The sequence below is a fragment of the Amblyomma americanum genome, chromosome 2 (assembly GCF_052857255.1).
Source record: "Amblyomma americanum isolate KBUSLIRL-KWMA chromosome 2, ASM5285725v1, whole genome shotgun sequence".
In the NCBI taxonomy this organism is placed as follows: Eukaryota; Metazoa; Arthropoda; class Arachnida; order Ixodida; family Ixodidae; genus Amblyomma; species Amblyomma americanum.
This window is the reverse complement of record NC_135498.1, coordinates 10990188-11134073: the sequence shown is the minus strand read 5'-3', so window position 1 is coordinate 11134073 and position 143886 is coordinate 10990188. Positions and strand designations below refer to the sequence as shown.

The window sequence follows — 143886 nt, the reverse complement described above, 5'->3', positions numbered from 1 at the left end:
CGAAGCACTGCGTCACTGTTCACAGATCGCGCCCAAACGCGCTGCTCTTCTTCCGTCATGGTGACCAGGGCCAGAGGCGGCTGCGTGTTCTCCACGGCCAGCTGCTGGAATTCCCGAAGCGAATCCGGCATGGGCACGTTTTGATCAAACATTGCCAGCATCTCTTCCCTGCCGTATCGGTAGTTTGCAAGCTTGTACTTTGTTACTCCGGTCGTTGGGGCCGGAGCCGCCACGCCGTTCGTTTGCGTCAGTGCGCGGATCCATTCGGGACCAAACTTCAGCGCCGTTTCTTCCATCTCAAAGTGCTCAGAGCTCGGGTTTCGCGCTGGGGAAGTAAATTTAAACCCTGACACGACAGCAAGGATCAAAATGGCCGACAACTTTAATACGGGACCAGAGAAACACAAGGTCTCGAAAAACACTTACCAATGTGCAGGTGGCGCTAGTAACAAGCAGCATTTTTCCATTTGGCTGCGGCGTTTAAATGCTGGCGTTTGAAACGCAGCTGACTCGTTTAGTCACAAAAAGAAGAATTACAAAATAAATACCGCTAACTTACTTTATATAGTGAGCTCTAAGAATGTGCCTTGTGCCCGACGTTCTTATCACCCGTAAGGTAGACATACGCGCGTTTTTTTTTTTTTTCTTAAGAGGTTTCGCTTTCTTCCTTCTCTGACTCCCTCCTCCAGCCCTTCCATCACAGCACTCACAGCGCAGTTGAGGATTTCTTACCATCATTGAGGTGCTTATATACTGCGTGTTTCCTTTTCTCAAACCAATTTTCTTTTTTTCTTTCTTTTTTTTTGCCCTCTAGATTGTGAAGTTGTTCGGAGGTAGTTGGGTAGAGTCGGAGGCAGCGGAAGCCTGCGTACCTCAGAAAATAAACCTTGTGCTGCGGTACTACGCCCGTAGTGTAGTGTGGTTTATTGGTTGCTTACGCATCGACAAGCAGTGATTCGACGCGTGCTTCCTTAAATGTGAGTGCTGTTTCCCACCTAAAAGAGCAAGTGCGGCGTGCTGCACGTGCTGCTGCCCTCTTTCCATGAAAATGGAGACGCGGTGGACTTTCGTCAACGGCACTCGCGATACTCACTGCAGCTGCAGAAGAAATTTACCAGCTGCACTTCCAGATTGAGTAAAGTTTCCACTTTTAGCTCCAGCTGGAACTGCTCTAGCTGCTGGAGGCACGAAACCGGGATGGAACCACAAAGTTATAGCAACGTCACTTTTTGTTTTTGTTTTGGTCCAACGTTAAATGAGTAGAGACACCAATTTTTTTTGCGTGCATATTTTTGTTTTGTAGTTATGCACTGGACAATAGTATGCATGAGTCACTACGTGCAATTTCCCTACGACAGCTGTACAATAATTGAATTTTTTGTTCTGGCTCCTCCCATCATCATCATCCCCCATCGTGACCCTCTTTTTTTCTGCTCTCCCCGTTCCCCAGTGCAGAGTAGCAGGCCAGGTATTTATTTTCCCGGCCAACAACTCTGCCTTTCCCGTCAATAAACCCTCTCTCTCTTGAATTTTTTGCTGTATAGTGTTGGTTTCAAACGCCGAACGACGGCTGTGGCGTCCAAGGCGCGTTCAGGTCACGTGAGGCATGCGAAAACTGCGATATAGTCGCTGCTTGTCAATCTTTTGTCATTCCAACTCTTGAGCAGGCGTGCGTAGGAAATGACATGAATTAAAACGAAGAAAGCAGCGACCATATACGGCAGTTTTTGTGTGTCTCACGTGGACGCGTCTTGCACGTCACACGGAGCCCTCCACAATACCTCCACTACGGCATCTCCTAACTTATGTGACAGCGCGAATAACATTAATAAAGAGACGATGACGGAGACAGAATGGAAAAGAGCGCTTTCTTCCAACTGTTTATTCTGCTGAAGATGGCACACGTATTGTCACCAAGAGCCGGTCTTGTATGTCGTCAGCGTTAACGGTGCCGGATGTCCACTCTTCCCCTTCTTTGAAAGCGACCACGTCGGCTGATGGAATGCGTATTCACACCGGAAGCGTCTCACGTATGCTTTCACACTGCTTCGTGGCTTAATTATTTCACGTCTTTTTTATTTCCACCACTGTCGCCGCGGATAGCAGGGAGCGAAAGAGAATTGCAAGCGTTTTTCACTACTCCGGCGTAGTACAGAAAGGCGTGGTCTTAAGGTGCATGCATATTAGAACGGGATTTATTGTGCGGCTAATCACTCCGTATTAAAGAAGCAATGATTAATTCGATGCTGCTCGTTATACAATACGGCTTGGTGCTGCTCACAATGGTGCACTAAAGAACACTAACGGGGACATTTCATTGACGCAACTTGCAACGCCGTCAAGAAGAACCGCTTTGAAAGTGCGAAATACTGGGGAGAAGATTAGTTAGTATACCAGATGTTTCAGGGAACCCCGCCACTAATTTTTAAAAATAGGATTTTAGAGATAAAAAGATATGGCTTTTAGCCGTTCGAATACCAGTGTTGGCGGACGCCAGAAAAGAGAATTATCATGCTAACCTGTAAGCCGATGAAGCAAATTCTAATAGTTAATTAACTTTTTAACACAGATATAGGCACCAGCACGAACAGGAATTTGTAGCTGACCATTAGTGTTAGCCATATCTGTTTTTAGAATACCGAAGCGTGGTTGGTCTCGACGATGTGGCTCAAAAAAAGTTTGGTCATTTCTCCAGCAATTAGAAAATCGCGCGCCGGCTGTGTGCGTACAGTGACATCCATGAAATCGTGCAGCGCGGGGGCATCCGGAAGAAACGTGGCCTTCGAGTACCATGCAAGCCTTTCACCACCTATTTCCAAAGACCGGCCACCGAAAGAAAGAGCATTGTACACAAAAATTGAGGGGACACTTAAGCCACGCCTTAAAGGGTCACAGAAAGGAGCGTTTGAACTTGGCTTTAAAATGATTGCAGAATGTAGAGTACAGGCTACCGAGCGTCCATGCCGCGTACGAGACCTCAAAAGCGAGAGGGAAATTTACAATACATTTTTAAAAATACCCGCTCGCGGCGACGCGCGGTGCCGGGCTTTCGCGCGAAACCTGGCATGCGACGTCGCGTGGTGCAAGTGACGTCAGCAGCCGGGGGTTATCATTGGTTCACAGCGCCAAATTCTTTCAGACGTCACGCAGTGGGCGAGGCCGGCGGAGTAGTAAGTGGTTGTATTAAAATAATAGTAAAAAGAAAGGAAAAGATTTTTGCTAGCCCCGGCATCTGCCATCGATACTGAAGCACCTGAGCTGGGGCAGCGGAGATAAAGGAAAGCAGGCGCAGAATCGGTGCCGGCGGAGGAGCGCCGCCGTATTGGCGTGCGAGAGGAGAGGGAAAGGCGCGAAGACGCGGAAGTTCGAATTTTGTCTGCATATAACTCAGCTTCCACAGAACGCAGTAAAAAAGATTCTTGCTGGAGGATATTTGTGAAGCGGCGTCCTTTAGCATCCCAGACATATCGCAACTTTATTGAGAGCCCCTTTTTGGGGCCCTTTAAGGGTATGACGCGATAGGTTTAATGCCCGTATATGCGAAATAGGTCATTCTCGACTTTATATTCGTAAGCACCTGGGAGCCCTCCTACAACTCCTGGCGCAGTGTGGCAGAGGTTAAGCGATGCACCACTGTCCTGCGCTGGCAGGTGGTGCAACCGCGGTGCGGCTGGTGCGACCCAGTTTGCTCCTCCCGAGCAACCTCTCGCGACCAATCATTAATTTAACTGGCACCTGCCACGGTTGCCTGGTGTTAATTGTAACTCTTTAGATATCATAGAATCACATGATACCGAAAGTGCACGCGTCCTTTTTTATGCAGCATTTTGCACGACCTAACACAGCTGATTACTGTTCCTGCACGTATCACGGAAACAACTGCGGTGATACTTGATCTTATATTTCTTAGAACCTTTTATGAAGATTGCAATGTGTCTACTACAGACGGCTTTGCTGATCACAAGTAAATCCATATAACTTTAAACAGACACGGTATCAAAAAGCCGCCATCTGTGAAAGCTTTGCATGTTATTTCGGCTGCAGATTATGAATGGATGCTGGACGTGTTGCATTTTATTTTTCCTAAGTTCAAACATGGAGGAGGCGGTTTGTACCTTTGGCACATGTTCAACACGAGAATGGTCACAGAATGCTTGAACAGATTTGTCCCCGTCCGGCGTTTAGGCATCACAAATCCTTGAATCAATCGTGATAGCATCCACTTAAAATGACGTTTAGCACGGAAGCGAAAGTTAAACGGAGTTAAGAAAAATTTCCGGGTGTTGTGTACATAATTCCCTGCGCCAAGTGAGACTATGTTTACATCGGCGAGAGCGGGAATATTGAGAGGCGTCTGAAAGAACATATTGATATGCTTGGGGAGCGGGACCGAGGTCTTCGCCGCAAGAGGATGAAGTGGGCAAACTACGGAGGGAATCCTTCAGGAGAATTAGCAAGCTTGGAGGTTTATTTCACATATTTAAAACATAAACAGGGAGACCAAAAGTCGAAATGAAGTGCTCTGAAACACGCCAGATTGCGGCTTAAATAGTTTGTATTCCCCAGTCACCTAGCCAGGGAATCCAATAGCTGGTCGAGCGTCCAATGGGCCTTTAGCCTCACCACGTGACCGCGCACACCACGCAGAAACACACACAGGCAAGAAGGAACCCTGTCGCCTTGCGGTCGTGGACTGCGGTTTCCCGCGGGCCGACCAGGTCCAAAAGGTCGTTGGCTCCGGCGATCCCTTCCGTGGGAAACACGAGTTCTGGCGGTTTACGCCGGTGAACTCTTCAGGAGGGAAGGACAAATTAGCCGTGTCCACCCCCGGTTTGTCGGGCCGCTCAGGTGCAAGCGGGCGGTGGGCTGGCGCTTCTGCCGACGCCGCTCGGGGTCTCCTCCGCCGGTACACGGGAGAGCACAGTGCGGGAGAAGCGCCGCATTCCACGTCACAGGCGAAAGGGATTAAATGTCTTTGTTCACGGCGTCGCCGTCGCTAGAAGCCCCCCACGCCAACGTTTCTTGTGTCTTCTGCGAACCACAGCGCCTTTGGTCAAGGTAGCTCGATGGCGCCTGCCTGGCTCGTCTGTTGCCGCTGTTTGGGCCTCCGATCACAACAGCCCATCCGCCGCCAACAAGACTCCACGAAGTGGTTGCAGCTGGTCGGTGCACCACGAATTGGCGTCAGAGTCACAGTCGGCCTCGTAGTAAAGTCAGCCCACTTTACCTCCACAGCTGGCAATGGTCCTCAACGGAGCATTAGCAATGAGCTCAGCCCCCACCTCCGGCAAGGCAGTACGCGGCCAGCCCCAGAACACTGCCAGGTCTTTAATACTGAGCAACACGGCTGAAAATTTTGGGTGACTTAACTCTCATAGCACACGCCCGGAAGCCTACTGAACCAAAACTAGTTTCTCTTTTTCTTTTTCCTTTAGCAAAAGACATGCGTCTGAAGTTTGGTAAGAACTCCTTCTTTAAAGCAATGAGGTACGTACGCAGAAAAAAAAGAAAGGAAGGGGAGCTTTTCTTGAGCATAAGGGCATTTTACGCCAGATTATAAAGGAAAGCTATGACTGAGACCGTCGGCATTCCCGGTTTCCCGCCCCTTCCGGTGGCGGATCTCAAAGTTGTGTTCTTGAAGTGCTAGGCTACAGCGCAAAAGTCTCCCATTCTTTGGTGACATATTTTTAAGCCACGTTAACGGGCAGTGATCAGTTTCTATAGTGAACCTTGAACCTGCCAAGTAGCGCCTAGTCTCTGGGTGGCCAGACCAAACAGGCACATTCTTTCTCGGACGCGCCGTAAACCTGCTCTTTTGTGGTCAACTTTCGGCTCACAAAAAAAAAAAAACGGATGCTCGGCTCCGAGCTCGTCGTGCTGGCTTAACACTGCTCCCATGCCTCTGTCGCTAGCATCGCACTGAAGGATGAAGGGACGGTCATACGCGGGGGCTCTCAGCACAGGTTGCTGAGAGCCTTTAAGGCCCTGAAAGAGCTCTCCTTAGCATCGTCCCAAACCACCCGAACTGGCTCTGCCTTTCTTAGACTGTCCGTCAGCGGACTAGGGATTTCCGAGTAGTCGGGGGTATAGTTCTGATAATAACCGGTGAGACCTAGGAATGCTCGTATATCGGTCTTAGTCACAGGTCGGCGGTACTCCTGGATTGCTTGCACCTTTGCTTCCAGCGGCCTTCGGACTCCCCCTCCGATAGCATGCCCTAAGTATTCTACCTCAGCGTTCTCAATCTGGCACTTCTCCGCCCTGACCGTGAGGCCGGATTTCTTCACCCTGGTCAATAGTTCCCGCAAATGACTCAAATAATCATCTCAGCTGTGCGAGAAAACCGTTATGTCGTCGAGGTAAGGAAGCGCAAAGTCTTCCCCTGAGGACATGATCCATTAACCGGGAAAAGCAAAAGGGGGCGTTTTTTAGCCCAAAGCTCGTTGCAAGTGGTCGGAAGGTACCCATGGGCGAAGTAAACGCCGCGTAACGGCTCGCTCTCTCTATCAGGGGCACTTGCCAGTATCCCCGAGTTAAGTAAAGGGTTGACACATAGGCGGCCCGGCCAACAGTCTCTGCTCTTTCCTCCAATTAAATTAGGAATTGGGTACAGCTGGTAGCGTGTTATAGCGCTTAGCCGGCGGTAATCAATGCAAGGTCTCGGATCCTTGCCAGGTACCTGCACTAGCAGCATTTCAGAAGCTAAAATTTCCTGCTGCTGCGGAGAGACTCGATATGGCCTAGAGCGAATGGCTTGGTCTGATGTTAGTTCAATGTCGTGTTCCATTAAATGAATTCTCCCTGGCTGGTCCAAAAAAAAAAAACTGCCTGGAACTCGCACAGTAGTCTCTCCAGGTCTTCTCGTTTTTCTGCGCTCACGCACTCCTCTGCACGAGTCGTATCGAGCAGGTTTTTGAAGGGGCGTGATGCGGTCTCGCCCCCGGAGACACAAATTCTGTCTTCACTTCTGGTACATTTAGTGCAACGTGGACAATGGCTTCGCGTTCCCTGTAAGGTTTCATGAGATTCGAGTGATAAACCCTCGTTTCCTTTCTCCGGCCTGTCATCTTAACCACATAGTTAACGTCGGATAACTTTTCAACTACTTCGGCAGGCCCTTCCCACTGAACAGCGAGCTTGTTTGTCCGTGAAGCAGCTAAAATCAACACTTTGTCACCTACAGCAACCGTGCGTTGGCTCGCATTGCGGTCATAGCACCGCTTTGCTATTTGCTGCGCTGACTTTTCATTCGCTACCATCTCCTGGCACGAGTGAATCCGATCAAGCAAGCTCAGCACATACTCCACTATGGTAGGAGCGTCGCGGGTTCCCCCCCCAGGCATCTCGTTACATCCGAAGGGGAGATCTCAGCGATCGCCCGTACACCAGCTCCGCCGGACTGAAGCCCGTGACCTCCTGCGGCGCCGAGCGGAGAGTGAGCATGGTTGCTGGTAGGCAAGCTTCCTGCAGTCCTTATGATGCTCATAGCACATAGCTCTTACCACGCGCTTCAAAACCGAATGCCATGCTTCGACGCTGTTGCTTTGAGGGTGTGTGACCGAGCTATGAATTATGCGTATCCCGCATTTTTCCAGGAAGGTAGTAGTCACTGCGCTCGTGAAGACGCTTCCCTGATCGCTTTGTAACTCAACCGGAAAGCCAAAGCGGGAAAATCGACAATAATTATAACCCGTCTACAATACCCACAGAGTTCACTTCCTTGAGCGGCACTGCCTCGGGGAACTTGGTCGCCAGACAGATCATAGTTAGTATGTAGCGGTAGCCCGACTGAGTCACCGGTAGCGGACCGATTATGTCCACCACCAAACGACGGAAGGGTTCGCTAATCACGGGCACTATAGCTTCATCGGAGCCTTCCTTAAATCCCCTGGCTTTCCGACACGCTGACAGGTGTCGCAGGACTTTACAAACCGCTCGACATCCCTGAAGCAGCCAGGCCAATGAAACTCCTGTAGAAGCCTAGCTTTCGTTTCCTTCACTCCAAGGTGGCAAAAACCAACCCCCATCGTGGCACAAGTGCCTGTGCGGTATTTCTCCGGCACTGCGAGCTGATCAAACTGGACCCCCTTTGAGTCCTTGTGCTGTCGGTACAACACACCGGAACGGTTACGGATAGTGATTTTTTTCTTTGCTCCACTTTCTTCACCTGTCTGGCTGGATAAATCTCGAAGTGTAACGTCCGCCGCCTGCACGGCTGCAATCATGTCTCTATCGACTTTTGCTAGATCTAAAAAAGGTTCCAAGCGTGGTTGCACGACATCTGACTTGACCCCCCCCCCCCCCCCCCCCCCCAAGGCCCCACTGCGCCTCAAACGTTCATGTCCCGGAGACTCATGACGCTGGCAGCCCGGCCTGTGGCGATGGCTTGCTTGGCCGGGTCCTCGGGGCGCAGTAGGGTCTCCCAAGCCTCCCAAGTGGTAAGGTGCTCCAGGCCCCGCGGGGGAGGATCCGCAGGGCAGAGGAAAATGATATGATCGAGAGTGGCTTTGGGGTGGTGGCAGAGGGTACAAGATCGACGGGTATGTGTGGACATGGTGATAGCGCGAGCGTATACAAAGGGAGGGTAAGGTGCGTGTTTGGAGCCGGATGGGGCGGGGGTTGAGCCGACGCTCGGCTTTGCACGCCTGCGCCAGTTCACTAAATGAATACATGCGCTCCCGTGAGAACCCTAGATCGGAGGCCGCCGGTGTCCGGTTGAGAGAACCTCCCGGAGAACCTCCCAGTGCCCGGTTGAGGCAGCCTCGTTTCCGGGATTGCCGGAGTGGGCAGGCACCCATATGAGCTCCATGTGGCGGGGCGGGTGTGCGGCGAGGGAGTTTAGTATGCGAAATGCAGGGACGTGAACTCGCCCGCGAGCAAAATTTAGCATGGAAGTTTTAGAGTCCGATAGTATATACCGGGCCTCCGTGCGCGTGATGGCTAGGGCAATGGCGGCCTCTTCAGCCTCCGCACCCTTTGCTACGCGCCTGGCATGCAACTCTCCGGCAAGCTCTGCTGCACGTTACAGGGTTTTATTTCCCGGCCTGTCCTGCACCCACACGCGCATTTCTTCCCCAAAGAGCCATAAAATTGTTCCAGGCAGATCATCTCTGTTGCTTTGCCATGAGTTCCGAAAGCCTGTTGGTTAGGCTGTTTTCCGGTTTCCCTGAAGCGGCGCCGAAAGGCCTCTGCGGACAGGCGATACTTTTTTAGGAGTGCTGCCTTTATTTTGGCATAGTCTGCCGCCTCTTCTTTTGTCAGGCGAGCGAGTACTTGGGTCGCCTCACATGGAAGAATGGTCAGAAGTTTTTGCGGCCAAGACTTGGTCGGTAACTCGCAACTTTCCCATGCCCGCTCAAAGTTCACGAGAAAAAGCCCTATGTCCTCTCCAAGTGTGTACGGTTGCGAGAGGTCCTTTATTGTTACTCTTGATGCTGCCTGGCTTGTCACTGTGTTTGGAATCTCTAGCCTAGTGTGTTCTGTCTGTGCAGCTTGAGCTATCTGTAGATCGATTAGTTTTTCTCGATCTCCCTAGAAAGAAGTCCCACAAAGAAATGAAGTTAAATTGCCACTCCGTGGTGTATTGTATGAAAACCGTATATATAGACGCTTCAGGAGCCACATCTGTATCACAGGGCCTGCGAGTTGGTTCACGATGAAGGTGATTTATTCACGCCTCCTGTTCGTCTTGGCACTCTGTGCTGGGACCCTCCTGGTGAGAGGACAAGGCAGCTCTCAGGCACCTTGGAGACCAGATGTTGATTTTGGTTTCCAATATCCCTTCTAGCCTCCATATCCCAATTGGCCTGAACACCCTTCTTACCAGGGTGTAGAAGAGCCTTGTGTATAGCAACTGCACAGCTACCATAGTCCTCCATAAAGTCAGCAATAAAATCCCAACGAGGAAGGGCGTCAGGCAAGGAGACACGATCTCGCCAATGCTATTCACCGCCTGTTTACAAGAGGTGTTCCGAGGTCTGAATTGGGAACAGTTGGGAATAAAAGTAAATGGCGAATGCCTAAATAATCTGCGATTCGCTGATGACATTGCCTTGCTGAGTCACTAAGGAGGTGAACTGCAAATCATGATCAATGAGTTCGACAGGCAGAGCAGAACGCTGGGTCTCAAAATTAGCATGCAGAAAACGAAAGTAATGTTCAACAGCCTAGCAAGGGAACAGCAGTTCACAATTGGCAGCGAGGGACTGGAAGTGTTAAAGGAATACGTTTTAGGGCAGGTAGTGACAGCTGATCCGGATCGTGAGAGGAAAGTAACTAGAAGGATAAGAATGGGGTGGAGCGCATATAGCAGGTTCTCTCAGACCATGAATGGCAGTTTACCAATATCCCCCAAGAGAAAAGTGTACAACAGCTGTATCTTACCGGTACTCACCTACGGGGCAGAAACGGGGATGCTAACAAAAAGGGTTCAGCTTAAGTTAAGGACAACGCAGCGAGCCATGGAAAGGGAAATGATAGGTGTAACGTTAAGAGACCGGAAGCGGGCAGAGTGGGTGAGGGAACAAACGCGGGTTAATGACATCCTAGTCGAAGTCAAGAGGAAGAAATGGGCTTGGGCAGGGCATGTAATGCGAAGGCAAGATAACCGCTGGTCCTTAAGTGTAACGGAATGGATTCCAAGACAAAGTAATCGTAGCAGGGGGCGGCAGAAGGTTAGGTGGGCGGATGAGATTAAGACGTTTGCAGGCAAATGGTGGATGCAGCTGGCAAAGGAAAGGGTTAATTGGAGAGACATGGGAGAGGCCTTTGCCCAGCAGTGGGTGTAGTCAGGCTATTGATGATGATGATGATGATGACCCTTCTTACCCTCCTAGACCACGTAAGTTGGCTATTTTTATCTGCGCTGATTTTTAGTTTGTCTGTAAATATTGGGACTAGTACCCACCGTTCGATATCGTTCAATGGCGAACGCTTTTCGAATTGTAGCAACCCGCACAAAAGAACAGAAAGCTGCTAAGGTTAACAAATGCTGCGGCAACAGTCTTCATAAGGGGATTGTCGGAGGACCTAAAACTATTTCTCTGAGTTGCCTGCGAAAGCAGCTCTAAACTCTGAATTCTCTCAAAATCTTGGTGTGGGCTAGTCGGTGGTTCTTCTTCTTCTTCTTCTTCTCCTCGGTGGTTCATTTTCTTCTTGTTTGTGTCTTCTTCTTCTGTCCGTGTTTTCTGCGCTGCACTACTCTTAACCTGAATTCTCGTACAGGCATTGTATGAAGGAGTACTGACCGTTACTCATCTGTCGACTTTAAACGCGACAGCGTTAAAGACCTCGTTGCCCATAAAATCCGGTGTCGGCGCTGTGGGCGTCGACGTTGTGAGCGAAAAATCACTGGCATGACTCTGGCAGGTGGTGCCCAGAGAGTAAGGTGGGCCATCTAGGCGACGCGACCTTGCGGCGTCATCACAACCTCCACATCGAATAGTGAAAAACTGCCCACCATGGCAGGTGGCAGTTAAATTAATGATTGGTCGCCCGAAACGATCAACCTAGGCCGCACAAGGCCCACCGCTTGGAGCACCTGCCATGGCTGGGCAGTGCCGCATCGGTCAACCGCTGCATCAATGCGCCAGGAGGGGTACGAGGACTCCCAGAGAGCTACGATTGTAAAGTAGAGAATGACCTTCTGCTTGTGTGGAAATTAATCCATTACGCTATCGCGTCATACCCTTAAGGCGAGGCTTAAGTGTTCCCTCCAATTTTTGCTTGCCAGTTGGCGTTTTGAATGTGAGCCTGCAAACGAGAGAAGAATATCTGATGAGCAGACGAGACGAAATATTTTCAAGAAGGACTTAACACAAGCTTCTATCACTGACTTGACTGACCACAACAAGTTCCCACGGACCATCAGCTGACCAGTCCGAAATAATTCGCTTCGCCTTAGCTATGTGGTGCCCTGTCTTTGGTTTATGGAAGAAACTACTGCACTGTAAAACATTAATAGCAATTTATCGCAGATTTGATGGTCAAATGAGTGTTTTTAGGAAGGTACGTCTATTGTTTTTTGGAAGACGATTAGTTTATGATTTATGGAGGTACAACGTCCCAAAACGGCTCAGGATGCGAGAGACGCGGCAACGATGAACTCCGGAAATTTCGACCACCTTTAACGTGCACTGACATCGCACAGTACACGGGCCTCTAGAATTGCGCCTCCATCTAAATTCGACCGGCGCGGCCGGGATCGCACCCACGTCTTTCTGGGCAAGCAGCAGAGCTCCATAACCACTGAGCCACCGTGGCAGCAGAAAACGATTAGTGCAAGGGAAAAAGTAAGGAATAGTTCTTCGTTCCTTACAGGAAATATCTGTGGCGCACAAATTCTGGCGCGAGGGCTTCATCTTACTGCAAAACATCAGAGTCCAGCATGACTGCTGATTTTTCCGTGGTGGAACCATATCGGCCCGTGCAGCATTTCTGGTTGGAAATTTAATTTATTAAATGTTATTGGTTCGCCAACGCAAACCACAAAATATCAGCAGCTGGACTGCTTCATCCTGCCTTTCTTTAAAGATAATAAGTGAGCAGAAGACCGGACAAAAAAAACAAGCACAAAATCCTTTGCGCAGTGTTTAAGTTTAAGGATTGTCCGGCGGACCAGCTCCCCACAACACTCTTCTGGATTTCTTTTTGTCGCTCGGTTCTTTTGTTACAATGTTTTAGAAAACTTTTCTAGTTATTAAATTTTAAGATCAGTTCAAATTTCTAGCCTGATTATATGCTTATACCATTTAAATATGCAACATTTCTTGAAGCCAGATTCACCTAACTGCCAGAAAAAGGTTTATCCTGAGATTTCCATTAGTCTTGTCTTGTCCTTGCCGATAGGGTATTGTTCCAGTATATTTAGTAATCATATCAGTCGGCATGAGGATCTGCGGCTCGCGCCTTTCGTTATACCGAGTCTATTACCCTTAAGAAAGCACTAGTGTTGTGTTCTGTGAACTGAACTTCCAGCCGAGGAGCTTAAATTTCCAATGCGTATGCCACTCTGTTAAAGGCCCCTACATAAACTTCTGCACCAAACTTATATAGGATAGGCGAAATTGTACGTCGTGTGAACATACTCAAATATATAAAGCAAATTGCGTGGAGTGTAGTTAAATATTCAGAGTGAATAATATGAAAATTCTCTCGACGACCCCAAATTCTTAGTTCCTCAGCAATGCGTGTGTGAAGTAAAACTCTTCTAAGCTTGCGACTTTTCAGTGTAGAAGCGTTGACCTTTTCTCACACGTAGAACACTTCAATGAAATAATAAATGTTTTATCTCTCTCTCTCTCTCTCTCACATGTTCCAAAAGAGATTACGTTCACTCATGTTTTTTGTGGGTTTCTATGAGCACTTTCGAAGTAGCTGAGTATGCCTCAGAATAATTCAGGTCTGCTGAAAGTCTTTAATCTACCTTAAAACCTTAAACCTTAGACCTTAAAATTTATTACTCAGATGAGAGCGCTTGTGCAAAGATATACTTTGTCGGCAGGAGAATTAACGTTAAAGGACTGTGAAACTCCAACCAAAGTCGCATGAGAACACCGAAGTTTCGGTATCGACTCCGCACCTTATTCAGGGTTGACTGGGTGGGAGCAAGAGACGCACGGTTAACATTCTTTTGGTTCACTTCCACTCTTCCGGCAAAGGGGGTCGCCGTCGTGTGAATCACATTAGTTGGTGTGCGAACAATGTGTCCGCGGGGCGCTGGAGGCGTACGTTGCGGCGTTGCGACGGCCATGTACAGGGTCGGTCAAAAGTTCCCAGGTCACAGCGTCTGCTTTCGAAGGCTATTGTCGGGCAGTTACGCCACTCCCGAAGCCCAAAATCTCTATAGAGGATAGCATAAGTATCATTCTCACCTCTGAGAACCTTAATAGCTCTGTGGCTATCATAAGTGGCATGACAGTCCACTGAAAAGCAGACACTGTGGCCTGGGAACTTTTGAACAGCCGTGACTGCACTGATGGAAGACAGCCTCATGCGACTCACACTGCGCCGACACCCTTACCCGGAACAGTGGAAGTGGCTCAAAACAAAGTCAAAAGCGCGTCTCTTGTGACGAGTCAGCCCCGAAACATCAGTTCTCTCATGATCGTCGCATTGTCTCAAACCTACATGTTCTGACATTGTAGTGTTCGAGCATGAAATGAATATCCATAATATCGCTAGCTTGGTTGTGAAATCACAATTAGTTGAGGTATACAGTTGATATCAAAACCGCTGAATAAATGAGAATGACGCAGTGTTAAGGTGTAAACGCAACGGGCATTCACCAATATGCGGAATGACAATTTATTTGAACAACTTCTGGGGTGTTACAAACCTCTCCATAATGATGACGTCGATGAAAAGAGAGAAATGACATTATATTAGTTTTCATGAACCATTTGTCACAACAGGCGTCAACACGTTCAAGGTCGTCCTGAAGTATGCAAGAGTCACAACTATAATGGATGGGACGGCAGATGACTCAGTCCTCTGCAAATAGGCGGTTGTGAGAAACGATATTATTAGACAGATAATTAATGTAGATTATAAAGAGCAAGGGTCCAAGTACAGTGCCTTGGGGAACGCAGGAGAGGACTGGAGAGCAAGTCGATGAGAGTTTGTTAGCGTGCACAAATTGCTTCCGGTTAGTCAGGAAATGTGTAATCAGGTTAGTCACGGTTAATGTTTAATCTTGAAAGTTTAAGCAGAAGTCGTTGATGGGGAACTTATGTTCCAATAAAGAAGGCGAAATTAGTGCTTTCAGCGAAGCCTATTCCGCGTAGACGTTTAGAACTTGTTGATCTTAATTAGCCGTCGTGGATGATATCAAAGTTTTGAGAAGAGGCTCAAGCTCTTTAATTGGACGGAATGTTAGGTACACAGGTGTGTAATCTAACTAGCCTCTCATTAGTTAGCCAGCCAACAGTAGACACAGTAATTATACGTGGGTCACACTCACTGCTTAAAAGGGCGTACGAGCAGCCCCGTCATTTAGCTGACACATGCCCAAGGACACAGCGCAGTCATTACGTGTCCCTACACTAATTTTTCTTCTTTACATCCTAGAGCAAAGGTTGAGCAGTGCACTAAAGCGACCAGGGACAAGCGGACTGGCAGGAAACAAAACCACTAGGCAAATGATTCTCAGCGACATTGAGCCACAAAGGCTTACTAAGAAGTGTTTAGTTCTGAATGGCGTCGTCGCTGTGTGGCTGCTCGAGAGTTGTTCATAGCACCACACGCACGTCAGTAATTGACATGATTTATCCTTGCGTCATCACTGAAAGCTGACATCAATCAATGATTTGTATGTTGGCCAACCTGAACTATAAGCAGAGGTATCAAGTAAAACATTTTAGTCAAGGCCACTACTTGGATTTGCTACGAATCGACCTTGTCATCTCCGCGAGTTTCCGTGTCGGCTGGTGTTTAATTTCTTGGGAAAAGTACCTAATCTCCGAGTACCCCGCTTTTTTTTTTTACTTGTGACCAAAATGTGTTCAACGGGAGGAAATATTACGGTATATGTGCGCACCGTTGTACCGGAGACATGCTGCATAATGGGAGCGGAAGGATCTAGCCTGCGTTTGCGTCACAGATATCTGTTTTCTGCACATTGTTCGCTGCTGACAGAAAGAGTATGATATTCTGTGACCAAATTGCAAAACAGTGAATGACTCTGTAGAGTGAATACAGACAAAACATTACGTGTCACAATGGGAACATTGTTCTGCAACAGGCCATGAAGTGTCGTTCTTAATTTTTTTTACATGCCGAATTTATTTCACAATTTAAAAACACGTGAACGGCACGGACTGAGCCGGGCTAGTTCGTGCCGCATAATGGGATGAATTACACGCAAAAACCAGGCGAGTGACGCAAGAAAGCACGTAAGACATTCACAGGCTTACGTGCTCTCTTGCCGTTTTTACGCTGAGTTCACCCAATACTGAGTAGTAGCCTTGGTCGAATTCTTAGCACATGAAACCGACTTATACCTGTCTTCTATGACCCTATGCTTGCAAAGCAATATTTTACAATACACTCATCGGTTGCAACACACGGCGATTCTTTGTTGTCCGGTTCACAATCGATGCTAGATTACTGCTTTTTGAGTAGAGTTTATCGCTTTGGAGCTTTGGCCACGACTGCAATTCCGCAAGAAAAGATACCAGCGCTATGGGCCAATGTTTTGCCTCGTAGACCCGGGTCATTCAATCGTGTGGGGATTTATACACATATATACGTCATATGTATCTGATACCATCCCGCGGTGAAACTCAATTGCTGCACTTGATTTACATTTACATTGGCTACATTGAAATTGTAATCCATGTTCAGAAAATCCCGAGTGCAAAAGAAGAAAAGGGCATGCGCAGGGTATGTAATGCAAAGAGAAAAACGGTGGATCCCCCGGCTATGGCTCAGTGGATTAGGAGTTCGGCTTGTGATACCACGGCTTCGATCCCGGCGCCGGCGACCTCGTTTCTTTAGAGACGAAACAGAAAAAACTTGAACGACGCTAAACTTACCCTTACGACTATGATCCGATATCATTAGAGACCATTCTCGTCCAAGTACTCCTTCTACCTGTATTATATACATTCAAAGATCGCAAGGAGTCCTCACACCACTGCTGGCGCAGTGGCGCAGCGGTTAAGCAACGCGCCACTGCCCCGGCGGGTGGCTGTATCTAACACAGCCACCGGTGGATCTTGGTTGAAGCGAAAAGCTTCACTAGGCTCGTCAACACTGGGCTTTGCGTGAGCCACACTACAGATTTGTCACAGCTGCGCATGCGCGAAACCGAGTGACGTCACGCGAAGCGCAGGTGATCGCTGCTGCCGCAGCCGTCGTCGCCGCCGCGCGCTGACTCCGTCGTCTGACCGTGAAACCGAGTGACGTCACGCGGAGCGCAGGCGACCGCTGCTGCCGCAGCCGTCGTCACCACCGCGCGCTGCCTCCGTCGTCTGACCTTTCGCCATGGAAGGAGGAGAAGACCCAGAAGTGGTAGCGTGGGAGTTGGCTCAAAAGCAGCGAAGATATGAAAAGTGCAAGGCTAGACAAGCGGCTGAAACGCCAGAATCACGAGAGGCACGCCTTGCTAAACGGCGGCAAAAGGATCAAAAACCAAACAAAACAAGTGAGCCGACGGCGTTCGTAGAGTTCATTGGCGTTGACAACTTTGCAAACTCCGTTTATTTTCACGAAATGAAAGGCGAAAAACTGGCTCCGTGGGTCAGTGGAGACATCAATCTCACTTTTCGCTTTGTATATCCTGAAGTAGCTGGGCTAATCCACATTATTTTTTTTTTTTTGCACAGATAGCTCTTCGGGAGGCTGTCTATCCCTCAAGCATAAGTTAATCGCCTATGCACAATGTCACGGTGCCTAGAGGACAATAGTACTCAATTTATTTAAATTAATTTTATTGTCCCCTGTCTTGTGGGCAGGTTGACTACAACCCGGTTTGCTGGTTGGCACGTGCCCACCACGGCAAGTGGGCATGGCATGTGGTGGCTTCTCCTGCTACTGCATTAAAAGTGTGATTTAAACTGTCTTTAAACTGATTTAAACAGTCTGTGTGATATAAGTCTGTATTAAACAGCCTAAGGTGGTCTAAATTATCAAAAGCCCTCCACTGCAACGGCTCTTATAGATCATGCGTCACTTCCGGACGGTAAACCTCACTTATCACATTCCATAAAACTGCTTGTGCGAGATCAAAGGAAGGGATTCCAAGTTCAAACCCTTTTCATTAGCCGGCCTTAAAGGTATGACGTGATAGCGATAAATGTTCCTTTCAGCGGCTGCTCTTGCCCATGCAGACACGGACACTTTTTCCATATTATGTTAAAGGCCACACAAATTACATGTAAGGCCCCGCTTCAATCAAGCCGTACGAGCATGCCTTCGTGGCCTATGGGCATCGCGTCTGACTCGCAGCCCAATGGTAAGGCGTTTGGCTACCGACTCACTACCACGATTTTCTTTTTAGCGCATTTCATTTACTTTATATTCTGACATGTCTTAATGCTGTTTGAGCTATTTTTCGACGTTCACCCCTTCTCAGATGTTTTAGTCACTTTTAATTCCGCAGCTCAACGTGTGACGTCACAACACTCTCGACCAACCCACCTTTTTCGCGCACTCCGCTGTCGGCGTCAACTACGCCCATTCTCCGCTGAACGAAACCCTTAACGCTGCCGCGAGTAAAGCCGCGCTTCCTATTCATACAGCTCGAGTCAATTAACCCTTTGCGGGTAGAATTTTCTTTTTTCACTTTCCTGGATGAATTTTGAACTCAAAAATTGTGTCAAGTTGGGAATAAATAGTGAATAAAAATGAGGAAGAGTATTTTGGTGTCAGCATCACTCAGAACTGCAAATGTTCAATATTATTTCAGAGTGTGGTATTCCTTGAGACACGGGTCTACACACAGTGCCCAGTCTGCGCACATAAAATGCGGAAGAGTCATCGCTGTCGGTGTCAAGAGAATGCGTTCAACCATATCGCCGCTGTGCCGGGCATCCGAAGAACTCGAAGGAAACTCACTAAACAAGGAGAGCGAGAATATCTCGTGAGCGTTGGTGATAAACAAGCTAAGAGCAGAGCCAATAAAGATGGAAATCAATTTCTGCAGCCCCTGCAAGGGAGCGCCGATAAAGATAAAAACCAGGGTTCGCGCGCATCGGTTGCGATCACGCGGTGAAACCGAAACCACGAAAGGGCGTTTCCGCAGACCGCGGCGGCTGCGTTTTTATGGAGGAAAAACGCTAAGGCGCCCGTGTGCTGTGCGATGTCAGTGCACGTTAAAGATCCCCAGGTGGTCGAAATTATTCCGGAGCCCTCCACTACGGCACCTCTCTCTTCCTTTCTTCTTTCATTCCCTCCTTTATCCCTTCCCTTACGACGCGGTTCAGGTGTCCAACGATATATGAGACAGATACTGCGCCATTTCCTTTCCCCCCAAAAAAACAATTATTATTATTATTATTATTATTATTATTATTATTATTATTATTATTATTATTATTATTATTATTATTATTATTAATATTATTATTATTGCCATAGACCGCGCGACAAACTGAAGCCAGAATTGGTTCTGTTTATCTCCACAAGAAGGTAGCGCTATCAAATTTCAAACACTTCTTGTAAGTCCTAGGAGGTGGCAGCACCTTCCAGTGAGCATTCATTGTTATTATGGTGGAAAACTTGAGAGAGTTGAAACTGCTACCATATGGTAAAGACCTTGCGGGACTGAAAACCGCCAACACATATATACGACAAAAAACCTTCAAACGGTTAACACACGTAGTGATTGCTAACAGCTTGATCTCATGTGCAGTTATTCCAACTGTTAAAATAAGAGCGCCGTTTTAATATTCCTCGAACCATTTAAATGAATAATTCCCCAGTTGGGATTCGGGCAGGAAAGCACTCTCGCAAAACCAATCTGTATTTCGTGGGAACATGCGGTAACGAAAGTGAACGGCATCGACGAAGTTCTCGTACTGGTAAATTTTAAGTTTGATGCTCATACTTCAGTAACACTCATGTTTAGTAGGTGATCATGTTTATAGGCAACTCATCTGTTAAAAAAATGCAGAGAAATATTGTGCGAGCGCGAAGAGTGTCTCTCTTTAGGGTTCGGTCGCTAAATTGTAGGTAGTACCACCATCCGCGTGAAGAGCGTAGAAAGCCGGTTGAAGTAAACCTACATGTTCCCTGTTCTGGTTAAAATGCACTTATAACAATTCCACGAAAGCATCACAACTTATAAAAGAACATATAAAATAGACGTGTGGCTCACTCTACTATCGGCTAAAATAAATTTGCAGCAATTATAAGAAAGCAGTAGATTAAAAAAAAAAACTTCAGTGTGGGAGAGAATTCTAGTCCGCAACTGTGCACGGGGGGAAAAAAAACTACTTATGCGAGTTTGTTTTGGCAAAAACACCACCACCACCACCATGATATCTGATACGTGATTTAATATCTGCTGCGGGTCCTTGGACCCAAGATATTGCAACGGATAGAAGAAGAGATGAATGAAGACTCTCGGAGGCGCGCTTGCTCTGGGATTCGGTGCTCTGTGCCTGGTGCTCTGTGCGGGCCGCCCTGTGCTCTTGACCTGTGTGCTGTGCCCGGGCGTTCTCGCGTCGATCCCGCCTGGACCACGTAACAATATTAAACTTATTTTTGGAATATGGTGGAGTGCTCGGCTTGAAGCACTCTGGCACGGGTCGGCCCGGTATTGCACTGCCTCCGGGATCGGCACGGGGCACATTAGCGCGCGCCTTTTCTTTCTACCTTTGCTCTCCTATCCTTTAACTCTCCTACTTTCAGCACGCGGCAGCGAGCGTGGCTCAGCTTGAGCCAGTAGGCAGGCCCGTGCACTTTCCTTTTCTTTCTTCCTATCAGCAACAGCAGCAGTCGCAGCTGGCAAAAATAGGGGCTAATATAGAATAAGTACATAAACCTGCTCTAATTTGTCAAGCACAACTGCGTATTCATTATTTGTCATAACTAATTGCGCTACTGTAGACCATGAACAAGTTGCACAGGTGACAAAATATTAGTTTCAGCAAGAAAGGAGTCGGGAAACAAGCGTGCTATATGCTCAAGTTCGTTGTAACAGGACGAAGGGATATCAGTTTTATTCCTTAAGTAATTAGAAATAGTTGGCTTGTCCCCACTTTTCATGATTCCGCTACCCAAACCATAAAAAACCCGGCCGCCACTACGGAAGTCGATCGGCACCCTCTACAGTTGTGGGAGAAGCGAAATAAACTCATAAGACGTTGGAAACAGCAGAGACTCAATAAAGAACTCCGCCTGCGCATTGCCTCCATCACGGAGGAAGCTCAGCATTATTCCATCCAACTTGCCCAACAAAATTCGGTACAGTTCTGTGCCACCTTGAAAGGAACCCTCAGTACTGCTCACACCTAGTCCATCCCCCTCAGTCTCAGCGAAACCGACAAAGCCAAATCTACCGCAAAACGTGCACTCGAAACAATAGCTCCACAATTCCATGAGACCGACAAGGAACTCACGGACGCGATACATTGGCGACACTCCAATACCACATTGTCCAACCACCTACAACGACCTTCCAAACCCCACACCTGATGCCCCAATAACAACAGCCGAGGTGCAAGCCGCAGCCCGTGCATCGCTGACTGTGCATGACTGTGCTGCGAAACGTTTAAAAACTGTTTCAGAATGTCAGTGTCCTCCTAGTGCTAGGTAGGGTTGTTCCATTACCAGTAATTCTTGACGAGAGCTTCTAGTTCCCCCGGCAGGCAGCGCGTGATGCATGGATTTCAACATTCAAGAATTGCGCGTTCACATCATCCGCGACGTAAGAAAGAAATCGAATGTGGTTGAAGAACAGAACGTGATAGGCCGCTAGGCTTAACGGCGCTGGCAGGGCGCTGTCTCAAATTGCTGGTAATCAAAGCTGTTAATGTCTCATTACCACTATCCTTGCAAGCTGCACACAATAACATAATGACACATGTTGGGCTTCTATCGCACCGGCGGATTTAGGGTTGCTTGGCGGCGGAACTTATCTCTGATCCGTCAGAGCAACGGTTTGGTCCAGGACCCTTTTCCCAAGCATCTCACCCAAGAGCCGAGCACCAGGCCGGGGGAAACGTTGTACCCATTAGAAAACCGGTGGGTACCCGGCGTTACTAGGGGTCGAACCCAGCACCTACCGAATGCGAGGCGCATGCTCTACCACAAGGCCACGCTTCGCCGTGCTTTCCGTGTTGCTTACCGTGGTAAAGCACCTGGTCGGCAGCACAGGAAACACGTACTGTGAGACACAGAGTGGCCGGAGCGACGGCGACATTGCTGTCAGCCGGACAGATGTGAAGGAAAATTTTGGGGCGCCAGCAGGTCAAGCCTTTTATTCTACAATGTGCTGATAATGGTCTCAAAAACACTGCCCTCTACCACTCAGGTTTTGTGGCGCGCTTGAGGATGTCGTGCTGGTGCAATCACTGCGACAAATTCCAGTGCAGCGATTACCTAACGAGCGAGTTACAAGGTTGCGAGGCCTTGGCATATGCTTCAGCTCGTATCATTACCCTCGGAATGCGTTCGCCATTGCGACATTCTTTTCGATTCCACTTGGAAGCAATCATCTCGGCGACCGGTGCAAACAAAACCGCCGCTACTGTTTCATAACGCTTAGACCCTCACACTCTCGCCAGCGCACTGTTATATCGTTCCGGACGGAATCGCTTCATGAGAACTGCGCACTTTGCCGTCACTTGGCTATGCTATGAAGTCTGTACTTTTTTTTTTTACTTTGGATTCGAGAGGTTCCGGACAACCAGCGCGAAGGTCTGACGTAATAGAGCTGAGGAGGTGCACTTGTAACGCGCGCTACAACAAAGGGGGACCGAGACGTGCTGGGGCACAATCCGTGGCCCGGCTGACCTGAACAAGCCGGGTGAGATGACAACCACTTAGACCGAAAGGTAGCTAGGAATGATAGAAGAACATGAGGGCGGGCGGCTGTGCCACGGAGTCTCTTCTGCGTAACGCCATGAGAGAGCGTTGCAAGCAGCTTAGAACGACCGCACCGCGGCGCCACATCTACTGCAGGGCATGCGCAGCGTTCTGTTATAGTTTCGCATCATTCGCACATTCGTGACACTAAACGCAGCGGCGCGACTCAGCGAACATACTTTTTGCTGCCGCACGAGCAGACGACCAGGAAAAGCGCATAGAAATTTTGCCCCAATTCGCGTTCTTTTATGTGCAGTATGAAAGTAAACGTTCCCTGCTACTTAACGGTATTCCACAATTCGTCTAATTTCATACAATCAGGTATTTTTTTACAGACGCGCCTCTCTTCATATGCCTAAGTTTTGCAAGAGATGGCAGCAGCTGGCAGGACTACGGCTCGCTGCATTGCAGTGCCCGGTTCTGAAACTTTCGTAATCAGTAGAGGAGGTGCCGAAGGGCCCTGGCCTAGGTAGCGACATTGCGAACTGCGCTGCAGAAATTGGGGGCTTAGGCGCCTGCTGACAACCACGCATGTGTGAACAAAAGACATCGAATCAAACATCGCCGAAGCGTGTCCGCATATGGCACGTGTGCGTCGTACTTCTTCCTTCTTTCTGATGTGCACGAGAGGTTTCTGACGCGCTCAAGGGCGAACGTGAACGGGTTGCTTATTTTTAACGAGGTCCAACAGGTGTCTCTGTATAGACACAAGGGCAAATAAGACAGACCAGAAACTCTGTCTGTCTTAGCTGCCGTTCTGCAGACACCGATGTCACTTTGCGAGATTCGACTGCTAACTGGCTAGTCTTTTCTTTGCTAATGCGCAGTCTCGCAGTCCGGTTATGAGAACGTCGAAAGTCGGCGTGAGGAGACGAGCCTGTGTCTCATCCGAGGATAACCGGACGCAGGCAGAAGACATACGGCATAGAGGGGCGGCGGGAATATGGATTTGTGGCGCGAATGCTGAACGTTGCAGACGCAGGGAGGCGCAGTGACGAGTGGCGTGCTGCATCAAGTGAGCGATAGAAAATAAGCACTTTTGTTAAATAATTAACTAAAAACTGGTGCGATGAAAATGTATCTTCCTAAAAATGGGTCAAAGTCAACGTGACGGACCTGTTCACCGGAGAGAGAGAGAGCCATTCTGCACTGTTGCTGGGGATATTCGATATTACGCGCCTGATGTGATGCTTCAAATGGCAGTGATGAGGAGCACATACACGCACACACGAGGGAATAAGAAATGGGGAAAGAGTCGGGAATGCAGCGATCGAGGGCCAGAGGGAATAAGGACAGAGGGAAGAAACGAAAGGAATAACCAGCCTCGTCACCCTCTTGCCTGCCCCTTGGCCGACGAGGAATCCACTTGTCGAATCAAATTTAAGCAAGGGACGAACACAGCTCCCAAGAGGAGAAGGGGACCGAAGTCGGCGCGGGTGGGGAAGGTGTTAAGTGTGAAAAAAGGAATGGAAAAAGCAGCACATATCTTGAGAGAGGAGGAGGAGGAGGAAGGGTTGGATAGAAGATGTGTGTTTGTGTGCTTCTGGTGGGGAGGGGTGGGTGGAGAGAGATGGAGTGCGAGAGAGAGGATAGCGCGATCGATCGCGGCTGGCAGCTGCTGCTGCTGCCGCGACGCGTGATGAAGCGGGGAGGGAAGGGAGAGGGGGCCGCCAAGTCACGCAGCCGTCCACGTGCCGCCGAGGTTCCCCGGGAGGAGAGGCACGTTGTCGGGCTCCCGAGCGCACGGGGACCGGCCGTCGAGCATGACTAGCCGCCGCCACCTGTTGCACCGGCATCGTCGAGGAGCTCGCGCGGGAGGTTCCGCCACGGGCCAAGATGACACGATTCTGTTCTATCTCATTTGAGTCCGTGTCCGCATCGCCTTCATTTCGTCTTTAGTCCTTTCTGCGCAGTGCAGCACCATGCAGGTCTGCTCGCCGTAGTCGACATACTCATTCGAGACAATGAAATCTAGGGTTTCCTGGCCGGGTCATGAATTTATTTTCAAAAGAAAAAGAAACAGGAACGTTCACCCGAGGCTGGAATCAAAGTGCAGAATGTGTTTCAGCATCCATATAGAAGTTTGTTCACTCAGAACAAGCACGAACAAGGATTCTGTGCAGAAGCGAGAGCGTATACACCTTTCACGGTTTAACCTCAACATCTGGTCTGCTTTCCTGCTTGTCCTCCTTTTGAGAGGAACATCCCGGACACGCCAAGAACTCACCCCGGTCCGGCGTTGCCTGCGGCTGTTTCGCGTCTCCTCTGTTATTATTTCTTTCCGTGTTTCATGATGAATTCTCTACCTCATTGGTGAACGTTGAGGCAACTTGCGAGCCTCAGTTAAGAAAAAGTGTAATAGCATCAATCCCCTCCAACTGGCCTGCTTATACTGAAGCACGCTAGAACCCCTGAAGCACGCTAGATGATGATGATGATCATCATCATCATCATCGACCTGGCTGCGCCCATTGCAAGGCAAATGCCTCTCCCATACCCCTACAGTTAACTCTGTTATGTGCCAGCTGCGGTCACCTTATCTCCGCAAACTTCTTAATCTCATCTGGCCATCTGACTCCCCGCAGCACCTGCTGCACTTGCCTTTTCTTGGAATCTGTTCCGCTACTTGCTACATTAACCAGTTACTCGATGTCCTAAGGAATCCCATGGTAACGCCCTTTAAACCGCCTTTACCCGTCTAAAACTTCACAGCCAAAAAAAAAAGGGGGGGGGGGAAACGGGTGTGGGCACAATGTTGCGAACAAGAGGCAGCTGCTCTGATTTTGTCTTTTTTCAATTCCACCGCGTAACACCGGCGACGCCGGTGTCAAGTTAAGCGTAGAATAATGGCTGCCCGGACGCCAACCTAAGACCAGCCGACTTCGATATCGCATGCAAAAAGTGATTTCATATGCCATGTCCCGCCTATCTTATGCCAAGGCACCTCCACTTAAATGTCTTCTTCATTATTTTTTTTTGTCCATCAATACCTGTCTGAGGACGGTCTTTAGGGTGAAAGGCTCTAGAGTTGCCGTCTTACTATGTTGTAACAAAAAGTTCTCGCATTTGGCCGCTGACTGATCAGGATGCCATCAAGAACTGCAGTCGCACTGCGTGCATTGCGAGCTTTGATGCTAATGGCATAAAGGCTTGTCTCTTACGCGAGCAGGTTCGTCGGCCGCAAACACATTGATAATTCCTCTTGAGTAAACAACGCCCTATATAGAATGTGCGGATGTTCACCTCCAAAAGTTTAAGCATCAATTGGAAGGCAAGAAATTTCAAGCCGCTAGGTTAACCGAACTCAAAGCCAGCTCGACACAACTCAACCTAACAGTTCCTAACCGGAATTGCGACCACCGCTTCTATATAACTTCCCATAGATAGGGCTTCGTGGGGTATTTTAATGCGATACTATTAGAAGCCCAACGGGGAAGAAAGCCTATCGTCGGTAGCGAAATTCGCTGATTGGCTGGAGGGAGTGACTTTACTTCAGGTCAAGACATCTAGAGCTGCTAATGATATTGTATTGCCAAGACACAACAGAATTAGGTCTCCTTGAAATTTTTTTTTTCTTGAAGCAAGTCAATACCGAGGTGTTGCTATGCTGTGCCAGCTCGTGCTGGTCTAGATAACATTTTAAAGTGGAAAGATGAAAGGGTTCGAAAATGGTGAATAACATCAGCTATTTACGGACGTACGCTATATGTGGTAGTATAAGCTGCGGGGAGGCCTGGGTAAAAACCCGAAGTGGACTGAGCAGGGTAAGAGGCTTGTAGTGCGTACGCGAAGACAAGTGAAGAATTCCGTTAAGCCATGTAGTCTGGTGTGCATTAGGGCCGGTCTGGCAAAGCGAATGCCTGGACAACTGTTCAGGTGTCTGTGCATTTATTTTCGCGTCTCGTGTTAACGAACTTGAGCCACTCAGCCGGATTTAGCTGAACACTTCTTGAGAGGAATATTTACTTGTATGAAAATATCAGCAAGAAAAAATGTGGTAGGGTTCTAACGTAGTTAAACCGAGTAAACGTGCGAAACCATGTGTTTAGCCTGGTTGGCTCATGCTTTTGCTCTGCTGGGTCGTCGGCCCATCTGGCGAGGATATTAGACCTAGGTTAAGCTGATCTGATCTGTTCGCGCCGCAGATGTAAGTTGATGAAGACGACTATGTGCAATGCAGAGCGTGAGAGTGTGTTGCAGTTTAACATGAGGCGTGATCGGCTGCGGTGATAGCATAGTTAAAATAAAAACGGGGCGATAGCATTGCGCCATCTTGCAGTGGCCAGCGAAGCTGATTTGTTCGCGCCGCCGCGGGTTCGATACCCAGTGGTGGCAATATTTGTTTTATTTCTGGGCCCTAAATTCAGGGACGCCACAGGATTCTTGGTTGGGAATGACCCCGTGAAGCAGTGTTTTCGCGCTAAAGAAAAAGTTCATCTTACCAACTGTTTCAGCTAGGCCTTTCTTTTCTAAACGACATCTAAGCAGACATCTTTTACCCGCGAAATAGCCTCTCATATCGCTATTGCCGTTATTTAATAAAGTAGAAAAGGTGGGCCCGGATACTCTAAGCACTTTTTGCGAGAAAAAAAGAAAGAAAATATCCTGGCGCACGTGATTAGAAAATGCCAGTGGGAGTCAAACACGTGAGATGTGTTGTTCTCGTCGGAGCACACCGCCGACGAAAGATCGCAAGAGTAAAAAATAATACCTTAATGAAGTCACTTTCAATAACAGTTTCGTAACACGCTGAGCTGGCTGCGGACGACGTAGCTTTTTTGTTCTTTTTTAGCTTTTGGGCGCGAAAACCCGTTAACTGAATTCCGGATCGCCAAGGCGTACGAAGCGCGCGCATCGCAACCTGATTACCCCCTCTAAATGAAATACTAACTAAGCAAAAACTACACTGATGGACAGCCATCTCGCTTGCACAAGCTTCTTGCAAGCGGAAAAAGCTGAACGAGGTATATGTAGCGCAATTCACGAGTTTTCTTTTCTTGAAACGCTGTTCCTTTCACCTTAGAAAATTCCGGCGTAAAATTTGTGTCCTTTCATGCGAGCACTTACAGTTTTCTCGGCATTTTCTTTTACTGCAGTCATCGCCGGCATTTGCGACATTTCCGCGCCACTCGAACTCGTTGAGCCAACCGTGCGTAGGCGCGGGCCGCGCACATTTCCTCACTCGTGCTCAATATTTTTTTTTCTTCTCTTCACTCGTTTTCAAGCTGACTCATTGTAGCGCGCAGTTGCTGGAGTTGAGTAGGGAAAGAAAGAGCCAACACGACACCACACGAAGCTCGTGCAGACATGTGGGCGGAATCTCCTGGATGGCACTCATTGTGAAGAGTGTGAATAAGCAAAATAAATACAGAACAAGAAATAAGAAAGCTATAGTGCAGCGTAGCCGGACAAAACGAGCCCATCTTTCGCTGTTCTTTTGCCGTTACAAACCTTCGTGCCGTTACGAAACGCGACTCCCTCATATGCTCTCTCTCTCGCCAACTCACTCTCCGGTCATGTCTGTCTCGCTTCCGTTCTCTCCAATGAGGAAGGAAGGCAGTGCGAAGGAGAGAAAGGGAAGGGGTTTCGCAACGCCCTCGTTGGCGATAAGGTTCACGGCCCATACGGATCGGTCGGCACGCAGCATCGGATCGTCACGTTACATATGCTTCCGCGTGGCGGCCGATGTTATGCACGCAGCCATGCCTGCGCAGCAATCAACACTTCTCCGCTGCACTCTCCCCTTTTGTCCGTCCCGCTTCACTTCGCTTCTCACCTCGTGTCTACTTCATCGCGCAACGTGCCGATACGTAACATGGAAACTGGAAGGAACAACAAGTCGGACCTTTATTTTTTTATCAGCAGTCGCCGCAGGGGTAACGAGCACGTAAAGCTGATTGAATTTCGGTTGAAGAGAGAGATTAAAAAAAGATCCGGGTGGGGGGTAGTGCCGGCATCGGTTTCATCGACGTTCGTCCAATGGCTCTTCTTCTGCGTTCCTTTTCAAACGTGCTTTCGTTCGGGGCTGAGTGCACGGCGCAAGGCTTCCTTTGGACCACCAGCCCCCAACGTGACGGTTAAGATGGTTCGTTTTCCTCGACCACACGTGACCTTTCGGAACGTGAGCGTATAGTAAACAAAGGAGGCTGACAGAGGGATGGAATAAGGCGTCGACTCATCGAAGCATTCCGTTCACCACGGAATGTATATGCCCCTTTCCCCTGACGTAACGAAGATTGCCCAGCGAATACGCGTTTCGGATTTGTCATTCACATTTTCTTAAAGGTTGCTGCACAAGCAAGAAATCTGTATTGTAACAAAAACAACGTTCTTTAGCACATGTCGTGGAGGTGAGCTTCATTTTTCCTTCAAGACTCACGCCCGTAGCTCACACCTCGAGTTCTTTATGCGTGCGTAAAGGCATGGATGCCTGGACACAGCTGTGTTCTCTTTTGCTGTTCTTTATGCCAACTGTAGTGCTTCCCAGTGTTCGTATGCCACTTTCGCATCTATCTTCTCATCTACAATGTTCGCATTCTCCTACTCATGACTAATTATGAGTAGGATAGGCTCTCTCGTGGCGAGAGCTTGTACTCCCTTCAAGACGCCCGTCGTGAGACGCACAGTTTTGCAGTCGCGCAGCTCCTCTTGCCTTCCCTACAGTTGCGTAGGCTCTAGCCACGTGTTTTTGGGCCTGACGCTCTCCTTGTATCTCATCATAATGCGCTCCTCATGCAGTGAATTTTGTCAGCGCAGATTTGTAGGAGTGATTGCACTTCTTTATTTATTATCTTTCTTCTAGCATTACTCGTCGTTGCATCTCAGCCCAAATTCAATGGCCTAATTTTTTAGTACACTTGCACTTATAGTGGCCACTCCCCGCATTTAGACGTCGTGTGCTTGTTTGTTTGTCTGAAGCCTGCTTTGTGGCAGGCTGCCCACCTGCACACCAGGTTGTGGGCAACCTGCCCGGAGCTGTGAATACATATAGTATATCCTCATGAGACCCCGCGTACATTATAATGCACATTTGTCTTATACGGGATATCCTTAAAAAACGCATCCCTTTTGCCACCTGTGTGCAAATGGCAGTCAGAAAGGACTCGCTCGCTCCCCCATGTTCACCTTTTCGACTAGTGTGAAATGATAGGCGAGCTCTCAGCAGCCTCCCAAGTTTTTTTTATTTTATTTGTCTAACCGAAATTTGTGCTCCCGACGACAAAACAGTTACCAAGGAGGTGCTGGTGCTTTTACATGAGATTTGTTATTTTGATTTAAATACCCATTCTCTCGTGCATGTATTTAACTGAATATACGCCACAATACGTTGGTGCATGATTATGCCGGCCCAGAGGAGCGTCGAAGAGAGCATGGAGAAAACACCTGAGGGAGAACGGTTGCAGCTGCGGCTGCCCGATTTTGAGTGCACATTCACGGAATCGCCGAGACTTGAGATGCGTATTTGGATTAATGCTGACATGCTGAACTCTTTCCGAACTCGGGAGACCTGACCAGAATATACACACATGCCTTGAAGATTGTGATGACTTCGCAATTTCACTTGACCTGGGTGGCAGGTGGACGATAAACAATGCAAAACAATGACCACACAGCGCTAGCGCACCTAATTCTGATTTGGCCTAACTAGGCAAATCGACCATCACTTTTTTTTTCAGTTCTTTTACATAACCGTTTACTGCAACTATCTCCTTCTGTCATTCTCTCCCCAATCTTTTGCCCCATGCAGATTAGTGTGTAAGCGAGTTATAAACTCCGGTCAAATTCTCGGGTTTTTCTTGAATGGTTTCTCCCCATCTCTTCCGGGCCTTTTGTGCCGTTACTACACGTATCGCTAAACTGTGCGAGCGGAATGCTCCGTTCTGTCAACGACCGACGGGGTCACGAGACTGGCCCAAGATGATTGCGCAGACTACAAGCACAAGTCCTACGTAATTCCTTTCTTTGATGCAGTCCTGTAGTTGAGCCCCTCCTGTTACCTTCGTGTTTGTTCTGAACGTTTTCCTTTGAAACCGACAAATTTACAGTCGAATGAATCAATTTGTATTACGCTCTACAGCGGTCGATCTCGTGACTGCAAGCATGGACCGCGCTACGACTGAGCCAGCCGTCTGTGCTGAAGTCCGTGTTCTGCGGAATGCAAGTGCACGTTAAGGAACCTGCCACTGTGGTCTTGAACTACGGACTCTTTTTTTTTCCTCTTATTGTCAGTGATGTTCGACGACCAGTCGCAAAGACGTGCTGCGCAATCCCCACGCGAAAGAGAAAGCTAAGCTTGTTGAGCACTCGCTGCATTTCGTCGTATCAAGTCGAAAAAAACAGACCCTGCGGTACCGAGAAAATCTTCTGTCGCAATTTTTCGTCTGTCTACGTATTTAGAGGGGAAGACTAGTCATTGAGAGGAGAATGGGGCCTGCCTAATCGATATCATTCAGAGTACGTCCACTGAAGGGAGATTGCGCATTGCGACGGAGGATTTTTCTTCACGGCTATGGGGTGAGGCGGCATGCGGAGTGCTCTGTCGGTAAGAGGATGTGAGAAATCAGCTCTATCGTGGATTGCGTGCGCTCGAATTTTTTTTCTGTTTTGGACTTATTTTAGTTTTTAAGTTGCGTTGCGAAGCACGCTCCAATGGGATGGTGTCGAAGCGACTGCGTCATTTCTTCCGACCATTCAAAACGCTAAGACAGATGCTGAGCTGCGGAGTTCCTGTTGACAGGCAGAACTGCCCGCTTCCGTTGCGGGCCACTACAGTACCGCTGGAAGACATTGAAAAGCTGTTCAATACGCTATATGATGCTCTTGAGGAGGCTCTGAAACTCCTCTTGTACGCAGCATCTTCTTTGTGTATGTGCCTTTCCTTTTTTTCTAGATAGCATTATTCAACGCATCTGAAGCGACGAAAGCAGGTGCTCATCAGTCCGTACGACACACGCAATGGCCAGTTAATTATGCGCCTATGTGGGGGAGTTCTTTTTCAGCGAAGCTGCTGCCGGCTCACTTGTGGCGTGAGTGGCGTCGTTGGTGTAACGCATCACGTGACGTCACCGGCAGTGAGGTGCCGTCAGAGCGTGCTCCGCACATGCCTTGGGGGAGTCTCTTGATTTCACCGGAAAAAGACAGAGCGCAAATCGCAAAAGCCCAAATAGCTTCGTTGGTCAAATGCGCTAAATGAGATAACAGCAGAGGCATTTTTTTTTGCTCATTCTCGAAGATATGTCCCTGAAAACCAACGGGACCTGCTTTCCCGCCCGAGGTGAAGAGGGAAGATCAGGACGCAATAACAAGTGAGCAATGAAGGAAGAAAGCACTGTTTAATAATGAAGCACATACTTTAGCGAGCCTGTTTAACCCGTTGAAACGCTATGCAACATATTGTACGGGATTGGGGAAAGAAAGGCTACGGTAGAGAAAGTACACAGAAAGTTCTAAAGCGAAAGGGAAATATGTAAAAGTAAATTGCGATGATTGATTCGGGGCGTGCGAATTTCAAGCAATGATTAGAAAGACTAATCTTTCCTTAGAAGGTCAACGCCTTGCAGACAGGCGAAAAAAAATTGATGGCGACTTAGCATTGCTAATCCCGAAATATGGTGCGAAAGCAGGTTTTTACAGTTAGGTGTCCAGGGCGCAATCCATCTCGGAACAGACTGAGTCGCTCCGGGCTTGTCATGCTCGTTTTAAAATCTCAACCACGCTACTCGCCCCCTCTAAATCAACTGAGTGAGTCTTAAACTTTTTCATCGTCATTGTCAATTTGCCCAAAGAACACCGGTGGGATATTACTCAAATGCTGCGCTTCTGAAACAATGTTGTCAACCCCAACGCGTTTTTCTCCAGTGCCGCGTTTTTACCAAAGCATACAGCGCACATCTCTCTGTCAATACCACCACGTAGCTCAAAGCGCAAATGGGGTGTCCATTGACCCAGGGAGCCAGCTATGCGCGTTTCCTTTCCTTTCGTGTCTGCCTCATGAACTTCACATTCACCTGCGGATGTTGCGGGGTAGGAGGCTAACAGTGCACACGGATGGAAGTTGATGAAGACGACGACGTGCAACGCACAGCTCGAAAATGGGGTGGTGTAAAACTTTATTTCACAAGAAAATTCGAGGCCCACAGGCCCTCTGGGTCACCGCGCGACCCCATCGACTCACGGTCTAAACGTTCATGCTGAGTCGGTGGAGTTGGTCATAGCATAGCGCTCTGGTCATGCAGTGGCCAGCGAAGCTGTTTTGTTAGCGCCACCTCGGGTTTGAAACCCAGTCGCGGCAATGTTTACTTTATTTCTGAGGGTATCCGAGAGGCTTCAGACAAATATCTCCCCTTTTCAGGATTGCTAGTGAAGTAGTGCTTTTGCACTAAAAGTTGAGTGCATGGCGATGCTGCGGAGGGCAAGAGAGAAACCTATTAATACACATCTGTGAGTGGTATTTTGTTCTACCATCTGCGTAGGCTGGACATGAAAAGAAAATGCACTGCACAGTCTCAAATGAACCGCAGTTGTCATAGTGCAGATTGATAGATGTCCCAAGATAGATTTCCCAGATTGACATCGATGGAGTAGCCATCCAATGATAACATTGTATTACAGCAACGGCTACACAAAGTATAGGATTGCTTAAGTTCTCGCTATCGAAGTAATACTATATGTATTGCCGAATTGAATACTCAATGACGCCAACCCTTCTCGATCATGTGATTACTTTTCGACTAATGATAATGAAGAAATACTGCGCGCTCGTCTGCTGATCACAGAGAAAGCACCATCTGTGTTCGTGTGATGTAAGAATGTCTTCTGGGTCTGGCAGTTTGCCTTCTTTGGGAAGAAGGAGCTTAGGGTGAGGGGCAAGAGGCGGAGGTGTGCATCTATAGCACTCACTCCTCTGCCTGAGGCGAATTTAAAAAAAGCGTAAGCTTTTTTTTCTGTCCCCCTTCAATTACTCTTAGCCAGCTATTGTGCGGTAGCAAGCAGTGTCATATCGAAGGAGCTCGCTACAAAAAAGAAGATAAAAAAGGCCTAGTAGGGAATGATCCTTCAAAACAACTAACGAATAAAAGCCGTGTGCCTTTGTTCTTATGTACGAAACCAGTATGACCTGTTCTCCCAAGTTTGCAAAATTTCTCATGACTCTGGTTAAGCTTGAAAGGCATCGCGCGTCATCACGTGACGTCACTGCTGCCACCTCAGCCGTCATTCTGTAACCGCTGCTTAAGAAAGCGCATTGTTGGTCTGTAAACGTTGGCCCTTAGTTTAACCCTTGGCTTTTGACCTCGTTCCACAATGACTAGTTTAGTCTTAAGGGTGTTGTGGCCATGGTAACGGGCACTCGAAGACTGTCTCAGCCACATACGCCTCATCATGACACACCACGTGTTCTTTGTTTACAAGTGCATCAAAGGTGAGAAGCTACTAAAGTAACCGGTTCACGTGGGCGGATTTCGCTCCCAGGCCTTGGGCGTCGCTAATACAGCCGTGCCCTTTTGGGCAGTACAGAGCCTGACCCTATCTTGATGTTTTTCCACCTTGTTTGGCTGGCTTCAGTGAGATAAACGGAGCTGAAATGACTGAATTATTTACTTTACAGAAAAAAAAATGGTCCAGGCAACGTACCCTCGAAGCCAAAGATGTGCTTAATTTCATTTCTTTATCGTTTAGTGACTCCTTCGCAGCTGTCCATTGTTTTGGTACGCGAACTTCGCCGCCCACACGCTCCCACTTCCGCCCACAGCTCCCGGACGCCCGTCGCTATAGCTTGTTTGTACGTACGCGTCAGATTTGTGTCAACGCCATGATGATGACGTGGGCGGGGCGGCGAAAAAGCGCTCCGTCGTTAATCCCCCTAATGACCCGCGCAAAAGGTACGATGCCTATGCGAAAAATCGCTTAATCTCCCAATCCCCTCCATCCTTTTTCACTTTATTGTCTTTATTATTATTACTACTACTGTTGCTCCCGCAGCTAATACCAGCATCAATGAACGCAGCCACGGAGTGTCCCTCACTACGTGACGTCAGCTGAGGGGACATTTCAGACGGGGCTTCTGAACTCACCAGGTGCGCTGCCGTCCAGTTTTTCAGAGTTCAGAGAATTCTCCGCGGGGTTACGTGCAGCGTTTAAAGTCGCGCAGATGTGCTAAGGCAGGGCATTTCACTTTTGACTGCAGTCGAAAGCTGGCAGGGCTGCATGACAATGTTTTTTACCTAATTTTAACGAGATGATTATGTTTTATACAGGTCGTCTTGGTTGTCGGATTATTAATGAGCATAGTTACGAACGTATGCATGGGTACGTTCTGTTAAGACGACGTTGCTAAGATAAACTGGGAAGCCTTATGTCTACTGCTTTGCCTGAACCCGAGGGCGCATCTAAGGATCATGAAGTGGACGCTCTGAATTTGTGGCTTATACTTGCATCTTGAATTACATCAGTACAAACAGCGAGGAAAGGAATTTCACGGGCTTCAAAACACATTCACAGGCCCTGAATTCAATTTTGATTTTTTTATAGCGTGCACAAAAACGAGAATTTCCTGTTCGTGCTGTAGAAATACAGGAAGAAAGTTTCACTGCACGTCGAAGTAGCAAGCACTGGGTGAGGTAGAGTGAACTATATTCAAAATCCTCTGTAGAATATTTACAGGTTAAAATAATAGTCTGTCCGCTGGATCGCGACTTCGGTGACGCGTATCGAAGCTTTTCCACGTGGCACAGCTGATGATACAAGGTGCGAAGGAAGAATGAATTTCGCATGCCGGGCAAGCTCATTAGCCAAAGTTTTCCTCATTCTATGTACGAAAACAAAGATAAGTCGTTTTTTTTTTATGCTGTCCCAAACGCAGTCTTATCAATAATCAACATCAACTTTTACATAACGGTTTGAACGCAACTATAAGCTCCAGTCATAAGAAAAATTGCTTATGGCCTTGCTCTGTTAGGCCAGGATATACGTAGCGAAAGCGCGGAGATTTCTGGGTCGGAAGAGTTAATATATGAAACCAGTGCATTCACTAGATGCGCCTTTATTCATGACTAAACCTTAAACCGCCATGGCGGACACCAGGGTTCCTTGACACCAGTGTTTTAAAACGTGTTAAGCGAATGTACATTTCTTCTGCTGCAAAAACATTCTTCTTTAAACTGCACACATCCACGCTGCCTGTGAAGGCATGGCTTCATGCTAAGGAGATGCTTGCGCCATGGACGGTGAATTGCCGCTTGTGCAGTACACCAGAGACAATTGACTATTGTTTTATTCTGTGCATTTATGCTATATTCTTCTGGGACATTTTACAACAAACAATTAAGAAGGGCATTGACATCACACCCTACAGTATCCGTTTTTTTTTTTCCTGTGGAGAAAAACTGCGTCGTGCCATATAATGTATTTATGTTGCTGGGACTATTTAGTCTCTAGAAGAGCCGCATGAAGGACCGCGACGCCGAATCACCACGGTCGTCGAAATCTTTGTTTCGTGAACAATGCGCTTTGGTGCGGGGAGTATATGCTGCCCTGCAAGAGCCGCCTAGCTGGCTCCCCTATATATCTGGAGGCATGTGTGTGCCTCCCAGACTTTCGATGTTTTGGAAGGAGGGTTCATGCAGGGGTAAGGTGGCCTGGTGTTTTGTGGCGTAAGCGTTCTTAGACTTTTCTTTTAAGCCCTATTTCTACGCAATAAAGAATAAAAAGAGCCGTCGTAGCGGAGTGGTAGCGTCCCCGCCTCAAACGCCAAAGGCCCTGGTTCGATTCCCAGCCTCGATACAGGTTTTTTTTTTATTCAGTGAGTGTGCGGGGATTTCAGTGGCTCCCATAGATGCCGCCACCGAATACGTTGGTTAGCGGTTAAGGGTAAGGGTGGCTCCGCGGCGGGGCGCGCGCTGTGACGTCATGCCAGATAGCGCGGCGGTTGCTAGGCAACGACTCAGGGTCTGTCTCTATGCCTCCTCGGAGCACCGCCGCAGCGAAGTCGCAAGTTCGTGGCCAGTGTATCTTTCGCTACAAAAAAAAAAAAACTACGTTAACTTCTTCGATCCTTTGTATCATGCTCCCGATATGCATGTATTTCTGTATTACTGAGATCGCGGGAAGCAAAAGATCTGATTGAGACATGCCAAAGCATGAAGCCCTGAATCACACAGATAGGATATAAATGGCCGAATTCGAGAAGCTAACCAATAAATGTAAGTGAAGTGACATAAGCAAGCATACTATGAAAAGGATAGAGCATGCTAGAACGAAATCAGATGTACACAGTGAGAGGCAAATAGAACAGTGTCGCTGTCGCTACCAATGCGGATAATATAGTTAAAGTAGCCGTGAAATTCTACACAGATCTATATAGCGGGTGTTTCAGCGAACACTTTCAAAAATTTTCAAAAATAGGCTTTTTAGGGTAAAAATATCGCTTCTGCGGCATTGTATTAACAGTGTTGGCGGACACCAGAAAACCGGTACATCGTCCTAAGTTGTAGCTGGTCAACTAATTTTTAAAAATTATCTTTCTTACTAGTAGAGTTAGGCACCTAGTTGCAATTAAAGGTTTGTAGCCGGTCGTTAGTAATAGCCATATCAGTTTTTGGAATTTCGAAAACGCGGTTACCCTTGGCGCTGTGGTTTGAAAAAATTTGGCTTTTTCGACTAGTTACGCGCACTGGAGGGGTCGCTTTGTCGGCATGCTTTCGAAAGCGCATGTATTTTCGCATGATGCAGACGTAGTTTGTCGAGCCACAGCGGCGAGGGTAATCGCGTTTTCGAAATTCTAAAAATTGATATGGCTATTACTAACGACTGGCTACAAATCTCTATTTGTAACTAGGCGCCTAACTCTACTAGTTAAAAAGTTAATTATCAAAATTTAGTTAACCAGCCAACTGTCAAAGACGATTTACCGGTTTTCTGGTGTCCGCCAACATTGGTAATACTATACCGCAAAAGCCATATTTTTACCCCAAAAAGCCTTTTTTTGAAAATTTTTGAAAGTGTTCGCTGAAACACCCGGTATACAGTAGGTGAAACAATCAGGACGCTAGGGACGGAGGCAGTGTAGGTGGAGGAAATGGACATCCCAGAGAGGTAATTAAGAATGCTTTACAAGACATACAAAAGGAAAAAGCGACAGGTGAAGGTCAGGCAAACGCAGATTCGTTGAAGGACGGTGGGGCATTGTGGCAGGAACACTCGCCACCCTGAATACACATGCCTCATAACCTGTAACGTGCCGGAAGCCTCGAGTAACGCTGACATCACCGTAATCCGTAACAAGGCGATGTCGAGGATTTGAAAAATTACAGCCCGATCATCTTACTGCCAATCGCGTACGAAGTATTTGCTAAGATAATCTCGAATAGAATCACATCAACCTTAGACCTAAATCAACCGAAGCATCGGACTGGATTTTGTAAAGGTTGATCAGCAACGGACCATAATCACACTACCAATCAGGTGATAGGGAAATGCGCAGAATATAATCAACGTCTACTCATAGCCCCCATATATTCCGAAAAAAAAAACTGAAGGGCACACTTAAGCTCCGCCTTAAGGATATGACGCTAAAGCATTAACCAATTAATGCCCATGTATGCGGAATTGGTCATTCTCAACTTTACATTCATGTGTCCCAGGGAGTCCTCGTACCACTCCCTGCGCAATGGTGCAGCGGTTAAGGGATGAGCCACTGCTCTGCGATGACAGGTGCTGCCACCGATGGGTCTTGTGTGACCCAAGTTGCTCTTCCTGAGCAACCTCTCGCGATCAACCATTAATGTAACTGCCACCTGCCAGTGTGGCTAGTTTTCTCACAATCCAGTGGGCATAGTTGTGGTGGCCCCAAAGGGTCACTTGACCTAGGTAGCTCACCTAGGTTGCTTCTCCGTAGGTGGCTGCCTGGGCCACCCTACGTCACCCTAGTTATCGCTCACAAACGCCGACAACGCTGACGCTGGGTTTTCTGCGCAACGGGCCTTTAACGCTATCGCATTAAAAATTTGGCTCAATAGCAACCTCAGCAGTCAGGCAGGCATTTGCGTAGCCAGGGCGTAGAAGAGGCATTCTTTAAAGGTGCTGGAAAATGTCTGTGCCGTTGCATATCAATTGTAGTCTCTTGCAGGCAAAGTCATGTCCAGCTTTCTCGGGCAAAAATTTGGAGAATTGGAAAATTGTAAGACACCGTTATGGAAATATCGAACGTAGTGGTTCATTAATCTGATACGTAGGAAAATATTTCTTTCACAGTGTTTCCATCAATCGCATCGAACAGTTAACACCGCCATGGAAAACCAATGGGGAACGCATTTTGACGATAGCAAAAACGGGAATAGCAAAAAATACAAGACTGCCGTCGGGTGATCTGAGGATATATTGATTGTTACAATGAAATATTATATTCTATGAAAAAAATTGAGTTCATAAACGGTTTCTCACTCAAAAATGCTATTGTCCAGAATTGCTGGGTATGACAAACCGCCAGACAGGAAGGGTGCCAAACAGTGAGACACCGTCTCTCACCTACTGTTCAACACGTGCTCACAGGAGGCATTCTAAAGCTGGAATGCGAAGAAATGTTATTATAAAATACCTTAGTAAAAAGAAAAGAAGTTATTATAAAATACCTTAGTAATTTTTTTGATTCACTGATGACATATCGCCTTACTAAGAAATTCAGGGGACCAATTAGAGGGCATGATTGAGGACCAACACAAGTAAAGCACAATGATGGGCCTAAAGCTAGCTATAAAAAATTAAGTATTGTTCGACAATCCGGCAAGGAAACGACAGTTTGCTTTAGGCAGCAAAGCTTTGGAAATATAAGGGAATACAACCACATAGTACAGGTTGTGTCCGCCCATCCGGGCCATGAGTGTGAAATAGCTTGGCAAAAAGGAATGAGGTGGGGTGAATTTGGAAGGTTCTCCCGGGTCATTACTACGAACTTGCCAATATCCCTCAAGAGGAAATCATACAATTGTTGTATGGTTTTGGTACTCGCCTTGGGGCAGGAATTTGGAGGCTTACTAAAAGGGTTGAAATTAAATTGAGTATAGGACTGCTAGCTATGGAAAGAAAAATGATATCTGTAACGTTAAGAGGGACGAAGAGAGCATAGTGGGTCAGGAAAGAAACGCTAGTTGAAGATATCGAAACTGAAATCAAGAACAATAAATGAGCATGGGCAGCGCATGTAACGCTAAATGAAGATAACTGATGGTCTATTAGAGTAATGGACTGGATTACAAGAAAAGGGTGGTGTAGCAAGGCGCGGCAGAGGGTCAGGCGATCAGATGAGATTAGGAAGTTTACCGGAGTAAGGTGGCCACGGCTGGCAGAGGACCCAGTTAATTTGAAGTCAGTGGGAGGGGCATTTGTCTTGCAAGTATTAGGTTGATGATGTTTGTAATGCGTGTCTTCATGAAGTGTTCCTTTATTAAGTTGTTCTTTAGAGATATGAGAACAAAGCCTATAGGTACTATACGGGAAGAAATTAGACACAAGCTATGATCCATGGGCTACTTATGTCTGAAAGGAGCGCTACATTTCACCTCCATGACCAACTATAGCTTATCACTGAGCGCAGATGACCACTACTTACTGACACCGACGAATCCGAAAGCCAGCTGTAGTTTTTTAGTTTCAAAGAACTACGTATTCCGGTCATTCTTTATTATTCCCGTCTTTCATCGGGGAAAGGGGCATGAGCTGTTGCGAAGGAAATACAAACATGGACGAATTAGAGGGAATCGACTTCACGACATCCGCAAGTGAAAGGAGGTGCTCTACGATTTTACTTGCGGCGGCAACGATAACCTCGCGTTGAGATCTGCAGGCATTCAGGCTTATAAGTACGCAAGTCCAGCTTTCTCGGGGAAAAATTTTGAAAATTGGGAAATTGTAAGACACTGTTATGGATATATTGAAGGTAATATTCTATTTTTCTGATATGTAGCAAAATTTTTCTTTTAAAGTGTTTTCAGCAATCGCATCGAACACTTATGACTCCATCGAACACTTATGACTGCTATAGAAAACCAACGGGGAACGCTTTTGACGATAGCAAAAACGTGAATAGAATAAAAAATACAAGACTGCCGTCGGGGGATCTCCGACGAACACCTAAATACTTTGTTTGTATTGTACCCCGCTAAGGTTCCGCGCTGCAGCTACATCTGAAGCCACGCTTGGGAAGAGAAAGATGCTTTAAGTTCAAAAACGTACCCGTCTGCCATACGCGCCTTGGGCCAACTGAGTACTCTTTCACAGGCTCGTCAAAGGAGCACGATGCGCCGTCCTTTACGTTCTTTAGTAAAAAAAAAAAAAGTCAGGTCCTTTCACGCGCCACGCTACAGCACCCTTCTTGGCTCTAAGTGCTTTTGGACACCAATATTTCAACTATACTGCGAAAATGCGGAATTTACAGAGTTAGCGGGATAAAATCCACTTAATTACTACGAGGCCCAATCGGGCGGTGTCATGCAAAGACCCTCAGAAGCCCCCCTCCCTCTCTCTCTCTTTTTCTCCACCCTAAAATAAATTAGACTACTTCGACGTATAGAGCAGATGTAACCATGAAATGCATTGCAGGAAAATCGTAGCGTTTTCTAGAGTGGCTCATAGGTCGTGGTGGCCCGTATCTATTGGCTGCTGTGCGTGCCCCTGCCTTCGCCCTTCAGTGTTCTTCGAGCTGAGTAGCTCGCATATGACCTCCCTGGCTGGTTTCGCGGCCTGCGCAACCTCCGCCATCAGCCACTTTCCTTAGTGGGACAGCGTGCTGGGGTTCCTTCTTCGTTTTCGGTGTGTAGCGTGCCGCCGCGTTCAGCAGCCTGTTCTTATTAAGGCGAAAACCTGTAATGGCTCATACTCGTGGTGTCAGTCCGTGACACTCTTCAGCTCGGTAAGAAAAAAAATCTTTGCGCACGATGGGACTCGAACCACCATCCTTCCGTTCCGTAGCTGAGCGTGCCAACGACTACTCTACTTTCTGCCAACGCATATGCAGTTCTTCTTGTCTAGGACGCTGGAGAGTGTTTGCAGAAAAGCGTCGAATCAGATGGATGCCCCAAAATGCCCTCCAGTGTCTCTCGCATTTAAGATTCACAAACAAATGTGTATTTAATGAACATCTTAACCACACATCAGCGACACAAGCAGCAACACCGCGCTAAAGGATTTCGCCTCACCGCACTTTAGGTCAACAAAGTGTTCCCTGAATTTTGGGGAGCTGCGCAGCACGCCCAGCGTCGCTCGCTGCTTTTGCTCTGGACGCACCAAAGATTCATTACGCACAACGAAGGTATGAACGATGAACCCGAAGGCCACGATTTCCAACACGCAGCTCGAGAGGCTACCAGTAAGGACACGCGGTGCGAGAGGCTGTGGCGGTGGCCAAGGGGTCTGAGGCATCGAGAAACGAAGCTGCTGTGTTTGCGCCGCCGCTACCTTCAATACGGCCCGGGACAATGCTACGATCAAGTTTTCTTTTTTTTTTCTGCTGGATAGCATTCTGAAGGGAAAGTTCTTAGTTTTCGGAGGAATACGGCTTTATGTTCATCGTAATGTTCGGCTTCAGGTTGGCCGCAGTTGTCGTAATTTATTCAGAAGTACTTGTATTTGGGCGTGTTGGTTCATATCTTTTCAGGTGGACACAGGGGCGCAACAAAAACACACGGACATAGAAGTAGACAGTTTGGTTAGAATTGGAGGTAAAAGAATTTCTTGCTACATATTTCCTGTTCCGACTCCCCATCTCCCATTACAAGGGCTTCATGTCAGTTTTAATGAAGTTACTCACTCACTCACATATTTAACAGGTTAGCTTCACTGCGTGGCTACTCTTTGTGAGGTGAAGCCATACAATACACCATACCGGGATCATATATGTGTCGGATTTCTGTGCATCTGTGTAAAGAAAAGTTCTCAAACGCGTAGACTAAGTGATCTATGTATTTATCTGTATGTGAACTCTCTGACCATGAACTTCTCTCTGTGTGCGTGTCGTTCTTGAACCTATCTGCACATCTGTGCATGCCTTACGTCTTGCGTGTGATATCTGTAATAAGTGTATTCTGCACGAAAACTCTAAGCGGAAGTACTCAATGGAGCTCGTTTTATTCTTTTCAGAGCTTTTATGATTCATTATTTTGCTTAATAATTATTTTTTCATGCATTCATGACGTTACATCTCCTCAAACCACATCTAATAGGCAGCTTAACTGTGCTCTAGTGTTCGTAGTGATCCACATCACCTACTCAAGAAAGCAATGACGCCAGATAAAAAGTACATGAAAGGGCGCCTGGAGACAGACTCGCAAGTGTTGCCGCTAACCGCACGCGAAAAGAAATTAAAAAAGAAAGTTCAGGTGCATAAAGATAAGGAGAACCACCGAGAACGCAGGCAGTGCAAGAATCGTCGTCGAAGGGATGGCCTCATAAGAGAGGTTTGAAATTGCATCGCATCCTTATGCAACAGCTGGATAGATACCATGTGACCGTGTTCCACATGGATGACGCACATTCAAGGCCTTGTTTTTCTGGCGATTTTAGGGCGTTCCTTCCGGTACTGCTGCACCTGTCATTTGAGGCGTTCCTCGAGGTCTCCGTGTGTTTATTTCGGACTCCCGTCATCTAGGCTGTTCAGTCTGCGGCGACAGGGAAGCATTTTACCTACCTTTCTGACCTAATTCGGCAAGAGAACTCAGAAGCAGAAATAGAAAGCCACACAGCATTAGCACTGATAGGAAACCGTTTATGTTAACTTTAGACACTGGTGAAAGAAACGCCAAGTTTGTAGTTTTCAGTAAATTGATAATAATGCATGTCCCCTTCTTGTATGCCCACACGGAATAAGTAGCCGTGAATGTACAGATGGTTACAAGCTAGCCGGATATGTGAGCGTCAGTTGACGTGTCACATCTAGTTCGCGGCGCATTTCTGCTGGATTTTTGTACTTCATAGAGCCTTAGGTACTGCGATGTTTCAGGAGATTTTACCCAGCACCCCTACTCATTCAGAGGTTATAACACAAGCGCTAACATCAGCGGTGCAATACTGCATTAGTCTCTGCGGATTGAGAGTTAGAGTGGCCCTTGTCAGCGGCGAGGATGAATATTTAAATTTAATGCGTACGTTAAAGGGGTACAGACACAAATTTTCTGGGTGCCCGTTTCTTTTTTTTTTTTTTTGCCCTGAAAGAGCTTTATGGGTTTATCATGAAAATGAGTTCAAAGCACCGGAAGTTTCGGTCTTGGTCGGCGCTAGCGCTGAAGTCTATCTTGAAGTGCACAATACCGATGACGTCGGCGTCTCCGGCATGCACTGGAACTGAAGCTTGCTGCAACGGATACTTGCTATCATCAAAAGCGTTCCCCACTGGTTTTCAATGGCAGTCTTAAGTGTTTGATGCGATCGATGGAAACAATTTAGAAGAAAGGTTTTGCTACATATCTGAAGAATGGGCCATTACCTTAAATATTTACACAACAGTGTCTTACAAATTTCCAATTTTCAAAATTTTTGACCGAGAATGTTGCACATGCACATTAGCAGAGAAGATTGGGGTTTGGAATTTTTGGGCTCATCTTAGAAACAGGCGAAAGAGCAAAGGCCAGAACTTCCACCGGAGTTTCCCAAATAACAAGTAGCCTTCCTTCACAGGTAATTGCCTCCGATTGCTTGACAGCACAAACGCCCGCTTAGCTTTTCGGCCTGGCCCTACCGCTCTTAACGATCGCATGAAAGTGTGAACTCGGGAAAAGACGGCCACGCAGTGCGCGCACGTTGTTCACGCGTGATTTAAACAGCATAACCATGGCGGCCAGCGCAAAAAGCCGCACCGTTTTCTCATCTTAAATTACACCTGCAGTGACGTGCGCGCAGCGTATTCTGCAGCGCCCTGATTTATTTTTCACTGTTCAAGGACGGCTCTTTTTTAGAATGGCCTGTTCCTTCCAGCAATACTGCACTTCCAGGTGGGCGCAGTAAATCCATTGATCTGAAAAAGAAGAAAGGGAGAGAGACAGCCTTCTTTCTTAAAGCCACAGCTCCTCGAAAGACCTCCTTAGATAGTTCCGCGCAAGTCGATTTTCAGCTGCGTGGGCGCTTAGCGACCCCGGCACATGTTTTGCCTCTTGCAGCCTCTCTTGGCAATAGCCTCGGCGCTTTTCTAGGATTCACCCTTTTAATTCCCCCTTCTCAGGTCGCAGGCTTTATTGCGCACCTTTTGATCAGGCGTTTTTCGTTTCTCTTGCCCTTTTTGGCAGACTCGACGACGGCATCAAACGGGCGCTGAAAACGAAATGCGGCAGGCTTTAGGGGAACGACTGCCCAGCGACACAAGACGATTGTCCCCTTCGCCCAGCTCCTCTCAGCGTCTTCTTTCGTTTCGGTCTTGTCAGTCTTGTATGTGCGAGCTTTCTTCCGGCTCCAGCGGTCGAATCTGTTATGGAACACCTTTGTCGGCTGCTCCAAGCTGCGGGGATCCGCTCCCCAGCCTCTTTCTCGACAACACCGGCAAATCCCTTGCTTTCCCGTTTCCCGCTTTGTTCGCCGGGTCAACGCGAACAATGACTCGTTTTGTGGCTTTTTTTTTGTCACTTCTGGCTCCGAACAAAGGTGGCTGCTGTGATCGGCGGAGCAAAGGGAAGAACACGTTTTTCCAGCGCACGTTCGACACAATATCCTTACGTAAAAAGCGATTGTGGGGACGGCGAGGAAAGAGGTGGCGAATAAGGAGAGTCGGGAAAGGAGTGCTGGAAGCACGAGACCGAAGACGGGCGGACAACAAAGATATTAAGACGCCGTCGCGTCCGCTGGGGATCAGAGATTTCTTGCTGTATGGTACGTACGTAACTGTAGGCGCAGTGCAAGCGGCCTTACTGATTGCCTTTGGCGATGCCTGTGCAATCGCTGTACCAAAGACGAGAAGTTGTATTGCAGTTTGAATACAAAGCCATCGCTATCATCTTCTTCGCAATTAAGCTAGAGCACGTCAAGAAAATTACAGAGCACCTTGACTCTTGACACTTAATTCTTTTTTTTTTCTAAATAACGATCATGTGTGCACATCACATCTCGAGAAGCGAACATTTCTTGTCACACAAGCAAGTTCACAAAACATGATACTAATACGATGAGAGCAACCAGACGCGACTAAGACACGACAGTGGTGCGTATTGCGCGATAAGGCTTCCAGCTCGCAATGATTCCATTCGTAACAACGCATGTATGCGGTATCCGTTAGTGCTCTAAAATACTTTTGCTGCAAAGAATTTACTTGCGAGAAAAAACGTGAGGCCTACTTATACCCTAGCAGTATCCTAGTAGGAACGAATATAGTTTTGTTTTTTACACATGATGAAAACGAGGCAGAAGCGTCCGACAAAGGCCGTGGAAAACGAAATAGAGTTTTTGTGCCCGCTTTTAAGATAGTAGAATCTATAGGTTGAGCGAAAGGTAGCTAATGTAGTGTATGTAGACTAATAGCTATATGTTGAATCTCATGTGAACACAGTAGGAATGTTTTCCTCTGGTGATGGCTACTAGTCTTTAAAGAAAGCAATTTCAATTAGAATCACTAAGACTTAAAAAGTTAACTGATCGCTACAAGCTCTATATTTCTCCGGAATGCCGACAGTGAGCCAAACAGCAGTGCGAGGCCTGCAAACAAAGCCAGGAAATACATAGTCTTTGAGCACAGGCGAGCTAAATGTTGGTCAGACAAACTAAACGTAACCACTTGACAAGAGCACTATAACGCAAAACATTGGTTACACTAATTCCGTATCATTCACCTTTCTTAACAACCTGGCTACACACCATCGTTTAGAGAAGTTCAGAAGCCAAAGCGTAGCATGAATCCGAAGAAAAAAAGAGGCGTGTGTATCAAAGACGGCACACTTTTTTGTAGTACTTTGTTCCCCGAGTAGCCCCCGCCGAAAGTAGTCCTCCTCGGCGGAAGGACTACTCCGTGTCATGGCGTAGTGGCTGAGACGTTCGGCTGCTAAGGAAGGGGCAGCGGATTCGAATCCCGACCATAGCGTCTACATTTTAGTAGAAACGAAATACAAAAGACGCCAGGTGTACGACGCGATGTTAGTGCCGGTTAAAGAGTGACAGGTAACGACGGTAAGTCGAAGCCTTCCACTACGGCGTTTTTTTCTTTCATAGCCCACTTGCACCTTCTGTCCGTTAAAACCTACACACCACACCACAACTAATTCGGCACACCGAAAACGTGCCGGTGGACGACTGGTGCTAGCAAGTCGTAGCGCACCTCTATGTGATGCCGGTTTTGGCATATTAAGTAATGTGCCACCCTTTCCTCCCCGCGAACAAGTTATTAGCGAGGCCCTTTTCACAACAAACACGTGGAACGTCGCTCAGAACACGAGCCAGTTGGCTTAGGGAACTTCTGCAAACGATGATGCCCGTCACGTTGGCGGAGTCACGCCAAAGGCGCCAAATGTGCGCAGACTGCCGCGTGTGCCAACTGGAGGTGTTGTGTAAACGATTGCAAAAAAGTAATATAATCGTGCAGCAAAGGAGCACGCCTCTGGAGCTTTCTTGTCGTCGGTTATAAAAGCACCCACTCATGATTTTCCTTTCTCGATGGTGTCCCATTCCACCGATGACACGGACAGGCATGATGCCGAACTACTCTGAGATATTAAACTTTATATGTAATAGCTGTATTTCATCAACAATTTTCTTGCAATAGTCGTTTACTTTTTATTGCAATCTGGGTGCGAAAACAGTGCCGCAGTCGCACGCTTTTTATTCCGAGCCTGTACATGCACAGGTTTAATGTTCTTTTAACCTTTTTCTTACCCTGATAAAAAAGTGTATTTTTGCTGTCTAGTTTTAATATTTTTACTAGAAAAATACGCGGCGGTTACATTAACTTGCAGCACATTGAAATGAAGCTAAATGAATGCACTATTTCAACAAGCCTATCAAAACGAAATATTAGAGAGTAATGTGAAACTTTATTTGTCTAGTACAAAGTCTGACAAAAATTGTGGTCAATACTTGTACGTTATGCTTGCTAAAGTAAAAAGAAAATATTTTTAAATTTTGAAAAGTGCTAAAAGTTGCCTGTTTTATTGCAAAAAGAAACTGGAAGTATCTTATATGTCAGACTCACCAATGATTCGAGTTGCAAGAAATATTTGCTGCCTCATGGAAAGGAGCTATTTTTTGTAGGTGTTACAAAAAGTATTTTTTTCTTCAAATATTTTCCTTGGGAGAAGCTAGAAAGTACAAACACCTTAACTGACGTAGATGTTCATCTCAGTGGTGCATTTAGAGTAACTGTGGAATCGTAACCCACAAGAGAAATTGTGAAGTACAAAAATTTGGTGAATATATTGCAGAAAAACTTCACAAGGTATGCGACTGTCATGAAATGAAAAATTGGCCAGTATGACTGAAGTGTACAAAACGTTTTTTGAACTAATATGACTTAAGGCTAAACGTAAAACTTGATTTTCACTACAACATTTTGAGCCATAAAATTAATTGACCCATTTGCATCCACCCGAGCGCAGCCATACGGCTACAAAGGAAAGCTACGCAGCTTTCTCAGAAACTTCGTAGTTAAAGAAAAATTAGTCGTGTCCGGGGTTCGAACCCGGGTCCACCGCTTCACCGGAGCAGTCGCTCTACCAAGTGAGCTAACCGGGACGGCAAGCTTATGGTAGGGAATTGATCAATAACTCGAAGTGGGAACAGAGTTGGTCAAATGTTTAGGGGAATCCCCCAAGGTGGAATAGATTTGACCAACTCTGTTCCCACTTCGAGTTATTGATCAATTCCCTACCATAAGCTTGCCGTCCTGGTTAGCTCAGGTGGTAGAGCGACTGCTCCGGCGAAGCGGTGGTCCCGGGTTCGAACCCCGGACCAGGACGAATTTTTCTACTAAGTTTCTGAGAAAGCTGTATAGCTTTCCTTTGTAGCCGTATGGCTGCGCTTGGGTGGATGCCAATGAGTAATTATTCCTCTATTACAAATCTACTCTACCTTGCGGGATTCCCTAGACATTTGACCAAAATGAATTGACGGGCGATCATACAGTGTGATGCTACAAATCTGCGCCAGCAGGCTGTCAACCGTCTCGCCTCCGCTTGCACTTCGCGTTTACTACGCGTTTCTTCCAATTTGGCTACTCGCACCTCTGCATCTTCGCGTCTTTTACGCTTCGGTTGTTCGTACCACCAGTTCGGCACGATGAGCACGCCTGGCTGCCCAACATGGCTTAACTTCAATACAAGATAAACAAAAACCGGTCAAATGTTTAGGGGAATCCCCCTAGGTGGAGTAAATTTGTATTAAGAGAGCAAATTACTCATCACCATCCACTGAAGCGCAAGCATACGGCTACCAAGGAAAACTATAAAGCTTCCACAGAAATTTCGCAATTAACGAAAAATTGTTCCTGGCCTGGGGTTCGTTTCCTTTGAAGACGTACGACTGCGCTGGGTGGATGACAATGAGTTTTTTTTCTCCCTTTTCACCAGATTAGGTTATGATTTCGTTATGAGTGGTTTAACCTTCCGATGTTGCACGTGGGTTATTAAAGGAGCTGTAACGGATGTCTCCGGATTAACTTCTATCACCTGGGGTTTTTTAGCATGCACTGACATCGCACAGCCCACGAGCGCCTTTTGCCTTTCGTCCTTCGTATAGACGTACGGTCGACGCAGTTCAGCCGAACGCCTTAGCCACTGAGCAACCGTAGCTGGTTTGATGAGCAGAGACGCAAAACAAGAGTGTTCACTTTGTGAGTGCAGTGCGCCAACATTACTACTGATTACACATTGCCTATTTGGCCGTTTAGCTGTTGACGCTGAAGGCCACTGTTCGATAGCCTTAACTGCGGGCATCGATGAATTGTTAATTTTTGGTAGCGTCCAGCAGAATCGACGCCTCTATGGACAACAGTGAGGGCAATGGCGTCTCGAAGAGGTCGCCAGTGGTTACATTGGAACGTTTGAGTTTGAGTCTGAGGTCGATTCAAGACCCTCACCTCTCTAGTGTGTTTTTCGGAGAGGCGCGACTTGAAAGCTTGTATCTATAAGGCCCGACAAGGAGCAGCTTCTTCGATCAGCACAAACTTTGTTGCTGCGTCTGCAGTGTTCGATTTGTTGTTCACTTGTGGAAGGTTGCTGGTGCTCTTTCTTTACCGCGGATTTTTCCTCTTTTGCTTCAAGCGATGACGTCCTCAAAAGTTATTGTCTGTACTTCGTTTTCAGAAACAACGAATTTTCCTTAGTGCATGCAAAACCATAAAAGCCCCACTAATTTTCTTAACATTCAACAGGGAGGATGGAAAGAAAGCGAGACGGGGTGTGTTTAATCCATCAGAAAGTCCAGCGTTAAATATTTAGGATAGCTCTGTGGCGCATGACTGCATAGTGTGTTCTCGTGTGTGCAAAGTGGTATTGATGGAGTAAGCCAGTTCGTCTTCGAGATATGGTGGGTTCGATCTGGGCTTTAGGAAAATAATACGGCGAGTGAGGATTCTGGTCTGGGCTAGTTGGTTCATTGCTTAGAAATGTTGAACCAGCGCTACGAGACGAAGGCACTAAGGTGTCTATGCTCTTATAGTGATTAAGAAAAAACGTTTTAAGTCTACTATCGAATTCAGTCGCTCAGTCTTAGAATGCATCAGTCTTAGAGGACAGTGGGGCAAAACTCAACATTCTGTTACTTAGCGTCATGCAACCTTAGAGCTTGCAATCAAATTAATTGGATATTTAGGTGAAATCACCAGCCACATGCGCACTGCAACTCAATCAAAAAATGCGACGGGCAGGAACTGCACGCATTTTTTTTCTAAATCTAAGCATCGCACTCTTGCCAACAAGCAAAAAACAGCTTTTTATGCAGCACATGTGGTAATGATGGAGCAGCCTCTGTTTAGTCTGACCCACAATCACGTAAAATTTCATAAACGAAGTTTGAAGAGGATCATCACGAAGTTTGAAGCGGGTCATGAGAACAACTTTACCGCTCCGCGCCTGGCTACAGTACTTGTCTTGCGAACGGGCTCTTAAAACTCTTGCCCAAGGAGCCAACTTAGTGAGCATTCATTGCAGGGCTGAGTGATTCGATTCTTCCGGCCGTCTCATTTTTCCCCGCCAATGGGAGCAAAATGTCAAATTTTGAAATTTTCAAATACCATAAAATCTTTTGGCGTCTGCTTGAGCTAGCGTTTTCACATTCACTGAGCGCAATGCCAGGGCGGTAGCAAATGAATCTTTAATATGTGTTTGTTGATATCGCTGAAAAATGAAAAATTCCAGGAGTGCACTTAAATCTGCTCAGGTGCCGTAATGCGAAAGCATTTCTCTTAGTGCGGCCGATTATGCTGCTGCGTATTCGTTTCTTTTGCCTTTCCCGTTTGTGAGTCACGTTTTCGCTCTAACCGGGGGAGGTCGAGGCTGTGCAAGCTACTAGCGGAATTAGCCTTGCGATTATTTTGCTGTAGAAGCTACCACGCAACAACTGCTCTTTAAACGTTCAAGCAAAAAAAAAAAACAATAAAATCAGAAACTGGCAGTAATTCACGTACTACGTCCCGAATGCCCTCAGTTTCTTTCCACAGCACGAGGAACGCCTTGCGCTGTCTGACTTGCACGCCGAATAGGTACCCATCTACCCATCGTTGTTTTCTTCCATATCGATAGGCCGGCTTGCTTACATAAACCAAAGAAGTGCTAAATACGAGTGTGTGGAAGAATACTTCCGGTCTTCGCCCCCCTCCTGCCACAACATATTGTCCCGCGATCATTGCAGCCGCACCAACTTTTCCGATGGCAATCACTGTCTTCCGCAGCAGCCCTTCTTAGTGCATGCGTCGTTCACCTCCGAACTCCCAAACACGCAGCGTGGGTCGTCGTTCCTACACGTCTCTCCTCTTTCATGCCCACCATCCCTACGACGAAGGGAAGAGGAGGAAAGAGGCGGACGCAGCAGCAACAACAGCTGCGCGGTCGGGACGAAGCGAACTCGTGACCGAGCGGTCGCTTCTAAATGTGAAACCCTGCGGCCGCGTGCCTCCAAGTGTGTGTTGCAGTCTCTACCTCCTCCTCCCCCTTCTCTTCGCCATCCCGCGTGGCTCAACTTCCCCGCAACGCCGAGCTTGGAGGAGCCGATGGGAGAGGAGGAAAAACGTCCGAAACGTGACCGGCATCGATCCAGCGCCGGAGCGCACGTTGATGACGCAGCAGCAGCAGCGGTGGCGGGACGGGGCAGGTAGCAGGGCCGACGGCGGCGGGGAGCGCGCGGGCGCAGAGAGGATCAAGAGCTTGGCCAGTGTGCGCGTGAAAAAGTTGTGGCCGCCTCCGACGGGCCCGTGATGTACCCCGACGACGTTGCTGGGATGAGCCTGGCCTTTCTCTCGGATTTTTCCGTGTCGCCGCCGACGCAGCAACTCCGAAGTGACCGTCTTCTGCCACCGACCCGAGGTGAGTTTTGAACATTTTGGTCTCACACCGCACCGCAACTTGTTAGCGGGAGAGACGGGCTTCATCCTATTGAGCGTAGAACACGAGTTGATGATTAAGCATAGTTCTTTCTAGTGCACACCTGAGAAGGTAGTGTGCAGCACGAAATGAAGGTATTCAGTTTTAATAAACGCTCGCAAGTTATCATCTTCTCCTTCCACTTCGTATAAGCGACTGCTAGAGTTGAGCGACATATCTGCTAATGCCATACAAAGCATGCAATTGCAAGCCTTCGAGTAAACATTAGGATACGAACTTCCGATAGCAGCAGCTGCGGTCAGGTCAACGATGTTCGTGAGATGAGCACCGTGACATTGCCAAACACCTATGAATTCAAGTCTAGATGACGTTCGAATTACTCTATAATTTTCTCAAAAGGATTCATTGGGTATAAAATTTAACTTCCCGCTACAAAGCTTGAGCTCTTGTGGAAGGCGCCAAAAATCTGACGCCAACCAGGGGATACCTTTGAATCCCCGCGGAGTTTGAAAACGCGGCCTTTCCTTAACCTCCCTTTACGTAAGCGTCGTAAGGATGCGCTGCGAACAATCCCTGTAGTTTCCGAAATAAAAACGCAACCAAGTCTGGGAAACGCATTCTATCATGATTAAATTAAACTTTGAACAGGCAGTTTAGAGGCCATTAGCCGTCATGTAAGCTGCCTCAAAAACTTCTCAGGCAATTGGTACGATGCAGATCGCGGTATGGCTTCCTCGTACAGCCACCGGCACTTCACAGATTGCAAGGACAGAGAAAGTAATTTATTCTCACTCTTCCATGACATCGAGTACATGGGGTGTACTGAGAGTCGTGCTGCAGAGCCTATAGATTCAAACCCACTGGCCAGGGTAGTTTATAGAAGGCTATACATCCGTACCCTTCGGCGAGCTTCTGCCCTTGTCATCAGTTCAAACCGAATATGCCTGTTGACTTATTTCGTCCGGTTGACCGTCTTGTTCAAGGCGCCCAGACAATGAATTAAGTTCCAGAAATTGATGCGTTTTCGATGTTCCCGCTCACAATTCCTTCCAGTTGCAGCTCTCATTGCTTATGCTGTTTTTGACCGCATTATACCAACATAAGGTTTGGTTCCTTTATTAACTTTTTACATCTCTTGTTGACTTATTACACCATGTAAATGTGCATTCTTTCTCTTTCTCCCTGCCGTGAATTTCTCAGTGTTTATTTGTTCTCTTCGAAATCTCCTCGAGGAAGTAAAATTACTGAACTGGCGCTCAAACGCTTACCGCACGCTGCGAATTTTTCTGCCAGAGAATATTTACCAGCTTTCCTGCCGGTCTCTTGTATTCAATGCTTGATACACCGGTAGAAAATTTTGCTTATCTGTAGGTTTTCAGTGCGCATAAGTTAATTGTAGCTCCTGTTTTTGTCTTCGTTTTAATCGCGGCATTTATAAGCAAGCTTTAGTTATCAGGCCTACCTTATGCTGTATTTTGCAATTCCTCGGTTCACTTATTTTCATATTTGGCTGTGCAATACTTTGGCAGGTTGCTTAAAAACAGCAAAAATAATCTTTCCTCTTTTCCGTTTTCTTGAATTCGGATAGCGCTAGGATAGAATAGGTGACAAACTGCCCAGGCTAGTCAGAAGTCGAGTTGCAAATGAAAAACAATAGTTAAATTGTCTGTTCAAACAATGGCGGTCAGCCTCGCAGGCACTACTAGCTTGTAATGCGATGGACGTCGCACTGCAAACTTTCATTGAACGTCTTATCGATTTAGGTTCTTTGCAGAAATAAGGTGTCGTTTCACATAGAGAGCAAGACCGTATTGAACTCTACCTGCAGGCTTTCTTGACATTTGTAAACCATAACACCTTAAACATAGCAACTGAAAAGCTATGAGTAGCTGCGGATTTCCACAACGACATTTGCATACCTTAAAATTTGAGCATATACAGGCGCCCCAATCCCTGCCTATAGGCGAATGAACTACTGTGCGTCTCTTGAACTGCTGTGATTTGAAAATTGTCTTGTGAATTAATGACGCATCACGCGACGGAACCATACTTTCAGTATGCAGCGCCGGCTAACATATCTTTTTATCTGCCGTTCGCTTATCGTATCGACGTATTTTAGCTACTTTCTTTTTTTCTGAAAGGCATAGTATAACAACGATGTAACCAGCTAAAAGCGTATACCGATGCTGGTTATACCGTGGCTTGAATAAACCAAATGAATGTATATTATGTTGACCTCCTTAGCTTTACTTTGATCTCTGCTTTGTATACTGGCAATGCTGCATGCTGTTGAATAACCAGCATGCTGTTGAATAACCATAAGATAACGGTGGCTGTGCCTGCGCTAACGAACTACACGCCAAAGTCTAAGCCAAACCTAAGCGCACCGTCCTCAAGCGCCATCTTTCCGCTCCATAGCCCACTAGCGGCCTCCGTGAATCGCGCTTATTGGGAATTTTGTAGCTCGTCCTGCTGTGGCTCCAGTGATGATGTACGTGCAGCTGTCCCCCTTGAGTACAGGTGGCGCTTGTCGTCTGATGGGCGGCGCAAGAAAGCGTCAGGACTCGAAAGAAAGGGCCGGAGAACATGAATCTAGACTAATTATTTCAACAGCGATTGATTTATACGGTTCATGGTTTATGGGGGTTTAACGTCCCAAGGCGACACAGGCTATGAGAGACGCCGTAGCGAAGGGCTCCGGAAATTTCGACCATCTGAGGTTCTTTAACGTGCACTGACATCGCACAGTACACGGGCCACAAGAATTTCGCCTCCATAGAAATTCGACCGCCGCGGCCGGGATCGAGCCCGCGTCTTTCGTGTGGGCAGCCGAGCGTAATAACCACTGAGCCACCGCCCAGCAGCAACTAAAACGATTCATTAGTCAGATCAAAAGGGATCAGAACTTAGTTGCCATATAGCTGCAAATGCGAATAAATTGGCTGTTAGCTATTCAGCCTAAATAAATATGACTCTGCACTTGATAGCTCGTGATAATATAAACTGCCGAAATATCCGTTTGTTTTGAGACCATGGGTCAGTGAGAGTAGTGTATGTACGTTGGTTAAATGTACAAATCTGTAACCCTCAGTTTTTAGGATGGGCTTATAAGATGGTTGAAGAGTGAGCAATAAGAGAGAGGCCCACTTTTTCTGTACAATAAGCGGGTCTTTCGTTCTTATGACTACCCATTCATCAATGGTGTTCGCAGCGATTCGTATTCCGAGAAGTGAGGCAGAGGGAAGTATCTGATATCAAAATCTGTGGGCAAGAGAGATCGAACGGTTGGCAGTGAGAGGGAGAGTTTTATGCGGAAGTTGGCGAGGAGTGGAGTTACAAACGCCAGTCACGCATATAGAACTTGAAGGGGGATTTTCGGGGGGATGCCAGGTTTCTTTTAAAGAGTATTAGGGCATGCATACAAATTTTTGCACGCACCTGATTATTTGCTATTTACGACCTTTTTTTAAATGTTTCTAGAAATTCCATCTCCGCCATCGACCGTTCATTTTACTTTCTGATGATTCACAGAAGGAATTCATCCCGCAAGTTTGCATGTGCCATCACGTTCTCGAAGAGGTCAATAGTATCGTGGTCGCATATTTTATTCATCGCTTGTTTGCATGCGATCCCTTAGGTACTGGCGACGAAGTTTGAACAGCTTCATAAATTTTTTAAAACTGCGCCGTCCATTTTCTGTCATTTTTCTTCTTAATTGGGATTGTAGAATGCGCTTCAACAATCCTCAACATATTTTTAAAGCTACGACGTCAAAGAATGCCTTCCTATTCCGAAGGCATAAAAAGCGAACTTGGTATAGGAATGCTTATATATTGAATCAAACAGGACATTATTTCATTTACAAGCACTAAATCTATCTTTGTTATCGAATATAGCTTGTAGAAAAGCAAGGAAAGACAGTACGAAGGGACTTGGATATGCACGTTTTACTACCTGTGCATACGTCTGTTTAGCGTGAATTAAGTATATATATATATATATATATATATATATATATATATATATATATATATATATATATATATATATATATATATATATATATATATATATATATATATATATATATATATATATATATAGCCTCCGGGTATACCCGTTATTAGTTAATTACCATAAATTTTTGGTAATTAACTAATAACGGGTATACCCGGAGGCTATATATATATATATATATATATATATATATATATATATATATATATATATATATATATATATATATATATATATATATATATCCTCCGGGTATACCCGTTATTAGTTAATTACCATAAATTTTCTTAGTCTTGCAGTTTAACGATTCTATAGAGTCAGTTAGGTTTTAATTTAAATTAGAGGCATCTAATAAAGTTCCTCATCATAAACTACTGTATATTGCAAAGGCTAGAAATTAGTGAGACTATAATATTGTGCATTCAGGCATACTTCAAAGACTGGTGTCAAAGTGTTAGCATTCGAAAAAGCGTGTTCAGAAAGTGTGAAGTACTGCCTCAAGGGCCGCAGGTCTCCGCTTTGGGCCTCTTATTGTTTCAATTATATATGAATCATATTCATACCATCGTTGATCTACCGTAATGACTAAACTTTTTGCCAATAGTTGCTACATTTATACCCCTGTAGCTTGTCTGGAAGGTCAGATCAAACTAAATAGACGCCTTCAGTCATTAAATTCGTTGTGCCTAAGCTGGAGTATGAAAATTAGGTACCAAAAATCTACACACGCGCATATAACTACAAAACACAATCGTATCATATTTGAATACAATATATCAGAACATGCCTTAGTTGAGGTACAGAGTTTCGGGTTTTTGGCAGTTACAGTAACGCATAGCCATATTCACATTGAAAATATATATTTAAATCTTATCAGAAGCATTGTTTTCTTTGCAGGAAAGCTACAAAACGAAACTAAAGGAATTAAGTTCATTGCATACAAGACGTTTATACGACCAATTCTGGAATATGGTAATGCTATGTAAAGCCCCCACAGGAAGGATTTAAAACGGAACTTAAAAGGAACACAGCGGATTTCAGCACGTTTTATGTGCTCCATGTATCGCCACACTGACTAGGTCACAGAGATTCTGGAAATCGGAAAAAAAAGCATCGGCTGAAATTTCATTTTTTTTAGATAATGCAAAGAACATTAAAAATAAATTAGAGACACTACGTCAAAACCCGCCCTAAAACGTGGTTCATGAAAGAGCACAGTGGAGTATTGCAACCTATTAATACTCATACTGTTGCGTACCGGTATTCATTTTTCCCGATGTTATTGAAATTTGGAATAAACGCCCAAGTGATGCGGATACTACTAAAGCATTAAAGTGTCAGTTAGTGCTGATACGTTCTTGCAGAAATGGTGCGCAAATTCTAATTATGTTTCATGATTGTACTTTCTTTTGCAGTGCGAGTGAAATGTAATTGTATTTGTTTTCATCCCAGTTGCGACCCTCAATATCGGTTAACAGTATGACCAGAGAAATAAATTAATTACTTGACACTTTCTTGGAGTGCCGTCACAGGCTCACGAAATCCCGAATCAGTAGTTTCCTCGATGAACTGTTCCGTCAGGGTGCTACGCATGGCTTGATTTTTGTTTCATTATATTTATATTGTTACATAGTATGCGGTTTTACCTGTGCACTATATTGGCCGACCAATGCCGCAAATTTGAGATGAGCGCGAATAGAATAACCGTGATCAGCCATCGACGCACGTGCAATGGTACGCCTCATGCAATCGCGCACTAGAACTCACAGTAATAATAATAATAATAATTGGTTTTTTGGGGAAAGGAAATGGCGCAGTATCTGTCTTATATATCGTTGGACACCTGAACCGCGCCGTAAGGGAAGGAATAAAGGAGGGAGTGAAAGGAAGAAAGAGGTGCCGTAGTGGAGGGCTCCGGAATATTTTAGACCAGCTGGGGATCTTGCACTGACATCGAACTGACATCGCACAGCACACGGGCGCCTTGGCGTTTTGCCTTCATAAAAACGCAGCCGCCGCGGTCGGGTTCGAACCCGGGAACTCCGGATCAGTAGCCGAGCGCTCTAACCACTGAGTCACCGCGGCGGGTCTAGAACTCACAGCGCTACCTTTACTCGCGCCTTCCAAAAGCGACAATGCTGCTGACAGTAGTAACCACCAACAGCAGCAATGCTTCTGACAGTAGTCACCATCACCAGTGGTAAAGCCTCTGGCGGCAGTCACTCCATGAGCGGCATTGCACTTCATGGTAGCCACTTCCAACAGTGGCCAAGGTTCAGATAGTGGACTTCCCACTAATGGCGATTCCTCGGACAGTAGTCAACCCCCACAAGCGGCATTGCTTTTGATATTAGTAACTTCCAACAGTGGTAATGACTCTGACAGCAGTCACCCCCACCAGAGGCAATACCTTTTAAAGACGTCACTACCACCAGCGGTGACACTTTTGACAGTAATACCCCCCCCCCCCCCCCCCCCCCAGCAATCCACTTCCGCTCGAAGAGTTCCGGGGCAGTGCGGCGATCGGTGAAACGCAGAAGCACTTGAGGATCACTGTGACAGTTTCCGCTATTCGCTTAATTTTAACCTGGCTGATGAGATGATGGTGATACTGATGGCGTCGAAGACGAGGGTGGTGATGATGGTGAGCTTGTTCTCAATGACTTCGTGACCATGGAAGAGACGAGGATGATGATGATGATGACGATGATGATGATAATGTGCTTGTTCTCAATGACTTCGTGATCACTGAAAGCACATTAGCGCCAAGCTGGTAGATCGTGAACGGTAACGTTTAGCGCACATAGTCATCGTCACGTGCCAGTTTACATTGTGTGTATGATTTGTCGCTTGGCGCTGTAAGCTCAGTTTAGCAACAATGACGAGGAGGCTGAAATAAATAGGCTTAACCGTACCGGGTATATCATACATTGGGATGAAAAGTACATCTGCAATTTCCTTTTGCTACTATTCAAACTATGACGAGGAGGAGGAGGAGGAGGAAAAGCTTAATTTATATTTGATATTAAAATGTGTCATTAGCGGTCGCGGGCTGTCTTCTTCATCTTCCGATGAGTTATTGCAGCCCGTCTTAACAGGGTTGGGGCCCCTGGTCCAGGGCTCCACTGAGGTATGCCGCCAGGTAGGCAAAACGGGCAATAACTTTCAACTGATTTTAATTCAATGCATTTCATTCAATGCGCAGGGTATAAAATAAACCTGTGCTTGCAATTAATAAAAATCAGTTGGAAGTTAGCGTCCGCGTTGTCCACTTAGTCTGTTCCTGTCTTAAAGCGCTACAAGTTTCGTCATGACGAACCAACTCGTCCGTACAGACACACCCTGATATCTACTGTGACCACATAAAACCTATAGTGACTATGGAACCTATAGCTTCCTATAGCGACTCAGGCTATGAGGGACGCCATAGTGGAGGGCTTCGAGTAATTTAGACCACCTGGGTTCTTTAACGTGGACTCACATCGCAGAGTGCACGGGCCTCTAACATTTCTCCTCCATCGAAATGCGACCTCCGCGGTCGGGATCAAACCCACTTGTTTCGGGTCAGCCGCCAAGTGCCATAACCACTTAGCCACCGCGGCGGCCCCTTTTTACGTTAGCGTGCACGCCTTATTTCAGCGCAATCACTGCGTCTAATATGTAGCGAAAGGTAAGGCGTCTATAGACACATCAGCGCTTCGTAAGCTGGAACGCAAATATTGGTTCATGCATATTTTAATTTTGTTCTGCATTGACAAATTGGCGCATGAAAGCTGGAGAGTGACCTATGCGGAACACTCACAGCGAGTGCCACGAGTAAACCGGAATCGGATCTTTGCAGGTGTACAGCACCACTGCGCATGCGCGCAGCCGCTGTATATTAGTCGACAACGCAGGCGCAATGGCGTCGAGAACTTGACGCCTTAGCTGGGACCATTATTCCTCTTCCTATATAAAAACTGTTATTATTATTAATTATTAATTGGTTTTGGGGGAAAGGAAATGGCGCAGTATCTGTCTCATGTATCGTTTGACACCTGAACGGCGCCATAAGGGAAGGGATAAATGAGGGAGTGAAAGAGGAAAGGAAGAGGAGGTGCCGCAGTGGAGGGCTCCGGATTAATTTCGACCACCTGGGTATCTTTAACGGCACTGACATCGCACAGCACACGGGTGCCTTTTGCGTTTCGCCTCCATCGAAACGCAGCCCCCGCGGTAGGGTTCGAACCCGGGTACTCCGTATCAGTAGCCAAGCGCCCTAACCACTGAGCCATCGCGGCGGGTACCTTCCAATATAAGTTTCTTTATTTTTTTATTTTTGACGACCACGCTCGCCTTTCGATAACGCAATACTAATGATCCGCACACATGGCCGCCTCTTCACGATCGCATGCTTCCAAGTGCGCGCACCGGCACGCATGCACCAGCAAGAGACAAACACGAAAATCACAAAGGAGGAGAGCCAAATTACGTCTCCCTCGCGACGCGTTTTTCTTTTTTTTTCTCCTTTTGCGTTAGTAATCTGGACCAGTAGATTTCCAGGCGTTCTCCGTGACGTCAGGACGCGCGTCACTGTCGCCCCGCCGATGCACACTTCTTCGGCGCGCCGAGCCTAAAGAGACATGATGGCGCTTTCGTAACGGCCTGTTCTTTCGTCGGGGACGGTGGCTGCCTGCGCAGAGGTGAAACCAGAGCAAGCAACCCGCCTCGCCAGATGTTACTCTTAGACTGCACGTGACAGCTGGGCGATCGGGCGTCACTGCCCACTTAGCGTCACGTGATTCGCGTCTGCGGTGACGTCACGTCGAAGTCAGAAATTTGTTGTGCTTGATTTTCTCGCTTTGGTATATGCTGACTGTTTCGTGCATGCCAGCAAAACCAGCTGGGTGCTATAATCGGCTACCCGCCACGGTGGCTTAGTGGTTAAAGCGCTCGTCTACTGAGCGCCTGGGTTAGGACAAAGGTTCGAACTTGACCGCGACGGCCGCGTTTCGATGGAGGCAAAACGCAACATGTGCTGTGCTGTGTTGGTCGAAATTATTCCGAGAAGGTTACGCCGAGAATTTTAGCTGTATTCACAGCCTCAATATGCATAGACTCGTCCGTTATATTATGGGTCTGGGATTTCTCTACCGTGAGTACGAAAAATTATTGTTTTGGTTTTATTGCAGTTTACCTGCAGACCGTTGTTTTTAGACCAAACAGAAAGCCTATCAAGAAGTTTGTTTGCAACCCTAATTAAATCTGTGAAACTGGAGAACGATAAAAAAAAATACTTGTGTCATCAGCATACCTTACAAATTTTGCTTCTTGGTAAATACACTAGATCATTTATTTATTTATTTATTTATTTATTTATTTATTTATTTATGAATACTGCGTTCTTGTACACAAAATCATAGCAGGTGGGAATATTGTGTTAATATACAAATCATTAATGTAAGGGTTAAAAGGTGAGGCCCGAGAATACTGCCCTGTGGTACACCTGAAATTATTTGGTTTTAATGACGGCTCTTATTAGGCTGTGTGTCTGTTCGAGCCTCATTTGGATTGACTGAGAACACCACGTGACTTTGAACAAGACTGGCGACTGACACGCGCTCTAAGCAGCACCAGCAAGCTTCGTTGCAAACTGAAGCACCTCGCGTAATTGCAGTTGCGTCCGACGCAAATGAACGTATTAGGGACAATTCCTTTGGAAAGCTTAGATGTCTTCAGAGCAGTCCACTGAATGACCTGAATTAGAATTCCAAAACCACCAGAAAGATGCCACTCCTTATTGGAACAAGCTGTGTTTAGTCATGACCTATCTGGATACCCGTTGCCTTTGCACTTTTTCTCCTAAAGTTCCAAAACCACTTCCTATCAACCTTTGCTCTGTGTCAACTCTTTCTCTGGGTGGGCCAACTCGACCAAACACGCCGATTTATTTCCTCAGTGGACATCTTGTACTGACGTCACGGCGGTCGCCATGCTGGTGGACCAGGACCGCAATGAAAGGTTGCGCGCTTGCCTAATCCGCTTATCGCCACCTGCTGCGATGTGCTCTATAGAAGCTATGCCTGGTCGAAAAATCATGATGTCGATGACGTCACACGTGAGCAGGGGCGGATTTATGGGCCAGGAAGACGAGGGGGGGGGGGGGAGTGTCTGTTCCCCTCTCCCCAAGCAAGAAATTTACTACGGGAAGCCGCATTGGTCTCCAATCTTTTATTCGAAGGAAGTTCAAGAATTGCATTGCGAAAAAGCCCGGCCATATCCTCTAAAAGTTGCCCACAGACCCGCCCCTGCATCTGGGGTGCGAGAAGTACCCGCCAGAGGATGGAGGTCGAGTGTACCGCAGAGTCGAGAGGACCACGCTTTGCAAAGCCCTGCGAGTGCGCTTGTGTGCGATGCAAATTCGTTTCGAGCCGTCAGGCCGTAGTGCGAACAGTACGGAAGAAGGCAGAGGCGAGCGCAGATGCTTGTTGTGCTGTGCAGTGTTGAGCCTTCGTCCGGCGTGAGCTTCGCTGCGAGCCCAAGCGATTCCCGCAACGTCCACGGAGGAGTCGCCCCGCGAGGTCCGGGCGCCCTGCCGCTGCGGCAGGGGCGGCTCGCCCTCCGCCGCCGCCGCCCCGGGCGCGCGGAACATGAAGTCGCTGCTGCCCGAGGTGTGCCCCGACCCGCTCCGGGAGCTCAGCCCCATCATCTGCTACGTGCAGAGCCTGCGCGGTCAGTGCTTCACGACGGCGCCGCTTCCTCTCTCCCTCGCTCTCTCTCTCTCTCCGTAACCCCTGTCTTTGTGGTATCACTACTCCTAATTCTATTCAAGTGTGGCTGGAAATCGGGGAAAAAGGGAAAATTAAAGAGGGCAATGCTGTTTTACAGTTTTCACAGAATGTGTTGCGAAAGTTCGATAGCTGAGAGGAAGGAGCGAAGATCTTTCGTAGGACGCAGGGGCGCGACGGTTTGTTACGACCGCCAAGAACAATCGTTCACAACAGAACTTAGTGTAATGGACGGACTAGGAGAGCTTTGCAGCGGCAATGCTCGTTTTCTGGGGCTAGTTGGCGGTGCTAGGAGGAATATTGCTGCTTATCCACTCCCCTCTTCTCGCTTTGCCAGTGAATCATTAAAAGTTTTGGTTAGGATTAAGTAGAAAGTAATTATAAGCGGTTGAAATCTGGAGATTGCACGTTACGTAAACAGACCAACAACGCGAAAAGGGAAGTATGCAAAAAAAAAGAGAACATCACTAAGGGTGAAGAGCAATCTAGTCCAGTGATACGAAGAAAATACGTGATACGTATCAACCTTTTTGAGCGAGGCAAAATGAAAGCAACCGCTTCAAGGCAACGGTGCATTTAAACCACTCCAAAAAAATCGGTCACGGTGTAAATATTGATGGAAAGTAAAAATACAACATAAGAAAAAGAAACGCTAGAAACATAACTCATCCGTACGTAAAGTTTACTCCGCGGAAAATTTTCACTTTACAGGACCTCTGTACCCGTGTAAACTTCGGCGAATGAAGACGCATTAAAAGAACAGTAGATTAACAAAGTTCAAATTAAATGATTAACTTGAGATGTAAAGTGTTTGAGAGTAGCGATCAAATTTCATAATACATAATCGCCAGTTTCCGGGGCTTGTAAAGAGTGCTTTGCCTCTGAGTAAGATTGTTGAGTAAGAAAGCTAGCATGCCAAGAAAGTGATAAAAATGCTTTGCATAAGATATGTTTTCGAATGAAGACAGAGTGCGGACAAAATTATTGACACACAAGCATTAATGACAAGTCTAATTGCAATAAAATATATAAAGTAGCTTTGCAGTGCAGCATTAAATAATTGTTATGAGTAAACATGCAGTTGACCTGCACTCGCGCTGAACGTGACTTATCCAGGCAGCCAGCGTTATAAGTATAGTTCTAACGAGCACATTTGGTTTGGTTTGGTTTATGAGGGTTTAACGTCCGAAAGCGACTCAGGCTATGAGGGACGCCGTAGTGAAGAGCTCCGGAAATTTCGACCACCTGGGGTTCTTTAACGTGCACGGACATCGCACAGTACACGGGCCTCTAGAATTTCGCCTCCATCGAAATTCGACCGCCGAAGCCGGGATCGAACCCCCTCTTTCGGGCCAGCAGCCGAGCGCCATAACCACTCAGCCACCCCGGCGGCCATAAAGCACATTTCATCACTTTCGGCCAAATCAAATCGCATATTTCTTCCTATTAAAACTCGAGTAGTCAAACTTGATTTGGCTTGAGTAATCAACTAAACTCGCTGACTTCGCGGCAGAGGTTAGTTCTACGATGGCGACACCCGGGCAGAGACTTTAACGACGGTGCCGGGGTGTCGCAACAGCCGGGTGGCGTTCGCGGTCGTTACGGTGCCGCTCGGACCGTGACGTCACAGCGACGCCGAAACCACACCCGGAGAGCGCTCGGTTCCTACGTCGTCGGCGTTTCGACAGCTGATAGCCAGGCAACAAGGTTGCGTGTGTGAGCGAAGCAAAAGGGAAAGCAAAAACGTGACGGGGCCCGAGGACTGTGCTCGTGTTCGCAGGTGACGTCACGTAGAGATTCTCGCGTCACGGGATAAATTTCGAGATAAATAATTAAGATTAGAAGAGAGAAAGGAGGTGTTGATGTCGATTTCTCGCGCAGCACACCTGGGCGCAAAGACGATTCGTTGCGCCATTCCACCGACGAAGGCGTGCGCACCGAATTTGAAGGCGAGCGCACATGACGTCACGGTTGCTAGGAGAAAGCGCGGTGCTCCTTGCGGACCTCGCTCACTCGGTAGCACGCGTACTACCATCTAAAAAGCTTTAGACGCGCAAGAGCACAGGGAGGATCGCAAGCCTGCTATAGCGGAGGTGTTCGCTATCTGTTCATAGGAATAGATTTTGTGCTCGTACCTACTTGAAAGACAAATCACCGAGTAGATCATTCTTTTTGGTGTTGCAACTCGCCAGTAGTATGCAGGCCAACTTTACGCACTGCCTGAGAGTTTTAAGTTTTCTCAATCGGGCAAAGCTGATGTGTAAACGCAGAACAAAGAGTAAGTTACTTTTATCGCTGTTGGATTATGCAGGGTGCTTCACCTAAGACTTTACGCTATTTTTTAAAAAAATAGGTTTTTTGAGTTAGAAGAGCGCTTTTTTCGTCATAGCATTGTCAGCGGTGTAGAGAATCAGAACCCAAATAACACGTGCTAACTCAGCAGGCTGGTTAACTAATATTGCATAGTTAACTTTTTAACTATTACAGTTAGGCTCTCAGTGACTGGGAGGCTGTAGCCCATCGTAAGTAATATTCATTTAAGTTTTTAGAATTTCGAAAGCGCGGTTACTTTTCGGCCCTGTGGCCCAACAAATTTCGGCTATTTCGACGAGTTACGCGCATTGGAGAGGTTGCTTTGCCTCGAATCTTCTCGAAAGCGCATGTATTTTGGCGCGATGTAACTACAATTTGTTGAGCTACAGCGCTGAGGTGACCACGTTTTCTGATTTCTGAAAACTGACACGAATATAACTTACGATGGGCTACAATAATTATGCAGCCTTAGAGTATTGGCCTAAAATTTAACTATTCAGTATTTGTTAACGAGCCTGCCAGTTAGTACGTCTTAGCTGCATTATGATGTACTACACCGCTGACAATAGTATGCCGAAAAAGGCGCTTTGCTAACTCAAAACGCCCATCTTCAAAAATTGCGTAAAATCTAAGGTGAAGCTGAACTGAACTACTCATTCAGTCATTCCCTATGAACGGCCTTACAGCGAGTTTAGACTTGAGACTAAGCTGTTTGGTGCGGAAATTCTGACTCATATTGCCCGGACTTCTTTGCATTTCCTGCGTTTTAAACAAGGTCATTGGGGAAGTCCCACAAACGAGCGTCCATGAATAAACTGCGCCATGGGACATCGTTCTGGGCAGGCATCAGCGTGTCACAACAGTGAAGGAAATGCACAGTGGGAAAGTGGCCGCACCACCTGGATCACAGTACCGGAGAATGCCTAACCTGTGCAATGGAAACGCCATGGAAGCACTTAAAATCATCAGATTGCTGGGCGAGGTTGCGCATGTCCGCAGAATAAAAAAGCGCTATAGTAGACTAAAAAAAGGAGTTTCTTGCTTGCGTTTTCTTTCGCGCTTTTTTGTTATTCCGTGGATGCGGAAGATTTCTCGTCCAGGTCGGTTTCTCCAACCACCTTAGTTACGAGCCGGATGTGCGATCCGCGGGTTATCGCCTGATAGAACCCCATCAATTACTAATATGCCAGCCTAGAATTTTTCCGTGTTCTAATTTATATGGACAATCGGCATGTTCTACGGGCCTTTTTGTCGCTATACGAGAGTCGTCCAGACCCGGCATAGATGATTTTCAGAATTAAGTCTGATCCCGCAGGAAACCTTTACCACATTGCCTTACTACCTTTGTGATAGGAGCAATCTCAGAGCTCCGCCTGGTTTTACTTGATAGCGCGATACTAGGACTGCGAGAAAAAGGAACAAGAACGTATCGGTAATTTTTGTTCCCAATGTAATCGTCGTTCATGTTGTGCGCGTGTGTCCATGCTAAATGTTCTCCCCTCTGCTCACTCAGATCAACCCGACGACACCTCCAACACCAGCAAAAAACCCCACATCAGGTCAAGCGCATTCAAGGACTTGAAAAATGAAAGCTGCGTTAAGAGTGGGGTAAGTCCAGGAGCTCTTGGCCTATCTTTTCTTCCGTCCGTTTTTCGTTCGTTTTATCCGATGCAGCTAAGCGCAATATAGAAAGAGAAAGGTATGAAAGTAACATATATTCCCTCAATGTTGAAACATTAGCCGAAAAAGCGCTCTGACAGGCTGCATTTCGCTGTCATGTGTAGGTGTCGACAATCGGGATCTCTCCTCTGGAGAATGACCGCGTACAAAGCATGCCTCTATGTTTTTTTTTTCCTCTGGTTTGCCTTGGTTCCTACAAGAAAGTTGCTTTAAACAAACAACTGCTTTATATACTCTTGTTTTAAGCTTGTTTTTTTCCTTACGCGAGATAATGCCAGCTTTTATCTAAGGTGGTGTATCTGTGCATGCCCCATTCACAGGAAGGATTCTGCTTGGCGGTGTCCCTCCAAGACGGAACAATCATCTACGTGTCTAGCACCATCACCCCCATCCTTGGCTACTCAAAGGTGCTCACGATATTCTTGTACTATTTTAGCCATGTGTATCTGGTACACTATTTTTACGTGTCAGAGCTAGGCTGGTCGGTGAGTGACTGAAACCGAGGCAGCTTTTTAATCGGGCAGAAAACCTAGTAAATGGCAAGTTGATCCCGTAACATGAGTATTCCAAATAAATAGCTCGGTGAGCTTTAACATCTACAGTTACCTAAAAACTACGCTACTCTGTCAGGATTCCGACACGTAATACACAACGCATTGCAAGCGTTGCCGCGGCCATTTTTCTATGCTCCCATAGCGGCATTCATGCGCGATGTTAATCACTGCCGGCAAAGCTTTGCCTTGTCTTGTCCTATGTCCCACGAGCGCATCCACTTTAAAACCACGCGTGCGCTTCAACTGTCAAAGAATAGTCGTGGTTACTAACTGCTTAATGCGAACCTTGCCCTCGGCCAATATCTCGAGATTCGAAATCTGGCATGCGCTTATGTTGTTGAACAGTCACTTAACAGCGGTGCCATCATCCATGTTTTAGCGTTCTCATTTTTCTTCCCTATTACTTCCTTGGCAGGACATGCTCCTTGGTCAGTGCATAATGAACTTCCTCTATCCTCGCGACCGCATCACCTTCGCCAACCACCTGAGCCAGGGCCTCAACTCAAGGTTCAATGAGGACGCCAAAGGTACCTATCTGGACGATCGATGTGATGGCGTTTTTGCCGATGCTGCCCTCCCACCCTCTGCCGAACTATTCTCTCTCCTGACAGTGTCAATGGCGATGCCTCTTCGATATACTCACTCTCCGTATCTCTTTCTCTCCTCCTTCTTCTTCTCTCCCTTGAGGTATCTGCCACAACCGCAGCCAGAGCACCTTCCTATGCAGACTCAGGTAACCGTGAGTCGCATATGAATGAATGACATTTTCATGCGAGCAATCTTTCGTTACCTTTGCGATAATGATGCTCAGGTGCACTTAAACGCAATAAAAACAAAGAAAAGTTATGTCCTCACAGTTCATTAGAGGCTGTTACTTTGAGTGCAGTTCGGAACGCAGCCTAATATGTTATGTACTTTGACACCAGGGGATAGCAGTTGTTTTGTCATTACAAAAAAAAAAATAACAGTAGCAAGCTGGAATTGGTCTTGAAACTGTGCATTTAAGAAAAGTATTTTTAAGACAGTTTGGCCAGGAAAAGCGAATATAAACAAACTTATTAGCGTTTTATCGAATTATTGGCATAAAACCAGTGCCATTGAAATTTCACGTGTTAACCGTTACAGACGAAATCTGCTATTCTCTGTGCTAAGTTATGCCTAAGTATGACTGATGTCCAAAAAAAGAAAAAGCTGATAGAGAGTGCTTCGTGTTGCTTCAGTGCCAAAGCATGAAATCATTTTCGTTTGGTGGCAAAGCAGTCAGCTAACCAAATCTTCGATTTGAGCTCCTCTTTCAGCTGTTTGTGTAACGCGTTCTACGCTCTTGTAATGGCGCATAATGTGGCATTCTGCGCCGAAAAAGGTCAGCTTATTTCTCATCTTTTCCACTGCTTCACGCACTCATTTGTGCATACTTGAAGTATCATAGCTTGCACTCTCATGGCTTCACCATATTGAGCACCTTGCACTTCACATAAAAGCGGTTCTTGTGATGAAACATCGATAGCATATCAGTTATATGCGTTTATTTTTTTGTATTCATTAAAGAAAACGCTTTTTAAAACGTCTGTACGCAAGCTTAAAATATGCCTGCTGAGGAGAAGCGTGTGTTTTGCTTTTCATTGTTTTCTGTTATCCTGTCAATGGCTTTCTACATGTCCGAGGCAGCGCGTTGTTCAGATTTACAAATCTATTAGCTCAGAATACAACGATAAGTTCATGATGGGTTTGGTTTATTTGTTACGCAATCATTACAAAAATACAAATTGCAGAAGCCAAAATTTCCAAACCTGACGCAGACTATTTGCTCCGAGACACAGTTTGGCACCCAATGCCTTTAACGAGAGGAGATTGGTCACAATGAAGTAGCGAGCAAAAATAAAGGAGTGAGCATACCTAATGCATTCAGATCTAAAGCAACAGCACTCAAGCCAGTGCCATGAATAGAAACGCGCTTCTCACTGTACGTACCTGTGTGTCTAGCTGTGCATCACCAGCACTCGGGGCCGCGCCTGAGCACGAGCTGGAGTGCAGATGTCGTCCGTGGCGCCTTACTAACTACATCGTTGCCAGAACGGTGTTTACTTCCTCTGTTTTTCTCTTCCCGTCGCTGCTTCTCGGCGCGCGCACGCACACTGACGTCGAGCAGGCAATACCAGAGCCTGAAATTCGGCTACGGCATCTCGGACAAGAAGGTGCAGTACAAGCCCTTCCAGATGTCCGTCTACATCAAAGACGTCATTGTGGACGACGTCAGCGTCGAGAACGCCTCAACCGCCATGTGCCTCATCGTCACCGCAGTCTCCATACAGACGGCCTACAGGGGTGAGCACACGCGACGGCTGTTCGTCCAGATTAGCCTGTTGTCAGACCGGTGTGCTAAAAGGAAACACCACGCGCAGTAGGGCAGGCAACAAAGGCATTCAAGTAGACGTAATGCTGCAAAACAATGCACAAAAAAAACGCGATTCCTTTTTCTGCGTCTATTCTTTTTTCGATTCACTTTTACCCTTTGTCAGTGACCAGAACTACATCGACAAGAGAACCAGAGAAACAGGCCGGTTGTTAGATATCGGCCAGGCCATTGCGCCTAAAGTTCATTGATCAAAAGACTATGTCGGGATAAGGTTCATTACGAAATACAGTCCCTCTATTCTTTACTGAAATTTTGTGCGATGCAAGAAAAAGAAAAGAAAACATTGGCGGTGGTTTAGCTATGGTTAAACCTGGAGTGACGCGATAGCTACAGCTGGCCGAGTGGAACTTGCTCAGTTGAATTGCGAAGTCAGTCTTTCGCCGCTCCGTTTCGCTATGCGTTCCTTCTTCATCTTCGTCCCACTTGACACGGCGCATGCGCACAGCTGTGGCAGCTCGGTTTCGCCAGCGCGCCGCGCCGCCGGCAGCAGCAGCTACTCCACGCCATGTGGCTGGTCACGTGACCAACCACGTGACGAACCGCATGATCAGCCACGCGCCGCCAGCAGCTGCTCCGCACCACGTGACCAACCACGTGACAGCGTGGTGGCACAGTCACGGGGTGGCAGCGCCGCCACGCTGAAGGCTCGAAATGCGACCGTAATGTAGCTATCGCTACAAAATGGAAGAGCTAAGCCTACAGCATTAGCTATTAATCAACTAAAGCCGTTATAGCTTTGCTTGAGCCATTTAGTCCTGCATTTGGCCGTGGAATCTACATCGTCAGCCTGTTCCTTCTCGCTTTCATACGTGGAAATGGGGATTTCTCTCTCTTCACTTTGCTATATTCGGACCATGGCAGATGGCCACCACTGAATTGAATTAATTCTTTGAGCAATTAAGGTCTCACGGCTGACGCTATGAACTCTACAGTAGAATGCAGGATTACATGGCTAAACCAAACCAAGATTAAACAACTTTCGCTGCAAAAAAAAAAGACATGGAAATTCACCCTGATGTCACTGTGAGCTTTTTCTGCCACTTCGGAGGTCCACTGCCTGCACAGGACAGCAGCTCTCGCACAGACGTAGCTCTATTGGCTGGCAGATAGATGGGCAAGGCTGAAGATATCAGTTATTGTTAATAGGAGCTATCTTGAATCACGGTTTTGGGGGTGAATTTCTTATTAGGTAGAATGCATCTAAAGCAGCAGTGGTCACGAGTGACATCCACATGAGCGCAGCTTTACGACTAGACATTCCGCTCAAATGCGTATCATTTCTCAATTATTTTTAATTCGAAAATTTGTCCTTTTTAGGGAATTCCCCTTTACTCGTCGAACTAGCATCCCTTTCGCATATGTTTTCTGCTAGTTATTCTAGTCTCTACTCGCCATCCTAACCACCCTGGCCATACTTCCCTATTGCGGTGGCGTTCCAAGGAATAAAAAAAAAATTGTCAGCTAGGCGTACCTTGAGGACCATGAATAACTTCTAATTCTAACCGCCATATCGCCGATCTTATGCCGACAGCAATAGTACTGATGTGCTCTGCTGATGCTATAAAACATAATCCTAATTATATGCGGAAGTTTTGTTTTTACTGCAAAAAAAAACTTAATATTTTTTTTCCACGCGCTCTTGCCATCTTGCAGTTCCTGACGAAATCCCCGCTATGACCTGCTTTTCAACTCGCCACACTGCCTCCTGCCATTATAGCCACGTTGACCTCAGGTAAGACTGCTGATGATTATTAGCGCAGATGTGCATTGTGAAATTCAATACGTTCAACTGTTTGCAACTCAGCACAGAAGTCTATACAACTCGGCCCAACCGCAAACGGGGAGCCTAAGCGATGTCGCGCTACCTTCTGAGGCTTGAGCTCGTTCGTTGTGTCGGTACGGATAAGAAGTTCGGTGGTACACGTATATTTGCCATAGACAAAAAAGAAAGAAGTGGATGGGAGGGGTGGCAGGAGCGATTGAGAACCGCGAAAGGAGGGTCACATGCCAAAAGTAAAAAATCAAAGAGAAATTCATTACTAGCCTCCTGCCGTATAGGTAGACATCTTGGGTGAAGCTTAGAAGGCTGTTAAAGAGGTCGTGTGCGATCTTCGGGGCGGGCCGCTATTCCAAAGCTATTGGTTGTAAGGGGGCAGCAAGGTGACCTAGCTGCCCGTCGACGGCCGGCAGCGAGCGGACGTCTTTTGCTTTTCGCCCGCGTGGAAACGCGGCCGCCCCGTTCGGGATTTGATCCCGTGGCATCGGGCCTCAGCAGCCCAGAGTCTCAGGCATTGAGCTACATCCCAATAGTGTTCTAGGATAATTGGACTAAATAATTATAATGAAATGGTAGGTGTAACGTTAAGCGACGGGAAGAGGGCACAGTGGAGGAGGGAACAAACACGTGTTAATGGCATGCTAGTCGAAATCAAGAAGAAATGGGCTTGGGCAGGGCATGTATTGCGAAGGCAAGATAACCGCTGGTCCTTAAGGGTAACGGAGTGGATTAGAATAGAAGGCAAGCGTAGCAGGGGGCGGCAGAGAGTCAGGTGGGCGGATGAGATTAAGAAGTTGGGGGGCATAGGGTGGGCGCAATCATACAAATGATCATGGTGATGGATTACGTTAAACGCATAAACGGCAAGTTTTATGCGCGAATCAGAGGAAGATAACGATCTTAACCATGCGAACTGATTCGTACTGCGCTGCCGGAGTTTGCCCGTAACAAAACGGGCGTTGTTTTGCAGCGCTGCTGTGTACCTTGGATACTTGCCTCAAGATATGCTCGGCCATTCGGTCTTCGACTTCTACTGCGCAGAGGACATGAACCAGCTGAAGGACATCTACGAACTCGGTCAGTACACTCACAATCACATGTTCCTACAGTACTACGCTCGCTTTATTAAAAGAGGGGATAGGGGTAAAACTCACAAAATTAAATTAAGACCTGCAGAACGGCGGCATTTCGTCTGAAATACCAGCACTGAGCGCTTCAGGTCTTACCAAAATGCATAGGGATATTCGGAGTACCTTCAGTTATCGAAGAAAACTTTATCATTGTGGATCATTTTCAGGGGGTAAATGAAACGTATATTTTAGCACCTGTCTCTCTTTTTATCCAGTTTGCTAGCGTACCAGTTTGCTTCGATAAAAATTCTTTGCATGCTGCGACATACGTGCTATACTATGTTTCGGTGACAATTTATTATAGTATGAATAAACATTTTTTTTGTTATAATAACTCACTGCCATTGATACATTAGTGAAAGTATATAGCTGAGGATCCCAGGCTCAATGATAACAATGAAAACAACGTAATGTTGCTCAGTCGACAAGCCTAAGAAGAGGTCGACACGCAAAGTAACACATTAGTGGCTTCCAATATATTGCTGCCATCGCAGGAGTAAAGAAACGCAAGATGTTTTGTTTTATCGAAGAAAAATTGTGCAATTCATTCTACTTGGTGTGTCGACAGGGAAGAAAGAATAAATGGAATGAAACCGCACTCATTATTCCTTTTCCCATTTTTTCCCCAGTGATGAAAGAACAAGGCCACTCGTTCCGAAGCAAGCCGTACCGCTTCAGGGCGTTCAACGGATGCTACGTGATACTCGAAACTGAATGGTCCTGCTTTATCGACCCCTGGACGCGCAAGCTGGAATTCGTAGTCGGACAACACCGAGTGCTCAAGTGAGCGGGAACTTTAGTTTTCTCTTACTGTGCGCATGAATCCGAAACTTTAGCGAAAGCGCAACCCGGTTGTAATCAGCATTTTTAACCTATCATCTCGTTAGCCATCATTATCTGTTTCCCGTTTCGACTGTGATATGCCACGTTCAGACACGTTCAGGAGTACTGCGTTCAATTTGCCTATACCGCATAATACTAATTAAAATAACAGGAAGGAGAAGAAATATTCCTTCGGCAATAAAGACGTTATGAAAGACCCTATGTTCATGGCCCTTGCCCCATAGTTTCCTGGTGTAGTCTATAATCCATGCTTTACGCTAAGTTTGGTAAAAATGAACTGGTCTGCTGAAGCTGTGCCTAGAGTAAGCCACGCATATCTGAAGGGACCGAATTGCTTTCCCTAATTTTGATCGTTATTGTCTTTTTATTTTCTCAAATTCGTTAAGCATGTCAGGAAGAGGTCACACTCTAAGTACTAAATATACATGTATTGGGTTGGCGCTTCGGAAAACCATGATTTGTGAAGTTCTCCAAAAAGAATCTGGTAATAAATTCTGAGATCACGACTTGAGCTTTGACTTGAGATGCTAGCAGTCACACACAATACGTTAGCGAAACGCGTTCGTCGCATGGGAAACGGCACAGTCAGCTTTCCCGCCTTTCCTTTCTCCTTTCGCATTCGTTCCTGTTGTTCACTGTCTCAGTAGATGGGAGCGAGTCGTCACAAAGTATCGATGCTCGTAATCTTCATTGCCCCGCCGCGGTGGCTCAGTGGTTAGGGCGCTCGACTACTGATCCGCAGTTCCCGGGTTCGAACCCGACCGCGGCGGCTGCGTTTTTATGGAGGAAAAACGCTAAGGCGCCCGTGTGCTGTGCGATGTCAGTGCACGTTAAAGATCCCCAGGTGGTCGAAATTATTCCGGAGCCCTCCACTACGGCACCTCTCTCTTCCTTTCTTCTTTCACTCCCTCCTTTATCCCTTCCCTTACGGCGCGGTTCAGGTGTCCAGCGATATATGAGACAGATACTGCGCCATTCCCTTTCCCCAAAAAACCAATTATTATTATTATTATTATTAATCTTCATTCGTGAGCTGGCAGTACACGGTGGTTAAGCCTATACTTTAGTTTAAGTGATGAATATTGTGTTCATCCATGCTCGAATCGTTGAACGCAGGGGTCCCAAGATCCCCAACGTGTTCACGGAGGCATCGCCCGGCGACGTCACCGAGGCGCAGCCCCCCACCGGCGAGGCGCTCAACAACTGCAGGCACATACAGGAGCAGATCAAGGACATCCTCTCGCAGGTGCGTCATAAATGGTCGCTGTCCACGCAAGGTGGCGTGCGTGTGCAGCTTGCGTGTGATGTCGCCATCGGAGAAATTTATCGCTCAGTCTGAAGCTTGGCACTGTGAGCACACCATCTAACAAGGTGAACAGTGGGGGCACTGACCAAGTCAAACGCAAAGGTGTCTGTACAGAAAATAAAGTGTCCGTACCTTGTGTTCACTGGAACACAAGCCATGCATCATGGTATTGAAGAAACGTAACTTAGCGTTGCGTAACCATGCATCATGGGTACGCTGCCGAGTTGGCGTGTCATGCATTTTTTGTTGAAAAGAATAAAATCGTCGAAGGTTTTAACTGAAGGCGCCACAGCCGCGAGTGTCAAGCGATACGGGCAACGAGAGCACTTCATGTAATCGGTGAGGTGAATATGGTTCGCGGAAGGGGCCGCAATCGCGATGCGTAGTCCCATCAAGTCGTCGAGGGATAGCTCGGTCCTTTACGGCCGCGAAGTAGAACGCCATTGTAAAATAATTTTATCTGGTGTTATTAAAACGTCAGTGTCTGATTTGCACATAGGGTGTCGCAGTAGCTGCTGTCCGACCTTTGCGCTCGCATTTAGATCAACCGACCACCGTCACGAAGAAAGGCAGTTAATCGCCGGCGTGCCGAATGAGGCGATTCGAAAAGTGTCATTGTCCTTTAGCTGCAAGCCGTGGAAGAACCTTTTCTCATACTTTCGTTCGAAGGTAAGAGTTCTTAAATAGAATTTTTGTAGCCTCGAGAAAAAAAGGCATCTTTTATCAACTGTACGGAATCCTCTTGCTGCAACTCTCTACTATTAAGTGTGAGATCTACACCTGTTTATATTTCGAAAGAATTTCGTCGAATCTCCACATAAGATATAATATAAAAGAGGACAAACGCGGGGAGAGGGATATTAGCGAGCCGTTAAATAATTGGGTGCATTAAACTTTTTTTTTTGCACTTGAATTGTTTGTTCATGTTAGTTCAATAGCATGTTACACCTGGTGGGCCGCTATGCATCGCTCTAGATATAAAGTTTACCCCTTGTCGTGCCCTCGCAGCCTGTGAAGCCCCGGGAAAGCAACCACCTACGGCAGCGATCCAACAAGAGGCGCAAGGAGCTCGCGTCTTTCGTCAGCACCCTCGTGGACGAAATGGCGCACAAACGCATCGACAAAGGTAACGTTTAGCTGTGACCCCCCCCCCCCCCCCCCCCGCCCTTAGCCCACGTGTCTATGCCACGTGAGAGTCTCCTCTCGGCACAAATGTTGAGAGAGGCTAACGTGTCTTCTGTTCTTATTTCTCAAACACAGGAGAGGAGCAGATACCCGTCGAAGGCTGCACGTGTTCCGTAAGTTCCGTTCTTTATTTGCCTGTTCTCTTCTTACTGTTGCCGCGGTCAGCGCTTTTATACGGTGAACGTCGCCGCATTTACCGCTGTATAAATCCCACATATATATTTTTTTCTTGCTGGCCGTCATTCCGTGTTGTTGAACAGGTTTAGGTGATGCTTTGTCATATGTGCCGTCGTAGTTATCTACGTCAGTTAGACTATTTGGGCAGATGAGCGCAGAATCAACAAGCACATCTGAAATGCCAATGTGAACGTGAGAGAGAGAAACACACTATTACACAGCGACATATTAACCCCTCAAAAACCCCTGGAAACAGAGCACCAGGGTGCGCTGGTCGTTCGGTTGGTCCGCCGCCAGCTCCAGGTAGGGAGGGGGGGGGGGGGGGGGGGTGAAAGAGAGAAAAAGGAGTTCGGAGTGCTACGGGGCACTGAAAAAAAAATACATAGTGCAGAAGGATAGACTTTACTGTGAACGTCATGTTTGCAATGTCCATTCACAACTTGACTGCTGACCCGAAAGACGCGGGTTCGATCCCGATGGAGGCGAAATTTTAGAGGCCCGTGTACTGTGCGATGTCAGTGTACGTTAAAGAACCCCAGGTGGTCCAAATTTCCGGGGCCCTTCACTATGGCGTCCCTCATTTCCTTAGTCGCTTTGGAAGGTTGAACCTCCATAAACCAAACAACTTGACAGGTTCACGGCATCACTTTAGGTTACACCTGCAAGAGTATGCGTAATTTCTTTTCTGCTGCTTGTAAAATGGCACGTTGTGATAATTATGACGCTGCAGGTTGCAGTTTTTAATAGACAACAAGTGAAAATGATGCGATTTGTGACCTGAGTTACGGCAAGATCTTCATTTTTTTTTCTTCACTGCAGGACCAAGGATCTGTGGTAATGGGAGAGATCTCACCGCACCAGGAACTTCACGACTCGGACCCGTCTAGCGAGTCGCCACCAAACATTCAGGAAATTCGATACCAGGAAAACATTGAGAGGTGAGATGTAGACCTGCTTCAACAACGTCGTGTATATCGTAATCGTGCGCTTTTTATTGATCATTCAGAAATCACTTACCGCATTGTTTGCTGGGCAGTAATTTTAGTTGTACGAAAGATTTGAATCTTTAATTTTTGTTTTTCAGACTTTTTGAGCATCTAATAATTTGCTTGTGTGCTACATACTCTGTACGAAGCCTTTTGAGGCTTGAAACTATACGTATACGTATCGTCTGCTACTTGATTTGTAAAGAAAGCTTAGGTCTTTGATGTTGACTAAAAGATTTAATTCAGCAGGGTCGTCTTTTCATAAGACGGATTGTCAAGATTTAATGGCATAAATTTAGAGTTCACATTCAATGCTCGCAGTGGTTGCTGTCGTGAGACCATTGCTAACGCTACTCCTATTGGTCATCATCATTCATAGCAGATGGTGTTCATATTTCATGCACGCGCTCGGAATCGCCACAGTGACGGAAACGTGACGAACTCACGCCGTGCGCGCGTGAACGCAGGTTCTTCGCGAGTCAGCCAAAGACGAACTCGTCCGACGAGCCGGCCGAAATGAAGATCGACAACGTCCAGATTACGCACGAGAATCGTGATGAAGAAGCGTGCAAAGCCACAGGTGAATATTGCGCCATCCTGCGAGACACATACACGCTGTTATTTATGTGATTTCTTTTCTTCAACTATGTGTGTAATTTAATTGGTGACTTGATTGCCCAACGCATATCCTGGAATGTTTTTGTTTTTTCTCTTCGTCATGAACAAGTTAACGAACTATCGCCTTAAGTGTGACCTTATCCCAGCTCACAAACAAGCACGATGGCATTTCCTGCCCTCGTGGGATCTACAGTCTCTAATATACAGCCCAAGAGGTTTGCTTCTAAACCGCATAGTGCAGCTCTCTATCAACACGTGAAGTCCTAACCTTTGCAGGGATCAGTACCATCTCACCATCAAGAGATATGGAAGGCTAACTAAACAAAACGAGCCACACAGCAAGGCCTAGAATCAAACATGCCGGACTGTATATTTTTGACAAATGCTGTTATCAGCTGCGAATTAAGAGCGGCGTTCCGTGATGTATTCCCGCATGTCTGGGGCTTCGTATCGCAATCGCTTCATTAGCTGCTAGCTCTGTCCGCGATACGGCCAGAGCAGGCGTGTTGCACGTAAGGTAGAACGCGGCTCTATTTGCGAACGAATGCCTTTGCATTTCCATCTTTGCTTCCCTCGTAATGCTCTTATTATGTCATCTCAGCTTTAAAGAGTTGCGTTCACAGGTGTAAGCTTCTAGCACAAGGAAAAATAGCCACTGAAAGTTCCCGCAGGTGCACATCGAAGTTTATTTCAGCCACAGACGGTTTGAATAAATAAACAAATGTATGTCAGGCTGTGCAAGATTAAAAGTGGCCAACTGCATGCGTGTATTTGCTTTAAGCAGATGTTCTGTCTAAGGTGCTGGTTCCTGGTGGAACAAGAGGGCAGGAGTGCCACGCGGTGCTCTGCAAGACATTGTTTACCCGCCTAAAAGCCAGAGAATTATGAGGGAAACTTCCTACCTTATTCTAAAGTTCCTTCGGACACTGAACTGGACTTCCAATTGCGAGGGGGAGAGAGAGAGAGAGAGAGAATAAACATTTAATTGCAAAAAAAGAAGACCGGAGCGGATTGTCGGTGGGGTCCTCAGTCCAAGGCTCCAGTGGCTTCCGCCGACGCTTTGGCGATGGCGACTAGCGCCTCCTGGTCTTCCAGGGTGCCGCTGGCCAGCGTCACCTCCCACTGATCCAGCGTTGTGCGGTTTTAAGTGGTTCGGTTTAGCTGAGCATGTCCATGTAATGTGCGTGAATGTCGGAATTTCGCCACACCAAGGACATGCATCTGCGTATAATGTTGTTGTCTAAGTGTCTCTGCGTTGGAGCGAATGTCAACAGAATAATCGCAAGGCTTGCCCCTATTGTAGAATCCAACAACATCAACCTCCACGCTCCGCTCTTTACCCGACGCAGCTTCTCCCGAGTCATCCGAAGGCAAGTCGGCCTCGGACTTCGCGCTCAACGACAGCAACTACGGCAGTGGCGGCGGAAGTGGAGGAAGTGGTGGCAGTGGCAGCGGGGGAAGCGGAGGAAGTGGATCCGGAAGTGGCGGCGGAGGCAGCGGCGGCGGTGGCCGCAGCTCGGACTCCAAGCGAAAGCACTCCTCCGTCACCACGGGCGACTCTGGAAACGAATCCCTGACGGTCAAGGTGCGCAGACTCTATTTTTCTTTTCGCTCCTCAATGACTGAAAATGTTGCTGGTGGGATATTGAAAAACTCCGCTTTTTGTACCGCGGATTTTACTATCTACCATGCATCTATGGATGACCATCTGTGTAAATGTACCGTTTTATGCAAACGTATTCCGTGTTTGTGACTACTTCTGTTTTCCTTCAACATTTATTTTTTCATCGCCCTCTTTTTAAGGACCCCCGCACGAGGATTGAAAGTATTGTGAAATAAATAATGTTTTCATTTTTACGCATCTTAGGGTGACGTTCGCTGCGTATCAAATGTTATCTGATCATATGAAATCAAGCGTGCTTTATAGAGGATTAAAAATTTCCTGTCCAGATCCGTGTATCATCTGGTTCAACATAACCGAATACGGTCGCACATAGAAACTCGTTAAGAAATCATGCCTCAGCAAATACACGCTGCAGGCTTGACAGGAAGAGTCCAAATACGGTCACGCCCTTAGCTTGATGTCACAGTTCCCAATCAGCCTGTACAACATTATAAAGGCGCCATTTGTCTTTCGTTTATTCACGCAGTGACAATAATTTTTTTCAACGTTACAGCGTCACAAGATTAAAACAGTAGTCATCGATGCAGCTGGTTCAGACGACACTAAATCGCCGCACAAAAGAGGCTGGCATATAGATACAATGGTTGTGTTCTTGCCATTCCAACTCCATCATTATCGCCAGGTGCATCAAATAGCAGATCCCAGTGATGACATGCAGCAACTTTGACGTCACTGTCATCTTTGACGTCATTTTCAGGGACGTGGACGTCAGTGTCAGGGACGTCAGGCAGGGTCAATGCGACGAAATTCACAAAGAATAAGAGTTGAACAAATCAGGTACACAGTGAGAATAGAATCTTTTACCGAAGTTTTGAGGCCTCCTTTCGAACACAGGTTGCACGCAGCACGAATACCAGGCATGCCCAGCCAGTTATTACAGGAGTACGGCATCATTTCGTTGCGGAGTATGTTGAGAGAAAGATACACGTGCTAGCATTGAGCGAACCGTAACGAATCGCCCAGAAACGTCCTCACGATGTCTTCGGGCCGTTCCTCACCCTCGCCCGCAGGAGCAGCAGATGCGAGCCAGCAGCAGTGGCAGCAGCCGCAACGGCAGCGCGGGCGGAGGCAGCGCGGATGACAAATATCCGCCCTGTCCGCCGCTCACCGAGGAAGTGCTCCTCCAGCACAACCGACTCGCGCACAAGCACATGAAGCAGCAGCAGCAGCAACAACAACAGCAGCAGCAACAGCAGCAGCCCGTGGGCAGCGCTGCGCCCGACGACTTCTGCGGGAGCGCCGCCAAGGACGGCCACCGGTTCAAGCGCAGTGGCTCCCCACCGGTCAACTCCAGCCTGCACAAGCACAACAAGCCCAGCCGAGAGAGCACGGCCGCTGACGGTGAGCGGGGCCCATTGAGGTTGTCAGAAATAAGGGTTAGTTTGAGCACTCAGGGACGAACCACGTCGTTTTGGAGACTTGGACGGGACATGTCACGCGGATAAGAAATCACCGATGGCCACTTGGGGTAACAAGCGGGCTCCAAGGAAAGGAAACAGAAGTCGGAGCACGCTTTGTCAGGTTGGGACAGAGTCAAATTTATTGAGGTGGAGTGGCTGCAGCAGGAGCGGGAAAGGGCTAAGTGCGAATCGTTGGGAGACCTAGGCCTCTTTCATTCGAATGTATATATAGTAAACATTCTCTGATTTTTTTTCCTTTCAGCTATGAAATGTGATGTAGATCAGAAAAGGGCCTATTTAACACTTCCTTGGTCGAGGACTGACACGTGGCGCCCTCTCTCGCAAATAGGCTCGGCGGTCGGAGGCGCTGCGTCTGCGGCCCCGTTCCCACCGCTGCTGCACGCTGCCGCGTCTCTCGTCAACTCGCAGCCGGACAACGTGGCAGCGTTCGTGCCCAACCTTGCCATACCCACCTACACCTACGTGCCGCTAGGGAGCGCTCAGTCGCCAGCCGGGACGGCGCCTTTCCTCATACCCGGTACGGACCCTTACTTGGGCGGCCATGATGGCCTGTTTGTTCTTTCCATTGGAAACATCCCGAAAGTTTCTTGTGTTGCCAGGCGAGTGTTTGTTGCCGATTGCGGTGGGAAGCGCTATGAATTTGGATTCGTTCATCGTATTTACCGCCCTGCGATCCGCAGTGACAGCCGTGCAAACTAGAAGTGTTTGTCCAAATATTTTTGGGCTTGCTCCCGGTCTCCATATAGAAAGATTCACTTGTTAGCTAAAGGTAAGCCTAGCGGATTTAAAGGGTGACAAGTAAACTCGGACATAGCTGAAAAATAAAAGTTCTCTCGAAACGCTAAGGCGCCTGTGTGCTGTGCGATGTCAATGCACGTGAAAGATCCCCAGGTGGTCGAAATTATTCCGGAGCCCTCAACTACGGCATCTTTTTCTTCCTTTCTTCTTTCACTCCCTTCCTTATCCCTTCCTTTACGTTGCAGCTCAGATGTCCGCCGAGTTGTGAGACAGATACTGCGCCATTTACCCTTATCAAAAACCAATTTTCGTTTTAATTTCTCTCTTTCTCGCGGATGATGCACATAATCGTGGCGGATTTGTTATGCAAATAGACAGCAAATTAATGAATGCTTCCGCCGACGCAGCTTACGGTTTCATGATACTACTCAGTTTGAAATGCCGTGTTGTAGAGTTTCAGTGTTCACGGTCAGTAGTGAGCTATAAAAAAAACTGTATTAGACGTTACGAGTTATAAATTTTATTCAACCTCCGTAAGCGCCGTTCCGGCGAACTCACTAGATGTCCTGGAAAGCTTACCGTCATGCGTTGTGTCGGAATTCTATTCGCCCCCGCAGTGATGTACGTCGGCGGCGTGCCGCTGTACCCCTCGCTGCCGACGGGCGATGGGCCGCAGTCCAAGGGCATGTGGCAGTGCGGCGCCCTGCCGCTCATGCCGCTCTGGCAGCAGCCACCCGTCGGCGGTGGAGCGGCAGGCGGACGGGAGGCCGCCATGGCGGACGCCAAGACTCCCGGCGCCCCCACCGGCGCCTCCACGGACAAGATCTCTGACGACGCGCTGAGGAAGGTGAGTCAGCGCAGCTTTAAAATCTTCGCTTACCGTCTTCCGGTCCCAGTACGGCGGAACTTGGGCGCAGGACGGCCTCGCTGACGTTTCTACAAATGCAGGGGCCCTGCATTCGCTCTCCTGTGAACAGTGTGGATCTGTCAATAGGCGCGAGAAATAGAACGATCGTTTCGTTGTGGTGCACTCCACCCGTTTAATACCAGTCACATAGATTAATATCGTGAATGCAGTTTTAAAAGGAGCACAGTGGCGTGGGCCTTTAACAACACTGCGCTCGTACTCTCCAGGATGCGTCAGCTTGATGACGGCGCCCATGGCTGCACGAATGCAGACGAGGAGCAGCAGAGGGTACATGATGGCCTGTGAATACCCCCAACATTGATTTCCTTAGGTTTATCACACCGTACCCCCCGCCCCTTCTATTTTTTATAGCGACAGCTGTTAAACGCCCGTTCCTCGGCTTCGCGTCGTAGTAGTAGTATACGTCGTAGTAGTCGGCGCAACCGGTAGGTGCACTGCCATGGGAACCACTAGGAATGTGGATACCTTGGAAAGAGGAGGGTATGTCGAGAGCGTAGGAGGCGTAACCGGAGGGCGGTTGCCACAGGAATCGTCCTGAAGGTGGTTACCGTGGAAGGAGGAAGGTGTAGGGAAAGCGTAGAAATGGTGGGCGATTAGCGCATGCAGGAGCCATCGGTAAGGTTGCTGCCGTGAAGGAGGAGGGAGAGTATGGCACAGCAGGGGTATGCAGTACGGTCGATCTGCGGCGGCTGCTGCGAAACGCGCCGCCCGAGCAGAGGGTCATCGGTGAAGCCGCCCCTCTTGAACGGTTTAATGGAGAGGAAAACCAGTCGAGTGCTCTAGAACTACACGGCTGTAGAACTGCTCTCATACTCTTCACCTCAATATATCGTGAAATGAAAATATCTCAACAGCTGTCGCTGAATCTCGCGTTACTCATATGGTAACCATCCACTCCCTCTTTTTGTCTCTTAGTTAAAAAAATGCACATCCACTGTCACCCATTCATTTCTTATCACGAATACGCCAGCAGTCCGTTGTTACTGAAGCAATAACCTGATAGCACAAACTGGGGACAAAATAGCGAAAGGGAAGTTCTAGTCCAGTGACGGTTAACGTTTCGACAGGACGACTTGTCTTGGCCTCAGAGATTGGCCTATACGTTGCTCAGCGCGCTGAAGTTTTCCTCTCACTCATTGTTCAAGTGCTGTCAAGAGTTCCATCTTCCCTGCTCTCCATCTACCGTGGGGCTATTACGTATACGTGACAAAACCAAATGCTCGATAGTACGATGATCTCACGCCCGAGACAGGAAGAAGCGTGCCTATAGAAAACTCACGCCTCTTCTTCTTTGTCCAGCCGCTGCAAGAGTCGGCCGACAAGGCGGGCTGTCCGTCGACCACCTCGGGTCTCAAAGACGGCCCCGGAGGCGGCGGCGGCGTAGCGGAACCCGACCTGGACGGCGGCCCAACGCGAGCCTTCAAGCAGTACGCGACCAAGTTCAGCGGTCCAGGCGGCGCCCTCGGCGCGGGGGCCAAGGCGAACGCCGACGTGGAAGATCGGCGCCACAGCCAGAGCACCGACAAAGACACGCACCAGGATGACTCCGTCTCGCTCTCCTTCGAGTCGTCGTTCTTCGAGAAGTCCGAGAACTCGGAGAGCCAGTTCTCTTCCGAAAAGTCCTCTGAGGTAGGCAGCCGTTGTGTGTTTGTCCTTTGTTTGAAAGGAAGGAGCGGACTTGCTCGGACGTGTATAGAACAACCCGCGATCTGTCTGGGTAACGGAGTGGATACCAAAGGAAGTAAACAGTAGTCAATGTTGCACGGTTGAGGCTAGGGAATTCCGAAGTAAAGTTGTCAGCAGCTGATGCAGGGCACAGATAATGGAATACGGGGAGCTAGAGGCTTTGTTGTGTGGTAGGGTTAATTCGGTTTTCGACAGGAAGACAGTTCCTGCGCCTTATCTTCGCGGCTCCTCTGCAGTCTATGATGCTTGGCAGGCGGTTGCCGTTCCAGGCATTACATGGCTGATAGAGGTAAACTGCTCACACCCTGTCATGTTCAAGCAGGGGCAGGGCCTTATACTTGTGGCTGTGAGATACACGAATAGGGCACGAGGCTGAAGTATTTGTAGCTTTTGTCTCATTGAAATCTTTTAGCTTCTCACATTTTGTTTTGCGTGACGAAAATCCCACGAGCAACCACTCGCCGAAGCAGTTGCAGCGTACATTGGCAGAATATTCCAACGTACATTCTCTCGTATTAACTGTACGTATCTAAGATGTATGGTGTTTGCTCCTACATGACTTTTGCAACCGTTGCCATCATCATCATCAGCCTCAATATGCCCACTGCACGGCAAAGGCCTCTCATTTGTCTCTTTAATCAACCCTCTCTCTTGCCAGTTGCGCCCACCCTATGCCTGCAAATTTCTTAAGCTCATCCGCCCACCTAACCTTCTGCCGCCCCCTACTAGGCTTGCCTTCTCTTGGGATCCACTCCGTTTCCCTTAATAAGGACCAGCGGTTATCTTGCCTTCGCATTACGTGAATATTAACCGTGATCCATGGCATGCGACGCTCAAACACCCGCAGCCGCAACTGTCTCCTTCATGCGGCTTCCAGTGCACTTTCCACTCCCCGCGGTGTCTTCGCATAGCGTGAAATAATGAAGATAAGCGCATCTTTATTCGGTAAATCGGGACAGGTTAAATAACTCCTCTTGGCTTCAGCCATCTGAACATGTGCAACAAGTGTGCATGGTCAAGATAATTTGGATTAAGCAGTGGCCAGCTCTCCCTGAAGGCGCGTTTTCTTCATAACTTGCGAGTCAAGGACATAACAGTGTTATTTCGATGTGCCCGAAACAGGCCGTTGTTAGAATGCTGACCTCGAGACCGCAGGTTCGGCTCCTTTCCCCGGTGACTGCGTAAAATAAGACACACAGAAATAATTTGATGTTCTGGAGAGTTTAAATTTCCCAGGAAACATTTCACTCTACGGTGTCCCTGTATCACACCTACTTCTTCAGGACCGTTTAATCATGATATAAGCCAATCGTTTTGATACCTCAGCATACTTCAGATCTTCTTTGGCAACTTTGCTGTGAGTTACATCTCTGCGTGCACCACCGCTGTGTTACCGTTCAACATAACAATAAACTGAAACTTGTATAAAAAAGATAGCGCAAAAAAGACGAGCACGGGAGGAAGACACCACAGACACGAACGCTACTAGTTGTTAGTAGCGTTCGTGTTTGTGGTGTCAGTAGCGTTCGTGTCTGTGGTGTCTTCCTCCTGTGGTCGTCTCTTTTGCGCTGCATTTTTATTAAAGTATATGTCACCAACTAGCCCAGCAAGGTGTTTTATTGAATAAACTGAAAATGGAATTATATCACAGCGCCACACATGCACATAAAAAAAATCATATCTATGGCTATCCTGAAACGCACGTATGCGCATAACAATAAGCAGAGCGCGCTAGTGCGTTTTGACTCCCTTCACCAATGCGCGCCTAAAACTGGAAGCTTGCACGTGCGAGAGCATCGCTGATACGGTCCTGCATAAATACTGCATGTTTCTTACTGCTGTAAGGACTTGCCTTGAAGAAGAAGGAAAAAGGAGAGGGCTTACTTCTGTCTTCGTCTTTGCGTTGGCATTGTAGCGAGAAGATAGAAGATCACGCAGATAGTACGAAATGTTTACCATAGTAATGGCGAGGTCAGCACCGACGGCGGAGGACCTGTTCTGTGGCGTAGACTCTTGCTGCGAAATGATGCCTATGTAGACAGAGTGATGCCAACTGTTGTCTCTGCTCTTCCCTCAGGACACGGACTCCGAGATGAAGGAACGCCGGCGCAAGCAGCCCACGCGGGCGGCGCTGCGCGAGCCGCACTGGACAGAGGGCGTCTCGCTGACGGCCGACCTGGTCTACCGGTACCAACTGCGCGCACCTGACGTGGCCGACGTGCTGCGCAGCGACAGGGACAAGCTGCAGCGCCTGCAGCAGCCGAGGCTCGTCAACGAGCAGCTCTCGGTGCTCCAGCTGGAGCTGGAGGACGCGCTCGACGAAGAGGACGAGCCCATGGCCAAGGACCACGGCTCTTCGGCCTCGGCCGCCGGCGCGGCGGTGGGGGACTCGCCCGAGGCACACAGCATGCACGCGGACGCCGCGGCCGCGGCAGCACAGAGCTACGCCATGTACGCCATGGAGGAGGACGACCTCACACAAGTACGCATACATGCAGGAGCAAATGATCTTCCTGGCGCGGTCGAAATAAGCCTTGTTGTTTAGCCCTGTACCGCGCAAGCAGTGGAAATGTCAGAAGTTATGAGCTTCGTTATTACTCTCGCCTCCATAGCAGAAACGCACAAAAGAAAAGGTCTAAACGTCTACTCTGCGGCCCTTACTTAAGCTACGAGTTTTTATTAACGTAAAGGGAGAGTGCTACACGTCCCCCGCGTAAAGTGTGCATAGAAGATAAAACGGTTGTCTGAACAGGGGTGTGCTCGGGCATCTCTTGCGACTTTAAAGCGGAAGTAATTTCCGTTCCTTGAGGCAATCGACTTTGTTCTTCTACCTGCCATCCCTCTTTTACGTGAGCATTCTTTGATCCAAATGTGCAGAATAACATTAAACAGGGAGACTGAACAGCACGCACATTTCAGTCAGCTGAGCCAAATTTGAATTCGCCCCTGATAACAATATACGTGCACGTCAAAGGCCACATGGGTAACACCAGCCAGATATTTAGAAACGCACACTGCATGCATATCGACGTAAGTAGGAGGGTAGTTTATGAATAATGTTTCAAAAGAACTTGAAGCAGTTGAATATGAGTCAGTAACCGGCTAAGGAGGAAAAGGTAGCCTCGATAGCATAAAGAAGCTTCTGTGACCAATTGGTGCTTTAATGCGCTTTTAGTATCGGTTGCAGCGCTTTTTTTTCATTTTTACTTCCGCCGGTGTCCACCCACTCGATCAACACAACATAAAATTTTCTGTCATCATAAAAAGCATTTTGCAGTATTTTTGGCCATGAACTTGCAGTGGCAACACAAATTTTTGTACTGACACCAGGATTTAATGTAGTATTGTGCTTTCTCTTGCCGTAACGACACCACATAAAATGCTACAATATTATAAGAAAATTTGTCGTTACGACAGAAGGACAAAACATTCGGTCTTATTTTTGGTACGCTTCTGGCTTTTCTTTTTCAACTTTTCGTTTTGTTTTTTGTTTTCGACGGCACCCAGTGCTAAATCATTCAATGTCGGCACGCAGGAGATGGAAGAGAAGGAAGGCCGCATCCTGCTCTCCATCGACTCCGACTTCTGATCCCACCACTGGCCCGATCGCGCAATGGCTCTGCCGTCGGACAGACGAGGGGCAGCGTAGGCGGCTCCCGCTCCTCACACCGCGCACAAGCGTATACGCACGGCCCGCGGACGGAAAGAGGGTGTGATTGCTCGCCGCCCGCGAACCGTGCTGTGCTCCCAAAGTGCGACTGCGCACATGTTCATCACAATTGTGTACGTTTCTCCGTATCCCCACCCCCCATCTTCTCTGGTGAATAAAGCGAGCCTTCAGGCCGGGCGCAAGAGCGCCTTCATTTGGGCCTGGCATCGTTCCTATGGCTCTCATATTTAAACTGAAGTTTGTCTGCATCGGTAGATCACCGCGTACCAACGAGAAAAACGTTGCTTTAACTGATAACGGAGCTTTCATGTGCTGGGCAGGGTAAAACAAAAAAAAAAACGAAATACAAGTGTCGCCAGCCCTGGCTTGTTATGTCGTGACCAGAGGTGGGCATTTGACCTCAAAAATCTGGACCTCACCTCAACCTCAAAAAGAATTTGCCAACCTCACTTAACATCATCCTCATCAGTTGAGGTTGAGGTCTCCTTAGACGCCCTCACCTCACTTTTGCTGAGGCCACTGCTGACCTCACTCAACCTCGCCTCAACCTCAAATTGCGAGGTTCAAGTCGGCTGCTCGACCTCAGAAAACAAACGAAAAACAAAACAAAAAGAGATTAAGAAGTTTTTCAGTTAAAAACAATTCTGAGGATCCTGTGAGACAGGAAAGCCAAAATTATGATGGTATTATTTAATAAGGTGTGTACAGACACTATTGATGTGCACGGAATAGAAGCCTATAATCTGGGATGAACCCTCGGAGAGTATATGCCCTGCGGGAAGGGGTGTCGCATAAGCGGTTACCACCAGTACGTCGGTGAGTACTTTATATGTGTCAATATTTGGCAACCTGCTTCGTGTATACTTGTTCGTATTGGAAGCCTCTCGCTTATTCACGCACGAACCGGCAATTGACAAACACAGCCCTTCTACACCATCTGCCAGAAATCGGGAGGAGGGGGGCAGGTATTCACGATACTCTTTTCATGCTTGAGAATAGTTATCGAATTTAACAAACTGGTCGTCGATGTACTTTCCAATGCGACGGCTATGCAGATGCATATCAGTATATTTAGATTTTCTAGCTCTATCCGGCATAGCGAGAATGCTCTTTTCAGTCATCTGTATGTTGCCTTCGAAAACACTTAACAAGCTGCGACTATAGTACACTAACAGAGGCACGTTGTATTTATGTCTGTGTATAATCGAGCGGCTTCTTTTATTAATGAGAAAGCATTAGATGGCCCACTTGCAAGGTCATATCCGCAAAAAAATGTCCGCAAGAAACGGCGCCATGCGACGTCACGAGCCGACGAGTCACGCGACGAAGATAATGACGTCACATAATTAAATAATGCTAGTTAATATAGGTAACGCTAATACAAATTAGTATAATTAGTGGTGGCATCTTGTGAGTGTGACGACATACCAGGTCACGTGACAGCGATGTAAAGTGCCATCAAACCTAGTCACGTGACGACGCTGTAATATGACATCACACCTACTCACGTCACAACGATGTACTTTCTCGTCATACCAGGCCCCCATCCAACCCCCTTCCACCACCAGTTCAAGATCTATATGGATCCCAAATTACCACACGTGTGCGCATGACGCATTACAAAGAGTCCCCACAACCCGGTCCACATTAATGACATTCGGATTGTCCAGCAGGTAAACGCTCCAGTTCTGATGTATGACATACTTCAGAGATCATGCAACGAGACATGCCTTCGACTCTCGAGGTGATGGCGATGATGATGACGCTAAATGTGTACCCTTATTAGCCTGGGGAAGTCTGATATACTGATACCAAATTAAAAGTTTCCAGAAAATTGATTAAATATTGTACATTACCCAGCAACCAAAGTCAATTACTGTGCGGGAAAATAGGAATACCTGCAGCTAATAATTAAGGATGATGTTGATGTTCTGGGAGGTCAAGACCCTCTCCCGTTTCCGCCACTTCGCCCCTGGTGGCGATGGTAACGGTTTCGAAATCCTGGGAATTCTTCGATGACTCGGTGAACCCGTGGCATTTTGAAAGGAAGGGCTAGATTATGTCTTCGAACACTGTGCCAACTATTAAAATCACACGGGCCAAAACAACTGGAATAGAGTGGGCAGCGTGAACCGCTCTCTCTGTCAAGAGCACCATGGCTCTCCACTCAAACTTCCCCGTAGCAAAATCTTTTACCGATCCCCCAACCCCGGGGAAAAAGATTAAAAATAACACCTAAGTACTCATACGCCTCAACAGAATTCTGGGTACCATTTCGTCAACCAGTCTGAGAGAAGCTGCTTTAAGTCAATTACTTGTTTTCCTTCAAAACTGAACTAATCAATTGTACGCCAGCATCCTCGGTGCTTTTTACTCACGAGCTCCGCGCGAGCATTCTGCGAAGCCGTTTAAAATGAAATATGGGTCTCTGCAAAATAGTTAAAGGAAATATAACGTGTAGTGGATGGTCGTCTGCAAGGCAGGCCGCCAACCTGATCTCATACGAGAAAAGAAAAAAAGAGAGAATGATTAGAAACATACAAACAAAAATTGCACACTAAAAAGAGAAGCGAACAACAGTGTGCCCCATTAAACGTCATATTAGAAGGTATGAAACAGCGACTAAGCAGCACAGCGCAAGCAGGCAATCTGTTCCACTCACACATCTTCATTAAAAAAAGGAAAAGTAATCAGCTACCACATCAGCACATATTCATTATAGTTTTGCATTTTTTCGCCGCTGCAGCACCGCTATATATGCTGGTACGTTCGCCTCGTGTTGCGGTGTTTCGGCATAATAAGCGAATTTCCGAGAAAGAACAAGGAACCGGAGACCAAAAGAGAGGTTATTCCGAAGGATAAAAAAGTGAAATTATATTTGCACATGCTTGCATTACGGAACGGGAATATACAGAATTAGTGTGAGATTCGAAAAGAGAAGTCACAGATCAAAAGCTTCGACGGTGTTATGAAGGTTTTTCTGGCTTCTTGCTTTTTTAATCAAATCCGCAGGTGTCGTTGGTAGGAACCACCTGAATCGCATTCTCTCGACAGTGCCGACCACTCCAATTTCTGTTAAGTCAGCTTGTAATGTACAGCAGGATCGCTTTATTCGACTGCAAGGCAAGAGCCATGACATCAGCGCCGGCAACGAGCATGAACACGAAGCAGTCTTGCTTGGGGGCATCCGCGATGCAAATAATTTATCGAGTGCTTGCTGGACTGAAATTGTTTGTTTGCGGCATCAAACAAAGCTACCGCGGGTCAACGTGAGTTAAGTTGTTTGCGCGCTCCCGGGAGTTTGAGCCGACCGGCAGGCAGCCGGGTGCTACGCCAGCGGGGCAAGGGGGAGGGAGAGTGGCGTGCTGTGACAGTAACACTCCTTCCGGGAAGACCAGAGAGGGTGCGTCTTCCTGTAGGCTCGGACTGAACGGACATTACGGCGCAGCCCCGGAAGCTTAGAGGGAACTGTGGCATCCTGTTTTCCAGACAGGGGAAACCGAACACCTTGCAAGCGTCATTGCATGAACACTGCGGTGATGCGCTGCAACTCCGCTTCGGAAGCGGCACTCGTCGGAGTAAGACGTGGCAACTGCAAAAAGTCTGGCCCTCAAAATTTCGACCTCACTGAATGACGACTCACTCAACATCAAACTCACGCGTGAGTTTGAGGCCTGATTTGCTGGCCTCACTGACAGAATTTCGAGCCGTCGCCGACCTCACCTCAACGTCACCTCACGACGTATGGTTGAGGTCATTTAGGTTGAAGTCGAAGCCTCATGAGGTTGCCCACCTCTGGTCGTGACACGGAAACCCCGGCATGTCCGGTGCTGATTGGTCGAGAGAGGTCATGTCAGTTGACGACTTCATTCCAACCTGCCCTGATGGACCACCTGACTGGCCTAGGGAGGCCACGTGACCTTGTGACATCGTGAAAGCCTGCCATGATGAGCCACCCAGATTAGTCGAGAGAGGTCACGCGACATTGTGACGTCATCACACCCTGCCCACTGGCTAGATAGAGACTCAAAATAAAAAATGAGAAAAAATGTGATATTGCAAACGCCGGCGCCGTCACAGCAAAGCGGGTACCTGCTACTGCAGCTTGCAAATGCAAATGCAAATCGGTTTTTCTGTCCGAATATGGCGGATGATTGACTGACAGAAATGAGACAGAGACACACAGGAGCTGCCGCAAAAGTGAAATTTAATGCTATCGCATTCCTCTGACTTAATGCAGGGTAGGTTATGGTTGGCTAACGAGCAATGTGGGAAAAGAAAAGTTATAAGGATCCGTTTAACTGAAGCGAACGAAGAGTGCAACGCGTACGTGAACTGACGCATACTGCCGCCCAATTCTGAGGAGGCCTCATAACCGAGCAATGGAGAAAAATTGTTCACGGCTCATGAGTTCGAAAATCCTACCAAATACAGGTGGTCAAGTGCAGCTGAAGCTCAACCCTTGTGAACTCTAAGCAGCAAATGGTCCCGTAACGTGTACATGCGTCTCAGAAAGGATTGTCCGCGTTTGCTATGACCAAAACTAGTTATTGTTTGTGCATACTATGTTAAGTGAAATGCAGCAAAGCAAGGTTGCTTCACGTCTTAACCAGCCTAACAGGGGAGAAATCTGCAGAGCAGGGTCCGGGTACACTATTTCTTTTACTAGTGGTGCCCCACCGTGGGGACCTCAACGTTGGGCCAGCAGAGCTGTACCAGTTTCCCGTATTAAAGCGTCAGCAGTATTAGCCTAAAGTCAGGCCGACTCAAGAACGAAGCAGCAGATGCCAGGGCTCAAAGGAGGCCCTCCAGCTAATGGCATCGACCGATCTTCATGTCGCCGCGGTTAATTCTGTTAAGTCGTGGTTATTCCTCATTCATCTGCCATCCCTTGGGATTTCACGTTAACAAGTCCAAAGGGATCGGTCAAGGGAGAGAGAGGGAAAATCAGTCGACGCCATTGGGTGGAAGGGCTCCATTGAGGGGCACTTGCCGCTTCGTACTTGAGTTGTATGAGACTATAGTTCCACGTTACACGTTGTCCTCAGTGCCGCGGACCTGTGCACACGCCCCGATTCCCCAAGCGTAGAAAAACTCAGAGAAAAAAAGATAGACAACGACATACATACTATGTAGAGTCGTGAGCAAAAGTAATAGTACCCCCCCCCCCCTCCATACACACGCCCTTCCCCTTGTTTTCCATAGGTCGTCGCTCTGCATATGAGGACGTCCCCTGACGAAGCCATCACGCTGTCGAGACCGACATAGTGCGCCGGTCTAAACGGCAGGGGGGCTTCGTCTAGCGGCGTCCCTATGCAGAGCGGTAGGCTTCGGGACACGAGGAGGGGAGGGGGGGGGGGGGGGGGCGCTTACTTTTGGCCCCGACAGTACAAAGCTGCCGGCTCGGGAACACAGCCACACTCCCCTGATCTCCGACCTTGACACCTGCAAGGGCCATTTGAGCAAGGTGTATCTATGGCTTCCTGATAAGCATCTGTCAGGGAAGGATTGAAGAACTAAAGTGGGCGGGCAGTGGAAAAAGCAACAGCTAAACGTTTACTGTGGGAAAAAATGTTTTGGCAACGCAAGCTGAAGAACTTCGCTGTGCAGAGAAGCCGAACCCTGCCCGCCCTCTTCTTCCTTCATCGGTTCTTACGTTACACTAAGAACGTGAATGGCTGCCTTTTTTCTAGTAATCTACTATGTAGAATCACCCAGATGAAATGTCACGTTCTAATCCTCCAGTCACCTTTATTTAATATAAGTGCTTTCAGTGAAAATGGGTCTTTCACGTATCGCGATTGCAGCACGAACCACGAAATGAGCAATGCTTCCCTGCGAGCTGCAAGCTTATCTAAGTGCCATATGAGATCAGTTTCTCGTTTGCTGAAACACAGTATCCTTCCTGTGATATGCTGCGCTCTCCTGTTATCTTTAATACTGTCCCTAGTTGCTGAAAAAAAAAATTCTGAACAAACTACTTTGTAATCAAGAGGCACTATTCGGCAAAACAAGTAGCCTTGGAAGTAATAAAAACAGCACTTTAAAAATTACAAAACACGAGGTTGTAGTGTAGCTCAGTTCCCGCCACAATGTGCCTGAAAAACTAGCACCGAAACCCAGCTTGCTTCCTCTTTTCTTACTTCATTCCCCTTTCGCCTTGCCCTTTTATATCCCTTTTTTCCACCCCCCCCCTCCCTGTAATATAGCCAACCGGAAAAGCTCTTCTGCTCAAGACCCCTGGCTTTCCTCTCCTTCCTTCTTTACAAAGCAACCGGATAAAGAGCAACGGAGCAAACACAGCCATAAGTTACGGAAGACGCACCACTTCGCCAATAACTATGGAAGAGGGTGTTATACAAAAAGTCTCGCGAAGACATATACACACGCCAACGTGCATCCGCTTAATGTGGCACGTGGCGGGGACCGAGTATTTTGGTAACGCGAAGCGGGCGCGCGTCCAAGCAACGGCGGCGAACACGGCGGCGTAGAAGCTCTCGAGGGCTGGTCACACCGAGGACATTTGATGAGCGGCTGCTGCTGCGCCGTCGAGTGCGGGGAGCCGAAGGAGGTACCGTTCTCGTGCACTCTCTGTATCCATTCCTTCTTATCACGCGCTGAACTATACGCTGTGAGTCAACGTCACGCAGGCTGCGGACTTTCAGTTTTAGCAGGGCGGAACGCGGAAGTTTGACGTGCAGGTTTACTCGGTTTTAAATCACGGGCCGCAGTCTTATAATAACCTAGAAAAGTAAGTGCGGCATTGCGTACCTGCTTAATGGGCTCATGCATAGTTTTCGCATCCGCTGCCGGCACTTCACTCGTCCGGTGTGCGCGTATCTATTGCTGAAACTCTTCGGAGCGAACGTTTTGCACTCGGCCTGATTCCGGTTCCCTTCTGTAAGTAAACAGTACAGACCGAATGAGTGTTTCCACTAGGCGTCCTCTGCGCCAGTTTCGACCTACTGTTTTGTTTTCAGAACCATAAAAAGTGTAGGGTATTCGTAAAAGGAGACCGTGGGTGCAATTCGTGCATTTGCGCGAAGATACTGCTTTTTGTATATCATCATACACGTGCGCTTTGAATAAAAAAATTCTGGAAGTCAGTGCTACGACCTTGTTCGTGCCTTCTCCCGTGTCTTTTCTGCGCTGTGCAGTCACCGCGATAGGAAGTAAATTGTTACGATTGGTGGCCCTTAAATTCTGGGTTGGATATTTGGCTTCGAGACTTGAAGCGGGGCGAAGGGACAAGTTCAGTGAGCAGGTATGACCGGGTCTAGGTCAAGGGCTGCAGCGTTGGCGCTTGGCTCGGCACCAGAAACTGTCGGCGCGCTTTTTGCCTGAGTTCTTGCGCCTACGCTTACATGGTCTCTGCAGCGAATGGCAGAACTTTGCGTTTGTTTCTGCATCTCTTGTGCGAAGCTGCGCTCCTGTCCTCATTCGAGTTCTCTCCTGTATGCAAACAGCTGGGAACGAATAAATGTTTTCCTTTAGCGCCCTCTGAAAACCTTAGAGATCCTTTCCTTATTCATTTACAGAAATTAAAGAAAAAAAACTTGGAGCCCTTCTTAATTGCGCTATTAAAGAACATTCGATAGGATTAGGTATAATTTTCTCGAATGTTCTCTAATGTCTAATGAGTGTCTAATATTCTTCTTGCGATTTTCCCGCCAAAACTCCGCTAGGAACCGGTTCGATTGCCCTTATATGGTAAGCATGAGTAATCACTAATCACCTTCTAGAGTGTTCCTGTACCCTCCACTGGATCAACCCATGAGATTATGTTAATCCGACCCACTAATAAACCTTAATCTATTTCATGGGGTGGGCCAGCTTCTAAATTTTGGGGGTCCTTACATTTTCAACTTTGGTGGTGCCCTATGAGTGGTCCACAGGAGGTCACGTGGTGATGACGACGCCACGACCCTGTCAATCGCATTCGTAGATCGCTGGGAGTCTTCATACCCTTACTGGCGCAGTAGTGCAGTGATTAAGCGATGCGAAATTGTCCCGGCAGATGGCTGTCTCAAACACAGCCACCGGTGGGGCTTGTCCATGCCGTTCTTCTCGAGTCCCCGTAAGGCTCATGCGCAACGCCACGATCGGCTGGTGGCAACTGCACTGAATCGGCAATGGTAGGGAGCTTTCTCACAATCCGGTGGGCAAGTTATGATGACATCATAAGGTCACATGACATCCCTCTTTCGACCAATCAAGAATTTCGTTGGGAATTTCAAATTTCGCAGGGCTCTCTGATGGCGTTATAAGGGTCAAGTGACTCCAATTGACCAATCAGAGAATTTGTTACAAGGAAGCAGGAAACTTCATGACGGTAGCCTAAATGGTACCGCCTTAATAAATGATAATGAATGGAGGTCTTTAAACGTCCTTAAAACTCAACTGCTAGTCGCAATTTGAGTCAGCCATGAATCGCCCGTCGAATTGTCAACCAGCACATGCCTGGTGGCCGTCTATGGGTGCCGTTTGGGGCGTTCACGCCGTTTGCCATGGCAACGGGCACGCGCAACTTTAATGCGCGGGCCACGCACCTCGTGGCCCGCTCCAAACGAAGACACGTCCTTTGTGGCTTCAGCATTCCTCCTTCAAGCAACGAGAGAAGCACTTTGCAACGCTGTCCCGCAGGGAGCAGCAAATTCGGGAGAGGGCACGGAGTTCGGGCAAGGTTTGCCCGCGCCGTTCTACACCACTGAGGGGCGTCCGTTCAGTGCGATAGTTTAGCGGCCTTGTCTGACAAAGCTGCAATGCTTTGCATTGCACTCTTAGGGTATCTTAACAGTCGCCAAACTTTTCTGCCTCAATATATCGCCAAATAATGCTGCACTCAAATTTCGTATTGGGGAGTACCGTAATCGTCGGTCATTTTTTTTTTAAATGGTCACATAGGTGAGTTATTTAGTTCTCACTTTCTTTAATAAAAATTTAATTTCGTAGGGTAAAATTCATAGCGCAAAAAAAGACAGGGACACAGAAAGACGACACCACAGAGCGGTCTGTGGTGTCGTCTTTCCGTGTCCCTGTCTTTTTTGCGCTATGAATTCTACCCTTAAAATGTACCAACAAGCCCAAGTATCTACCTTTCTGAATTTTAATTTCGTGCTTCTTAAAAATGGAGCTTATTGACTTTGAAAGCGCTGACACGGCTTTCGAATGCATCTAAACGTTTGTTTTTGCCGTCATCAGAATTAGTCATAACCCACTATTATCAGTATGGCGTGGTATGGTATGGTATGGTATGGTATGGTATGGTATGGTATGGTATGGTATGGTATGGTATGGTATGGTATGGTATGGTAGGTTTAACGTCCCGAAGTGGCACGCGGACTATGAGGGACGCCATAGTGGTGGACTCCGGGTTAGTTACATGATCATCATCATCATCAACAACCTGATTATGTCCACTGCAACGCAAAGCCCTCTCCCGTGTCTCTCCAATTAACCCTGTGCTGTGCCAGCTGCGGCCAACCTCTCCCCGCAAACTTTAGACCACCTGGGATTTAACGTGCACTATCATCGCACAGTCGCAATAGCACTATTCCACTACGACGGACACCCACCATCAACAATGTCATAGCAGAAAACGTTGGCATTGAGCGAAAAAAAGATACCGGTAAATATGCTTCATTGTAGTCCGGTTACTGGCAAAATAACGGGCTGTATCGCACACTGTACTGCTGCTAAAAAAAATAGTTTAAAATGACTAACCTGCGTTGTAGTTCCGTCTATTCTTCCCACATTAACGAATATACCACTTCATCTTCTTCAAAAATTCACCTGTGTCACTTACTCTACACGAAGCGAAACGGTTTTACCAAGCATCAGCCAGGTAGACAAACAACGTTTACTATTTAACTGAGCAAATCAGGGACTCGTTAGTTACAACCTCCAAAGAAGCCACCCCTCAGTCGATCCGAGGAAGGCATTCAATAAGCGTCGTCTTTTTACTATTAGAAGCTGTTTATTTTCTTTTATTTAGTAGATAGTAAAATAAACAAAAAAAGAACCACACATATTGGGTAAAACCCGTAGCCGCGGTCGTCTTGCACTGTGTACAGTTCGTTACTCGTACAATTACGAAGGTGGCTTCTTTCCCAATATTTCACATTTTATTTGGTCACGATGAGGCGTTTACCTGGACTAACGAGCACAAGCCCGCGAATATACCTAAAGCGCTGGCTTTAGACGAACACGTGAAAAGCCCGTGCTCGTCACATGTGCATCGGAAAACGCCAACTTGTTTACGCAGACCTCGCCAACCAGGCGTGGCGGCCGACTGCCGATCGCGCCCGCGGCCTAGTGACAGGGGCAAATCAAGCCACGTGCACAGACAATTGGAAATGCACCGGAGGCGGTAGCGAAGCCGGCAGTCACGCATGCGTCGCACAAAGGGCTATCGTGTGTTCCTCTCTTGCGCAATAAGTGGCGCTGCCAACACGCGAGCTGGCTCCTTTTTGTTGTTTGCTTTTTTTATTCGTGGTTTTCGCGCCAACTGAAACACGAGACCTTGCGATAAAAAGAATATCGAGCGTGGAAAGAAAATTGTACTAACTACATCAAAATAACCCGGCGTGGTTAACTATTCGTGGCTTTAAGTGACCGCGGAACCGATGATGCTTTACTTTAGTCTTCGTTATGGCAATGCGCTGCATTCTGTTTGGTATATTTCTTGTGACTTTGCACTGTCGCAGTTGCTAGCTGCTTTGCTGCTTATTTCATTTATTTGCAGGTACCAGCAGTCCTACAAGGACCGCGATAGGGGTAGAAAACAGAAAACAACATCGAAAATACAAATTGGAGAAAACAGTGGCGTGAATGATATTTATCACGACCACAAACAGATTGATAATGTCAATATTTGATTTCTTTTGTCGTAGGTAGGTTTTTAATCTGTGAAACGTATTGAATTTTGTTGTTCAGCAAAACGTCTGGAAGGTCCGATGAAGGTTCCAGTCGAAACCGTTTGCACTATGGAGAACGCTCCAGCATATGGTCTGAAAAAAAAAAAAAACTCTTAGGAAAGCAGAAAGTTGGGCTAGTTGGTTGATATGCATACTGAAGAAGTTGGCGCGGAGAAAACGAGGACAAGCGTAGACAAACAAAGCCGACTTTGTTTGTCTCGCCTGTCCTCGTTTTTTCCGCGCCAACTTCTTCAGTATGAAAAAAATACACCACTTGGATTTGGGATTTTAGGCACTACTTACAAAATACCCCAAGTAAACAAGAACCCCTTCAAAGCTACCTGCACTCACATTTGGCGAAGGGTTGGTCTAACGACGAACTCCTTTAAATAAAAAAAAGAAACACTTGTATTCTATAGAAAGTTTTCACTCAGCTACATGCGTAACACTTCATTTTTTATATATATAGCATCGCCTGTGGGACAATTTTGGTGATATGTCAAGCTTTATTGTATGTTAGCAGTGGTTTCGGAACTGGTATAACAAAGCTGCCCCTGTAGGGGAGTCAAAAAGATGGTTATCAGAATGCTTGAAAATCCTGAGAACGTTCCCCATTTGGTTTTCTATGGCAGTCGATGTGATCATGACGGTAACCGCACACTGGTTTTAAAACATATCCCCTGGCGCTTGCCCCAAAGGAGAGGAGGACCGGAATGGAAAGAGGAAGCCATAAGCGAGCGAGGGGGATCTCCAAATAAACTCTTCGTAAGAGAGGATAATGTGATCAATTAAATTGATTCAACTGAATCAATTTCACCGCATGACTCACAAAAGTTCGACCGACAGAATTCCGATCGGGACAAATAAAGGGTTAATCAAGGAATGCTGCGGTGCAAGAGGGTCATGGCCACCTCACACTGCCGTGAACTGCGTGAGGGGACACTTCAAAGAAATGCCAAATGCTGAAAATCCGCTGTAGCATGCACAGCTCATGACTAAAGGAGTGCAGATGCAGGAAACATTAAAAGCGGGATATTGTGAAGTGTATAGTGTTTGGATTAAATGGGACCACAGGTTCGCGAAGTGGACACTTTGGTAAAAACCGGCCACCACTTAACAACCAATGCCGCAACGTCCAGGTAACCGGTCAATACCCACTGCTTTAACACGTGGAGGAATGAAAAAAAAAAAACAGAACGGCCCGGAAGAGAGTCCCTCGAGCGCTGTTAGGACAGGGAGGCTATCAGCAAGTATATTAACCTGAGAAACATTGCAAGGCACCTTTAGTACGGTTAACTCAATCACTAGAAACTCGGCAACGAATATACTCTATAGGCGTATAATCCAGGGCACGAAACGAATAACTCGAACCAAAAACAGTGGATTCGATTACTTTAGAGGCATCAGAGAAAACTGCAGTGTGGGTGGGAAAATTGTCCCGATACTCGTCTACAAGCACAATTACGCAGTGACAGGCAAATTCTTTGCATTTCTTGGGACAGTGCAGTCGAAGTGGACTGCAGCATCAGTCCGCAGGTTGTGAAGGTTGCGATTGTGGCTGTTATTTTCGACATCAGATAATTTGTGAACACATTCAATGGGAGAAAATAATACCGAAGAACAGAACCGGGTTGGTCGTAAATATGAGGCTAGCCAATCCAGGAATCCGCTCTAAAGCTCTTAGAAAAATTCGCACAGTTAAAAGCCGAAACCGTGAATTTAAATCAGATATCCACGCCTTCAAAAGCGGCATAGTATTTGCCAGTTTTTGGTAGTCCAACGCAAAGGCCCAGAGCTCCTCTCTCCAGAAGGAACGCAGGATGAAGCTTGCAAGTACCTGGGTCATTCCACGCCGTGGGTGTGTGTCATTAAGCCTGAGAACATCATCGTCATCATCATTCCACGCCAAACGCCCCAGACGTTGCGCTGTACCATCTGCAGTTTGTTAAAAAAAAAATCACGGAAACTTATCCCGATTGCGTAATCAAAGCCTGAAATACTTTTTTGGAAAAAATTTATTCAAGAGGCGAGCGCAGTCTGCCCATTTAGAAAAGGCGAGAAACCAGGCACTGCTCAATAATTAATAAGAAATTGAATTTTTTAGAAAACACTCCGCTATTTTTCAAAAACATTTGCAACAATTCTGCCTTTCGATACAATTCGGAGCAGGCAGCTCTGTGCGGCATAAATATTTTTAGAGAATTGAAAGAAAATATGAAAATGTACCATTTTTGACGTTTTTTTTTTAATATCAACTTGCTCGCGGAAATTCGGAAATAGCCGTTTTACTTCTCTAGACGTCTAGTACATATAACGAATGTTACAGCTAGTGATGAAACTGCGCACACCTTAGTAAAAATAAAGACTAAAGTTGCAAAAAGTGCGTTTTGAGCCATAAACACCCGTTAATTTGATCCTGAGGTGGCCAAAGTAAAAATACAATTAATAGCGGGTTATGTAGAATAGTTTATTTGCTTTCATTTCTGAAATTTACATGGAGGTATTTTTTGTTTAAATTAAGAAAATAATTTTTGATGTTGAGCTAATATTTAATAGGATTATCAGCTCTGATCACTCGTGTGTTGCTGTGCATAATTTTAGATTAATAGATTAGTTTGGCTGAGCATCATGTTTACTGTGCTGAAAGATGCATCACATCAAGAATAACTCAACTTACACCAATCAAGAGAACGCTACAGTCCCCCTTGCCATGTCCATACTATTACGAAGGAAAACTATGTAGTTGTATCAAACTTCCCCATTTTAAGAAACATTTGCCTCGGCATGGGCGCTGCGTAGAGATTGGTGTTAAGTGCAATTATTCTATTCTTCGAGCTCTATTTCAATTAAGTGAGTTCCCCTTAGGAACCAATCATTCAATCTTGATTTCCAGAAAATATGCACATGTATAATTTTACACAGCTGGAGGGATTAGAGAGCTCGAAAGCGAGTTTTGAAAGAGGTCCTTAGATAAGTCATCTGCCGCCGCGGTGGCTCAGTGCTAATGGCGCTCGGCTGCTTACCCGAAAGACGCGGGTTCAACCCAGGTCGTGGTGGTCGAATTTCGATGGAGGCGAAGTTCCAGAGGCCCGTGTACTGTGCCATATCATTGCACGTTAAGAACCCCAGATGGCAGAAATTTCCCGAGCCTTCTCTGCAGCGTCCCTCATAGCCTGAGCCGCTTTAGGACGTTCAAACCATAACCATAAACCATAGAGTAGTCATCATATTTACAGTCCTTTCGTTACATAGTAAACAGGTTGAACTAAAGTTATCAAATGTGGTAAGTTCCCTAACCACGGCGAAAAAAAAAAACCCTACTTAACGTATAGGCCACCTTTCTGATCCCGCCAAGGTCGCTATTCGACGAAGCACTCGTTTTGGCCCTGCAGACATCCCGCTTCCGACAGCTAAGCCAAGCGTGTCGAAGCAGTGGTTGCGGAAGAGCGCACGTCACCCGGCAGACGCAGGTATTCACCTCTTCGCAGGCGTCGATATGGTCTGCGTCAATGCACACCACGAGCACTCTTCGCATCGCGCCGTCTGCTGTGACGTGCGGCCTGCCGAGCACAGGACAATATGAAAGCACTGACAGCAACACACGCACAGCATTTCGCATGCAACGCAGAAGAACAAAACAATGTCAGTGGCGACACAAGCACATCACTGTTCGTGTCTTCGATCCGCTTTTATGCGCGGCACATAACAACGCCGCCCTATCAACTACACCGGCAGGTCATAGGAAGTGCATGAGCACATTCCATCTCTTTTGTGAATGTGCTTACGTACTGATCTCGCGATATGAATGGAAGCCAGTGGACAAAGTGTGCGCATGCAATTAATGCGTTTCAACGAACAAGTCTGAACGAACGAATTTGAATGTATTGAAAATATCAGCAAGGAATGTTGCCTGCAACTCCAGTATGAATTAAATAATGCATGAAAACTATGGGTAACTCTGAAGTTAATTATTTAGAGGGAAAATAAATAAAAGGGAGAACTAACTGACATGCCTTTGTCGACATGCCTTTGTCACAAAGCTACAAAGAACCCGTCGGTAAAGTATCCGAAGATATGCGAGAACCGAGAAGCACACCAGCTATAGACATCATTGCAAGACGGATAACCGAAAAGCACGCTTGGCAAAAAAGGATGGCAAGAGGAAATGTCTAATAACAACAACAAAAAATAAAATAAAAGCCGCTCGATGTCAGCATTTTAAAACGATGTCGGCGCCGTTTCTGAAAGTTAAAACAGCTCTCAGATCATTCTTTTGCGCTAGCTGTTCGTTCCACAGTTCAGTCAGTTTTCCTATAGCGTCAGGGTACGTCCTTTCAGGCGACAAATTGTCGACCATAAAACGCTTTTTGAGACTCATGTAGTGAGCAGGCCAATAGAATGTTCTTGGTATCTTCTCATAAAAAACTTCTATTCACTCGACATATTCTACTCAGGTTGATAATATGCGTGAAAAGACATTCGGACAGCTCAATTCCTTGCATCGGCAACAGCACTGCCCCGTGCGAAACTATAACTATCTTGTTCAGCTGAAACTTGAGTATGCTCGACATCAGGCGCTCAAAGCAAGCATTGCAAGAGATGAAATCAAAGGTCAGAAACAGCCATCGGTTTTGAAAGAAGCAATTATCGCTTGACCTTTGACCACCGTCCAGCGGATCAGTATCTGCTGAAGCTAAAAGAAAATGAGAAAAAAATATTGAAGACAAGAGAAAGAAAGAGTTCCCAGACGGCGGATGACAACGCGTGGGTCAACCGTCAAATTTACCATAACTGCCCGAGCGCTGTGCACGCATAGCATCTCCCTATACAGAGGACGACGATCAAAGGCTCGGCATTTCCCGGAAGCCCGAGTTCATCCGACCGTGGCCGGCGGGGCCCGGGTTTACAAACAGGCCTACTCGGAAACGTCTGCGCACGCGCCGGCGTCGTTCACGCACGAACAACGCGAAGCGTCAAGGAGCACCGCAGGAGTTGGTGCGGACGCAGCGAATCAAATGTCACCATGGAGGACGGGCGCGTGCCGTACATCCGGGCGGTCAGTCTCTCCTCTCCGAACCGCCTGCTGCCGACACGGGCCCATGGGAGCGCCCATAGGCAATCAAGTGCGCTAGGTGGGTGTCCTCTGCTCCAAAGCCGCGCCAAGGATGTGCGCCTCGTCGTCGAAAGGAGTGGACTTGCGCAGCCTCTGAACTGCTATGGCGAAGTTTATTCTATCCATTTTTTTTACTCTCGCACCCAGTTTCAATTCTCACATTAAACTTACGTTTTCTTCCTCAATGTGGGCAGCGGACGCGTGTCAAGAGCGCAGCGGAGAGCACACGACGGTGCGTGACGGAATAGATTCAGATCTGTGGCGGGAGATCAGCGAATCGCAACCTCTGCGCGGTACCTTTCAGTGCACCTCGGTGGGGGATGCAATGCGGCGAGCAGGTAGCCGAAGGTGTGCTAGGGTGACAGAGTGGATTCCGAGAAGAGGGAAAGTGCAGCCTGGTGAGACCGAAATTAAGGTGTGGAGGGACGAGATAAGGAGCATATGCAGGTATAGGGTGGCCGGCGGCTATAGCGCAGGGCAGCAATAATTGGGAGAATCAGGAGAGGCCTCCGTCCCCTTGTGAGCGCAGTCTGGCCCACGACATTGATGATGATGATGACAGGGTGGCTGGAACTCGCTTCTCACAACGTCCTCGCTCATAACAGTTGCATGACCTCTGCGGTATATCACCGTTTCTTAGAACATTTCAAAGCAGATATGCTCTCTTTCTATTTTGTGAATACTGTGTATTTTCAAGCCTTTTAAGGCATGGAAGGAAGACTCCTCCCCCGCCTTAACTATAAAAATGATTAAATTGCATTGACTTATTTTAATTAAATTCCTTTATTCAGACTTCACAGTATAGCGCTCAGGCTTCGACCAGATGACGCATTTTAAACTCCAACATATGAACCTAATTGGTCAGACTTATAGGCATGCAGATCCATGACGGCTTGTGGCTTGACTTGGCTCCTGTCTTAATTTGTGCTTGTTTTTTCATGTTCTCCTTCTTCTTTCTCTTGGCTTGAGTTCTATCTTCTGCGCTACTTCTTTTTTTATCTTTTTCTCCTTCCACTTCTTTCGTATCTTCTTCTCTACATTGTCTTGTCAGTGCCCTTGTCTTAGCTTGCCTTGGCGTGAGAATTCTTACGACTGCAGCAGACTTCAGTTACATGACCACTCGGGGTGGGCGTATGGCGGCTCTCGCAGTAAAAAAAAATGCAACGTTTTTTTGGCCGGCCTCGAGTCAGGCGTTCAACTTCAGAATAAAAACGAGACAGAGGCGTCTCGGAGAACGTTCTGCTGGAGCCATGGTAATCGTAATGGTTAGTAATTACGTTCGATCTTGTGGTGAGAAATGCGTCAGAAGCATCAGAGACCCGCTGTGAATTTACCAGCTATTCACCATGCAGGAGCTTGCTTAGCTCAGTGACTGTGCTGTGCAAACTCAGCCATTGCTTCTCGACTTAGGTGCCCTCTTGGACCCTCACATATTTTTTTATTTATATTTTATTTTTTGCTACCCACGTGAAAGGTCAATTTGAGCTCGTCCGCAGGGCTGCGACGATGCAAAGGTAGAACCCATCCCCAACCACGTCTTACTTTATCTGATTTCCGCGCGTTTCCGACGAAACGGTGTTACCAGGAAGTTCAGTCAATATCGCCGCTTTTGTAAAAGGAAGCGTGCGTCGTCACAAAGACGCAACTGCTTTTCCCGCGAGCGCTTCCGCTTTTTCAGCCAATGCATCCGGATCCGCTTGCCCGCCTCCCAGTCGCTGAATCATCCTCAACGCAGGAAACACTGAGGCACACTTAGCCTCACGACTAGACTAAAGGCACTGCACTTGTAAGCACTCTTCTGATTCAGCGGTCGCCTTGTGACACAGCTGCGAGAGGTCGAGCTGATAGAGGAGGAGGAGGCTTAAAACGAGTCCAAAGACTCCTTTCTCGAGAGCTCACAGTTCAGAGAACACTGCGCCATGCAGAGAGCCTAGGAGTCAGTCAAGACTGGATTCTCTATACCTTGTAAGCAACCGTCTACTCTGCCACGCCGTGGGATCCAAATACTCTCAGTAGATTTTTTTTTACGCGTGGCACGGTCATTATTTCAGTGAAGCAAGTTTTTTTATTATTATTATACTGCCGAGTTCGGATATAAATAGTCCAGATATTTCGAATTATTGCAATTATTGTTTGTAAAAGTATAGGAAAATTCCACAGTAAATCGAACTCCAGTCTGGCGTGTGTCGCTCGATGCGTCGAAGCGCGCGCCGTGCTCTTGAGAGTGGGTTTGATCACTTTTCTCGCGCGGAGACGGTTCGGCTGTGCGCCTTTGGGCACTGTTGTGCCCGGGCAGTGATTTCAACGTGACGTCTGGCCCGAAGTGTTTCTCACGGACTCGAGTAAACAGCCGCTTGCACAGCGGACACTCCAGCCTGCGTTTTGTGGGCTTATGGCCGTCTGAGCGATCTCGACCAGAAAGAGAAACTTTCGGTGTAGTTGTTGCGTTGATGTTGTGTCAAGAATATCGAGGGTGGTTCTAGAGGTTTGTGATTCGTGACATCACAAGAGAAACTTTCTGGTCGAAAAAGAGACCAGAAGGTAAACTCGTTAGGAAAACACGAAAAAGTTTGTTTGTTACACGTAATTACGGAATGATTACTGTTTTCACTCTCAAACTCTGTTCTCTTTCATATTAGAGGTACCTACACAAAGGGTGAGAGAACGTTTCTAATACCTGATCATATATAGTACCTGAACTTATTAAATGTTAGGTTTACATAAAGACCCCGTTCCTAAAACAATGCTTCATAAAGAACGCATACGTCGGCCTGTCTTACGGTAGTTTACTGAGGTGTTAAAGTGTACCTAACAAGCATAATAATAGAGGTGGCGGCGGAACAAAATTATCAGCATCAGGGGAAAAAATGCGAGGCATAGTATAGGTATGGCATAGGTATGGCTATTGGAACAACGTGGGAGCCTGTAGGTGCTTAAGATTCAGCAATTATTTCCTTCCTTCGTATGTTAGTAGTTTGTGATGATGACGTGAGGATGTGACGCAGTGATTAGAGATTATTTATGTGTGGTTTTCCGATTAAAACAGTCAGATGTAAGCCAGCGCTTGTCCGTGTATCTCCTTTTCTGGTCCTTCGTTTTAGTTGCGCTGTTTCGTTCCTTAAGATTTGCAAGCGCGATGCCCGAGTACAGGGATCACAAAGCCACAGAAAAATGGGACAGAAGCGACAACGCGAGCGATAATGCACGACAGGGCTGAGAGAAAAACAACCCCTATCTTTGAAAAGGAGCAGATTGTTGAATGAGGTTGCGGCCGGGAAGGGAAACCTTGCCGGCGTGGTAACCTGGCCTGGTAACATGCTAAAAACTCGGTTATCGCCGCTTTGCAAGCTACGATAAGCCGGACAAAGGAGCAGCACATGGTATTTCGGCTTAATTTTGGTTTAGTTTAGTTTATTGGGTTTAACGTCCCAAAGCGACTCAGGCTATGAGAGACGCCGTAGTGAAGGGCTCCGGAAATTTCGACCACCTGGGGTTCTTTAACGTGCACTGACATTGCACAGCACACGGTCCTCTAGAATTTCGCCTCCATCGAAATTCTACCGCCGCGGCCAGGATCGTGTCCGCGTCTTTAGGGCCAGCAGCCGAGAGCCGTAACCACTCAGCCATCGCGGCGGATAGGTTAATTTTGATGACAAAGTAATAATTTGTTGGTTAATTAAAAAAACATGTTGGGCCAGCAAAATCAGAGCAGCCATGTCGTGAAACACATCTTGTCCTCCCCCGCTGAATTTTGCTGTACGTAATATAGGGTTAAACTAGTCGCCGCGGTGGCTCAGTTATGGCGCTCAGCTGCTGACCCGAAAGACGTGGGTTCGATCCCGGCCGAAGGGGCCAAATTTCGGTGAAGGCGAAATTCTAGAGGCCCGTGTACTGAGCGATGTCAGTGCACGTTAAAGTACCCCGGGTGGTCGAAATTTCCGGAGCCCTTCACTACGACGTCTCTTATAGCGTAAGTCGTTTTGGGACGTAAAACCCCCATAAACCACAGAGTTCAACTTTCAAACCTCCTCAACTGATACGCGGTTCATCCGGTAGGCTTTAGAAAACCGTGACTGGCATTTTGCTCTGAAGGCATCAATACTGATTAAGTATGTAACATTACATTAACGCTAGACTAGCACTGAAGTGCACAAACCCGCTTTCCTCAAGTCTGACCACAGCATCATTTCTTAGGCGCACACCATCAAACAGCCACGATGATCTGCTTATTTAATGTGCATATAGCTCACGTGCCTGCGTGCAAGCTTCGTCACGAGTTGGTGTCCGTAAAGGACAAGCTAAAAAAGGAAAAGTTTCCCGGAGTAATTTATAAAATCCCCTGCTCAGACTGCGATCACTCCTACATAGGTGAAAGCGGAAACTTTGAAAGACGGCTGAATGAGCACAAGAATGATGTCAAGAAAAAGAAGGCTTGTTCCAACGCACTGGCTGAACACGTTGAAAACACGAAGCATGATATCGCTTGGGAAGAAGCGGCAATTATCGGCCGTGAGAAAAACTGGATGTCACGCCAATATCTGGAGTCTTTGTTTATCCAGACAACAGATCAGACGCTCAACCGTAACATCGGCAATCTACCGCCCTCGTACGCTAGATGCCTGCGACGATTAGCACAACGTACTTAAGCTTTGTGTGCGAAATTTTTCCATCAGTGAACAAGACTTCCGTGTGGAAGTCGAAACGTCCTTCCATCTTGACAACACCTTTTGGTCGGCGCTTCGTTATTTTCGCCAAAAAAAAAGGTTCTGAATGACCCTATAAGTAGATCGAGTGGGGTCGGCTCAATGTCGACGCAGTGTGGACAAAACACTCTGACGTTTTCTCGGTATATACCGCCCACACGATAATACAGGAACTCTGTCTTCGGCCTGTTCAGATCGAGGTCGCGGGTTCGATCCTGGCCGTTGCAACCGTCACAGTTGAATTCCGATGCCAATGAAATGCGAAAACGCGTGTGGGCTAGGATTTTAGCGAACATTAAAAAACGTCTAGTGGCCGAAATCAAGTTGGCTAGAAATGGTTATCTCGGTTTGCTGGTTATTCGTGATCGGCGACTACAGCGCTGGAAACGCACACGTCATGACGAAACGGGCACTACAAGCGCTTGCGCAGTCGTTTTCATCTCGACATGCGCCTCTTCTGCGCTGTAGTTGCTGGTCGCAAATTATCCGGAGCCCTCCACTACGGCGCGTCACATCCTAGTCCGCAGTGCTGCTTTACAGCGTTAACACCTTCAATCATGATCTCCTTTCCGAGAGACCACGCCCTGGCACACACGGCCAACGCAACGAGCCGTGTGCAAACGTAGACGTCTCCTGCCGGAGACCAGGCGACGCCGCGAGGGCAAGGGACAGCAGAGTCATGTGATATCGATCAGATCACCGCGACGCGGTCTCACGGGACCGAGGAGCAGCCGCGGCGTATGCGCGTCTCTGCACACGGCCCGCACGTGCGGACACCGTGGAAGCAGTGGAAGCAGCAGCGGTACCGCGCCGTGTCATCTCCATCACGCGCCGACGCGCCAGCCCGCCGGCCTTCGTACGTCGGCTCGGTTTGCGTTCGCATCCGGCGCGCCGGGGGCCCGACGGTCTGCGCATTCCTTGACAAGGAACGCCGCTTTCTTCGTGTTACGCCTCCGATCACGAGCTAGGCGCGCACGCCGATCGGAGCCGGATTGAGCCGGCTGCGCTGGAACAAGGAGCGTTGTACTGTCGCGGCAAACTCGAGAACAATTGCGCACGTGTGAAACTCGAACTTACCTACTATCCCGAACAAATGAAGCAAGAGTACTAGAGTAGGCAGTGGAGTTGTCGGGTTTTTACGACCCCGAGGAAACTAGTGTTGGCTTTGAGTCTTTGAGGTTCTTGCAGCTCAGGGCTCCGGATAAATTCCGAGCACATGGAGTTCCTTAACGGACACTGACACCTCGGTACACCTCCATTTCGTTTATGTGCACGAACACCCTTGATATGCGGTCACGCATGCCTTTCATGGCGTATTCCAAAAGGCTATCCGGAGGAGTTAAGGTTTCTTACTCCGAAAAGGGTGGAATTCAGATCCTGAGTTCTGATTGGAACGCGACGGTACGGTCCCGAGACCCCCAGACATCCTTCGCGCATTCAGAGGGCTGCTCCGGATTGCTGAGTGGGATATGTCGTTATAGTTCCTGCTATAGGGCTGAAAGAAATCCGACCACAACTGCACTTGGGCTTTAGTTGTGTGCCTTTAGGCTGTAGACTTACCATCAATGCCTGCATCTGCGACCATCTAGGTAATCTGGCCAGCGGAAAAACAGCCTTAGCGTGGAAAACGATCCTTTCCTTTCTCGTTCACGTGTAGCGGTAAGCATCAGGGACTGGTAAGAATCCGTGTTTTGTAAAGGTCTTGCGCTACTTGATATGCTTGGGTCTTCGTTTCGTGGCCCCACTTTATTTTTCACATACGTCTTTCTATTAATGCTTTCTGCAATCTTGCCAGTTCCCGTTATTCGAGCCCCCTCCACTAGACACGGTATGTATAGCAGAGCATCTGTCTTGAACACACTGGCACAAATATCTGCTTTGAAGTTCAGAGCTTCCCCTCATCTGTCTCTTTTTCCCTCTGCTCATTGTTCACTTAATGCTAGGGAAATTTTCTGTAGGGCTAATAAACTCTATGATCAGTTTGATAGGGCTAGTGTTGTGGCCGTTGAGTTGCGGTGCGCTGCTCTTGGAGCGTCGCGCCCGTGGTGCGACGAGACCTTCGAGGAGTTCCATCTCAATCGCCACTAGTGAACAATGGTATACGTCCTTCGTGACTGCTGAAGCGGGCAATCACCGTCACGCGCGACCTGATGCCGACCGGAGACGTGACTAGGGGAACAGTCGTGCCGAAATAAGCGCAGAGTCTCCATTACTCCAGAAACGTGCAGAGAACTCTCTACAATGCAAATTTCGCGCATTTCCAATATTACTAAACGGCGCGGGCCCAATGGTCGGCACTATAACCTCTGTGCTCAACACGGAAAATTTGTGAAGGAGTCAGGTTTTGGCCCTGACTGAACCTGAATGCTCTTCGAATGCGCGACTGAACCCCTCTTCACACATGTGCACATGAAATATAAAGAAGTCACAAAAAAAGGATGAATATAGTCGCGCAGACGCAGGATGCGGAGATGTTTCCTGCTGTAGAAATAAATGGCACAGAAGTTGCAGGTATGCAAGCTCAAAAATTTCCACTGTTTCTTTCTTTCTCCACCTGTCTCTTTTACTGCTAACCTTGGTTGCGGACATTAGCCCTTACTGTAATTCTTTTTTTCTTTATAAACGAGAAATGGAGCGCGAGGCCATTGTTCAATCTGCGGCCGTAATTGCCACAAATGTTTCATCTTGCTCTTTTTCCACAAACTTAGCTCTGTGTTCTGCGCCAGTGACATACAGATGCAATTCATGTTTTAGTCAGCGTCCCGACACTTTTGTCGCTGATAGACTTTTAGTTCTCGTATGCTGCGTTTCAGACAAGAGACGCTTCCTAAAGCTGGAAAACAAAACAAAAAGAAAGAAAGAAAGAAAGAAAGAAAGAAAGAAAGAAAGAAAGGAAGAAAGAAAGAAAGAAAGAAAGAAAGAAAGAAAGAAAGAAAGAAAGAAAGAAAGAAAGAAAGAAAGAAAGAAACAGTGGAGTTCCCAGTCAGTAACTTCAGTAAGTTCCAACAGCTGATATGTACTATCAGGGCCAAAACTAGCTACCCCCTCCCCGTTTTCCAAGTTCTTAACCTTGCCGCAGTGGAGTATACCGCACTACATGTGGGCGCCACCTCTCAAAGCACTCGTGATGTCTAGGCCGGATCAGTAGTACTCAGTTGACCGCGATAGTACTACAAGAAGTACTTTGATTTGGGTTAGTTGGTTCATATCTTGAAAGAAGTTAGGACGGCGCTAAAACGACAAAGAGGCACGAACACAACAGGACGGGCGCCAACTTGCAACTGAAGTTTATTGCACCAAACCCCTACATTTTATGCATCAACTGAGCCGTATCACAACAAGCTTGTCACACAACAAAACGCAATTTCTTCAATAGTCAGAACATCGGAAGTAGGCGCTACTTTTACAGACCAGAGACGCCTTCTGCACTATCCACTTGATAATTTTTGACGATAATTATAGTACATTGACGCTGGGAGGTTCCCCCGAAGGTTTAAGTTTTCATGTCCACCAAATTTTCCGCGTTTGTTGTTGGTCATTCTTTCATTATCACTCTTTGTGTTAAATCACGATTGTTGAGTTTGCGCGCTGGTTGCCTTGCCCAAGCGTGTGTGTATCATTTGGATGATCAATTGCTTTCATGTGGGTTGCGCACTCATTTAATCTGGGGACTTATAAAGTAAGAATATTGCTGCTATCAAGTGGATAGTGCAGAAGGCGTCTCTGGTCTGTAAAAGTAGCGCCTACTTCCGATGTTCTGATTATTGAAGAAATTGCGTTTTGCTGTGTGATAAGCTTGTGATACGGCTCAGTTGATGCATAAAATGTAGGGGTTTGGTGCAATAAACTTCAGTTGCAAGTTGGCGCCCGTCCTGTTGTGTTCGTGCCTCTTTGTCTTTGTCGTTTTAGCGCCGTCCTAACTTCTTTCAAGATAGTACTACATCTGCCCTAACAGAAGTATCTATAAACGCCGTCATCTCTCTCTCTTCATCTGTCTCTCTTCATAATTTCTAGGTTACAACCACTCTTGAGGTGGAAACATCAACAAAAGGCGCCATTTGTATAGTCTTCGGCACAAATAAGCAGATCCGACAGATAAGTACAAAATGACGTGAGCTGCATGTGTCATTCCGGTGCGTAACGAGATATCTTCTGTTCACCGAGAAAGGAAACACAAAATGTAATTACCTAGCTCTATAGGGCAAGTGGCAAAAAAATGCAATCTCAAGCAATAACTATGGCATGCAACAAGTGGTCTTTATCGCAAAATAGAGCAGCGGCGTTTTTCTAGAGCAGCGTCGCAGCAGCAACGCTTTCCGCTCATTGCAAACATGTGTTATCTCTCAAGCCGGACGTCTTCCACAGAGGTCCAGCAATAAAGTCAACTCACTACCAGTATCATAAGCTGCAAGAAGAGTCACATGAGCACTCAACAACGAACCCCAAGAGTCACGTGCGATTTGGAAAACGTCTTTGTCATGCCGTGCTTTGCAAGAGATAGAAAAAAGTCGAGCGAGCAGGAGGGAAGGCAGGGGCGACAGATGCTTCTCGAATACAGGAAGCCTCTCCTCCGGGACAGCTCGAGTGAACAGCCCCGTATGCCTTCGTTATCGCAGACGGCGGGGATCCCCTCGGCACTCGAAAGCGATGACGCGCATCGCGCCCTTATCGTCGCGTCTATACATATCTATGTCGCAGACTGGACGCAATAACTGCGACTCTCGAGGAGCGAAAGGGTCCGAGGCGGTAAGGGCACGCCGAAGCGAATCCGCCAAGTCACTGCTGCTGCGGAGTGGCCGGAGTTGCTGCTCTGATACGCGGCGAGGAGCTCGCTATCAGAGTCGTCGCGTGTAAAGGTCAAACTGCAGGCAAGGGCTGAAATTTCCAGACAGCAGCGATAAGCGACTCTTTGCTAGTGCTCTTTTCTTTTCTCTTTCTCTCACTAACACTCTCGCTCTTCCACTCTCGTATGTGGCCATGCGGCAAGAGTCCGCGGGACTTGGTTTGGACCAGCTGCAAGCATGTCTTGCATGTCCCTCTTATCGCACGCTAGAGGGAAGGAGCGATGAAGATGCCTTTTGATCACGTATGAGTGCGTGTGTATGTGCATTCGAGGGATGGGAGGAGGAGGAGACAGAGGTAGCGGGTAGATAGCAGTGCGAGATAGTGCTCGACGGCAGGCAAAATCTGCTTCGTCACTGAAAGATTGCAGCTTCAGGACGGAACCAGACAGCTGCTTCTCATCGTCGAGATGCTTGAGTATGCAGCTGTCCCCTCCCCCTCCCATATTTTTGTTTTGTTTTTATTTTTTTTCTTACAAAGAGCATTCACACCTCAGAAAGGTGTCATTGGAGGTTTCACTGTAAAGGGAGAGGGCGCGGTCAACTGAGTTTCTTGGTTGTGGGTTTTGAACTGCGTACAGACGCCGGTCTATCCCCGATTTGTTGACGACGATTACTGCTGGCATATAAAAGGGAGAGACTCTTCGACAGGGGTCAGTTTTATGAAACTGGCCGTGGAGTGTGTGGATAGCAGTGAGGTTTCTCTCACGATGCCCCAAAGCGAGTGGACCGAACTGAGGGACAGCAGCCTCCATGAGTACGCCTCCAAGTATGCCCACACGATAATCCGCCCCGAGGATTTACACCACGATTGCGAGGTACCACGTCTGTTTGGCATGTTTGTTTCTTTTTCACAATGTTTTTTTTACTGCTCTTGCTCAACCTCAAGCGTTAAATGCAGACGCGTGTGTGTGGGCGTACGCTTTTTTATGGTTGCTATTTGAATTTTTTAGCACCTCACTCTTCAATCCCTCATGTAGTCCATTCATACTTGAGGTCGTAGTGTACGTGCATATGCAGAAATCGGTCTTCAGTGAATAGCGAAAATGTTCAATATGGAATCACATTGTCTCCGAAAAGGTGGCTAACCGACTTGGTTATTCACTGGTCGTGATTGGTACCCAGACTCACAAGTGGAGTAAAGCAACTCCGAAGCTTATAGCAAAGCACGATCTTCAGGATACAGCGCTGAAAATTGTGTTGCTCAAGCGAAACAAAAAAATGGAGAGACTGGAAAAAGTGCAGGCTGCTTTCTTGCACAATGCGAAACATTGTGGTGGCTGTCACCTTCAGCTTGAAGGGAGACGGAAAATCATCACAAAAAGCTTCTTGATTTGTGCTGTCGGCGGTCCCAGTAGAAAAAAATTACTGCAACTTCAGGAATTACACGTTAGCCCCCACAGTTAAGTCGACACGCAGGCGGTCAGCCTTAGATGCCATCCTTTGTAACTTCTGAAGGTGTAATTTTTGTTATTTTGATTTGTCGGATTTGTTACATGTGCATGTTTCCAAGCACCTGTTCATAGCCACTTTTTCCTATTAACTTGTACCCTACTTCTTAACTTGTTTATTTCTGTGTTCAGCCGTTTATGTTTTGTGTTGTATATTGAAGTTTTCCTTGATGAATCCCCCCCTATGTAATGTCCGCATTGGGCCTTTAGGGTATTGAAATAAATAAAATAAAAAAATAAATAAATGCGTTTTAGAAAGCTATATTGTGTAAAAGCCACAAGAATTTTTTTTTTTGCGGTGGAACATGCAGCATCTGCGTGATTATTAAAAAGCTGATGTGGAAGCCGGGAAGGAAAGAGCTAGATGAAACTTTTTAACGTAACTATAGCTTTTGTTCTATTCAGCGGTAATGTAAGAGAGTTTCAGAAAACGGCGATCACCTACCTTACGAGTTCGGAGCCCCAGCTGCCGACTATTATCCTGCCCAACAAAAGACTCTTTCCAGCTGCATTTACTAGGCTTAAAAGGTTTTGATATTCAACGCGCTGCTTCTAACATTAGGCAGATTGCAAGATATTCAGTCCAAGTCGTTTATTCCGGGAAAAGGACCGGGTATCTTCTGTTTACATCCGTAAATGTGTAAAAAGGTACAGGAGCTCGACGAAGTCATGCTTTCCCAAACTTGCCCAGCAATACGTTCTTTGAAGTCATACAACTGCGGCCTTTGTTTCAACCTTATGCTCCAAATTTTTTTTCTTTGTGTGGGAGTAAAATGCCAGCAGTGTGCTTGTCGTTGGGCTAGTTGATGGCACCAGAATATCATGAAAAAGAGCATGTAGAAATAAGACCAGAAACAGGGACACAAACGCAGACAGCATCGCCTCTTCCCTGCTCTAACCCTACGCGCTGCTTTTCAACACGTAAAACGCGTTCGTAACTTCCGCCAAAAACCTGCGCTGTCCCTTGAATGGAGCTCTTGCGCGATGCTCGCGTTTTCCAGACGATACACCATCATCAGCGGTTATAGGATGATTTGCAAGGCTTTTTTTTCCACGCTTTAAAGCATCTTCTCATATAAACTGCGCATTATTTTTCTGGGAGATTTACTGTCAAGCGATGCCGCTCGTCTATATGTCAAAACAGCGACGGTTAATTTCTGAAGGCACGTGTGTATTGTATTGACTGTTGAATGCAAAACACTGGCCTTGTGATCTATCCTGCTTCGCTTGCTTTCTTCGCTTGTCGTTGCGGCAAGTTCGCTTCCATCGTCTTGCCTTTTCTTCCTGTTAGCGCACTGGCTAATACTTAGCGCATTAAGCTCTAACGGTAGAAAGAACAACCTCCGAGGCAGAGCGCGGTCGCGTCCAAGCTCCCAGAATCCCATTTTTCCATCTTTATTGACAACTTGCCTTCCTAATATTTCGTACACGCACGAAGAGGAAGTAGTAGTAGTAGTAGTAGTAGTGGTAGTAGTAGTAGTAGTAGTAGTAGTAGTAGTAGTAGTAGTTTATTAAAGTAATAAAAAACGAAGGAAAAGATTTTCGCTAGCCCCGGCATCTGCCATCGCAACGGAAGCACCTGAGCTGGGGCAGCGGAAATAAAGGATAGCAGGCAGAATGGAGAAATGAAATGAAAGGGGTGAGGGGACAGGAAGAGAGGGCAGGGGGAAGAGGTAATATACAGAAATATTCTATTTACACAATAATATATATACAGGCTGGACGCGTGTTATGTCCATAATAAAGGGGGAAAAGCACACGCGCCCAACACACGAAGAGGAAGGCGCGAAATCATTTTCTCTGCGAGCTGGTAGGAGCTCAGTGCAGACGTCGCCCGGGCAGGCTTTTGCCCCGACCGCCGGCAATTATCCTGTCTGCGTTCCATTTAGGAAGAGCTGGGCCCGCGGTGTCGTTGACTCGATGCTGCCCCTGTTTCGGTGGCGGAAGGGCGCCTCGATCACCGCGTATCCCGCGAAGAAACCTTTGAAGCTGCTTCATTTCGTTCTTCTCCATCCGTTCGTGCGTCAGTGAGGGATCGGCCGATCTTTTGTGCGTTTGTTTTCGCCAAAGGAAAACTGTGAGCTTGTGAGAGCACGCATGACTATCGCCCCAATGCTGCTGTGACAGCTGTATTTGAAACCCCGTTTCCGGAGTGCTGCGCAGTTGCGGAGTCGGAAGTATTGAGAGACTGCATCTGGCGAGCATTGATCGTAGTTTAATTTCAGAAGGATTGTGCCAGCAGCGTTATGTGCGTAGGTTTGTTAGAACATGTCTGCTTTTGCTTCCTCTTTCCGCGGCGATATCTGAGCTCTTCGTGAAATAATTTGGCTTCTTGTAGGCTAAGTGTAATTTTAAAATTCTCCACACTAACTTTACAGTTCTCCACTTCCCTCTTTAAGCGTGTGCCTGCCTTGAAATGAGGTATAAGCCTTTAAACTGGAGATTAAAAGGTGCATTTCTGGGAAAAGGCGAATTCAATTGGGGGACATGACGTGACTGACGGTGCCTTATGTAGTGGCGCTTTACTTGCATGGGAAGTGCAGACAACACGACGACTGCATTGCGCTCGTACGATTGTTATTCGCTGAAGGTCCCCCGGTGTGGCAACAAACAGCCCCCGACTCGTGCATCGTCAAACTGCGACAGTGCCAGCTGCGCGCACTGGGCCGGTTTTTTTCCACTCCAGCTGTGCTTAAAAGAGAGAGGCCACCTCTATAAAGCCACGACTTTCCTAGATGGGTGTGGCATAATTTAAAATTAGTTGGGGCCGATATAATAGCAGTTAACAGCTCGTGAGCAGGTCACGCTGAAAATGATGTCGACCTTTAATCACGAGAAGCATTACGGGCTTGGTAAACGCTTTCGTAAACGCTTTTTCGAACTACTCCAACGATGCGTGAGTGAACTGAAAAAATGCGTAAGTTGGCACGTAAGCGAAGTATAAACTTCTCTGCTCTGTCATATAATGACACTGCAGACTTTCTCGTTTTTGTGTCGTCACAGCATGTGCAGTAGTGGTCTCTTAATAGACAAAAACACAGGAGGAAACTATCGGGAGATCGATTTAAGGGCGCTGCAGCAGCTGTGTAAGGTGCCAGTGCCGTTGCGATGTTCTTTTGTTTCTATCATCTTATGTGGAATTGTTGAGCTGTCCACAAACACCGCACATCTCGCCGCAAAACAGCGATGACTCCGTCATGATAGGCCGAGTAGCTTCTTGGAGGTAAACATGAAAGAAACCTCCACCTTTCTCCCAAGGTCTCTTTCTGGAGTCTCACCATAGTTTACCTGCGCTCATGCCGTCATTAATTTCGCACCAAAACAACGCCGACTAAGATCATCAAGATATTCCGGAATGTACGCAGGAGAGCACGCTGGGTTCGGTGACGTCGCGCTGGCATTTCCTCTCACCACCGCACTCTCTCCAGTGGAGTTGCCCTTTCCCTCAGTGCGTCTGAGGAGCAGCGCAATCCGAGAGTGAGGGGTCGGGGTGGGAGAGAGCCAGCGAGGAAGTGAGCGAGATTGCGCGCTCTTATTTTGTCTTTATTTGATTACGCTTCCTCCGTCTGCGGCAACCTCCAATCAGAGAGAGGCGTCTTGCCGGGCCTCCGTGCTTCCATTGGTCGATTCGCCGAAGTGTTCACGTGCGCCAGCCGTGCTTGCCGCATGCGTCTGCGCGTCACCACGCAACGAGGAACGGAGGTTATAAAAAGCGCTCCACCAGACGTCCACGCAGTCAGTTCACTTGCCGCTGAGATACGGAGCACTTCCTGTGGCGGGACCAACGTCGGCGGAAAGTTTCTATTCCGACTCCGCTCGATCACTTTTATTTTCGATCCCTCTGGGACAAAGCCTTCGGCCGATAAACAGCGACGCTTAATAGAAAAGCGAGTCAGCTGCATTCCTACCTTCGAACAATTTTTTTTTTCCCTCACATCGCCTACCTCACCGACCAGAGGCCGCCGCCACAGCACCCAGCCAGCAGCGGACCGGCTCCACCGGGATCTCAACCGACGACCACCCATTCACCTGTTGGCACTACTCGCCAGCGCAGACTTCTCCCAGGAATCAGTCCGCCGATCGATGGAAACAGGAGTGCCTTGCTACGACAGCGTGTCAGCATGCGACGGGCCCAGCATATCGCTGCTCCTGCTCAGTAGTGGCAACGAGGACGCCGCCGACCCGACGGGCTGCGACGGCTCCGGAGACGTCCACGACGACTGCTGGCAACAACTCGAGGCCTTCTGGGGTGCCGAGAAGCACCGCTGCCAGCACGAGCCGGCGGCCTTCGAGAGCAGCACCGAGAGTCAGCTCGAGAGCAGGGACTTCCTCAGCGAGCCGCCGCTGCTGCCGCTCGACGGACAGCTAGCTAGGGTTGGTAGCACTCTGCAGGAATCACAGGGACTCTCCCAAGACGAACCGTCCACATCCGTCGATGCTCGTACTCATCAGAGAAGCATCCGATATCGATTAGCTTTGGCAGAGAAAAAAATGTGTACGGAATGCTGGCCGAAAAGCGAACATCGATGCGGCGTAAATGCAAGGATGTCTAGCCTCCCATTGCTTGACCTCCGTTCAAATTTAGTCACAGCTAACGCTAGTTTAAATATCCTAGCGGTACCACAACGCGCTCATTTATATCACAGTTGCATAATGGCCTAGAGAAGTATATATATCCAATAACGAAGGCTCGCGTACCGATCCCTAAAAAAGAAAGGAAAAATACCGATAAGTTCGAAAACGACAGCAGCAAGTCGGCGAGCAGTAGGGCAATCGGCCGCGAAAGAAACAGTAGGCATAGAAACGCAGCGGTTCTGACACGTAGCCGAGCCGCCGTCGTTTTAAAGGTCCCAATTATTTACATTTCTGCCAACAGCTGCAGCTTCGGTTAGGCCTGGTGCCCACGTGCTCGCAGCCTTTGAATGACGCCGGAGACGAAGAAAAGAACGCAGGCGGCGAAGCGCCCTGGCGCGCACATATTCGGCAGCTGCGCCGCTCTCGACTGAGTCACCGATACGCCCGTCGCGCCAGCTGCATGTTCAGACATTGCCCAGAGCGCCGCGCTCTCTCCCCCTTTTCAACGGTCGCCGGAACAACAACTGCTCCGCCGTCTTCGTCGCGGCCGCTGCTTGCTTCTTACTTGACGTACTCGGGTTCAAAATAACTCATCGACTCCGAAACGGGGCCAGAAACAGAACGCAACAGGATGTGCTGAGCGAGAAACCGCAGGGTTTGTCAGGTCTGCATTCCTCACTGGTTTTTCTGTTCACGCGTTGCTGTTATTTCGCTTTGCTCTTGTTTCTGCATGGCCCGTTTTCGCTGGGCAGTAAAACAACCGCCGTCGCGTTTACTATGACGTGCGCTGGAATTCAAAACAAGGGCGCAGCGTTGGCTGGAAGTGAAGCGGTTCGCGCGACAGCCCGTTCCGACAGCTCACAGCGAGGAGGAGAGGGAAGTGGTGGGGGAGGGCGTGGGCGCGAATGTGACGCACTATTGCATAACTGCGGGTCTGACGCCAGACGAGCGTGCCTCCAAGCCCTCGTCAACTGCACTTCCATCCTCCCTCTAGGTCGTCGTCCTGCACACAACTCTTTCACGCGTGCTTCGATTCGAGTGCTCTGCATTTGGTGCCATGTGCGCTGGTTCCAGGCGCCAAAGAACACTGTAGTTGAACTTTGCAGATAGCGTGCTTTACATGGAGTGAAGCCGGTAAACTCTCACTCACTGGTACGTGTTTCTTGTGCTGTGCAGAAGGCGATCAAGTCGAGCCCGGCCGCGCCAGCCAACGATCTCCTCCACATCGTCCGAGGCGAGGACATCAACGATGTGCCTACCAGCTACGTGGTCAACGGCATCAAGCCGCATGAGTTCCCCGTTATCGGTGAGTTAAGTACTATAGCTAAAGGCTCTATATTTTCTTTGGGAAATGTCCTTCACAATACGGCCCCACGAGTATCATCAATAGCCACGAAATGCAGTTTTGCTTAGGGCGAAGTGTCTCATTTATAGTTAAGCTCATTATATTGGGTAAGTCTGAGGGCGTTCCGAATATGTTACAGATTTGGGTTCGAATCCATATTCTCTGCTTATGGGCCGGGTGTAACCAAATGATGTCGAAAAGTTGTGAAAAGCCGAATGAAAAGAATACACATATAATCAGTGACATGTTCGCTTTTGCGTGCGGGAGTGACAGCGATGGCTGCCGCACCTAAGTCGATTCTTTTTTGTATCTCTCAAGACAGCAAAATTAAATGTGCATAGTCAGAAGTTTATTGTGTTCTTAAACATAAACGATGCAATGTTTACAGCTAATTATAGTCGTTCACGGCCACAAGGCAGGAGTAACATGAGCAGTGGCAGAAGGGTGTAGCCTGAGCAGGCGCTTGCTCAACATAAGCTTGCTCAGGTTGCTGTATGAAAATAGCCGCCACGAATTTCTATAGTAAACAGCCAGCCGAAGTTATGCCACATGGCAAGTGTTCGAACTTAAAAAAAAAAATCCACTGCAATCACTAGCTTGTACTCTTTAAGCTGGCTGATTTGTGTACATGTGTGTCCCATTCTTTCCCTGACAACAGTAGGAGCGACAACATTCGTGTATGAATGCGCTCAACATCAATGCTAGGAAGCGTTCCTTCGTTAGCTGAAGGGTGTACCAGTGTTATCAAAAATTACTAATCTATAAATTACATTTGATATAGTCGAGCTACGTACAGGCTGTTTCACCTAAGACTTCCCACAGTTCTAAAAAGTAGATTTTTGACTTAGAAGAGCGCTTTTATCCGTATAACATTGTAAGCGGTGTGGTACATCAGAAAACAGCTAAGACGCAGGATAATTAACTTATATTGAATAGGAAACTTTTTAACTATTACTGTTAAGCTCCTGAGAGACGTGTAGCCCATCTTAAGTAATATCCATATCAGTTTTTAGAATTTCGAAAACGCGGTTAACATGGCGCTGTGGTCCAACAAATTTTTCCCTATTTCGACGAGTTACGTGCACTGGCGATTTTGCTTTACCTACAAGCTTCTCGAAAGCGGATGTATTTTGGCGCAATGTAGCCAGAATTTGTTGTGCCACGGCGCCGAACATAACCGCGTTTTCGAAATTCTAAAAACTGATATGAATATTACTTATGGTGGGCTACACGCCTCTCAATAATTAAGCAGCCTAACAGTAATAGTTGAAGAGTTAGTTTTTCAGTATTAGTTAACCAGCCTGCTAGATAGCACTTCTTAGCTGTACGCTGATGTACTACACTGCTGACAAAGCTATGCCGAAAAACGCGCTCTTATAACTCAGAGAGCCTATTTTTTAAAACTGTAGAAAGTCTTAGGTGAAGCACACAGTATACCGAAGAACAGGAACAGAGTGACCGCCGCGTTGGAGCACACTCATCTTCAAGCTGTCTGTCCTGCAGATCTCACGCTGTGTACTGTTTGTTTCCTCCGCAGGCACTTACGTGGACAAGCGGGTCGTTCCGGGCTTCCGGTACGTTGTACGCGTGAACCGTACCTCGCGCTTCCTGTTCGGCGGCCGCCCTCTACGCCTGGAGAGCGTGGGCCGCGGCTACGGCAAGCGCATCACGTTCGAGGCGCCTCCCGGCGGGCTGAACGAGAACGACAACTTCTTCTACTCGGACACCATCGCCCAGGGCTACGGCTTCGCGCCCATCGCCGTCCAGGTCGGCGACCGCTTCAGGGTCCAGGACTCCCAGGGCGACGCCTGCGGCGACCTCGTTCTGGACGAACTGGTCGGCGAGCAGACCGAGCTTTCCTGCAACGTCGTCAAGGAGGACGGCTCGATCGTCAAGGAGATCGCCGTCGACTTCCACGCGAGGTTCCTGTGCGTCAACAACAAACTGCTGGACCGCCAGCTGGTCTGGAACAAGGTCCGACTCAGCGCCGTGGCCAAGCTCGTGAAGCCGCGCGGAGCGACCGACGCGCGCCTGGACAAGCTGCTCTTGCAGAACTGCTCGCTGGCCGGCTACGAACTGGTGCCGTTCTCGCGCAAGGCGGCCGACAACGAAGAATAGGTGGACCACCCTTAGGGCCACCTGTTGGCGAGCCGGGCCCACTTGACGTTGGTCTGTCTACCGCTGCACTGTCACGGAGCGGAGTGCGCGACAGTCCAAGCGAAGTGGACGAAGGCGAAGACGGGCCAGTACTCAGTAACTGGGAGAGCAGTAACGCGCCCGCGTCCTCTCCGAGCGAGAAAATATTGAGCCGGTCCCTCAGCGCGCCCCTGGGCAACCCAAAGCAATCGCAGGGTTGCGCTGCGGCTGCTGCAGAGACAGAACAACGCTGTGATTCGATTTGAACCTTCGTCACTCGTGCACCAAAGAGCGTCCGCTGCATTATTTTCCCTTTTTGCGAAGCAGCAACAGAGATAAGACACGAAGAAGGAGACCACGGTTCCGAGAAGCCTGTGAGAGAAGCAGACACATTGGCGAAGAACGAGGCAGCTTTGCTCGATGGCGATGGACAGAGGAGAGTTATTTTTTTCTTCGCGCGGTACACTGGTAACTCATCATTGTCGGAGTCGGCGAGTGCAGGCTTTTTGGTGGAAGCAAATGAGCAAAGGACTGAGCGCTGGGAGTCGTGGTCAGCTGGCTGGCCGTGTCGGACGGTGATATTCGCTCTGCGTGCTGTTCCCGTCCTCGTTTGACGCGTCTTTCAAGAAACTCAGCGTGGTGGCAATTATCTCTTTTCTGTGTTTTGTTGTTAGAAGAGGTACCATACACCTCCCTTTGTCACTGCTGCAGCCTTCGACACACAAACGCGTTGTGCATTTTATACGATTATTGTTTGTTGTTACCTGAGCGCAGGCACCTTGTGTACACAGTGCCGCGCGTTCTCAACTCGTGCGCATTTATTTAATCGCTGAACTATCGTGTAATTTATGCATAGTCAAGAGATGCCGCGCCTATTTTGCGCCGCTGCTCGAACGTCGAATAAAGTATTGAAAATGATCATATCTTCTCGCTGTGTTCCTCCTACTGCAGTGCAAGCGACCGTCCGTTCTATCCACACTTGCTGGCAGTCCGTGTGGCTAGGAGGTTCTGGCGTGTACACAGGAGGCGGGAATTGGGGCACAAAATACACAAAGGGCTAAATGCATGCTGCTATGGCACAGTGGTTTGCCTACCTGGGTCAAGCCGTCAAGGTAGAACCGGGCAATGACAAAGCAAATTGGCAAGAAAAGGGGTATGGGTGGGAGTGCATTTGACTCCCAGCCCGGTGAACGGTTACTTGTCGCTGTCCTTTAAGAAGGTAAGCTAATGGGAAAAGGGATCTCAACATCTTAAGACACGTCTAAATTTTAAAAAAATCATTTAGGCCGCCTCACACCAGCTAACCTCTTAATGCACGACCGCTTTTTCTTACCTAGCCATAAAATTTGCTCATTAGAAACAAAAAACCCCGATTTTCGCCCTCAGATGGCCTGTTGCCTGCGTGTGCGCATTTATACAGTCGAAAATCGCACACTACTAAGTACCGACTAGCGCTGCTCAATACCCCACTTCTAAATTAGTAAATTCGCAAAATTAGGTCGACTTATATGAGGATAAACATGGTACCATTCACACACAGGGAATCGCCTTTGAGAATACGGCTGGTGCCGCAGTTACTTGTACTTCTCACCTGCATTCGGCGAATAGGGCATTCTATTGAACAGAGATGCCACTTAGAATGCCTGACTTCTGAAAAATGGGTCGACTTATATACCCGCAAAAAAGTGCATATCCGCAAAAAAGGTCATATCCGCAAAAAAGTGCCCGCGAGAAACGGCGCCATGTGACGACACGAGCCGACGAGTCACGCGACAAGATGTTGAGGTCACATAACTATTTAACACTAATTGATATAATTAGGCAACGCTAAGACTAACTAGTATAATTAGTGATGACATCATGTGAGTGTGACGTCATACCAGGTCACGTGACAGCGATGTGATTTGTCATCAAACCTAGTCACGTGACGACGCTGTTATATGACATCACACCCACTCATTTGACAACGATGTAATTTCTCGCCATACCAGGCCCCCATTCACCCCCTTCCACCCGCGTTTCAAGATCCATATGGATCCCACACTACTACATATGCGCGCATGACGCATTACAAAGCGTGCCCACAACCCGGTCCACATTAATGATATTCGGATTGTCTAGCGGGTAAATGCGCCAGTTCTCATGTATGACACACTGCAAAGATCATGACAAGACACAAGCCTTTGACTCTAGAGATGATGGCGATGGTGATGACGCTAACAATGTATCCTTATGACCCCGGGGAAGTGTGATATACCGCTACCAAATTAAACGTTGCCAGAATATTGATTAAATATTGTACATTACCCAGCAACCGAAGACAATTATTGTGCGGGAAAATAGGAATACCTGCAGCTAATAATCAAGGACGATGATGTTGATGTTCCTGTGAGGTCAAGACTCTCCCCCGTTTCCGCCACTTCCCTCCAGGTGGCGATGGTAATGGTTTCGAAATCCTGGGAATTCTCCGATGACTCTGAGAACCCGCCACATTTTGAAAGAAAGGGCTAGATTACGCCTTCGAACAGTGTGTCAACTATCAAAATCACACATGTCGAAACAACTAGCCTACAGTGGGCAGCGTGAACCGCTCTCTCTGTCAAGAGCACCATGGCTCTCCGCTGAAATTTCCCCGTAGCGAAATATTTTTACAAGACCCCCCCCCCCCCCCCCCCCATTTCACCCCGGGAAAAAAAAAACCGCCTAAGTACTCACGCGCTTCGTCAAATAGTCTGAGACAAGCAGCAGTGCTTTAAGTCAATTACTTGTTTTCCTGCAAAACTGAACTAATCAATGGTACGTACGCCAGCATCCTCGGCGTTTTTTACCCACGAGCACCGCGCGAGAATTCTGCAAAGCCGTTTAAGGCGAAAGATCGGTCTCTGCAAAATAGTTAAAAGAAAGATAACGTGTAGTGCCTAGTCGTCTGCGAGGCAGGCCGCCAACCTAGTTGATCCCATACGAGAAAAAAAAGAGAATGATTAGAAACATACAAACAAAAATCGCACATTAAATATAGAAGCGAACAGCAGTGTGCCGCATTAAAAGTCATATTAGGTTTGAAACAGCGATTCAGCAGCACAGCGCGAGCATGTAATCAGTTCCATTCACACATCTTCATTAAAAAAAAAGGCTACCACATCACCATTTATTCATTATAGTTTTGCATATTTAATTTACCGCTGTAACACCGCTATGCTGGTACGTTCGCACTGTGCTGCGGAATTTCGACATAATATGTGAGTTTCCGAGAAGGAACAAGGAACCGTAGACCAAAAGAGAGATTATTCAGAAGGATAAAAAAGTGAAATAATATTTGCATCTGCTTGCATTATGGAAAGGGGAAATACAGAATTAGTGTGAGATTCGAAAGGGGAAGTCACCGATAAAAACCTTCGACGATGTTATACAGGTTTTTCTGGCTTCGTGCTTTTTTAATCAAATCCGCAGGTGTCCTTATTAGGGACCACCTGAATCACATTCTCTCGACTGTGCTGACTACTCCAGTTTCTGTTAAGTCGGCTTGTAATGTATTACAGCAGGATCCCCTTTATTCGACTGCAAGGCAAGAGCCATGACGCCAGCGCCGGCAACGAGCATGAATACGAAGCAGTCTTGCTTGGGGCCATCCGCGCTGCGACGAATTTATCGCGTGCTTGTTGGACTGAACTTATTTGTTTGCGGCATCAAACAAAGCTACCGCGGGTCAACGTGAGTTACGTTCTTTGCGCGCTCCCGGGAGTTAGAGCCGACAGGCAGGCAGCCGGATACTACGCCAGCGGGGCAAGGGAGAGGGAGAGTGGCGTGCTGAGACAGTAACACTCCTTCCGGGAAGACCAGAGGGGTGCGTCTTCCTGTAGGCTCGGATTGAACGGACATTACGGCGCAGCACCGGAAGCTAAGAGGGAACTGTGGCATCCGGTTGTCCAAACAGGGAAACTGAACACCAAGCGTCATCGCATGAAAACTGCGGTGATGCGCTGCAATTCCTCTTTGGAAGCAGCACTCGTCGAAGTATAAGGCGTGACAACTGAAAAAAGTCTAGACCTCAAAATTTCGACCTCACTCAACCTCAAACTCACGCGTGAGGTTGAGGTCTGATTTGCTGACCTCACTCACAAAATTTCGAGCCGTCGCCGACCTCACCTCAACCTCACCTCACGACGTGAGGTTGAGGTCATTTTGAGGCTGAAGTCGACCGCATGAGGTTGCCCACCTCTGATCTAGACTATACATATAACAATATAAGTAGGGGTGACGACAAATTAGCGTAAACATGCGCCAAATTTATTGGTGCGCAGAGGCCGTTCCCCGCATGTGCTTGCCTCCTTGTGTATTTGTATGTTTGTCTGAAGTCGGTTTTGTGGCAGGCTGCACACCTGCCCACCGTCTCAGGCGGCAGCTCTATGAATCGTGAGAGGATGCTCGCGAAGAGCAACCTGGATCGTAACTCAACCCAAGCATGTAGTCCTCCCGATGGTGTGCAGTGGCGCTTCGCTTGACCGCTGCATCGCTATTCCAAGAGTGGTAGGAAGACCACCAGGGACCAATGAATGTGCAGAATGACGAATGCCGCATATTTGGACATTAACCCACTACGCTATCCGAACAGCTACAATCCGGAACACTGGACCTGAACACCGGATCCGTAGTGCAGACCGAACTGCTCGCGCACATAATTCGCATTTGGCCTTACTGCGCATATCGACCATCATTTTTTTTTTGAAATTCAGTTTTAACCGAAAGAAATCAGTATACCTCACAAGTACTCCATGGCTTGCTGGCTGTTGTGTACGAGTTGCAGTCGATCGCAAGATGGAATTAACAAAGCGCGGAAGTCAGGAGCACGCTGAGACAATGGGAGTGCAGTTGTGCGTTTTGAAACATTGCTGTGCTCCTTTAGACAAACGCCGGGTGCAGACCGAGAGCTTCTCTACTTCGCCAAGCTTTGGCAGTGCTGTGGCATGTTGCAAGTTGCGCGTCCGCGCCATAAGTGTCGCCACGGTCGGAACGATTGCAGCGATCCTGGTATCTGGCGGCTCATGTGTTCTAGGTTTCCATAATGGAATTTATTAATTTTGATTTTTAGAACGATTGTCACTGATATTGCAATGCCCAAGATGCCTAAAATCACTTTTGTACATCGATTGTCACTACTGATGTTTCCTTTAATAAACTGTTCTTTGGAGAAAACTATTTACGTTTTTGGTACTCGAGCGAGCGCCCTAAGCAGCTGCTAATCAGCCGCGCTGGCCGCGCCGCCAACTCCCAGGCACCGCCACCGTCGCATTTCAAAATCGTCCCCATTGGCTCTACGGGAATGTCACACCCTTGGCTTTGGCTACTAGCGTAGCACCTTCTGCTTGCACACTGTCACCTTTCATGAGCCGTTAGTTGACTTAAGAGTTTTATCACTGCGTGTAAGGAGGTTGTTGTTGGAAGCTGAGCTCCGGGATCAACTGAACCGCGCGCCAGAAAATGACTTCATGCGATTCTCCTTATCCGCGTCAGATGTCGCTAAACGTCCACGCCGCGCTATGACACGGTGGCGCATTGCAGAAAAGCAGAACTCAACGGATTGATAGGAATTATTTTTTAACATCCCAAGCATTGATGTGGGCTATGACTTTCCCCATGCATAATGCCCTAGCATTTGGTTCTCATCGGAGAAATGGTCCCGTAGAGGATGCCCGAGATAACTTCAGAGGTGACAGAGGTGAAAAAAGGAGAACACCCCGCTAAATTGAGAGGTATTAGCACTGAGTCCATAAGCTGAGTGAGTTGAGGGCAACACGCCCTCAAATTTATTCTTACAATAGGAACTTGGATGGAGGAAAAATTTCGTTTTCCCTCTCGGTATTTCTCCAGAGCCAGTGTAGTTTACTAGGGTAAGTAAAAAATTATCTAAACTGTCCGTTCCGCACTTTGTTTTCACAAAGGTAGGTACACAGCATGCGCTTGGACATAATACTACGGGGCACGCTTCGGCGATCAAACTGTTGTCACGCTTTACTGAAAATTACGAACTTGCTTGCACATATCTCTGGCGCGCTCGCGCATGAACCCAAGAAACCGTCATATTATTACGGGAGTTTACAGTGCGGCAGGCGAGAATCCGCTGTCGGGTAACGCACAAAAACCCGGTCCCCACCAGCGCTACCTGCAACGTTACTGTCGACAGCACCAAAGCGGTACAACGCCCTTGTCGTCTCGCGACTGCGTACACTGGGAAAATCAGTCTGTTGATGCTTTCTGTCTCCCTCAGAGAGTCTGAAATATATGTTACAACTTTATCGCTGTTATATGCATGCGTTCAAATGCATGTACCTATTGCTATTAATAAATAAACAATAAAGGTTTTGTCACATAGAAGACTAGCATTGCATGATGTTTACGGTCGCCGACTTACACGCTCTACCGCTATGTCCAAATCTCCACATGTTGGTACATTGCAGGGGTCGAGGATGCAGCGGGTCCACGTGGTAGACAATTGGCCAAATTTTCAACTCCGAGGGGCATGTGCGACCAGCCAAAGTTGTTATGACTGACTCCGTTGCAACACGTACTCCAGACATCTCGCGAGAGCAGCGGTATACAGAAATAATTCCAGCCCCGGCCTCCTGGAACTCCACAAGGTCTCGGCGCACTGAGCGTCCTCTTCTGCATCGTCTATTGTGGCAGAAGAATGACAAATAGATGAAAAAGAAAAGTTGCCTTCTTTCATGTCGTTGAATGTAGTGCTTATTTCATTACTCTTCATTCAGCATGAGTACACTGCACGAAAATGGCAGCAGACGTTGTGCGCCGTGTTCGACCGTGTTCGGTTTTCCATTTTTGCCTCCAGGGGGCACATCTAAGAGCGCCATCCGTGCAGTCTGCGCAAAGAGTGACTGCTACATGCGCAGTACAGTCAGGAAGTGTAGAGGGGGCACTCTGGATACATGAGAATTGTTATAAAGCACAAGGAGGCTTACATGCATTTCTCTTTGCGCCAGTTCGCATACGTTGGAACATCCAGTAGCCACATCCCGGGTGCTTACTCGACTATCGACATAAAATATAAAATGGAGCAAGTCGACCCCACACGAGGGGTCGTGGTGAGTTTTATTGGCTAGAACCAAATATCGGCGGTGTTATGGTTTGATGCCCTGAGGGAGAAAGAGGCCAGGGAATGGCTTCAAGGGAGGTGGCTTGCGACAGCCGGTCCACGACGTTACACTCTCAAGTTAGTTTTATTTTTTTCCTCCGTGTCAAAGCGCTTTTCTTCTTTGTCCATGTGCGCCCTTCCGTGACTTAATCGGTACAGAGGAAAAAATATGGCTTAAATCCTTAAGTCACTAATTCGGCTGTATAGCTGTTGCTTGTTCGATCATCGAAGAACAGTGTGGTATTTTCTCACAAAGACGGTAGCGCCTGTTCGCGGCAGCAGACACCGGAATGCTGTGCATAGCAGGGTCGCCCAAAGTGTGCCTCGAGTGGACGCGGTCAGGGCTGTCGTAGCGATGAAATAATTTCAGATTTTTTTATTCAGAATTCTTCTTTAAGAATAATGTTGGAAAGGACAAAAATGCTAGGGCAGGAAAAAAAGATAATCACAGTAACTTGATAACTGCCCCTGTCTGATTTTCATAGGCTACATAAAATGGTTAACTTCAGAATAGCGCCTGGTGAAGCGCTTCGCTCGGTAGCATGCATCCCTACTCAACTCGAAAAGCAAGTAAAAAAATTATCCCGACTTCGCACGCTGCCGCAGTGTAGTATCCTCATGTTTGTTGTGTGAAAAACTTTCCTTTCCTAAGCTGCCTACGACAGTGTCCGGTGGTCGAGCTGCCGAATGCGCCTGTACTTTCCAATGCGTTACTTTTTGTACGACACGTCTCAAGCCTCAGAGAAGCACGAGGGGAAAGCAAAAAGTTTTCTACACTTTCGTTCTACAACTAGGTAGGTGTACAACCTGTACACATTATTTTTCTACATAGCTTCCTACCTTTTCAGTGCACTTGGTCCATCGGGTCACAATTGAGCTTGCCCGTTCCTTTGAAGATTTTCGGCTGGTCGTGAAGCCGCTTCTGCGCAGTTTCCCTCCCTCTGCTACCTCTCCCTCCCCCCCCCCCCCCCTCCCCCCCTCGAAAAAAGAACGCATGCAGGCGTAACATACACTCACGCGTACGTGCGAAAAAGCTGAATGTTTGTCCCGGCCACTTCTTTTTCCGCAGTACTTTTTAAAAGCAGGCGATGCATTAAAGATGGAGGCATTGAGGCGACAATGCTTTGTGAGCTTTCGATCAACTTTTCATTGCCGCAGTCTCCCTTGAAACGGACACCTGCGCTCGTTACGCAGCCAGGTCAAAGCTGTAGGGTCGATACACACAGTACATACAAGCGACTGAGCATCGTGCCTTAAAACAGCACTACTGTGTCAGTATAGTGCCCGAACTGTCTCTACTAAACGACACAGTCCAGATTAATGCGGACATGTTCAGCTCTAAGAACATTTGCAAAATTTCCTTAAAATATGCGGTAAGCGGACAGAAGAACTTGGAAGGACAGACCAGCTTATCGGAAACTTAATCTTTCCCACACACTGGCCTTCAGTACGCCTGCGCAATGAATTAAATAAAGCAGCTTTAAATTGGGGCATTTGGGACAAAAAATAACGCCGACACCACGTAACTCTCACTTCTACTTCGCCCGGAGCCGTCGGCAGGGCGAAGTCTACTGAATGGCCTCTTCTATATTCCGTATACCGTAGTGTGGTCGCGCCGCTGAGCAGCCGCCCTTGTACAGATCCAAGTCCAGATCATACACGGCCGCACAACGCAAGTCAGAGTTGGAAGACGTCGCCTGATACTGGGCTTTGATCGAAGCTTGAGCGACGAAGGCGTAGTAGTCCTCGACGGCAGTTCCAACGGGCACGACCGCGCCTCCCGGAAGCGTGACTAGGTCCGTAGTTCGGTTCACCAGGCGCTTCGAGATGCTGGCGCAGCCTGACGGCGCCGGGTAGGAGGAGACCTGCGCGACCGACGTGACTGCGCAGAATTCATACACGGCCATAATTCCCGACGCGTGGCTGATGTCTCCCAGTGGAACGAAATTCGGAAGAACCGCTGGCGGACTCCCGTTGTAGGCTCTGGAAACGGGCAGGCCCGCGGTGAGCGAGATGCAGAGTCTGGGCGGAGCGGGGTGGCGGTCGGATGCCCATCTGCTGGAGAGCCACGGACGCGGCAGCCGCATTCATGTCGTTCATCAGGGTCACAGCCTCCGCCTGGGTCGAGGAGCACATGGTGAATACGTCGCCGGCGTGCAAACGGTGCGTCTCGTAAATGATGAGAGTGGCCCCATGCACAGTGGCTGTGAGCGTGACCGTTCTCGCGAGCGCCGCGTCTGCCGGAACGATGACGCCGGTCGCGTAGTCGTCTTTGTTTAGAAAGCGCAGCCTCGCGAAGGACGCCAGCACGGTGGCCATGACATTAATGTCACTCGGCGATCCGCACGTGCCGCCCATATCCTTCCAGTGCACCACGGCGCCACCGATCTGATGCTTGATGCTAAAGCGCATCAGGCTTGCAGCGAGCTTGGTGTGCAGCGTCACGTCGCGGCTCAACCTGGCGAAGTGGGCGCTGTCTTCGATGTGGCCACCCAAGCTGACGAGCAACTTTGGCAGCGACCCGCCTTGCGCGAGGCTCGGAACGAACGTATGCAGCTTCCAGACTCCGTGGTGCACATCGAACTCGGGCACCCGGTTCTGCACGCGCCCCTCGCTGATCGCCAGCGACCAGTAGAGCAGGCTGTTGCACAGCGACAGCGGCATACTCTGAGGCGCGTAGTCATACCGCTGGCGTTTCCGGAAACGCGTGTTGTTGAACAGACATATCACGTCTCCCCGGTGTGCGGACGGCGTCTGCAGAGTCGTGTTGTGGATGGTCAGGTGCTTGATGTCATCGTCGAGCTTAACCTTCCGAAGGCACCAACTGGGGACGTTGGTCCAGGGATACGCCGTGGTCGGCGGAGTCCAAACCGGGAAGCCGCCCCTAGTCGACCGGCTGCCTTCGAAGGTGACGATGGGCGCGATGATCAGCCCGGCGGGAACGGCGATTGCAGCCAGCGTCACGACGCATATGAACCACATCTGGGAGAAGCTGTCGCGGATGCGGCGGAGCTCGGAACGCTTCAGTCGACGCATTTCCAGCGAGTTGACACGCGGAGGACCCACAACGCCCATGAGACGGCGCATGTCTTCGCCGGGCGGCTCCAGGATCGGGTAGTCGGCCGGGAAGATCGCCGTGGTGCTGGCCGCCGAGAAACGAAGCAGAGCGTCGTGCTCCTTTGTCGCCACCTCCGCAGCCTTGGGTAAGACTCCCATCTCGCGCGATGACCGCCTACTGATGGTGCTGCTGGGGACTGCACTCGTCGTTGCATAGCTAACCGATGTGGTGGTGAGGTCTGAAGAGCCGGTGCTCGAACTCGAGCTGCTGCTCGACTCACCGAAGAGGCCGCGCTTGGTGGCTGCTTTGGCAGGCGGCGGCACGTTGAGATGGGTGGGGTGGTTGGCCAAATCTTGATGCATCCCGAAGAAAGATGGTCAGAGGGCAGATGGCACAGAGCGAAAGAATCCTGCCTACGGACGGTAATGTTCTTCTTCTTCTTCTTCGATGAATTCCTGGAATGGCGCGTGCATGCTGGGGTAGAATGACGATGATGTTGATCCAAACAACAACTTGCGCATGCCCACTCTGGGGGATCAGCCAAGAATCTGGAGGTACAGAAAGGCTAATCGTTCAGCGAACTTCGAAGGAAGAAATTTAAAGCAAGGTACAGAACCACAAAGGTGAACTATAGTACAGGCAGCAGAACATCACCAGGAAGGACGATTGAAGATAGTGGTTGTCTTAATCCAACAGGGACAGATATGGAAACATTGAAAGTGTTAGCATAGCCACTGCTGCGATTCGAAAGGGAAATTTTGAACTGTGAACAGCCCTGTGGATGTACACAAGTATGATGGCGCCAAAAGACAGCGTGATGGGACTGTTCAATCTGATGCCAAGCTGCTACAATGGCTCCTCAAACACCCTCTTTCTTAACGAGGAGATAAACGGCGACAAAACCGTCAAAAATGACCGGCTGATACGGGTTCATCAGATATTAACATCAGATATTAACTATCACGAATATCATGAACAAAAGAGTAGCTTTGAAAATATATGATCAAATAAAAATGGACCCGGCTGGGTTCTCGCAAACTTTCTTCTTTAGAGACCACGACCATAACCTTCGGCATATGACCTGTAGAAAAGAACTAGTGCGTACGAACTACGGTACACAAACGCTAAAATATCGAATCGCTGATCTCCTAAATAAGTACCCGGGTATTATAGAAACCATTCACAACAGTCGTTCCACGAAAGCATTTAGCAAAAGTTAACCCATTTCTTTTTGTGACACAGCAATGGCTTACTTTTTCTGCACATATCTGCCCTATATTAAAAAAATGAAAAATCCATGTTTTTATCAGAAAAGAAAACCTTACTTTGGCCGGCCTAGTTAAGCTCTTCATGCCTTTTGTTATGTTCAGTCACACCGATATTTGTATTTTATGTGCAATTCTGTGCAACAATGTTGACTCGCGAATATACTTTTTACAGCATTTCTTAATTGTGTGCCTTAAATGAATATGTGCTGTTTTTTCTTGTTTTTTTTTCTTTTTTGATGTTTTCGTGTATAATGTTATATGCAATGTCTCTTTGGTGTTATGATCTGTTTTTCTTTGGTTAAACCTGCCCACTGCTCAGTGGTAGAATGTAAAGGAGGCGGACGCTTCGTCAGGCAACTTTTGATTGCCTTTTTGTTCGCCTCCTGGGCAACCAAGTATTGTTGAAATAAATCTAAATCTGAATCTGAATCTGAAATGCGCACAGGGGACAGAGAGCCAAACCGCACCTGCGTTTGTAAATGTTCAGTGGTGGAACACGGCAGCGCATTCTCGTGAGACTGCAACCTCTCGTGTTCGACAGAACTTTGTGCTCCGGAGATCCCAGAGGGGTTCATAGTCTTTGGATGTTAAAATCAACTTGTTTAATTAGCTCAGTTAATAGAGAGATAAAGCATACCGGAGATGTATTAGAGTATACGTATACCCGATTGCCGGGCACTTCTAGCACACGCTCAGTGATAGGCGTGCGGACAGGTGTACCACTGCGCACGCGCAGCCAGCGTCCGGCAATCCGGTGTACGTCTCTGACAGCCCGTCTCCGCTATGTTAAATTCCTCCTGTAAGTGATAAAACCTGTAGAAGGAAGGACTGTTAACACGGGGCCGCCGAGGGAAGATATTGCAAGGTTAAGCGCGATCTCATATAAAAACGCACCGCTATGACCAGCGCCCTTATGAAATGAATAAGGCACAGATGAGGAGGAAGCAGTGAAGGGAGTGTGTTTAAGATAGGAGAATCAACGGATGAAATGAGGGACGAGCAGAAGGATAAACAATCAGTAATGACTGCCACTGACTGCAGAAAGCGAGGCATCTAGTGTGCGCACAGCAAGCACTACCACCAGAAACTTTGCATCATAAATGTGAGCTGAATTGCGCAATCGTAAAGAAAAGGGACAGTCTAGCAGTGGGCAGAAAATTTCCCAGGCGTGCCTTTAATTCAGCATTTTTAAGCAACGCCGTCGGGACCTGGTGTAGCCACCGGCAACTTCGATAAAACTGCAGAGAGTTCAGATAGGGGAAGCTCTGAGTCGTGATACACTGGTCGTACATAGCATAGGACGGCAAGATAGTAGAGACGAGAACTGCTTCACTTCATCATCATCATCATCATCATCATCATCATCATCATCATCATCAGCCTGACTACGCCCACTGCAGGGCAAAGGCCTCTCCCATGCCTCTCCAATTAACCCTGTCCTTTGCCAGCTGCGCCCACCCTATGCCTGCAAACTTTTTAATCTCATCCGAACTTTCTGCCGCCCATTGCTACGCTTGCCCTCTCTTGGAATCCACTCCGCTACCCTCAAGGACCAGCGGTCGTCTTGCTTTGAGTTGAGTTGAGTCGTTGTAAACTACCGGTGGGATTAGCCTTGCAGTTGCTGCCGGCAATTTCTCCACCGTAGCGACACTTAAATAGAAATCACAGAAACACTGTCGGCAAAAACCCAAATAGACACTCCTGAGGTCACCATGTGGAGGCCAAATCCGTGTCCTGCAGGTAAAGTAGAAGAAGGCGAGAAGCATCCCTTCTACTCGACTGGCTCGCGCGCGGGAAAACAATGTCCTGAAGAGAACTGTGAGGAACTCCTGCCTTCTTGAGGGATCCGAATAACACAGTCCGTTTCGCGTTGTACAAAGTACAGCACAAGAGGTAATGTTCTATGTCACCACACACACCACACGTTGAACACAATGGTGACAACGCTAGGCCAGTCTTATGCATCCACGCCGGCGTACGAGCAGAATCCGTGCGAACGCGGTGCAGCTAAGTGGCTTGGTACCTTTTGAGACCCTTGGTCACACATGGCTGGTGAGGAGAGCTCCACAAAGAACTGAAGTGGCACAACACCACATCTCTGAACATTTGCTTGACTTCATGAGGGACTACATGTACTGAAATCCCGGAGAAAGCTGTATCGCATCACGTGCCCTGTCCAAGCCCATTTCTTCCTCTTGATTTCGACTAGGATGTCATTAACCCGCGTTTGTTCCCTCAGCCACTCTGCCCGTTTTCGGTCTTTTAACGCTACACCTATCATTTTTCATCCCATGGTTCGCTGCGTTGTCCATAACAATTAATTCAGTGAACTGTTCCGAAGCAAGCTTTTTAACTTCCGCGCGGAGTGAAAGTGTTTTTTGACGAATAGCGGAGGCCCTCCGTTTCTGGAGAAAGTTTAGGAGTGACGACGCTGACCAGAAAAGCGCGGAAGATTTTTTTCAAGTCCCTGGCGCGTTTGCGGCTATGTCCCACCGCCTTATTAGGGCGGCGAATGTCACGGGGCCGCCAGATTGGCTGGGGCGCTGTCCAGCCACCGCCACAGCGCGGCTACAACACAGATGTTGTGAGGGTGTCGCCTTGCCTTTTTGGGTAATTCCGCCTTAGTTAAGCAGCACAGCATGTCTTCTCAACTGGAGAATCTCGTAAGCCTCTGACAGCGCTTGCTTCGCGGGTCGAGAACGGCGGACTCTAGATTGTACGTCTATAGTTTAAAACTAAGCCACCTGATTGGCCCTGCAGGGAAGCTGCTTTTTGACTTGCGACGGAAACTGCCGCGAGAATGCTGTCGATCGTTTCTAAGCGCAAATTTGAGGACGTCAAGCAGTAGGTATAGATGTACAACAACCATCATGTTGCTGCAGGAGACCTATGCTCCGGATATCGATCGATCGAGCAATGAATGAATGAATGAATCAATCAATCAATCAATCAATCAATCAATCAATCAATCAATCAATCAATCAATCAATCAATCAATCAATCAATCAATCAATCAATCAATTTTTCGAGAAAGGAAGCTGGGCGGTCTCCTGAGCTAAAAGCTGCTCTGAGGCCCAAGAGACCACTACAAGACAGTAGCAGTGAAATAGAAGGCACAGCTATAGCGCCAATAGACATAGCACCAATAACCATCAAATAAGGAGTTGAGAAACAACTCAAAACTCAAAATAGACATTTGGCAGTACAAAAAAAAAAAACTGGATCGAAAATTTAGTAATTACATCCTAAAAAAATAAAAACACATGTGGCGCGCTTCTTAGTATGACCGTCTGTTTTGCTGTTTTATCGCGTATCTTTTGAACTAGTGTAAATAATGTTTCGCACTGCATTATACGGTAATAAACGAAGCTAATCAATGCTAATAAACAACGACAACGTATTCCTTTCTTCGATCTGGCGGAGCCACAACAACGCCCGGAACTTTCACTTCGCTGCACTGTACCGGATAGTTTAAAATAAGGCATTCGCATTTCGTGGGGACTGAAACAGATTTCTCGAGCGTAGGAAACCAAATAGGGCGCGTTGGTTGCCCGGCTCTGATCGGAAACAGCAGTGTTGAAGTTCGCATGGTTCCTCTCTGGTCGGACTTTCCGCTTAAAACTGGCAGCGATGTACTGTCTCGCCGCAATAAAAACCGCAATAACCGCAATAAAAAGAAAAACCGGTGAGCACAATGCATGCACAAAGATACGCACTTTGTTCGCGACATTCCTCTTCGCATCATATAGTCCTTCACCATTTAATTCCACTTTGTGCATTCCTCTCGGTATTACAGTTAATCCCAGTATAATCGCATGGTTGTGTTTTTGACGACTAACAGCCGCAACAAATAAAAAGAAAATGTCTATTCATACAACGGTTGGTAATAGAAGGCAGCTCTTCTAATATCTGCAAGCTGTAAAATGTTCTAAAAATGTAAGCATACCTTCCATCTCAGTGTAACAATATGTTGCAAGAAATTATAGCTTGTTTCTCGAAAGCTATCTCTTTAGTTTGTCAAAAATGCAGGGGATTTGCGGCCACAGAGCATCGCACTAAGCTTTGTCTTTCGTTGTTGTAGTGAGCGGCTGTTGTTAATCACGGACCTGCATTCGCTCCCTTTTTTGCTGAAAATCCCAATGCTGCGTGTGATGTTATGATTGATACCTTCTGTGTGACTAAAAATGGGTTTTGACATTGTTGCATACCGCATTCGCCTAGGTAGCTTTGCCCAGCGGGTACCTCATGAACGGGCCGCGTCAGCAAAATATCGGGCGGGCGCCATTCTTGTTGGCAGATGTTGTCCCAGCACTCCATTTATTGTAGTGCTGTTTTGTGCGACCAAGCTTTTGATTTCCTGCGGCGACGTAGAAACAAACCCGGGCCCTGACAAGTACGATCAACTTCTGGAAGCCTTGAGTGACCCAGCACATGATCATGCGAGAAGTTTCACAAGAAACTTCTCGACAAAATCAATGGCGTTTCCGCAAGTATCACGTATATTAAGAAACGACTGTCTAAAGTCGAAGCAGCATTAGGTGCGCAAGCTGACAGCACTGAGGTCGTATAAACTTTACAGAATCGGTTGCAACCATCATAACAGACCTGTCGAGTCTGGAAAAGCATGCCTCACAAAGAAGAACAGTCGATCTTGTAAATGACATGAACAACCGCATGCGCAGCAAAAAAAATTAAGTATTCAGAAGCTCTCCAGAAGAGGAGAAAGAAACCTTCGAAACCTCGGAATCTGTCGTGGCTAACTTCTGCATCTAGGGGCAGAAATCCGACGTTGAGTAGGCCCACCGGTTAGGCTCACGGAAAGACGGCTATAACCGCCCAATCGTCGTTAAATTCCTTAGCTTTAAGACAAAATCCAGCTTTGCTGGAAACGCCTACAAGTTAAAAGACTTGAAGGCGACAAAAGTATGGTTTGAGGAATATTTTTCACTGCGCATCCAGCACCCTGCAAGCAACTTACTGATTTCGCGAAAGAAAATCGGCAAACAGAAGAGAAATGGAAACTGAGATTTGACTGACTTACTTTGGGTGATGACAAGTCCGGTGGTAAATTTTGCGAACTACCGTCAGCAAACACTCAGTCTTGGCGGAAATACAGCACGGAAAAACCACCAAAGTCGTCGGTAATTACTGCTAACTTCCGCAGCATAATAAGGAAGCAAGACGATCTTGTTAACTTCGTCCAAACCTGTTCTGCTGATGCAATTATTGGCTCACTCCTGATATTCACAATTCTGAGCTGCAAATTTCAAATCTGTTTTTCGTTTACCGCAAGGACAGAAAGGAAAGAAAAGGTGGTGGCGTTATGATAGCAATCAGAAAACATATCCGCGCGAAGCGCTTACTCATTGGTGGCAGGATTCAAACTTTGTGGGAGACACGTTATCTGCCGCATGATACGCTAACTCTCGGGGTTTGCTAGACCACCAGATTGAGTCCAAGGGTTTGCTGATGAGCTTTACAACGTCTTAACAGCAGTTCGAATTAATTTTTCACTCTTATCATTTTAGCCGGTGACTTCAATTTCCCCGGCATAGAAGGGACCTCATAAGATACGCGCCGCACACACAATGCAACAGAGTTTTTGCATTTATCATCATGTTTCCAACTGTCGCAACTAGTTATGATTCCGACACGTGGCGATGCCATTCTTTATTTTGTTGCTGCAACGCATCCTGAACAAGCATACATAGATATGTACTAGATTTTGTCAGCGACCACCGCGTTGTCCACAGTCAGGTCAGTACCATTACGCCAGAAGAACCCTTCCAGACCAAAACTATGATTTTTGAAAGAGCAGATATCGCAGGTTTGAACTCTGAGCTTGGCCAATTTTATCTGCTGTTTCTGAAAAATTGTCATGATAGACCTGCATCCGACAACGGGACACAGTTTCGTGAACACCTTAAAAGGCTGCAGGAGAGATACATTAAAAAAAAAAAGACTGATCTCGGAAAAAAGCGATAAACAATGGTGTACGAAGGACACAAAACGTTTCCTCAACAAGAAAAAAACGGCTGCATATGAAAGCCAAGCGCGCGAACACGGAAAGTGCTTGGAATCAGCACCAGGTGTTCTCAAAAGAAAAATCAAGGATGGAAAAGACAAATTCTTCAACCTTGATTTGCCGATTTTTTTTTAAAGTTTAATCCGAAAAGTATTTGTAAGGTGATCTCTTCTGCACCGACGAATCAGCTGCCCGATTCTGCGTCCGAATCTGGACACCCAGATAAAACTAAAATTTGGGAGCGGTTCAACTCCTTCTTTTCTAGTGTTTTTGAAGACTAAGAATCTGTATGTATTTCTATTTCACCTTCGAATTTAGTTGCAGCCTCGCCTACGCCTTGTGTATTCATCAACTTTGAAGACATTTCTAAAGCGATCGAGCGTTTACCTTCGTACTCAGCCCAGGTCCTGATGGCATCACTACAAAAATGCTGAAGATAACGCAGTTTTTCAGCACTGTCCCGAGAATGCCGACATCCGTGATGATTGGAAACTTGCGCACGTGATACCAATATTCAAATCAGGTGATAAAAACCGACTGAACAACTACAGGCCCATTTCTTAACATCAATCGTTTGTAAACTTTTGGACCATATTTTAACTTCACACATCATGAACTGTCAGATAACAAGCTCCTCTTACCCAAACAGTATGAATTCCAACGTGGGTGCTGTTGCGAATCTAAACTCTTTTAATTACCACTGACCTTCACCAAAGTCTACGTTAACTTGAGCAAAGTGATGCTATATTCTTAGGTTTCGCGAAGTCTTCGATCGCGTCCCTGATAAGCGGCTGATATATAAAATGTACCTCATAAACATAGAAAGACATGTTGTTTCCTGGATTGAAGAATATTTAAGCGTGATACGCCAATCTGCTGTTATCGATTGCTCAAAGTCATCGTTTGCCATGTGAAGTGGCTGATTCGAGTCTTAATACCGAAAGTTCATTTTAAGCGATGTAATGAGCCTTGAAATTCAGATACTCAATTGGGTACTCATATAACGAGAATATCACAATACGCCACTAGGCCCGGTCGTTTTGAATATACACGTAAGTGACTATTCTCCGACGCCTTTAACTCTTCTTTACCAACGCTTCCAATTCCGAAATGCACAAAATCGTTCTATTAGGTGCAAAAAAAAAAAAAGTTATCGCACTATACGACAGTTCGTTCGCATCTATAGGTGCGTTATAATAAGCGGGATGGGACTCAATGCTGTGCAGCGAAAGTGCTGACGTCGCATTTGAAGCGTTCATTGAGCGGCTTAAAAGCATTTATGGCCAATCTTTTCCGTGCGTAGAAAAGCGGCAATAAAGAAATGCACGTGAACCGCGGATCACTACTCTGTGTTTCAAAGCCATAAACGACAAAAAATTTTGAGCTTGAGTGTTTCGTCAAAAGAAAAAAAAACGGTGAATACCTTAAATATTTAAAACGCACAGAAATAAAACAAATATCTGCTGCGCAAAATCAAGACACGATACTTTGAAAACATCTTTAGCGCCGACGTAGTAGTAAAAAAAGCGGGACGTTCTCTGGAGGCGGTTGAATATCCTTTGATAAATCCCATCCAAGGTACAACCACCCTACACTCCGCAATAGAAACCGATAAAAGAACCGCGACCGCTGACAATCTGGCCGCTAGTTTCGGTCCTTATTTCCTTTCCATCGATGACAGCATTCGATCACGACCTGCGTTCCATGGACCTAATGAAACTTAGTGCATGCGAAAGTATGACAGAAGTTCAAACTACATTTCTGTCCCTAAAAAAAAACTGCAAAACCGCCGGTTTTGACAGATAGGTCCGATAAAGCACGCCATTCAAGTCATAAATGCTATGCTAGCGCATCTAATTAATCTAATTAATTTGAAATATATTACTGCCTGGCATGTTCCCCGAAAGGTCGCTATAGGGTTTTTGTTGTATCCAAAAGAGGGACTGGGTGTGCTCGTCAAATTACAGGCCAACATCCAACCTGATTGTTTTCTCTAAGGGCAGTGAAAAAATTAGTAGTTTTTTAAACAAACACAACAACACTACAGCGTGCAGTCGGGTTTCACTAAAGAACGCTCGAAAAATCAAGAGGACTGTTTCTGCAAAAGGAACTAATTTTGAAAGCATATGAACGGAACATTTCGTACTGGCGATATTTATTGATTCTCCAAAGGCATTTGATCGACTCCATCACTTAACTCTAACAAAAAAAAAAAACTTGAATGCTTCAGTTTTCGTCGTACCTTTATTTTTCTCTATTCCCATTGCAAAGTTGCCCATGCAATCTCTACCAGCGGGTCCGAATAAATAACTTTAAATCTGGGTTTAGGACTGTCAGTTATGGAGGACCAATGTTAAAATACACGTTGCCCCCCGCCCTTGGCTGTGGTAATATCACTTTATTATGAAAGCAGCATGTATAATTTTTCAGTTTCATTTTTTACCTTTCCTTGTGTTACTGTTGATCAAATTAGTGTCGCCGCTGCTCAGCCGCGTGTATAGCAGGACACAGGGCTCGCCAAGCCTCCAGAAAGTTTTTTTCTTGCACACTCAGCATTACATTCGTTTGCTTGTAAGGTTAAAATAAATATTTCCATTTTTTTTAGTATTTTAACGCATCGCAATATTCCAGTTCTCAGGAAATTTCAAACTTACCGGTATCGCTACATTTTGGTTGCAGGTGTTCGGAAACATTAAAGGTCAACAAAGGAGTTCGCCTCACTGTTGCAGGTCAGTTCCGCCAACACATAACAACATCACCACGGACCGGTTGGAAACCCTATGTCTCACGTACAGGACATCTTAAGGGGCGCTCACATTAGCGGGAAAACGCGCAACGCCGGGCGTTTCCCGCGTGCCGCTTCCCGCCCAAGCCGGTTTTTCTCCCGCGGACAGCCTGCTCTCCCGTCCCGCGGAGCGATGGGTTCGGTACCTATTTTTCCCGTGCCGGTGATTAAGGACAGCCAATGGGCGCCGACCGTGAACCGTGACGTCGGTCCCAGCTCAGTGACCCCTTCGGCGGCGACGGAGGCTGCGCGCGTCCGGCCGGGCACTCGGCGGCTGCTTTGCCAGGGCGACGGGAGGGGAGCTAGCAGGGTGCGCTTTCCAGTCTTCTCTAGTGTCACGTGACTATCCCCTTCTCTTTCTGCTCGTTCGGGTCCTCCCTCAGCGCCTCCTCTCTCCACATTCCAAGACAACCGCAGCGAGAAAACGCGCGTAGTGTGAGCGTCATTCCGAGGAGCTGCGAGGCAGCGTCGACGTTGACGCTGTGCCGGCGCGGGAAGCTTCCCGCTAGTGTGAGCGCGCCTTTAGACGTTACCTGTACAGTATGCCTGCAGTAGCCTGCACTGTTTCAAGAGCACGACATAACAATCCAAAGGCGGTACTTCTTTTG

General features: G+C 47.5%; 3 protein-coding genes, 1 long non-coding RNA gene and 1 other non-coding gene across 8 annotated transcripts in view; 3 read left to right on the top strand and 2 right to left on the bottom strand.

Moving 5' to 3' along the window:
* Window positions 1-383, bottom strand: part of LOC144120564 (uncharacterized) — a 5496-nt gene extending 5113 nt beyond the window's left edge. The window contains exon 1 of the mRNA XM_077653102.1: window positions 1-383. This exon is cut by the window's left edge and continues 5113 nt beyond it. Coding sequence (XP_077509228.1) covers window positions 1-296 — 296 coding nt within the window. The 5' untranslated portion in view covers window positions 297-383.
* Window positions 384-48365: 47982 nt separating this feature from the next.
* Window positions 48366-48439, top strand: TRNAA-GGC (transfer RNA alanine (anticodon GGC)). The gene has a single exon. It is a non-coding gene; the product is annotated as a tRNA-Ala (tRNA).
* A 3333-nt stretch (window positions 48440-51772) lies between these two features.
* Window positions 51773-88143, top strand: LOC144120562 (uncharacterized). 4 transcript variants are annotated; one of them, XM_077653100.1, is made up of 22 exons: window positions 51825-52001; window positions 62517-62747; window positions 66630-66724; window positions 67117-67203; window positions 67766-67877; window positions 68038-68083; window positions 69500-69675; window positions 71420-71498; window positions 72514-72620; window positions 73303-73456; window positions 74633-74762; window positions 75831-75948; window positions 76083-76120; window positions 77004-77122; window positions 77638-77750; window positions 79138-79373; window positions 80483-80813; window positions 81222-81410; window positions 82249-82478; window positions 83859-84188; window positions 86323-86727; window positions 87781-88143. In XM_077653100.1, the coding sequence occupies exons 2-22, from the start codon at window positions 62666-62668 to the stop codon at window positions 87832-87834; spliced, it is 3231 nt and encodes a 1076-aa protein (XP_077509226.1). In that variant the 5' UTR covers window positions 51825-52001; window positions 62517-62665; the 3' UTR covers window positions 87835-88143. The 4 variants fall into 4 exon arrangements, with proteins under 4 accessions (XP_077509224.1, XP_077509225.1, XP_077509226.1 ...); XM_077653098.1 differs by lacking the exon at window positions 62517-62747 and having other exon boundaries at window positions 51773-52001; XM_077653099.1 differs by lacking the exon at window positions 62517-62747 and having other exon boundaries at window positions 51773-52001; window positions 80489-80813; window positions 87781-87967.
* A 10644-nt stretch (window positions 88144-98787) lies between these two features.
* Window positions 98788-100767, bottom strand: LOC144120561 (uncharacterized). The gene is made up of 2 exons (XR_013312457.1): window positions 100669-100767; window positions 98788-98924 (listed from the first exon to the last, which is right to left on the bottom strand). It is a non-coding gene; the product is annotated as an uncharacterized LOC144120561 (long non-coding RNA).
* A 17660-nt stretch (window positions 100768-118427) lies between these two features.
* On the top strand, window positions 118428-123914 carry LOC144120558 (uncharacterized). Its single transcript, XM_077653094.1, has 3 exons — window positions 118428-119313; window positions 120691-120820; window positions 122397-123914. Exons 1-3 carry the CDS (start codon window positions 118606-118608, stop codon window positions 122975-122977), a joined length of 1419 nt encoding a protein of 472 aa, XP_077509220.1. The 5' UTR covers window positions 118428-118605; the 3' UTR covers window positions 122978-123914.
* Window positions 123915-143886: the final 19972 nt, after the last annotated feature.

What these genes read in the sequence shown, in the direction of transcription:
- LOC144120562 (XM_077653098.1), top strand. Translation starts at nt 51,893, where the DNA reads ATGTACCCCGACGACGTTGCTGGGATGAGCCTGGCCTTTCTCTCGGAT. An exon ending in TCAAGGACATCCTCTCGCAG is followed by an intron (nt 74,763 to 75,830) that starts GTGCGTCATAAA and finishes GTGCCCTCGCAG; the next exon opens with CCTGTGAAGCCCCGGGAAAG. An exon ending in GCACAAACGCATCGACAAAG is followed by an intron (nt 75,949 to 76,082) that starts GTAACGTTTAGC and finishes TCTCAAACACAG; the next exon opens with GAGAGGAGCAGATACCCGTC.
- LOC144120558 (XM_077653094.1), top strand. Translation starts at nt 118,606, where the DNA reads ATGCGTCTGCGCGTCACCACGCAACGAGGAACGGAGGTTATAAAAAGC. An exon ending in TCGACGGACAGCTAGCTAGG is followed by an intron (nt 119,314 to 120,690) that starts GTTGGTAGCACT and finishes TGTGCTGTGCAG; the next exon opens with AAGGCGATCAAGTCGAGCCC. An exon ending in GCATGAGTTCCCCGTTATCG is followed by an intron (nt 120,821 to 122,396) that starts GTGAGTTAAGTA and finishes TTTCCTCCGCAG; the next exon opens with GCACTTACGTGGACAAGCGG.